General features: G+C 46.3%; 2 protein-coding genes across 3 annotated transcripts; both read right to left on the bottom strand.

Annotated features, from left to right (window-relative positions):
• Positions 1 to 9,513: 9,513 nt before the first annotated feature.
• Positions 9,514 to 26,417, bottom strand: txnrd2.2 (thioredoxin reductase 2, tandem duplicate 2). The gene is made up of 16 exons (XM_080004034.1): positions 26,370 to 26,417; positions 26,167 to 26,223; positions 25,922 to 26,066; positions 25,316 to 25,390; positions 24,414 to 24,492; positions 24,094 to 24,156; positions 23,808 to 23,878; positions 21,195 to 21,214; positions 20,794 to 20,885; positions 19,922 to 20,096; positions 15,002 to 15,138; positions 12,931 to 13,026; positions 12,548 to 12,640; positions 11,404 to 11,475; positions 11,199 to 11,296; positions 9,514 to 10,142 (listed from the first exon to the last, which is right to left on the bottom strand). Exons 3-16 carry the CDS (start codon positions 26,005 to 26,007, stop codon positions 10,019 to 10,021), a joined length of 1,281 nt encoding a protein of 426 aa, XP_079860160.1. The 5' UTR covers positions 26,008 to 26,066; positions 26,167 to 26,223; positions 26,370 to 26,417; the 3' UTR covers positions 9,514 to 10,018.
• An 8,075-nt stretch (positions 26,418 to 34,492) lies between these two features.
• Positions 34,493 to 124,155, bottom strand: arvcfb (ARVCF delta catenin family member b). 2 transcript variants are annotated; one of them, XM_080004349.1, is made up of 16 exons: positions 123,916 to 124,155; positions 95,039 to 95,197; positions 87,455 to 88,095; positions 80,147 to 80,652; positions 73,674 to 73,857; positions 66,613 to 66,730; positions 66,125 to 66,296; positions 64,468 to 64,485; positions 63,163 to 63,234; positions 45,962 to 46,089; positions 43,393 to 43,543; positions 43,104 to 43,296; positions 41,216 to 41,327; positions 41,017 to 41,104; positions 39,323 to 39,417; positions 34,493 to 36,103 (listed from the first exon to the last, which is right to left on the bottom strand). In XM_080004349.1, exons 1-16 carry the CDS (start codon positions 123,934 to 123,936, stop codon positions 36,098 to 36,100), a joined length of 2,664 nt encoding a protein of 887 aa, XP_079860475.1. In that variant the 5' UTR covers positions 123,937 to 124,155; the 3' UTR covers positions 34,493 to 36,097. The 2 variants fall into 2 exon arrangements, with proteins under 2 accessions (XP_079860475.1, XP_079860476.1); XM_080004350.1 differs by lacking the exon at positions 64,468 to 64,485.
• Positions 124,156 to 131,898: the final 7,743 nt, after the last annotated feature.

The raw sequence follows: 131,898 nt of genomic DNA, 5'->3' as shown, positions 1-131,898 counted from the left end.
GGGTAGATGGGTAGATGGATGGATAGATGGATAGATGGGTAGATGGATGGATAGATGATGGATGGGTAGATGGATAGATGGGTAGATGGATAGATGGATAGATGGATGGATGGATAGATGGGTAGATGGGTAGATGGATGGATGGATAGATAGATGGATGGATAGATGGATAGATGGATGGATAGATGGATGGATGGATAGATGGGTAGATGGGTAGATGGATGGATGGATAGATAGATGGATGGATAGATGGATAGATGGGTAGATGGATGGATAGATGGATGGATGGATAGATGGGTAGATGGGTAGATGGATGGATGGATGGATAGATGGATGGATAGATGGGTGGATAGATGGGTAGATGGATGGATGGATGGATAGATGGGTAGATGATGGATGGATGGATGGATAGATGGGTAGATGGATAGATGGATAGATGGATGGATGGATAGATGGGTAGATGGGTAGATGGATGGATGGATAGATAGCAAAGAAAATAAGCGAAACACGCAAACCCTCATGATACCGTGCAAATAGGGGAGTCTTTTTTCATTCTTTTCAGCCTAATTGAAAAAAAAAAAAAAAAAAGAGACACGCACAAAAAACGCAGGGTCCTAATCCACAGAGCACACAGACCCCTTTCATGAGCGCACTGGGAGAGACCTTTATTTGTCCATTCCTATCGTGGAAAAAAGTGGGTTTCAAGCTCGGCTAGTTCTGAGCAGGAAGATTAGTTGAAACCAGAGTGCTTTAAACCTCTCATGTGGGTGTGGATTAGACCGACTGATGGCTACAGTGTGCCTTTCTCCCTGCCTTCCGAGATGAAACAATAAAGAATACAAGGAAGAGGAGGAGGAGGAGGAGGAGGAGGAGGAGGAGGAGGAGGAGGGGAAGAGGAGCCTCGCTGGCTTAGTGGACTAAGATGCCCACTCTGTGCAAAACTGTGCATTCCATTCTGCTGGAATGCTATCAGCTTCTTTCATTCTGTCATCTTTCCCAGTGCAACCCTCTCATAGCAAATATGGCAATGGCATATCCTTAAAAAAAAAAGTACATTCCTACAAGTATTTAGTGCTAGTAAAAATGAGTTTGAGGCACTTTGAGGCCTTGTATACATAAACACATAGAGACAAAACGTCACATATACACAAAAACCTTGGGCCTGGGGGAGCTCAAACTAATTAGTGTAAATGGCGGTGGCATGATCAGGAGCGCTCAGCTGGAGGCAGGAGGAAGCGTCTGCCGGCGGCTCTGGCAGAGCGCCAGGCCCCTACATCATCATCAATTATTCCTGGCTTCTCTGCTTACCCAGGGAGCGAGACAATGCCAGCGCGCACTCGAGAGCTGGTGCTGTGGTCTCCCCGTGGGTCCATCCAAGCTGGGGGCAGGGTCGGATGGGTGTACCATACCGTCCGTCCGTCCGTCCGACGGACTGACTGACTGAGATGTGGCATCTGGTAAGGAAATTCCGGAATCCTCGTGTCACCCAGCCATCTGGGTCGGGCCACAGGGACGCGCAATACAGATCACTTTATAGGTCATGACCGAATTAGAAAGCGCTGCCGGGTCGGCAGTGAAGGCCGCGGTGGGATGGAAATAGACGGTGGCCTCCGGGGTGAGGTGGACCAGTGCTTGTTTCACGAGGCTCCACTCTCACAGAGCAAAACTTATGCCGCTAACTTACACAGCGGCGGGACAAAACTCCCTTTCAGACAAAGTGCAGAGCCCTACAAGTCCACGGAGACACGGACAATAAAGTGGTCAGTGCTGAGCAAGGGCATGGTTCTCAGTTGGAGTACAGACGAAACGTGATACAAACCTCATGGAAGTAAAGCGATATATACACTGATCAGCCACAACATTAAAATCACCTAATATTGTGTACGTCCTCCTCGTGCCACCAAAAAAAACTCCACAAGACCTCTGAAGGTGTCCTAGCAGATCCTTTAAGTCCTGTAAGTTGCCAGGTGGTGCCCCCATGGATAGGACTTGTTGTTCCAGCACATTACATTACATTACATTTAGTCATTTAGCAGACGCTTTTATCCAAAGCGACTTACAATTGTTCAAACACCGACGGACGCAGCCATCAGGAGCAATTAGGGGTTAATTGTCTTGCTCAAGGACACTACAGCATGCTAGCAGGAGGAGCCTGGGATCGAACCAGCAACCTTTAGATCACTAGACCACCAGCTCTACCTCCTGAGCTACCATCCCATCTCACAGATGCTCGATCGGATTGATATTTGGGGAATTTGGAGGCCAAGTCAACACCTTGGTCTCTATGTCATGTTCCCAAAACCATAACTGAACAATTTTGCTGAAAGAGGCCATTGCCATCAGAGAATACCGTTGCCATGAAGGGGTGTACTTGGTATGCAACAATGTTTAGGTAGGTTGTACGTGTCATGGTGCCATCTCTTCTGCAGGTAAACGACACACATGCACCCAGCCATCCACATGATGAAGAAGAAAACATGATTCATCAGACCAGGCCACCTTCTTCCATTGCTTCATTGTCCAGTTCTGACGCTCACGTGCCCATGGACAGGGGTCAGCAAGGGCAGACTGACCAGTCTGCTGCTATGTAGCCCATACGCAGTAAGCTGCAATGTAATGTGTGTTCTGACACCTTTCTATCATAGCAGCGTTACCTTTTCCAGAAATACTGTATGTGCTTCAGTAGCTCTTCTGCGGGATTGTACCAGGGATCAGCTAGACTTCATTACCCATGCGTACCAATGAGCCCATGACCCTGTCGCCGTTTTACCGGTTGTGCTTCCTTGGACCAATTTTGATAGGTATTAACCACCATATATATATATATATATATATATATATATATACACAGCGCACACACACACACACACACACACACCTATTAAGTCATATTGCTATTAGCCATTAAAAAATCCATTCAAAGTAGGTTCATAGGTCTTTAGGCCCGAGCCCTGAAACTGAGTTTAGTATCCACGACTGTCCCAAAAGATAATGTTCACACGGTCTTAAGCAGGGCCTTTAAACAACTTCAATAGGTGTCTGTGATCCCACACAGCACATCAAAGGTGTAATGGGGTAAGTCTATGTATGTAAAGCAAGATGGTAGAAAGATGTTATTTCCATATCTTATCTCTTTATAAATGCATTTTCCCCCAGAATTCCTAGGCCAAGCAGTCACCAAAAGGATCATCAGGAGATCGGCTTGGGGAGTGGGAGTGTGTGTTTTGATGTACCATGGAAGATGTGATGCTGAGGCTCTCCCAGACCTCTCTTTCCACGGGTTTCTCGTCACAGGGGCGTGAATGGAGAACTCAGGGAGGGCGAAGACTGACTGCCCCGGCTATGACTCGGTGAAGAAAAAAACAACAACAACTTACCATCTGACGCGGGGCTTCGCTGAAGGCGAAGGCCCGCGTCAGTATGAACTGAGCATGGAGAGCAGATGAGTAGCCATTATCAGCACCTCCAAGCCATCCTCCCTTGGCAAGGCCAGGAAGGGGAGTCATCCACCCAATGAAGCTAATATTCTTATCGCTCTCTCTCTGAAACTCCCCACTGCTGCCGATGGTGTAGAGACCTGGCTCACGTGACCATGAGCATGAGCTATCTAACACCGTTTTGAAGGGAAAGCTCCGGATTCTAAGAGGTGCAAACCAAGTCTTCCTCTAAGTTATTCATATTGGTTTTCAATTGTGGCATTTTCAGGAAATGCCAGTCAATACACAGAAAACGATAGAAACTTAGGCCCAAAATCGAATTGCACCCATATCAGTGACTTCTTCAAGTAGCAGTGAAAGTTAAAAAAAAAAGCAAAAGAACTGCTTGTGGTTTTATAGAACAGCACTGCCCTTTTCTAATACGGCAAATCAACGGAAGAAAGGTTTGATTCGCAAAAAGAGGATAAATAAATAGACCTGTGTTAACGCTTGATAAGCACATGAATTCCCACTATTCAAGCTGCACCATTGGTGGTGAACGGAGCGAGGATATTCTCAGTCTCGTAATCTATAGATGCCACCGAGGCGACCCAGGCCAGACACAACAGGATGCTGGCTCTGCGGCACACGGCTCCACATAATGACCGCTCTCCGCGTCAAATCCCGCCGCCACCGCCTCATTTGTCATACGCTACAACACCAGACGCAGGACGACATCACAGACAAATCACAGGTTTAGTTAAACACACATTGGCCGAGCGCGCATGCACTTTTCATAGCTCGGGCCGTGACGGTGACGTTCCTATTATAGAACTGTCATCCTGAAAGTCTTGAGACTTTGCTTAAAAAAAGAAAGAGTTCGAGGAAGAGGATTTGCCTCTGCTCTGGTTCCATGACAACTTTGTTTTTAGGGCGTGTATGTTTGTTTCCAGAGCACATGGACAGACACAGAAAAACATACACACAGTGCACAAATGAGCACAACTTACTAACACATTCCAATATTGTACTGTATACTTTAAGAAGCAGAAAGTTGAGGTAATGTTGAGGTCTATAGGAAAGTAAAATCACACCTCTATGGCATCAATCAATGACAGTTTAGCCAGACCGCTCTGATGAAATAAGTTAATTGTGCCAAAGAATGTATGTTTGTTTTTGTCGGCTAAACACAACATCGATTAATTCACAAAATATCAATACTGTTGAGCAGAGGTTTGGTGAAATGCTTTGTTTAATACCACCAACAACGCAGGCATTGTGTGTCTTCTCGTATACAGACTGTTATTATCAGTCTGGTTTGACACGTTCTTGCACACATTGTTCTTTTGTTGTGTGCCATCAGAATATCAGGGACTCATCCATTTTTATGCAGCTTACAGGGGTTATAACGCACCTTCCTGTGTGGCCAGATCCGACTTAAGGATTTAGGACTTGAGGTCGGCGATCATAATTGCTTTCTTATTGACATCTACGGATTGAGACCACAAGCTATGCCGTTGTCACGCACCCTTATTACTGTTGGCCGCAGGCGCTGCTATCTTGCTGATAGGGCTGCGGTTGGGCAGACCAGTCTGGACAGGCAAGAGCTGACCGCAGCGGTACCTCAATCTTGTTGTCAAGCGTCCCCGTCTTCTCAGATAAAGGGCACCACGGCAACCATGTGTATTAAATCCAGCCTGTTCCTGAGAGCGTCGGCTGTTCATCAAAGGCATCAGGGCCTTGATAACCTCATTTCACTGACCAGCGCCTTGGCTGCTTCCCAACAGAACCCCATGACTGTGTATTGTCAAATCCAGTTTCTTATCCGTCCAGACCAGTGGAATCCCCCTCCTCCGCCACGCCCTGTCTGGCCACTATAGCTCAGTCAGTGTTTGCAGCTGGTTCAAAAGCCAGGGAGCCAACTTGTTGACTGCAGTTCTCCGCAAGGCAACAACCGTAGCAAAGCGCCTCAACCTCCTTGCACGCTTTCTTTCGATCCGTTCTGTGGGTGAGCAGAGCAGGCAGACAACCTTGACATTCCAGGGAGGGAGTGCTGCTTCAGACTGCAATCTCGTGATGCCAAAGGGGTTTATAACCTTGGCCTGGGTAGTCCCCGCTAAACAACAGCATTGTAGTGATTTTGTGAAGGAGTGAAGAAGTGTGAAGAATTTGAACTGTGTACACTTGTAACGACACACAACATAAAGAGCATGCAACTTGCGACGGGTTGTTTCTTTCTGAGCCGACCATTAGGCTTGGCGCACAGCTTCGGGGGGTCCTTGAAGCTAATTGCCTTGAACTTGGGAGCCTAGACCAGGGCAGACAGCACAGGATTCAACTGACCGGATTTTAGACTCTTGGCTTAAGAGTCTGAGGCCCTCTCTACTCAGGACCCCACCCCCCACCCCAACGCCCACTCTCCATGCCCTGTGTTCAGGGCCCTTCAGGCATCTCAGGCTGACAGCTCTGAGCTCGATACTGGCAGTACAAGAGAGCAGTCATAATTGGCCCTCCATTTATTTCTCAGGGATAATCCTTGCCTTAGTTGAGCCTTTCTTTTTTTGCAAATGTTTACACAAGGTATGTATCTGTACCCCCGTCTCCCTGCCCGGCTCCACCCTCTTTCTTCTTCCCCTCCTCCTTCTACCTGGCCAGAAGGCCTTCTGCTTTGGCCATGGCGCTGTGTATCCAAGCCTGTGTGTTTTACCATGTGTGTGATTGTTTCTGCTGCTGCAGTGGAGTGGTTAGGGCTCTGTGCCCTAAATGACAAACAAAGGCCTTGTGAATGTGGGCGCACAGACAGGACTGTCAACATTCAAAAGGCCGGATTATTACATGTTGACATGTTCTACTAAGTGCGCTTCAAGGTGGATTTAGCCCGTTCGCTCCATTGTGGAAGGACACGGAGGCACAATTGCTAAATGGTCCCCGATTATTCCTGGAGACGCGTAGGTGAACTTTACTCCTGCCGCCTGGGTCGACTGACACCGGCTACAATTCAGAGGGTGAGAGAAGGCTGCCGTGGATCCCGGGGAGGTTCAGGAGTTTCAGAGGGCTCCATCCTTAACCAAACAAACAGCCTGGAATTTCTGCCATTGTTGGTGTAGAGGGTTGAGTGACAGGGCTGCATAGCAGACGGGCCTGTCAGCAGAGATGACCCGGGGTCAGAGTGTGACCACCCCTGCCGCTGCAAAAAGTAACACTGCCTGATGGTATGAGGCCTTCATAGAGCATCATAGGTCTTCGTCTCTTCACAGGATACAGTAAATGCATCTGTTTCAGTGCACAGAAAACAAGATGCATTTATAGCATTTTGGACAACATAATTTGTTAAATATTTTTTTGTGTGAGTGCATGTATATATGCATTCCATGTATATATACATGCACTCACACATAAAACGTCTGTAGCGAATGCTAGCACACATGCACAGATCTGCAAAATAAATAGGGCTGCCCCCTGAAAATCTCCGAGTCGAATAATCTGTCGGAGACCCGTTAGTCGACTGTGATTCTTCAAATCGAGCAGTCGTGGTTATTTTCTGTATTGGGGGGAGGGTCATTTTTTTTTATTATTCTATCCGAGAGAAAGCCGTCATCAAGGATCAATTAACTAGCGGACTCGTTCTCTGATATTAGGTTAGAAGACGCATACACGGCTCTCCAGTTGAAAGCGCGTTGAAAGCAGAAGGGGTTGCTGCCTTCAGGGGAACTCGGAAAATGAATAGTCGAATATTCGTATTGAACAGCCAAATCCAATTTGACTGAGAAATTCAGAGTTGGGTACACTCCTAAAAATAAATAGACAAGAACTGAACTGAAGTGCAAATCATTATTTTAATGATGACAGTGCATGGTAATAAGTTATTAGCATACATATAAATTATGCATAACAAACCTATTATGGCAAATTAGACTCCTCTATTTACATGATAAAGTCGGTGACCAGGTGACATCAGACACGCACACCCCAGTTTTGGGTTTTAGTGCAAGTCATCATTAGCTGGTCGACCTGAAAGGTGAACCCTGACCCCTGCGAAGCAGGCAGTCTTGCATGGCTGAGGCTGGCGGCCGTCCCAGTGAATGAACGCCCCTGGGCCAGAGGCACTCTTCCCCACAACAGCGATCAAAACAAGCACACAAATGTTGTATAAAAATAAGAAAACACTGTTCAGAGAGAGGAAACGGACGACTTTTCCTCAGTTTGTGGTTAAATAACAGTCTTCTTTTTGCGCGGCGGAAAGGAAACGGCGGTGTAAAAAGCAAACAGACATTACAGTTAACGCTGATCGCCTCAATGACTTCCCTCGCGGTGCCTCGGGCCCAGGCCGCCTCTCTGAAGTGCCTCGTTAAGCGCAGGCATACTGAGACTCAATTACCCCGGGCAAACATGCCGCTACTGCCCGCTTAACCCCCACCCCCGCTCCACTTCCCCCACCGCCTGCCCCGCCCAATTTTCCAGGCTGACGGTGCGGTGCCGGAGCATGCGAGCCCTGTTTGGGGTGGGTGTGATGGAGTCAAGCTGTTCCTGCCGAGCGGAGGTCAGGGTCTTTCCATCAGCACCCCGGCCCCGAACACAGCGCACAGGAATCCCCCCCCCCAACCCACCCCTTTCCTCCTCTCCGTCCCACCCCTGGTTGGATCCCTACATCCCCCTCTCTTTGGGCTGCAGGTCCAAATAAAGCTGGCCGCTCGGTCTCTCTCAGTCTCCCACTCTCTCTCGCTCTCTCTTCGTCTCTATCCTCTCGCCATCTTGCGGCGAGCTGTCACTCCCCTCGTCGGGGTCATTAATCAGGCCGGGCAGATTAGACTTCAAACACAAATAAACTGAGACCAGTGGCCTCCTCTTAGTTACCCCACACACACACACAGACACGAAGACACACACACACAGACACAGACACACACAGACACGAAGACACACACACACAGACACACACACACACACACACACACACACACACACACACACACACACACACACACACACACACACACACACACACACACACACACAGAGCTTCCTTACTCATCCTCCTTATCCCGCTGTTGCACGAGCCCAACACAGAGGATGTGTGGTAGCACGCAGGTTGACTGTGTCTTCTCTTTCACCGCTTAGAATTATAGAGGCACCATTACAGGTTTATTATAACAAACAACTTGCCTTATCTCGGGGAGGGGTTGAAGGAGCGGGGGTGACTTGATGAGCCGCAAACCTTCCATACATGTAAATACACAACAGATAACCGCTTATCAGTTTGGCACCAGGTACACTGGCCCAGCCCTCCAACTTTGTCCACGTGCACATGTGTGTATCTTTAAAAAAAAAAAAAAAAAAAAAAATTATAAAGGATTTAATCTTGGACCCTCAAAGCATTCGAGTTTTATCCACTGCCTTTGCTTGTCTGTCTTCCCATTAAAAAACAAAAAACAAAAAAAACAGCAAGGGGGAGAATTAGAGGTCAACACTGCCATCTGTAGGCGAGGCTGGGTACTGCAGTTACAGCTGACGTAGTTTCCATAGAAAAAGCGAGCTGGGAGTTGCAAAGTTTGCCAGTGACACACACACACACACACACACACACACACACACACACACACACACACACACACACACACACACACACACACACACACACACACACACACACACACACACACACACACACACACACACACACACACACACACAGCCTGTTATTGTAGTCCCACTGTATTCCTTTGTGCACTGGGGAGCAGAAGGAGAGATGGAGGACCCTAAACAGGCCTGGCTCTCTGGCCAGGGCTCACCAAGCTGACTGACAGGCGGCCCGCCGACTGTTTGTGTGTGTCCATGGGAAATGGGCCGGTGTTGCTGTGGCCACGGCCCGGGGCCATCCATCAGTGTCAGGGTGGTGGTGTGTTGGGGGGGGGCAAGGCATGTGTCACCATCCAGACTAATGGACAGGAAGTACAGACGAAGAAACAACAATATTTGTGGAATATATATATATATATATATATATATATATATATATATATATATATATATATATATATATATATATATATATATATATATATATATATATATATATATGTTTTATGAGCCTATTTATTTAAAAGGGCCCTCACTCTGCGGTCGGAGGGCCCTCGCTAACTGGGGGATCCATAACACTTTGCTTTCAGCTGTGGCGTACACAGTGCGGCTTTCCAAATGAGGTTTATCATTCCCCGGTTATCAAGACGCAAGATCATGAAACACTGGCCACTCTAGCCCAAGCTTCCTCGTCTTTGACTCCCGACGAGGCCGTGATGAACTGCCCGACACGCCGAAGGCGCAAACAAGGTGCAGCGCAAAACGTCTCAAAAACCAACACAACATTAACCCAAGACTGCTGTGAAGCTAAGAGGCTGCTTCAAGGACGCGGGGGGGGAGGAGAGAGAGCGAGTATGAGAGAGGAGGAACGTAAGAAGGGAGCGAGAACGCAACTGCAGTGGACTGCACCTCTCTTTTAGGGGCGAGAGCCCATTAGGGGAAGGAAAACAACCCCCAAAACAACCACCTTCTGGCTCAACGTGGAGGATCCCTGTGTGCTGCACGGAGCCCGGGGGGGCTTAACCTCAGCAGCCCGTCACCGTGGCGTCCAGGCCCGAGCGCTTGGTGATGTGGAGCTTGGTCAGCTCCTCTGCGCAGGTCGGGTGGATCCCCACCGTCTCCATCAGGTGGGAGAAGGTGGCTCCACACCTACACACACACACACACACACACACACACACACACACACACACACACACACACACACACACACACACACACACACACACACACACACACACACACACACACACACAGGACATTGAGTCTGTTATTGCTGCTGTGACTCACACTGCTTTCCATTATTTCTGTGGCTGGGTCTGAGTGTGTGGGGTTTCTGGATTTCCGGGGGCTTTCAAACTGCGTTCATGCTACGTATCCAGTTTGGGGAAAAACAATTAGCGACTTGCGGTTATCGTTATTGTTTTTCCACAAAGTTTACATTTTAGGAAAGAATATTTGAACGGCGGAAAGCATGCTTTACTCTTTAACTTTTAACGATGGGAAAAGATTTCCTCGTCTTCATAAGAGATAAACGTTTATTAGTCCCACACCGTGGAAGTTTAAAAACACTGGGGAAACTTACAATTTACATTTATAAGTGAGTGTCTCCTATGGAATCCACAAAGCCCCTGTGATGAACCACTTGAATAAGGTGTTGTAAGTCTTCTCTCTGTGCTGCAAAACACCTACAGTATTAATTCTGAACTTAAGAGAAAAATGCAACCACTATATTGATGACTTATCTTGCCCCTCCTGCCAAGAAAACTCAATTGGCTGTCTACTGGTGAGATCAAGAGGTATATCTTCTCTGCTACAGTACTTTTAGGAAGTTGCCTACTTGGGGCTTGAAATAAATATATTTTTCTGTATTTGAATGGCTTGTAGTCGCTATGTGAGGGGTCATCCCTGTCTGTGATCCTAGTGCTACCAAAACATGGAATGGCTTTAGACAAACAAAACAAAGCCCTGTGACAAGGTGGTTGTTTATGGGACATAAAAGGTTTCTTTAACTGTATTGTCACTAATTATTTTGATGATACATTCCCGAAAAATAGATGAGTGATCACTCATGAGTTTTCCAGCACTATGGTAAGACGCTGCTTGACAAGGATTTTTTGATAATCAAGTGAAATAATCCAGGATGAGCTTGTTCCGTGCAAGCGAAACAACGTGGCCAAAACACTGACGATACGCAAGACTTACTGGAAGCCCAGAGCAAAACCCTGGGTGACCTCTCCGGCGTTGGGACCCGTGAAGTGCAGACCCAGGATCTTCTGCTCCCCTCCCCGCTCACACACGGCCTGGATAGGAGGGAGAACCAGACGGCAGTGGGCTCGGATTCTTACTCATCCCAGATTGTTGGGTTGATGTGGCAGATAAAGATTTTTGGCCTGTGCTTGAACCCTACCTTTATGTAACACTGGTTGGCATCCCTCTCTGCGACAGTATATTCCAGCGGCTTGTAGAAAGCATGGTAGACCTGCACACACACACACACACACACACACACACACACACACACACACACACACACACACACACACACACACACACACACACACACACACACACACACACACACAACAATGTTTTTCTGTAGAAAGACCTGACCCTGTTACTTCTCCATCGATATCACAAAAGTGATCCTATTACACGTCAGTTACGTGACACTGATATTACACCGCAGAAGAGTGTAGAGCAAATGTTATTAAGAAGTCATTCAAAATGCCTAGTTGCCTAACCATAACCCTAAAAGTAAAAATACAACTAATACATGTCAAGAAACGTGGAGTTCTTCTATTGCAGGCAGGTGCGGACTGTTTTCTAGTATGTCCATACTAGAGATGAACAAGCGTGCCTTCACAAGTTGGGCAGCGGGTGAGGTGGGGTGGGGTGGGGTGGACAGCTGTTGGGGGTGGGGGTGGGGTGTTGCTCGTAGATCACACGGCGTCTGTCATCGGGGCGTACACGCCTCAATCAGGCCTCCTGTGCGCCTCACCCACGGCGAGGAGCGGCGGCTGAGCACCTAAACCGTTTGTGCCCCCCGACCACCACCCTGCCTCCACCCGTTGCAGGTGTCAGTGGTCATCTGGCTTAACACAGAATATACTGTATATTCTATATACACTAGGCTTCATATACAGCGTGCTGTCAAATGGCACCTGTAGAGGTATTATTGCATTTGGGGTGTGAAAAAAACAAAACTTTCTGAGAATTTGTTTTAGTTGCCAGTCGCACACTGACTCCTGAATAGATATTTGTTTACATGCGACTCATACATGTTGAATTGATTGCATTTTCACTACCGGGATAATGCTCAGTTCAAGTGTTAAAAGTGTTCAAATTAAATTTTAAAAGACAGACTGACTTGACTTTTGATGTGCATTATCTTTAGAAGGATGACTGGTGATGCGGTAGTTCTGTTTGGAGGACCAATTCAACTGTTTTCCGGGTTTGACATAAAAATCAGCACTAGACAAACTCAAAAAACACATTAAAAAATGTGATTGAAACTCTCATCCCTATTAACCGCTGAGTGGCCGACTCTGTACCTCTATGCCATCCTTGCCGTGCCTCCTTTCCGCCTCCTCTTCAGACAGACCCACACATCCGTACTCCATGGGAGTGAACACTGTGGTGGCCACCTGACACACACACACACACACACAGACACACACACACACACACACACACACACACACACACACACACACACACACACACACACACACACACACACACACACACACACACACACACACACACACACACACAAAAGAATACACCACGACAGATTATGGCAAGTAATTCACTTGGCTTGAATGTGTAAACCTGGGTCTGAAGGAAACAATGGGATCCAGCGTGTACTGGATTAGTGTGTCATGGGTCCTCACTACTAGGTGATTTGATACTTTGATACCAGTGTGTTACTTACGTTGTCGTAGTTCATGAGTTGGTTGCTGTGTTCAGCCAGCCTGCGGGCCAGGAGCTTTCCGGCTTTAATGGCTGTGGGCGTCAATTCAGGTCGACCCTACAACCAGAACACAGCACTGATGAGCTGTAGATATTCTCACACACACACACACACACACACACACACACACACACACACACACACACACACGCACACACGCACACACGCACACGCGCGCTTATTGATTAGCCAGCTTGGAGTAGTACAGTTAAAGATCTTCGGTTTGGCAGTACGTAATGCATACCAAAACTTTGGACTTTCAGACTTGAGCTGAGATATCAGAGGTGTGAATCTCAAGTCTGACCCTGATATGATGTAATTGACATTCTTAGGGCAACGATTCAATGTTTTTGGGATCTCATAAATTCTGCCGTGGTACAGATTGATTCAGTAGAGCAGCCTTGGATCGGCAAGAGACTCGTGTTAACATATTTACTGTTGGAACATTGCTATCATGGTTCAGACACAAACAACCTAATTTTGGTTTAAAGTGCGATCATTTTTTTTTACATTCTATGTACCATTTAAGTGAAATACCATGATTCGATTTGAACAAGAGCAAAAGAAAAGTGAAGCATTCATATATCCCACTTCCAAATTCCATTAGGATGTGCTCCACATTGTAAAATGTTATCATGCAATTTTGACCAATCCAGAGAAAAACTGGGTTGGTCTTTAAACCTAAATGCAATTTTTGTTTGTTGCTATGACAACAGATTAGAATGCTATTACTTCCAATGCTTATTGAATTGTTCATCTATTGAAACTGATGAATTGTAACACCCTGATCAAGAACAGCACTCACTCTCCCAGAACAAGGAGAGGATATTGTTGACTTGAGATAAGTACAGGCTAAGAACACTCACCCGTTTATAAGCTACTTTGTTCATTTTGTTGCCTTCAAATTCGGACTTCAGTGCACTTATGTTGATCTGGGTGCGTGCAAAAATATTGCGTTTTCAATACTGACGTCTCTCTCTCCCTCTCTACAGAAAGGCTGCGAGGCAATTCTGAAAGCATGACTTAAGCCATCAGCAACTTGTTAAATTACCGCCTAACATCCTGTTCTCCGAGACATCTCCCGCAGCTCTGTGTGTGTGTGTGTGTGTGTGTGTGTGTATATGTGTGTGTGTGTGTGTGTGTGTGTGTGTGTGTGTGTGTGTGTGTGTGTGCTTTTAAGTGAGCGCACACAGGGCGGCATTACGGTTACCATGTTTACACACATGACAACCAGCGCCACTGTAATGCATGTTTTGGCAGCGCCGCAGCATCTCCATGTCGATGGAAGGAGAAAAACAAACGAGTACAAAGTACTGGCCATGCAGACATCAACCCCCCCCCCCCGCCTGTTTTTTTTATTATTCGCTTTTTTTTCCTCGTGAAAGGTTGACAGACAGATATAGTGCTAAGTGCGACTCATCAAAGCAGGGTGTCAATCAAACTGGGGGGATGGGGTGAGGGGGGGTGCTGAAGCCTGCGAGGCAGGAAGGAAGCTCACAGCTGGTCACGGTGAAACAACAACACTGACATTACATCTTACAGGTAGAGCTAGTATTAACATGGCTCGGTTTGGCAGCGGCAACATCAAAACCCAGGAAAGGAGGAGGGAGGGAAGGGTGTTGATCCATCCATTGGATTTTGTCATCGGTAAGAACTTGTTGAGTCTTAAACTGCAGCCGGATGCAAAACAAGTAATCAGAAACTTTTCTTAAGTTTGAACACAGCGATTTTCTTTTACAGTCACTCGGGGTGTTATGATCATAAAATTTAAAAAATTTGGACGTAAACATTTGAGGAATATAATCGATCTGGCGATCTGCTGAAATAACTGCGATCCAGCGATAACTGAATTATTGTGATCGATCAAAAAGTGACCACAGATTTTAGAAAACATTTCACTTAATTAGAACAAGCTTCCTGGGTTTTAGAGGAAGGGAAGCTCTGCCTTGGGACCGAGGTACAATTTAACGATGACGTTACAAATTGCATTTCTGTGATGTTAAATAATGGTGCTGGGGGAGGGGACGCCCACCTCGCTGATGTCACCCAAGGCGTAGATATTGGGCACCGAGGTGGAATCGTCGTTGCCCACCACGATCTTCTCCGTCTCCTTGTTGAGCCTTACGCCGACCATGTCCAGGCCCAGAGCTTTGGTTTCAGGGGCTCGGCCTAAAGGGGGGGGGGGGGTATGATAAATAGGGGGACAACAGAGCGTCAATATTCCATTAAATGCTGAGAGAGCGGTGAGAAGGAGAGGGGAGGGGGGGCTCTCTGGGCAGTGTCAGCAACACATTTCAGTCGACTGCCAGCCTCCTCCAGAAAAAATGTGAACCGGCGATGAGAAAGGAATAACCAGAAACCGCAGATACTGGTCGATCTGCGCCGCGATCCCCATGCGAGCGCAGGCATTACCGCACCAGTCGGCTGAAAATACCTCCGGGACCTCCGTTCCGTATCAAACACAATGAATAAAAGAAAACATCTGTCCGGCGGCGGGGGAGACCGCGGATGGACGGAGTGATGGTGAGAAGTAGAAAGGGGGGAGCATCAGGCGGTTGACTGACACTGTCGACGCCCGACCATCTTCTCGAATCTCGATGCAGAGTCGCCATGGCGACGGTCCGCTCGGCTTCGGTACCAAACAACACAGCCCTTACACTGGTCCACCGTTAAACTCGAGCCCCGGCCTCCTCCTCCTCCAGCTCCCTCGCTCCCTGCCCGGGCGGCATAATAAACACCAGGCCCCAAGGTACCCGCGTAGATGCTATCCAACGACAAAAATAACAAACCCTCGAGACCTCTCTTCCTGGCTGGAGCCGAGAAACAACCCCCTCCCTCTCCCCCACCCCCAACACCCCCCAATCTGCCGGGTTCGGACCTTTTTAACGGCGGTCTGGGGAGCCGAGGAAGACGGGGAGCGGGGAGGAGGAGGACAGGGAGCGAGGATTCCCCCGGGGGTTCGCGGCATCAAAGGGTTGTGTTGTATGCGCTCTACCGCAATGGAGGTTTTTCCCTCTTTTTAATATATTTTTTTAAATATACAATTCTTCTTTATTCGATATCTGACCCCAAACTACTGTAGGGCTGCATATTGACCAGAATGGCAATGGCATATCACCAAACAGTATAGAACCCGAATAGTATATTAAATATATCACAATACATTACGATTATTACAATTATTTCAATATGACATAAGTTGACAAAAAAAACTATCAATAAAGAAAGGCAATTACAAGATTTATACGATAAACAATGTCAAAGACACAAAGAAATCAGATACAATACTGTACTACGATATTTCTGTATAATAATGTGGTTTTAGGGGCTACACCTTTCAGAGATATATTTCTCATTCATAAATATATCATAATAAATATAGATTGTGTTGTTTTCAGTATCCCTCGCTAAAAGGGTTTTTTTTACAGAAAAACAAACAAAAAAAAACAAAAACATATCTGGCCTTTCCTTTCTGCAGCTGCCAAGTTCCTACAGAGACCAGAGAACCATTGTGCGCTGAGGACACAACAACAACAAGCTGCCTGATAAAGAACTCGGTCTGTGCACGGTGTCTAACACACAGGCACACACACACACAGGCACACACACACACAGGCACACACACACACAGGCACACACACACACACACACACACACACACACACACACACACACACACACACACACACACACACACACACACACACACACACACTAACAAAGCTTGTTGTGACATTGGTAGGAAGCCTTCAGACTGCCGGGCTAATTAGCCAAAAAAAAAAACTCACAGACTTGAAATGAGAGCCAGACTCTTATCTGATCAATCAAATGAACAAAGACAAAAGGAAGAAAAATGTCGGCAGATTTCTTTTTTTTGTTGTTGTTTCTTGACTTTTTGGAAACAAAAGATTACACCTCGTTTGATGCCAAGGGAGATCTCAAGATAGAACTGAATAATGGCTTAACTGGGTCTCGGCAAAAGTGGACAGCAAAGATATGCAGAGGGCTGGGTGTCCTTTATAAGATTCAGGGACCAGGACAGACACCTTGACTTTACAGCAGTTCCAAAACAATGAAACAATAGGATTGTATGTGTATAATTATGTAGTAAAAGGTCATACTGCCTCAAAATAAAATGTCCCTCCCTGGCTTGAAAGAAAGAATTACACAACACTGTAACTGTACGAACAAGTACTCAATCACTGTACTGAGGATAATATCAAACTATTCAAAGCCTAATGCCAGATTCTCTTCCCGCCGGATATCTTACTCACAGTTGTTTTGGCAAATTATCCAACATTTTCAAATGATCAATTATTATATTAACAGAGCCACTTTGTCCTGTCTTCTTTGTTCTTCGTTTGGCAGAGACTGAGTTGAAACCGATGCCAAAGGTGACAAACTGTGCCCCTCGCTGTAACCGATACTGATTGTGAATCACTCCAATCCCATGCTACACTTTCACTCAACAGCACAGCCTTGGACTGCTGCTTTAAGGTAATCAAAACACAATGATTACCAACATATAATCTATATTAATATTAATATGAATAATCAATTACACCAACATATGTCAAAAAAAGAAAATCAATTTCCTAATATTATTTGACTTGTTTGATGTGGCTATTCTCTAAAACAATAACCTATTAAATCAGTATCGATTCAATATCAACATCAGCCCACAATTGTTGACAACTGAAATTATTATCATGATCAGCTTCTTCTCTAGTTCCATACTTTGTAAGGAGAGATATTTATTGTTTTACTTTGCTTTGTTTGTTTTACTATCTTACTATCTATCTTTTACTATCTTATACTATATACTTTCTATCTTTTCTATTTCCTGTTGAGAGAAACCTGAAGAACAATTAAATGACCTTAAACAAATGCTGTATTGTAACTATGCATTTGGCAAATCAACCTTATAGTCATCGAGTAGTGTTCAGATATTAATGTATGCTAGGCTACAGGAACATAAAAAATGTTTAAGTTGATATAATGGAATATGTAGTAAATGCTTCAATCGTTACATATCTCACATGCAGACTGGTCTTGTTGCTATGCATATCACTAGAAACAGGGGAACAATATTTTGAAAGTTGTAATAAAAGGTTACAGAGAAGCGGGGAAAAAACACAATGTAATCTCTCCATTTCAGAAGGATTGAGAGTTGAATTACAAAGACCACAATAAAAGAAAAAAAAAAAAAAAAGGCATATCCCGACCCTGACCACAGAACAGTAGATAAAGGAAGAACACCAATATGCCTTCTGTCAATATCCAGAGAGGAAGCGTGGAAATGTGCCACATCCTGCCGTGTCCTGCAGGACCACCTGGACAGGGGAGTGGCCCTGGACCCGGCAGGGGCCAGGGTGAAGGAAGCGGCTTATGGCGTTGGTACAGTCCCTACAGTCCCCTTTGGCCTTTAATGCTTCCACAGAGGCTCGGGGACCCCCCTGGCCCCCAGTGGAAGGTCACTGTGAAGGGAAGTGGTTGTGGACGCTCATTACTCCTGCGTGTGCACATCAAAGGGGAGAGGCCGCGTCATTGGCCGTTGTCAATGCATCCACCAGGGGAGGTCAGGTCATCACAGACAATGACCGGCTCAACGCGAGGCACGCGGGCGGCTCCGCTCTGCACCTCGGTTTAAGCTAGTGTCACCTATACACTGCTCGTCATAACTTCTGCTTCTTTGCAGTTATTGAAAGCCAATTTGAAGGCGACTCTGCTTTGGTGAGAAAAACGCCGCAGAATGTTTGAGGCACGCAGCATTTCTGTCCTGATTTGTGTTTGAGTCGCCAAGGGGCAAAAGGCACCGCGTCGTACAAAACGGGTCAGACTTCCCGGGCCTAGCAGAGAACCTTAGCTACGTAAGGATGCAGGAAATGCGCCGGCCGGTCAATCTCACGCATGCTACCAACGTCTGCTGGTGTACTCGCTCTGTGAAAATATTGTTCTCGCTGCCAGTCGCACGCCACCGTGACCGCGCTGAGAGCTGGGGACCGATGGCTGAGCGTCGTTGTGGGGATTCACGTCATCTCAGCTGCAGGGGTCACACACACATCCTCAGCCCCGTCACACACACATGCCTTTACATTCACACACACACACGCACAGTGCTCTGCCAGTGGGCACAGGCGGATGTGGGATTCGACGCTGCGTGGTCTGGCGGTCATGCTTTCGGAAGCGTCATAGTCATCTTCGAGGGCTGTCTCAAGACAAACAAACCAGTGCCGGCCGCCAGCCGACACGGATGTTCCCTCCATTGTTGCGAGGTGGGAGAAATGGAATGATAAAATAAAGAATGGACGGCGGAGAGGCAGTGCGGACGGGCGGGCAGTGCAGACAGGGCAGCACAGTGCAGGATGGGCAGGGGTGGCAGTGACAGATGCGATTGGGAGACCAGGGAAAGGTTTTTCCGCAGGGCTGGCAGGGGAGAGGAAAGGCCCAGGGTTCGAGAACAAAGGGAGGGGGTGCACTGACCCCACACACTGGATGCATCCTGCCCCCTCCTGCCCCCACTCTTCAGCCGGAGAGAGAGAGAGAGAGAGAGAGAGAGAGAGAGAGAGAGAGAGAGAGAGAGAGAGAGAGAGAGAGAGAGAGAGAGAGAGAGAGAGAGAGAGAGAGAGAGAGAGAGAGAGAGAGAGAGAGAGAGAGAGAGAGAGAGAGAGAGAGAGAGAGAGAGAGAGAGAGAGAGAGAGAGACACACACAGGGGCTGGGTGATTAACACTTCCCCCCCACCGAACCCATCGCTCAGGCTTTTATTACTTTGTTTTTCAGGCTCGATTCCTCCAATATCTGCTGACGCCGCGCTCTATGGACAGTAAAGCTGACAGTGGCGAGGGAGGGGCCAGTCGAACCCCAGCTTTTATACCAGAGGTGCACACAGTGGGGACTGTATTTTGAGAAGAGTCGACATTGAAATGACAAAAAAAAAATTCACGAACTCACCGACAGCCCACAGCACAGAGTCGTACTTTTCCGTCTCGTCCTCCTTGCTCTGTGAGTTTGTCCAGGTCACTTGCAGCTCTCCTGTGGGGAGCTTATCCACTCTCTTCAAAACATGCTTCCATGCAAACTTGGTCCCGTACGCCTTCATGTAGTCTGTCACTAGTCCTGCCATTTGCTAAAGGAAACAAAAATTTACGTTTCATCAAAACACTTCAAAAAATACATCACATCATTATCCAAGTTCCAGTGGATATGATGATTTTTCTACGCTAGAATATAATGTACTTTCTAAATTCAATCATGCAATTGTTTTCTTTTCTCTATAACCCCACAAGAAACTGGATAGTTGTATGATCATTCGATGAGATACATACTTTGTGTTAAAAAAACATAACTACAGAATACTCTATGTATGTGTAATATATACCATCCATTGCATTGCTTAAAATGTCATATTTTAGGATGCGGGGCTCTTGTGCCTCCCTCTCGTTCTTATAGCGTGTGTGTCAGTATATACTAAATCAATTTGCTTGTAGGACTCTTTTTATCAACAGTAATCCCTGGATTGGGTCTGGAGTGATCCATGGATTATTTGGTCATTTAAGTGGTTGAGATTCTAATAACCTCAAAAAAACAGTGGTAATAAGGTGAAGAACAAAGTCATTTCTTCGGAGGACCTGAGAGACATGAAAGATGTCATTCAGATGCATGAAGATCCCCAAACCCCAGCTACTCTGATAAATATAGCACAGGCAGAAGAGACTTAACGGTTCCCTGGCACAGTTATCAAAATGAACTTGCACTTCAGCAAAGCTGCCTCTCGCCGCTGCGATGTAGAGGGGCTCCAACGTGGGCCGCAGTCAGCGCAGTACCTGATCAAACCCCCGGAGGGCAATGCTGCGAACCAGGACTGTGGTGTCCAGGCCGAAGCCCGTCAGAAAGCCGGCGCACTCCAGAGCCACATCTGAATGACAGCGGATTCAGGACGATACACCTTGAACCCCAAGAGGTCAACTAGGGAAGCATCGTTGTACTGCAACATCACGACTGGACTATATTTTAATAGCATGAGTGGATAAGTTTTCATTTTTACTTTCTGTGGGCTGAGGACCAGAATGTTACAGCAACCACAAAGATTCACTGACATTGGAGGTTTCACAGAAAAATTTGATATTTTACCAAATGGCAAGTGTGAAAATTGCAAATGTGTTAAAGTGAGAGAAAGCAGTGAGTCAGTAATTAGCCGAGCTCAGCAGGCACACAAAAAGGATACAGCTGGCTCCAACCACCAGTCTGCAAAACACAAAGAAAGACAAGCTCAGAAATAAGAAACAATATGGTCAGCGCAGGTACATTGTTCCAGTCATGCTGTATGAGGCGCCTAAACGGAGCCTAAACGTCATAGAGCCAATCCGAGGCTGAAACATGTTTACTCTGAATGCCAGAATTACTGTGCGATGAATTGTAAACCTGCAACGTCAGTGGGGAGTGAGGACGTGCTAAAGAAACTCTAAAGAAAGGCGCCACAAAGAAGAATGCTTGTGTGTGTAATGTCCTGGATGTGCGATTCTGCTGCCAATGTGCAATGTGTGTGTGGTCCCAGTGAAATCCCACTTCTAATCCATTCCTGGGATCTTTGACGATGAGGAGGACTAATTTTGAGCATTTAAACTAATCCCTGCGGAAGGGATCAGGTCCACACAGCAACCTGCTGAGTGAGGCCCTTCACCTGCACGGCAAAGGCCCCTCCTCCCCTTGTTTTACCACCATTAGACAAGGTGGGAGAGAGAGCCCCACGCATCCTCTACGCCACCTCTAAGCACTAAAAGCACTGTCACCCGCTCTCCTCTTGTGTGTCCACGTACATGCACAGCTGCACTTAATGTGTATTGTGCGATGGCTTAGGGGAGATTAGTCTGGGAGCTTTAGCATGATTCTGAACTTTCATCACAGAGATCAACGAATCCCTTAGCTGCGATCTTGCTCTTGCCTCTCGCTGTGTTAAGGGTGCACTTCACAAGTACATGAATGGAGAAGGTACATATTCTATTCTTTTTAAGATTTGATGAGTTTGACCAAGCTACGGTGAAAGACATCAATCTACTTCACACTTGAGGAAATGGAGGTAGGGAGAGACACAAATGCAAATGTCTGCAGGCTGTATTTGAACCTGGGTCAGCATTTTGCCTATATGATACGCGCGGTTCTTCGGTTGAGCCACCGGGACGCCCCCCACTTCCCTTTCTCAGTTTCTCTGACACACAAGCAGAAAAGAGAACATGAAGATTGCGGATAGAGACGTGCAGTGGGTGAATCTCAGTTTCACTCTTCCTCAGGGGTGACATATCATATATCTGACACACGGCGGGCCAGCCACCCAACAAAACACAGTAAACATATTGAACTCTGAGAATTCGGCTGCGGAAGTCATCTACAGAGACTATATTCAGAACTGCACAAGGGAGTTGGGATTTTTTTTTAACCTTGGGCAGTTCATCGGCAGCCAAAACACTTTGATGAAAAAAACTAGTCTCCAAATACACCCATGTGTCCATCTAGAGATAGGCCAGGATATAATTACAAGCGTTTGGGTAAGGATTTGATTAGAGTGCCTCTCCTATACATTTCTTTATCAGACCTTGCATATGCTCCCTGTAAGTTTGACTGGAAAAGACAGACAATGTAATACATACAGTATTTCCCTTGGTTTGTCATCTTGCCAAGCTTCTCCATTAACTTGCATGGCAACAGTACAGAGGTTTCAGCTTGGCTCTGATAACTACTGAGTCTGGCCAAATCCGAGTCTAGCCACCTGTCTAAACCCCAATCCTGGTGAACCTTAAAACTGATGCTGGCACGTGCCGTGTGATTAGGGCTGTCGACCTAACAGAGGCAGCGACCTCCGGGCTGAGGCCCAGGAATACAATCCGTCACTCAGTTGCGTGCGTGCCTCCGAGGCCTATTAGACATATATCACTCACCTGTGCCCCGACCACTGCCTCCCAGACTTCACCTGCACAGCTCTGGAGCACAATGACAGGTTCCTAACGCTACAGCTAGCTTATAGTTACCCCACTGCGGCCGGAGGGTAAATGAAGGACCCCGTTAACAATCCCACTCACACCAAAGCGCTTCCTGGTCTGAAGTGGCCACTAAGTGGGTAATAGTGGCTATTAGTTTAAGTTTAGTTCCCCATGCAAAGCTGTTTTTGTGGAATGTGGTGATTTTAGGAGCGGTGGATTGTAGGAGGGCGTCGTTACAGCGGTTGGAAGAGGGGTCGTTCTTCTGGGAGACGCAGAGCAAGTAGGGACACCGGCGCAGTCTAAAATTTGGGATTTGCCGGCAGGCGATTTGATGTTGCCACCGAGTGGCCGGGTGACTGAACAGCAGGCTTGCTTGACATCGTGGCAACATTGGAGAATTATCTTGGAATCGTTTTTTAGAGTAAATGATTCCCCTCAGAGCTGTCATCGTGAGGTGTACTGCGGCCATGTCCGGGCCTCACCGCAGCCGCTAGTCACCGGGTCTGCGTTGCACCGGGAGGAAGCATCGCGGAGAGGCCAATTAAACAGGTGACGACAGGAGCTAAATGGCAGGATTAGAGGGCTTGTTCTGCAGGGCCAGGATGCTTGCTGCTAAGTGAGTCATGAGGTGAGGACAGGATGACAGGAAGAGAGGAAAACAGGGCACTGCTGAATCCTTGTGGGACATGTTGCGTGGATGAAGCGTTGCAGCACCAGTGCTGCATCGGGGGGGGACTGTCCCCCTCAAAGCCTGAAAGTCACAATGCTGGTTAGCCTGTGTTCCACTGGTCGGGTGCCATGAGTAAATTTACCCAACCATTAGCACGACCACCGATACCATGTGTGTATGGCGGGCATCTCACGTTTTTCCAGGTGCCTCTTTCAGCCAGAATATGTCATCGCTGGTGATGCCGTGTTCCAACGCTCCGGGGATCTGCGGGAGAGGAGGAGCAGACGGATGACGCAGTCAACACGGCAACACCTGCCAGTCTGTTCAAAACACGAACCCATCAACAGCAGACATTTAGCACTGACAAAGCTTGTATGTGATACAAAGAATCACGCAGCGTTCCCTCAACCGTAACTACAGATGTACAGACAATGCAGATGCATGCAACTGAACCATTTCAAAAGGAAGGGAATGCTTACATTTGTGGGGTATTTTGGACGGCCCCCTGTCGCAATTACAATGTTCTTGGCAGTCAGGACTGTCTGTAGGCGATAAAGTAGATTTCAAGGTGAAGCATGTAGAGAAACTGTACTTCATGTTCATAATGACACCTTGCCGCACTGCACAAGAATTTGAACCCACAGAGCTTCTTTAAACTAATTTCAAAATAGAGCTTAAGACATTTGGGCAAGGTGACGAATGAAGCTTGCTCTATTTTACTCAGTAATTATCGACCAAAATCTCATACATCACGGACCCTGAAACTTCGACTTAAAAATAAAATAGTAAAATAGCACACCTCCTTCCCTGCTTTGGTCAAGCCTTTCACTGTGTGTTCATTGACCAGGCTTCCTTTGGCATTGAGATACTTCACTTTCCTGCAAAACATAAGAGCGGGACAATGTCGCTATGAACAACACAATCTAATCATGCATTGAGGTGGACGAGTCTTTCACGATCATGATTTACACCAGCTGGACCAGACCGTGCGGCAGAAATGATGCAACATTAAACATTTAATTACTGAATCATTATTTGTTCCGAAAACAATGCTCTCATGATAGCATAACCTATATATTTGCCATTGCTAGTGTTCTGCATGTATTATTCTTTGTCCTTAGGACGAGACAAGCTCTGCTGATGCTGTTGGAATTGTCGGCTGCCGGCAATAGTTGGCAGTGTTTCGTCAACAACGGCAACTGGATATGACTTACTGTTACAACCTTTAAATGAAATGATGAGAAAACTATTATTAAAATAAAGGATCCAAGGAAAGGAACACATTACGCAACTGTTGAGTGAGCGCAGGCATATTGAGTCAGGGGTTAACACCTGTTTGCCTTTCAGCATAACCATTCAGTCAACATCCAGTACTGGTCTATCAATCATTGAGCATTCACAATCACCTGTGCACCAACACAGACATTTTAAGCCTTTAGCTATAACACATACCATGACAATAGGCGAGGAAAAAGAAAATAATAAAGGAAAATATTTAACGTTTTTTGGCAGTGGTGGCGCAGTAGGCAGGACTGTTGCCTCGCAGCCCCAGTGGTTGTGGGTTCACCCTCATCTCAGATCCTTTCATGATGGAGCTTGTATGTTTTCCTGCCTTCCAGTCTACTCTCACCTGCTAGGACATGTGCATGTTTTTGAATGCATCAACAACAGTTATTAGAAACAAAGGGGGGTCTCACTCACTTGTCCTGGAGCTGGACCCTGTGACCCCAGTTCAGAGACCTGACGTGGTTCTGAACAGCCTTTGCCATGGTTTCCCTTGAGAGCACAATACACGAAGATGTAGGTGACAACCATTCTGCAACAAATAAGGCTTTACATAAAAAACATTTATTGCAATATGAAAATTACACTGAGTGAAGAGAATATAATAAAATACCAAGACGATCTATGTGGCTTGAAGAAAAACAGTTAAATAAAATTTAGTTCAGTCACAAGATGGCGCTATTTAGCTGCTCATTTGACAGTGACACTTCAACGTTTCAAAAGTATTACTGGTCATTGCTTGGCAGTACAGGCAGTGTCATGTAAGTAATGAAATGCTGGATTTTCATGTGAATGCCAACAATTCAAAAATAATAAAAAAAAGTTAAAAAGGGGTGAGTAGGTGAAAACCTATATGCAATACATTTGTGAAAAAAAAATGTTTTAAAGAGCTTGAAAGATGGCAGTCATCTTCAGTGGTACCCCCTTGATATCATATCATAGCATTAATTAAGCAGAGTATCCCTTTATTTCGCCATCATTTAGTATAAGGTGGGTTTCTGACAATAGAAGGAAAATTCTTACCAGTCATGCCCGATTGGTCCTGGCACCTGCCAGCCATACTTCTTGGCATCTTTGATTGCAGTGCCGAGCAGAGCAGCCTGGTGCATGAGCTTCTTGGGAATGCAGCCCACATTCACGCATGTTCCACCAAGACCCCACTTGGTACCTGTTCAGAGGAAGCATCATCATGAACATCTTTGTAATCCATCCACACCAATCACGATTAACTTTATCCCTTCCACAACTGCATTGTTAGTTAGTTTTACCTTGAGTGGATGGCTCCACATAATCTAATACAGCCACTTTCTGTCCCAACTGTGCCGCTGCAAACAATAGATGATTTTGAGTTCATTTTGTCAGGCAGATAGGAGCAAATAGGAGCTTATGATAAAGTTTAAAAGTCCAAAGGCCTACACACTTTGATTCAAAATACATCATGAGAAATGCCAAAGAAAGGAGAGCAACTCACCTTCCTTGGAACAGGCCAGTCCCCCTGAGCCACCACCAATGACAACCAGGTCATAGTCAAACTTCCCTGCGTGAACAATGAGGGTAACATGGCTAAAACTCCAATTATTAAGCTTTATTACACATTTGTAATTTCTGTACTTAGTATATTTTGTGGCCTTAGTAAGTGGCTTTAAACACTTATTATGAAATGATTCATAATTGCATTATTTTTATTATTATTATTATTATTATCATTACTAACTATATTTAAATAATCGAGAATCGAGAAGAATTAATGTATTATAATAACAATTATTAGTATTATTATTATTATTGTTATTATACATTCATTCTTCTCGGTTCTCGATTATTTAAATACAGTTAGTAATGACAATAATAATACAAAATATATTATTATAATTATTATGATAATAAAACAAAAAGGTGGCTTGATTTAGAGCTTATGCAACACATTTGGGAGTGACATCATACTTTACCATAACATCTAACAAAATAAATTCTCTGGTTCCTTTTGGTTTTTTTAGCTCATTAGCTCGTTCTATGACTTCTGTCCATGTTGCAGTGCTAACTGACTGTCAATCTAGAGTTCTGTATGTAATGTAGAAACCAGAGTTACAACCGAAACTTCGCAGCCTGACTCTAGAAATAACTATAACAACATGTTGTTTTTTTTCTCTGTTCGAACGTAAACTATGTTAACGTGGCATTATCAACGCGCTGTTACCTGCCAGGTGTCGCGTTAGAACAGTACAACCAGTCGTCTTCTTCCACCGGTGCCTGCCTGTAAGGAGGGCGGCCATGTTGTTATTGGAAAAGGGACCCTTGCCCTGTCACGTAGTACGTAACATCACCAAGGTGTCTGGTCTGGTGCCTGAGCGAAAGAAATGCAGCCGTTCAAGATGAAGTAGACAATTATAATTTCGTTTTCATATTGTTTTTCAACGATATAGTATGCCGCACGGAGTTTTTTTTTTTATTGTTAAAAAATTCCTTAATTTCATTAAGGCTAAAAATACCGCATTTCTCCAAAAATAGTTGGTGACTTGACGAATTTCTGTATTTTCTACAGGCATATTCTGTATGTCCCCACGCCTTAGAGCCGCGAAAAAAGTAAATATAATTTAAAAATGTCAACATAGAAATACGATTTAAAAAAAAACAATCAAAATGACAACAAAATTATTATGAATTATTGTGACAATAATATTAAACTTAATTGCGAATACAATGTAAATAGGAAGTGTCAGTCTTCAAGCCAAAGATAGAATATACAACAATGTATTCAATCGAATTGTTTGCTGGAAAAAATATAATAATAATAATAATAATAATAATAAACAGTTAAGAATGAAATAATTGGGACTCAATGCATTTTTTTAATGTAATTTATGTAATTAATTGAATAACAAGGCCATAGAATATTGTAACGCTGTGTGTGTTTCTTTAATTGCGGTGAGAGACAGGGGGGTTGGGGGTTTATTGGGGGGTTGTTGTGTTCTTGGGTTCATTTGATTGGTGGGAAGGAGTCAATTGGGAATTGCCATGGCTAACCAGTGGAACACCGCTGAGTGTGCGGTTCAGTTAGCTGCAGCACTAGATGGAGAGGCTAGAAGGGTGCTGCTCGACCTCTCTGCCACTGAAATGACAGACCCCCAAGCACGAGCACGAGCTATAGAAAGACAGTTCAGAGACCCCATCTCTATGGCGGCTGCCTGGCGCCAGTTCAACGAACCAATACGGCGCAACAGAGAGAACCTAGGAGACTACGTTCGATCTACGTCACCTGGCTCGCAAGGCATTCCCAGGGTTCAATGTGCAGCAGCGGTTTATCCTGGCAAAAGAGGCTTTTATCAGTGGGCTGTCTCCCCACACACTTCAACTACAGGTCTGCCTCAGCAACCCAACCTCCTGGAAGGATGCACTGGAGCGAGCCCAAGAGGTGGAGCAGATTTTCTGGGAAGGAACAGGGCCTCGGATGGAGCGGAGAGCTCCAATGACGAGTTGAAACGAGTTTGGGGCGGAGTAGGGGGAAGCACACACGCCCCAGCAACCAGGTCTTCCCCTTCCCTGCCGATGACCAGTTATAGTGTACAAGGAGTAGAGTCCAAAACTCCACTTATAATAGCTCATGTACGCCGTCTGCTGATGGAAATAGAGGGGACTACTGTTCATGCACTTGTAGACACCGGGTCTACAGTTCCTCTGATTCACCCGGATCTGTTAAAGAGGGACCAGCCCCTGGCACCCACCACACTGCCCCTAACCACGGTGACAGGCGTGGTCAATATCCGGTTGGGGAATGAAACCTACCTGCATCCAGTGTGGGTGGCTGGTATTCTCGAGGCATGCCTGCTTGGTCTACACTTTCTCATAGCTGCCGAATGTGTGATAGACCTACCACAGAACACAATGACCCATGGACGGGTCGACATTCCCCCTGATATGTAACGGACAGATGTCGGAGCTGGTCAAAGGCAGCCCCTTGCTCCGTCCATCCATCAGACCGCCCTCCGGCCGACAGCCAGATGTAAGAGACCCCGAGGAACCCCTTGACTCCCATCTGTCTCCCGAGCCAGTTGCTATGCCAGAGGCCCCACCCTCCGGAGGCCCACAGCCTCCCCCACCAGGGAGCCAGGCTCCCCCGCGAATAGATCCAGAATGCACGTTTGCAGATGTGGTGAAGAGATGAGCAAGAATGTGCAGTTTCACTGGGGCCCGGACCAGCAACAGGCATTTGATGCCCTCAAAGACTCCCTCTGTCAGCCCCCTGTCCTAGCTGCCACTGACTCAGATGGGGAGTTCGTCTTGGACACTGATGCAAGCAATGAGGGTTTGGAAGCGGTGGCTCAGGCTCAGGTGACCCCCAGTGGCGAATGGGTGATTTCCTACTACAGCAGGACCCTTTCAAAACCGGAACAGACTACTGTGTGACTCAGAGAGAGCTACTGGCAGTGGTCGAAGCGGTAAACCACCAATATTTGTGCGGGCTGAAGTTTCTCATCCGTACGTACCATGCCTCTCTCAAGTGGTTGCTGTCCTTCCGTGAGCCTGAAGGTCAAGTGGCTACGTGGATTGAGCAGCTACAGAGGGCCGTAAGGGGGGCCGGCCACACAAACGCGGATAGGCTGTCCAGGCGGCCGTGTGGGACAGACTGCTCACAGTGTCGTCGGGCTGCAACGAGGGAGGCAGAGGCTAGTCATGAGCAGATGGGGAGGTGCATGGCCCTGCGACTCGATGACCAAGCAGACTGGACCCACTCACAAGAAGAGGGCCCCGATTTGAGACAGGTCAGGATTTGGATGGAGAGAGGCCAACACCCTGACTGGACAGACGTGGTGGCAGCCAGGCCTTATGAAAGGGAACTGTGGTCCCAGTGGGAGAGCTTGGGCAAGGAGGAGGAAGGGGGGGGGCACGTTGTGGTCGGAGGAAAAAGGGACGGGACACTGCCAAAGCAAGTGGTATTATTTAGTTCTCACTGGACACCTCAACCCCCGGGGTTAGTAATACGCCTCGCAGCAGGGAACAAAGCCTGTTCAGCCTCCCACGACGATACGGTCTGCTTCTCCTTCATTGCGTCCATCTGTGTAACACTGTTGAGCGTCACAATATAATTAAAATGTGTTTCAGATACAGTATGTCCCAACTGCTCTGCTAGAATGTCTGTGTGAATGGAGTCCAGGCAAGGTTCTGAAGCAGCACAATGAAGCACTAGAGCAAAACAAAACATTACAAAATGAATTGCAATGTAATACAAATATTATTCAGTTACCAAGGTTGGGATTGAAACAATTGACCTTTAATAAATAGATTTGACGGTTGGCGGTTTTTCTTGTTTCAAACTGGTTGATGGATCCCAGTTGGGCTCATTATCAATAAATACAGTAGTAAATGTTCTTTTCTTTTTCTCAGTTATTGAACAGCTCAAAAAACTGATGATATATAAACAAAATTATCATTCAAGAATAACAGATCTCTATAAAACACACACACTATAAGTATTTTCCAGGCATGATTTATTGAAAACACACCAAATTTATACTCTACAAACCAGTTTTACCCCCCCACCCCCGTTATGTTTAACAAGCGTAATACTCACTTCTGGGTATTAGTAAAATCAACATAATACATTCTGTCACTGTGGCATCACTTCTGCTGGCTACGAAAGCATTAACTTTAACTCCTCTAGGAAATCAGATCGTTTTTGTTCTTTTTGAAAGTCTCTAGCTTTTTTTTGTTTGTTTTTGAAAAGTTTATAATACAACGTAATACAAGGCAAAAACCCCACCAACAGTCTAAACTACACAGGTAACAGAGTGAGCGAGCGGGTCGGAAGTGATCGAAATGGGAGGGAGAGGGGGAAAGGGAAGGAGGGATGATCGGCTCGGGGCGGGGTCATATAAAACACACTGTTATCTTTGATCTACCATGGAAAAGGTTAAGGCACATGATAAGGTACAAACACATCTGCTACTGAGTCGTACGGGTACTTTCATTTTGACGGTCTCCAATCGAGTGATGTCTACACAGGTAGGTCTTTGCTCATGGGATCGACTGTCTGTCCACTACCCGTCACAGTTCCTCAGGTGTGGCGTGCACCCGCAGAGAGAACCTGTCAGACACACCTCGCTGTTCCTTTGGTCGTGGTGTTTGCAAAGCAGTCAGGAATAGAGACGGTCAAACGTGAAAGGTGGTTCTCTTCGTTGCCAGGAAATCGCTATTGTCCGATGAAAGCACACACTTCTCGAGGACACACAAAAAGGGGATGCTGGGAGTGCTAATATTTGTATTTGTCTAAAATTAAACTTTTACACATTGATATTTTTTGTTCTTTTATTCATATATACCACAACATACGTCTTTGTAAACACTGTGTAAAATATGCAAGCTTTGATAAAGTCACAACACAAAAAGAAAGCCAGACTTCAACGCAGGCACATGCCGTTCGCCTGGCGGACATACTTGTATGAGTGAGACCGTCCTGGACATTTCTGTCTTCGCCTCCAGCCTCTCCATCTCTTATCTCTATCCCTCGCTCCATCCCTTTTCCCACCCTGACCCCTCCACCCCTTCCTGTCCCGGGGTGGCGCGGCGGGGAGTTGAAGCCTGCTTCACACCGAATCCGACAAACGACTACAACAAACCGGAAGTGCAATTGATTCCTATGAAGAGTCGAATTCCCGCACGTGAAGAGCTGTGACGCGCTGCGGTGCGGAATTGCTGCATGTGTTCGAGGCTCCAGGATGTAGAAATCCATTGGGCACAGAACCGTCTGGAAAAATACGCCTTAACAATGCAAAATGGACCACCTACCCGCCTTAACACAAAGAAATGAACGCCCAACTTAGACAGCCAATAATACGCCAGCATTTTGCCATATATTTTTATATTTTTACATGTTAATAGAACAATCACATATGTTTCAGAGAGTGTGAACACATTGGGTTATATTCATGTGATGGTGATCGTCCAGTAGACTCATAGTAGGCAATAGTCAGCAGTCCCAATAGTCCTGGGGCCAGATCTGGCCCGTGAGACAATTTAATACATGTTGAGAATTTATTGTTAAATCTGGCTCACAAATACTTTTTCCCCCAGCCTTTTATTTCAGAGTAATCATTCAATTTTGTAGTAAGGCTGCAAAATCTGGGCATAAAAACTTTTTATTTTACATTTAACATTTACCAACTAATTGCGCAATTTGTCAAATCTGAACACTTTAGCTTGGACCAACAACCGACACCTTACACTAGTGCCGCATCCAACCCAACAAATGTTACGAGGATAGAATTGGGCAGGTTGATGTGAATATTCCATTATGTTTTGTTTTTTTCTCGATTCATGGACCTTCTGGCGAATAGGAAAATACAATGGGTTTCAGAGTTGATCTGGACCACGTTAACATAGTCAAGTGCAACAGAGTCATATGAACACTTTTAGGATTTAAACTCAATAAATACATTTAGACCGCTGCATTTGATGCCTGACGTGCGGATTTTAATTGATTGAATGATTGACCGCGGCCGCACTACGTATGTACGGATTTGTCGGAATTATGGTTCTGCATAATGAGACAGCAGCACACTGGTATTTCTAGTTAAAACTATAAACTTCTTTATTTCGTGTTAACTATAAATGTAGAATAAATGTTAACGCGTAATAAACGAATGAAACTTTAATTCACAGGCATTGTCCGCTTCAAGTCTTCACAACTAACACAGTCTATATAAGAGAAAACACTCGCTATATTTACATTTTATACTTCCCTTTCTTGAATTTATAATTTCATATTGTAATAAACTCCCATTTTTGGATTTGCATTGCATTTGCATTTTTGGAAGATTCTATAATGTTTTATTATGTTATTGTAATGCACATTGACAATTGAAAATATTCTCCACAATGAACTTGAATAAGTCAAGACTGGGCAAACATTGGCTAAAGTGTGACTAAATGACTACATATAGATTATTGTAATTATCATTAATTATAGTTGATTACATGTATTATATAACTGTATTTTATTTTTCTCCGCCTAGGAGAGAACAACCTGGCCCGTGGCCCCCTGGGTAATTTGAGTTTGAGACCCCTGCAATAATGACTTACAAAGCTTGGGCTCAAATTCAGAAACACTAGGCTACAGCAGGAGGCTCATTTGACATTAAAACTTGATCAACCAAAATTGGCTGGCTGGTTTAATTTAACACAAAAGGTCAACCTTTACAACTAAAATACAACTAAATATTGTAGTACGTAGTAGGCTTTGGTAGCTCTACAAACTTTTTAGCAACATAGGCTACCGGAAAGTGTTATGGCGAGAACCCTGCTGCCACCCAAAGGAATAGACTAGAAAAGCATTATGTTTTGTCAACACTTTCAATTTTGACGTTGATTTTGGCCGTCTAAAAACTGTCAATTTTCCCATGTTAATAATAGTGGTATTTTGAACACGTTCATTTTGGCCGTCTAAACGCAGACATTTGTTCTGTGTTACATGGTCTATTTTGCCTTGTTAAGGAGTATTTTCCCCCGATGACTTCCTATACCCGGACGCATTCGCTTTTTTAACTTATGCGACAAGTTTCGGTCCGATACTACAACCGGAAGTTAGGTCAGTGAAATGTTTTAATTGGAACCGGGCTCAAAATGAAGTAATATAATGGTACACTATACTAAATAATGATGTTATTAACGTTAACCATGGATGTCACCACATCCACTATCAATAAATCTCTTCTTATAAAAGTGAATTGTGTGTATTTTAATCATTTTTCACACTTTACAAACACCATATAAAGGAAGTTTTAAACTCTCATCCGTGGATAATGGTCAACTCGCCGTTGTTCCCTAAAAAAAACAAGCTCTCCCAAATCATCCGGTGGCCAGAGGGGGGAGGATCCGACTGTCAGATGCGGATATGGATTCAGTGTGAAGCAGGCTTAAGGGAACGTGAGTCAAGTTTGCCATTTAAGCGACCTTTCCAGACACAGACATAATGGTTCTGACTCTCTCTCTCTCTCTCTCTCTTTCGTAAATACTACGTTTTTTAAACCGTCCCCCCCACTCCGAAACCTATACGGTAAAAAATTGATTTATATGTCATTGAACATAATCTGATTCACTTTCTTTCTTTCTTTTTTCTTTTTAAACACAACGCGAGGCGGCTATCATCCAGTCATTGCCTTTGTCCCACATACGCGCGTCTATCTTTAAGTTCTCTTCCTCCACATGAACGACATTAATATCCATTGACACCACTGAAAAGAAAAACAAAAAAAACGACCGAGAACAAAACAAAATAAACAAAAACAAAACCAAAGTGGCACTTGGATAGAATAGAATATAAACATCTGTACAATTTCCTTCATGCTTGCGTGAAATATATATATATATATATATATATATATATATATATATATATATATATATATTTATTTATTTATTTATTTATAAATGTATTTATTTATTATTTTTTGTTTGATTTTATGATGCATTGGTGAACTCAAAGGATGGTTCTTCTGATCAGTAACTAAGTGGGAGATGTGGGAAGGTCCAGCTCTTCCTGCTGGTTCACGTCGAGCTCCTCTGACCCCTAACCCCTCCCTCCCCCCAACTCCGCTTGTGTTTGGTCCGGTTCTCACGGCCTCTCGGAATAAAGGTGTTGACAGGCACCTTCTTTTTCTTTGTCGCTTTTTTCGCGACGGCACAAATATAAATAGGTCGTTTGTCGCGGGATTCCAACACACACCAGAGAAGAGGAGGTGTTTGTGTGTGTGTGTGTGTGTGTGTGTGTGTGTGTGCGTGTGTGTGTGTGTGTGTGCGTGTGTTCACAAACGTGGAGATTTGTTATCAAACGGAGCTCCTCTCCACACGAGTATACAACCAGCCAACCCTTGCATTCTTTCCTCCGGCCGTTTTTCGGTTTCACTTTTTCGTCACGACCCTGATATACATTTGTAGAAAACCGACCAAAAATATAAAACCCTCTAGGATGGTCCTCTCCACGGCACCTGCGTGCGCTCCTCTCCTATACAACATGTGGTTTATTAACAAAACTTCTTATATCCTCTTAAATACAATTTCCTGGCTTACATTCGCCACGCCGCGCCCCAACGTGACTTCTCTAACGCCCGACGACGCGACAGTGGAGATACTCGTGGGAACTCTTGTAAAAAAGATGGACCATGGATCCAACGACCTCTGGTGACTTCAGAAGCATCGCAGCGGATTTCACTCTTATTTATTTGATTATCATTTTATTTTTTTTACTTTTCTATCTTATTTTATGAAACACAGTGAACCAAGTGGATCGGAAGTCTGTGCGAGCAGGCTGGTGTGAATATGTGTCTACCCATATGCTACAACTCTCCATCACTTTCTCTGTCTGTCTGTCTGTCTGTCTCTCTCTCTCTGTCTCCCTCTCTCCCTCTCGCTCTCTCTCTCGCTCTCTCTCTCGCGTGCCCTCCAGTAACCGCGCCAAATGCCCTGCCCCCCCAAGAACAAACCGTTCCACCTCAAGCCAACCTTCAATCCGCAACCACACCAATTCAGGGAAATCCCGAGTCGGAAAATAAATTGAAATAAGCGCGTAAAAATAAATGTGAAAGGGGGCAGAGCTATAACAACACTGTATCTTTTCACGCCTCAAGTACAAACCCGGAAAAAAACGAAAAAAAAACAAAAAAAAAAACGCACTAAATGCGAAAACGGCTGCTTCCAAATCGAAACCGAAGTTCGAAAACTGAATTCAAAAAGAAAAAGAGAAAGAAAAAAATAAATCATCCGCTCGCCCGCCCACCTCACCCGTTCCATAATAATCCACTTGCGCTCGACAGTTCTTTCCTTCCGTGTTTCGCATCCGTCACCTCCCGTGCTCCGTCTTCACACGCCCGTCACACCGGGCGTGGCCATATGAGAACGCTTTTATTGAATCCGTCGTGTGTTGTTGTTGTTGTTGTTGTTGTTGTTGTTGTTTTTGTTTGTTTTTTTAGTTTTTCTTCCATGTTCGTTTTTTTTTTTTTTTGTTGTTTTTTTACGTTTTATTTTATTTTGTTTCTGAAGCATGAAGGATGGGTCGCCGTTGTGAGTTTTAATTTTTTTGTGTTATGGTTAAAAATCCTCCGTCCTTTCCGAAGTCCAGCTGGACGGTCAGATGAGCTCCGTGTGTAATGGCAGCGGTGATATGAGAGGCTCCTCCTCCTCTGGTTCCGATGCTGCACCGTTGGAACGTTACGCCTGAAGACAGTTGGAGGAAATATTAAAGGACACATATATCTTTTTTATGTTATAAAATAAAAAATAAAAAAAATGCTGAGGGGTTTCATTCCAAAAGACACCAAATCCATTGAAGAGGGAAAAGGTTGACAGTGAACTCATCATTTCGTTTTTTTTCACAGTGTTTTGTGCATTTTTTTAGGCACCCGTTTTTGACAAACAATGGATATTGGCACCAAAATTTCAAGCTTCTCTTAAAGTTTGATTGCTGGAAATTCTCTTTTTGCCTCAGTTACCCAGATTCCGTCCTTGTCAGCGACTATATCCAAAAATCCTCCACCTCAAAACTTTTGTTTGCGTGGTCACGATATCTTACTGGAGATATCGGTCGCTGGTTTCTCACCAGTGGTTTCCTTTTGGAATGACACACCTCGACATGACAGAAATCCCGGAGCTTCGCATCACAACACTGTATAACGTCGCGTTCAGATGACAAATGGAGGACGAATGTTAAACATGCTCGATGGTATGGCACATTTAAATGGCAGCGGTGAAACATCAGCGTGACACGTTTCTACTCATCCTCCTTTGTTATCTCCTGTCAGGACCCAATTCCAGGGCCGTTTCTTGCTATATGGGGACTATGTGGTTGCACAGGGGCCCCGAAACCACCAGGGGGCCATTTCAGCCTTTTAAATATATATATATATTTTTTAGTTGAATGGGTTTGCGAAGCGCTTGGAGACTGTATTGTGATAATACAGTCAATAATGCAGATAAGTGCTGTACAAATACACTTGACTTGACCAGTATCACTTGGGAGCCAAGCGCCCTCTTATTCAGTGATATGGCCTAATTTATCTTATTTATTGTTTTTTTTTGGAGGGAAAGGGATACTTTTATATGTTTAGTAATTATCAGTTGCAATGTTTGGCCTCAATTTGATTCCTTAACAAATTTGTTCCTAACATTTAAAAGAAACATCAGGAGTTTCTTCGTGTAGGGTATCCCCAGTGTTTCCTATTTATTATCATCTTCTGTAGGTTTGAATTGTTGGGCTCAACTTCAGATGCTTGGTTTGAATTTCACAGAAAAAAACACATGTTGAGAGTTTTTTTCCACAGATCTAGCCTCTTTTCCCTCTTAGAGTGCACCAGGTTGATGCATTTAATTTTGAAATGTACGGCCCCCCGGACCGCCTTTGAGGGTTTGGAATCCCCCCACCATAGTTTCACAAGATAGGGGCCCCCAAACAGCATTTTGCATAGGGCCCCAAAAAGCTAGAAACGGCCGTGCCTGACGCCTAAACGCATATATACATTTCTGCTCGGAGCGATGTTCACGGAGGAAGACAAGCTGCGTGAAGGGAACGAGGGAGGGTCAAAGACACTCCACCCAGACCCAGAGCCACGCCCTACCCAGGCTGCTCAGAGGCACAGCGTGAGGGGAGCTACTGCTAAACACTGCAAACGACTAATGGTGGAGGATAAAGCGGGGTAGTTCCGTTTATCATTCAGATATTTTCATTTCAGTTGACATAACGCATTTTTCATGTAATCTTAGCGTGAAAGTATCACGCTAAGATGGTGGGGAGTGGTTTAAAAGCACTGAGTACATTTTAAATCACACAGGTGGCACGCTGGAAATGGATGAGCGGGCCCAAAGCCAATCCACATCCATCACAGTTTCCACGGCGCCCGATCTGATCACCGCAAGTGATTGCGGATCGATACCGACGGGTTAAAACGGCTGTTCAATCTCATTACGGACGACAAAATAACAATAAAAAATAAATGGAGAGTTGACCGAAGCCAGAAAAAAAACAGGCTGCGTCGTAGTTGCTCGGGGCAGATCGATGCAGCAGAGCCATTTTATTTATTTATTTGATTTCATTTTGGAGCTCGGCCCAAAGGGAGCAGAGACCCAAGGTTCCCGCGGCTCCACCGGGGGTGTTACAGTCGCGAGTGAGGACAAAGACACAATGAGGGATGAGTGGAGAAGAGGAGGGCACACAGCGTGAACAAAGGAGGTGCTAGAAGCTGCGATGGAGGTTGGGGTGGAGGTGGGGAGGTTGTTTTCGTCGTCGTGGTGTTTGGTGGCGCAGACCTACCAGGCATGCATTTAGACCCAGGAGTCTACAGGCTGGGGCTTAACGTCACAGGCGTCCACCAGACTGACGGCCGGCCTGTTACTCCTGATATAGTGCTTCCTATTTGTGTCATTCTGTGGCCGACAGGTTGTGTGAGGGTGGGGGTTAAAACCAGAACCAAAACCAAACAGCACCACACACACACACACACACACACACACACACACACACACACACACACACACACACAAAAGAGATCAACAAACTCCATTAATACACACACAACCATTTGGGGGAAAAAAAGAGACGGGCATCGAGGAAGCCGGTGTTAGTTCCTTGCCTCAAGGAAGCTTGGGGAACAAAGTTCAACGTGATTTCAAACAGCATAATGGAACATGCCAATCAGTGTCAAGAGGGAAGTTTCAACAGCCAAGATGCATCGCGAGTGGGCAGACAACTTGAGATGAAAATATATACACTGTGTATTGATGTCACTTCCAAAGATCCTTCACCAATACCACAGCGGCGCCTACCATACGCCGTCAGGCACAAGTTGGGGAGTATTGCGAGTCATTTTGAACTTTGGATTTATCAAGGTCGCCGTATAAGCTGCCATTCAGTGACATATGCTAATTTGACTTTGTACTTGTTCCCCTATTCGTCCAGGGCTTTGACGCTGTCACTGGTCTTCTGAGGGTTGTTGTCGGCCTCGGTAAATAATTGTTTGGCCTCGTGCACGACGGACGGCCACTTGATAACGAAGCGGCTCCGTCGTCGTCGTCGTCGCCGCCGCCGCCGAGGTTAGATCTTCGCGTGGGGCGGGGCTGCCACTCCTTTTTAGATTCATTTGCCCCGGCGACTGCAAAAGGGCTACGCTCATTTATCCGGTGGCTCTCAGATCTAAGGGTGGCCCAGATGCGGAGCCGGCCGTGGGGGGAAACATTGACCGGGAAGGTCAACTTTTAACCTCTTCTAAAAAACTCAACGTGGTTATGAGTTTCTAATGAGGGTCTACCACCGAGAAACGGGAGAAGAAGGCGTGTTTAGATCAAGCATGGAGAGGTACAAAGGATAATTGATTAAAAAAGTAGAAATCTTTTTTGCCGTGACTTAGTGTGTGTGTGTGTGTGTGTGTGTGTGTGTGTGGATACCTTTAATGGTTCCCGTTCTGTGGGGTCCACTGAACCGTCTCCTGTCTTTGTATACTTGCAGTCCTTGTCTCTCTGGTCGATGGTGGAGTAGCCGTCTAATGAGATGGAGAACAACGGCACCACTTAGTGCCAGGACACACACACCGGCAAACTTGTTGTCGGCGTGGTGTAACACGGCATTTGCAAATCATTCTCAGCATGTGATCGAACCCGCCTGCAACGGTTGGTGTATCCGGGGGAAGTGGTCAGCCACAGGTCAGCCACAGGAAGGCGTAGATATGTTTTAATGAACTTTTGGTTAAAATACATCAGGGCCACTCTAATCATGTGAGGTGCAACAGTTGGAAAGCAACATGCTCTACCCCTGCCCTTGATTTGAACAAGGCTTGACACCGCCGGCGTTAAACGACACGTAACCGGCAGAGGCGTCCGATGAGGCAAAGCGTGACCACCTCAAACTTCTGGACGAGGCTCCAACAAGGCCATTTCAAATGATATTTGGCTTCCTCCTCGCAGCTGGTTAAAGAGACAGCCGTTTCACGACTCTAAAAAGGCTCAACATAATCAAAATAATTATCTGACCGGAAAATCAGCTTGCGCGCTGCCTAGGATAAAAACCATGTGTCTACCAAAAAGCCATTTAATAGAGAGAAAAAGTCATCCGTTACCGCTTATTTCTAATATTAATCGCACACATCACGGAACTCACTCAACGCACAAACGATCATGTAAACTAGAGCTCAAATTGGCTTTTAACTACAAAGCATCAAAGCTTAATGGATCTCTCTGATACATTATGCATATTATTTTTCATGGCATAACAACCTCACAACCGTCGGCCATCTGCTTCATTGTGTTTAGCTTCCATTTAAGGGCCCAGCTTTTTACAAACATCTTGCAGAGAGAGAGGGGTCTTGCATAGAGACTGGAATGTACATCATTATCTTAATTGACACCTTTCACGTGAAATCCGATAAAAAAAACATCCCATGCTGTGTTAATATACTGTGAGATTTTTCCGACAGTCAACGCCCCTACGGCTGGACAATTTTTTTTCTAAACCTTGTCGACACGTGTCGGCCCGTAAGTTCTTCTTAGCCTAGATTCAGCACTTCCCTCCTTTGATTGATCTGGAACATCTGTACGGAAACAGATTCCGATAATGGGCTGGGGGTGGGGGGAGGCCGTCGGAGGAAGAGCCTCCTCCCCTGACTGGAGAAAGGGGCGCTCATGCAAACTGTGGCTCTTACCTGGACCCAGCTCGTCCATAGGTATCATATCACCACGGCCACATTTCCTGGTGCCTGAAAAGCATTCATATGCCATTTGTACACGCACATTTGTGCTGCTTGTCAGGGCAATGGACTGGAGCCCAGGCTTGAACGATCGCGAACTGAGGGTAGGCAGGAATGGCAGACGTGAAACATGGGCTGGTACGTTTTTTGTTTTTTTTTTAAAGAAGAAGAAAATAAAAAACGAAAGGAAAGTAAAAAAAAAAAAAAAAAAAACCCTATGCTATTGACTTCTCCTTTGACACGGTGTTCACTAGGCCCAATATAGCAACCAACTCCCTGGCTCGTGCTTGCGTGACCTTTCCTACACACATGGCCCCCAAACCGCCCCCGTCTCTCAGAGCTTCTCGCATGGGGCCGGCAGGGCCCATACGAGAAGGCTTACATACGGCTCATACTGACCTTGGTTCTTCTCCATCAGGGGCAAAGTGGTGTCGTCGTAGCCCGGCTTGCTGTTCTTGGCCGCCTTAGGGGTGGCAGACGCCGTGGGCTGAGGAGGGCAAGAGTCGGAGGACTGACCTTGATTGATTATTCAATTCGGGATTTGAAAACTCATCACACATATTACTGGTGGCAGGATGTTATACGTTTCACCGAGTACCTGGAAGTGGCTCTTGTTCCAGCCGTCCTTGGTCAGGGTGTTCCTCAGGTCCTTGTAGCTCCACACCGTCTGCAGCACGTGCGACGCCGCCTTGGTTTCGCGTGCCGATTGGCTGCGGGCGGGAAGATAACGGAGAAACGGCCGCCACCATTACAGACAAACAGAGAAGATTGGGCGGTATCGGCCCGCCCCTGCCCCAATCAAACTCTTTACTCAAAGCCGTAGAGCCCCCGGAGCCGCTTTAGGGTCTGGCTTTTAATTCACAGTCCGATGGGTGCGTGTTTCCTTTCATTATCTCGCTCCGAGCCACTGGTGTTAATTATATGGGAGGAGGAGGGGTTTTTTTTGTAGGTTTTTTTTCTTCAAAAGAAGGTCAATCTGGTAGGGAGAGGGCTACTAGCTGATGAATGAAGTACTTGTAATCACGCCGGAAAGGCCAACTCCTCTGATCAATAACTTTCAAAGGCGTCGTTTGATGTTTGGATTGAAAGTTTCCAGAGAGTGCGACCATTTGGTGCCACCCGTTTCGGGAAAGGGGCGCGGTACCGATACGAGCGCGTCCGACCCGTCGGACGTGTGAGACGTGGCGCGCCCGTTTGCGCTCGTTTTCCAGTCACGTCAACTGACTTTTTTTTTTTCGGAGGTTCGAGTGCTTTCTCATAACAATGGCCTCCGGTTGTAAAAGCCATTAATTCATGCACGGGGTGCAGCGGATCTCTGCGCAGATTCAGGCTTGTTAAAAACTAGAAGAGCAGCTCATCTGATGGCTTTAGGGGCAAGCTAATAAGGACACTAATGACGCTAGCCGCATTCAGGGTCACATAATTACATGCAGAGAGACACAGAGATGGATTCGTTTCAAGAGAATATGAGCGTATACAGCCCGGGTGCACAGCCACGGTGTGATGATGTGCATCTGTTTCCTCAACGGTACAAGAAAATAATATTCTGTTGCAGCTCCTAGAACAAATGTATGAAACTATGGACCCCTAGCTCTGCTTCGAGGCATCTTGCCCCTCTGGGCAATCTGTCGAGGGGCGGATGAGAGAGTGAGTGAGGAAGTGTTGCCGTTACGCACAGTGTTTTGTTTCGTTCCGTAAGGAAGCGAATGGCAGAGCACGATGCTCAATGCGGAGAGGACGCGTTGCTCATGAATATGTTTATCATGCCCAGACAATGTGCTACCTCGATGCCCATTCACGCTTGAAAAACAAAAACGCGCCTGATAAAATGAGCAACATGGGGCCCATGGGGCATCTAGGGGCCCCATGCCCCCCCCCTAAAGTAATTTTCAAAGTGGACGTGAAGTCTCTTATGGGGTAGAAAAACTATAGATTATATAATTCTTTTTGAAGAATTTGTTTTGAATATTTTTATTGCTCTTCCCTTGCCCTCAAAAAAAGATCAGCGATCAGGAGTTTTATTTCTCATTTAATTTATTTTCTATAAAAGGCAAAGGATGAAGGATTTTTTCCTTTCATTTGGTTCTGTGTTTACTCCCCGAAAAACATTCCAATTGCTTATCGGCTTTCATCCCCGAGTTGAGTCGACACCGGGCGGGGGGAAAAGCTAAGCCCGGGTTTCGCTTTTTGTCTTGTTTATTGCTTAAGAACAAGAGCTGCGAGCTTCTGTCTTCTTTTCGGCTTCACCATATCTCCGTTTCTCACCTGCAAACGCCATGGCCGACACAACTGGCGACTTTTGAATGAAGGTGTGGCCATGTATGTATAACAACATGATAATAACACGAGGAAAAAACAACCAGAAACGTCCAGAACAGTTTGTTTCCGTCTCAAAAACAAAACGGCCGTGAGGGCGGAAGATCTGTCCTGGGATAGTTTCACCCGACCGAGCCACTCAACTGCCATCCTTGATTCACTTCCTGTACCTGGTTCTGTTGATGGCCACCAGCTTCTCTATGGCCTGGGCCTGGATGAGGGAGCGGGCGTTCTCCGAGCTGTCCGTCACGATCTCGTGGATGGTGTTGAGGATGGCCACCACCGTGTCCTCCTCCAGGTTCTTGGCGGGCCGCTGCTGGCCGCTGGGCAGGTTGCTCACCAGGTCCCGCATGGCGTAGCTTCCTGCGGGGCCACCAAGTAAACGTTTGAAAAGAGTGAACCGGATCGAGGCCTGGAAAGCCCGGCGGGGCGCCTCGTTTAACATGGTGGCACCCGTACCGATCAGGTCCTTGTTGCGCCGATCGATGGAGAGGTTGCGCAGGGCGATGGCCACGGCCCGCACCACCTTGTCAGAGTCGGAGCGCAGGAGCTCCACCAGGATGGGCAGGCCTTTCTCCTTCCGCACCGTGGCTCGGATGTAGTTGGACCACTGCAGGGCAGAAGAGGGATGCGCAGACAGAAGGATGGGAGGTGTTTTTTGAATTTTGTATTTGATATTTTAGACCTCCTGTAGGGAGAGGGGAGTTAACAAAATGCACTTCTTAATCACAGGCTGTGTTTATTGAGCACATTCTGCTGTGGGAGAAGCTGAGGATCGTCTTTTGGTGGAGACTTTCCTTTGTAAGACAGAGATACATATTTAAAAATACAAAATACAAACAGTGGATTCCACGCCACACACACACACAGACACACACACACACACACAGGCTTGTACGGAGGTATTGTTCAAAACCGTGACAGTGGAATTTGTAGTTGTATAAAATACAAAATGTGTATCAGTAAATTTGAAACTTGTAGAATTTTTTTTCTCTTCCGCAAACACAACACACAACACACAACTCAAATTCTTCACTGCTGGTGCAAGAATCCTATTCTACAAATCCCAAATTAAGAAACTCATACACTCACATTTTTGCGACAGCTGCTGCAGCGAATATGGCGCAAAACATATTCACACACCTGCATCAAAAAGTTGCACACCCGTAGAATATTTTCTCAAAAATACATTCTTTTTCCTGCATATTTTTGCAGCACAGACACATGTTAATAACTACAATTGCTTGAATATGCTGCTACAAGTCCCCAATGCAGTTTTTTTCGCTCACAATTGACAAGTTCCACACACTCTCAGTTCCGCACCACATATCTCAGTGAAATGTGTGACAAAAGTGCCTGTCCCTTGGAGCCTGAACGAAAAAAAACCTCCAGCCTCCAATATTTTTCCGTGCAACACAGTACAAAATGTAAATCAATGCATTTCAATTGAGAGATTTTCTTCGACTTGAGATGGGCGGGGGGCATGTGGAAGGAGGGGGGTGCGGATACATGCACACACCCTCTCGTGATTTATACGTCAAATTGAACTGTATATAAACAAATGCAACAATTTTTGCCCCAGACCATGGATGTATTAAAATTGAAAAGGCATGCGTTTAAATTAAATTCTGTCCTCTGTCACAGCTGCCGGGTTGTTTTGATACAATAATACCACATATACTTGGCTCAGTTAGATTACTTTGCAATGTAATCACGTGACCACATTTAAATATATGGAATTAGCTCCATAAACCACTGGATTACCTCGAGGAATCCGTTTAGAGCAAGCCAAAAAAGACCAAACCTAAAATTTAAAGAATGTTATTTAAATTGCAGCAAAAACATGTAAGTATTTAGTCGTCAACAGAACTGGAATAAAAAAATCTAGAAGCCTTCGTCGAGACTACAACTAGAAATATTCTTTCCACTACCAGGGAAGCAGACACGGAGTACACAGCCGGGCGGAGCGCATCGGCTATGCCGAAAGCGGGCTCCCCGGGCGTGATTAATCTAAACTTTTAAACAGCGTGGGCTCTGAACGGACATGCAATATAATTTGTCTCAATTTAAACATCAATGGATTCGTATTGGCTTTTACATTTTTTTTTTTGAAACACAAAACTTCTAAGCTTGACATGAAAGGGCTCTTCTCTGCTGAGCAATGGACCCCAAGAGATGTAATTAGGCAGGCGACAGATGCAGAACCACCACTAGGTGGCAGTAGAGGGCCTGGAAAGCAGCTGTTAATCCACAGGTTAAGAAGCAGTGAACTCGGAGGATTTCAGGGGGTAAAACCCAGATATCCTCCGAGGAGGCAGGGACCTGCCATGTCCAGCGTGACGGGCTCATAGCTTCCACCTGCTCCCGTAGCCCCCACCTGCTCCCATAACCCCAACCTGCTCCCGTAGCCCGGCAGGAGTTCTGATCAGCCTCAGCAGGGAAGGAGTAGAATCGGGAGCGGAGAAAGTAAGGGGTCTCTTCATCAAAAATGACTACTGTTTGATTATTCAAAGTGCAACAACAAGTGTTATATTTCAGAATTGGCATCTTCATGTACCTATACATACACACACACACACACAGTCAAACACACAAACCCACCAAACATTCAAATTACGGTGCAGATAAAGCAACTACTGCAGTGCCGCTTCTCCTCGGAGGAGGAATGAGCCCAGGGAAACAGGAGGGTTGCCAGAGCTGCTGATGAATACAGAGTGTCAACAGATATGTTCACAGGGTTACACATGGGTGTTAAAATGTACTCTGGTATTCGCTTTAATTGTCCAGTTCAGTCCCAGAGTGATGACAACTCTTTACCCAGGGACTGCTGGACTGCAGAGGAAGCCGCCAATGTACAGTTGCACAATGGGAGTCATTGATACGGTAGAAAAGTAGTGGAGGAACCCAACCTCACACACACGCACACGCACACACACACACACACACACACACACACACACACACACACACACACACACACACACACACACACACGCACACAAACACCCCAACCCTCCCGGGGACTCACGGTCCACTGTCCAGCGCTGAGGTTCTGCAGAGCACCAGCGGCGGCCTCCAGGGTGTTGTAGTTCTGGCTCTCCGTCAGCAGAGACAGGTAGAGGCGCACCACCTCTGGCTGGTACAGCAGCTCGAAGCCTGCGGGAAATCACGCGGAGAGCGCGCGCACACACGCACACCCACACACACACACGCACGCACGCACGCACGCACACACACACACACACACACCCACACACACACCCACACGCACACATAGGTTAGATTGGCAAGACAGACAAGGAAATTAGTGTCAGTAAAGCTACAGTCCAATACGTTTGTTGTTGTTATTTTTTTCTCTTCTGACACATTGCAGTTGACCAATAAGCGTGCAATTCATCCCTCACAGCAGTGCTCCCCAACCTTTTTTCTACCAAGGCACACTTTTTACGATAAACTAATCCCATATCCCTTTAACCACTTAAATCATCAGAAACATTTCGAACTATGCTTATTATTATGGCCAATGAATAGCGATGCAAGACTCGCTAAGGATTCGTTGGTAGCAAACAAAAGTTTTCAAATGAATGAATCGGCAGTCGGGAGCCACTCCGGTAAAAGAGTTGAGAGGCGAACGAGCGTGTCTTTAATTCATAAACTGAAAATGATTACAGAGGACTAAATTAAAGTCCAAGACAAAGAACTAAGGCCAAGGCGTCTGGCACAATATATAATCTATTATATACTAATATATACTAATATACTGTTGTCCTTCCATCAAAATAAATAGTTTTGATAGAATGAAATAATTCTTGTGAGAATTCCATTGACAACTCAGAGGCCCATCGACTCTTCTGACCCTCTTCATCGTTCACAGGAAGTCCTCCCTCACTCAACGTGCATCACACCAAAAAAAATCAAACGACTCACGAAAAAACATTGAACCTTTTATCATTATTACATGATATTATTACATATCATTTAGCAGACGCTTTTATCCAAAGCGACTTACAATTATGAAACACTGACGGACGCAGCCATCAGGAGCAATTAGGGGTTAAGTGTCTTGCTCAAGGACACTGCAGCATGCTAGCAGGAGGAGCCTAGGATTAAACCAGCGAGCTTTAGATCACTAGACCACCAGCTCTACCTCCTGAGCTACCATCCCCATTACAGAGCTATTCTGGCTGGAACTGATGAATGACATGAATTTGTGCAGCCCTGCAATTTTGATCTTGCAGCACAAAAGCAATTTTCCATTAGTATTATTTTTTTAAGTGGAATTTTCACACTTCACAAGCTCTCACGGCACACTAGTGGGCCACGACACAGCGGCTGGAAAACACTGCCTTACAACAGAGATGACGGCCAAACTCTACACAGAGAACAAAGTGACAAGACCGGGCGAGAGCAATCAAGGAACCCGGAATGGAGTTTCAACAACATCAGCAGCTATTATCAGATGTGGTAGAGCCAGGGAGGGATCTATCGATAGAGTTACACCCCTCCAGCCTCCCCCCCATACCACCAATAGTTTGAGAAAAACATAATCAATGCAATTAAAATGCACAAGAAAAAAAAGAAAAGAAAAGAAAAGCCCCGAACAAAATAAATCAGGATTACAGCAGGTCACCTTCAGCCAAGGTCACCTTCAGCCCACATTCATGGCTGGAGGCAGAGAGAGAGTCACTTCCGACCTCCTGCGCTGTGCGATACAACGCGGCTACAGCTCAAAAAACACACAAATGCATCGTGTCTCAACGTTTCTGCCAGCAAGACGGCACGACGAGGCAAAAAATTATTCAATCTACAGGAGCGAGACTAAAACACAGCAAGCATGGCTGCGCACTTTTTTTTCGAGGGCTCCAAATTGCACAAATACAGATTTTTAGAACTGGTGGTAGAGGTAACTAGAGGTAACTAGACGGTAACTTTGTTTGGAAAAAGAGGGATTGTAAAAAGATCCGTTTTTTACAGACCGAAGCGCGTAAATTTCATGTCCTGCTATTCATCCCAGCCCCGACTAAACAAGGAACTTGCTGTTCTCCCCGTAACTTGACTGCATTGACAAAACCCTAGGTTATGTGCGCAAGAATATTTTAAGGAACGTCATGTGATAATGCTCAAGGGGCGGACGGGGCCCTTCAGTTCATATGTTGAGGCATGGGGGAAAAAAGCACTCTGTTGTAATAACAGTGAGGCTTGGGATTAATAGTGGATGGCGTGGAAAAAAAGAAAATCGATACAACTGTAATTTATCTCTATTCGCTTTTTACTGAAGAAAAGAAAAACAATAGCGAAGAAGAAATTTGATGCAGCGCGAGCTCTCATGGGAATCTGAACTTGGCACTTTTCACTGAGGTTCCGATATCCAGAAACATAAAACACCCCGACCGTTAACACCCAAGACCTTTTTGCACGACTATCTAAGTTTGTGTGGGAGAGAGGTTGCCAGATTGGGAGCGTGCTGCTGTACCTTCCAAGAGGGCTGTAAAAGACATCTTCCAATCACCAGACGCTTGGCCACCGCATGAATAGGAATGCGCACATGGATAGAATGTAAAAATATCACACAAGATCACAGATACTACCTCACACACTACAAACACAGTCAAACCCAACCCTTCATCAGCGAGGTGTAACTAACATTAGCCTCGTCCCCCCAGCGGCTATGTTAGTGTGTTGCCGTGGCAGAGATCAGAGAGAACGATGGCCTCCTAAAAGGGCTCCTGCTGTGCACCGCTTCCACCCTGAGCCACAGGGATGTACACACACACACACAGGCACACGCACACGCACGCACGCACGCACACACACACACACACACACACACACACACACACACACACACACACACACACACACACACACACACACACACACACACACACACACACACACACACACACAAAAACACGCTCAGCAAGAGCTCTGAGAGGGAAAGGGGGGATGGCATGTGATTTTTCAAAAAGTAGAAATGACGACCGTCACGCAAACTCCTCGAGGCGGGCACAGGTCAATTAGCGAGAAGGCCGGCAGAGGAGAGGAGGGCCTCGGGAGAGCCGGGCTACAAACCAGAGGTGAAGCTGATATCCTGTTGATGGAGCGATGCGCCGCCGCCTCATGTATTTGCGATCATGTTAATTGGGTTCAAGCGCTTTCACTATTGGCTGCGATTAGGGCTGAAGAGAATGGGCCTGACAGGCCGGGAAATGGTAATGGATTAACTGGCAGGTCGGGTGTGTGGCGAGCGCTGGTGTATATAGTCAAGTCAAGTCACACTTTATTTATAGAGCGCATTTCATACCAGGGCAACACAATGCGCTTTACAAAGAATTACAAAAAAGAAAGAGAGAACGTAGTTGTCAGCCGGTCATTACAAAAGAATGCCCCTGAAACAACAGCAACAAAAAAAGCAACAACAAAGACAACAAAAACAACAGTAAAAGCGACTCCAGCCACAGTGGCAGCAACAGCAACAGAAAACAACAACAGCAGCAACAACAGCCACAGAAACAGCAACAACAACAGCAGCAACGCACACGCAAAGACGTCACCGGAACCGGAAGTGGTAGCTCTCACCGGAACTGGAAAGGTCACTCAGGTTAGAGATGGTTAAGTCGAGGTATAAGGTTACGTTAAGTGAGGGTTTAGTTTAGGTATAAGTTTAGCAGCAGCAACGACAACACCAGCAGCAGCAACGACAACACCAGCAGTGTCAATACCAGCAGCAGACAACAGCAGCAAGAAAAAGGGGGGGGCAGACACAAACACTGCAGACGTGCACATTTGAGACGAGGCACAACCAAGGTGCAGGGATCGTCATATGTTGTGTGACCTGGGGAAAATACCGAAAAATAACTCAAAGATAACTACTTCACCAAGGAACACCAAATAACCCCAATAGGGATCATAGACCAAATAATAGGACAGTTTGCCGAGGCCTCCGGCGGTAAGTGAAAGCGGTAATGATATCCGAGTTAAAAAGTTTGTCTACCACGCCCAGGCACGTTACAAGTGTTGTTTTGGCACAATTTGATTAAAATGGAATGAAAACTAAAACCCAACACTGCAAGCGACGGTGAGACAAACAAACACACACCTCTGTGACAGTGACTCAATTCTCAGATCCTGCCAGATCCCGCAGTCCTTCCAGGGCAGCTCAGTGGAATGAGGCACAACTGGACTCACGCACACACACACACACACACACACACACACACACACACACACACACACACACACACACACACACACACACACACACACACACAAGAAACTGGCGCCAACCCGTCAAAAATATCAATTTGAAAAATGTGTACGGGTCACTTCCAGTCCACGGACAGAGTTATGGGATACAATCTCATGTATCTCCCAAGGGAGTGGTGGGGGGGGGGTAAAACAATGGGATAAAAAAAAGTCATAGAAACAAATCAGCCAGAGACGGTTGGGTGAGTTACAGAAACAGAGAAAAAGAGAAACAGAAACTCGGAGAGATCTGGAGAGACAGAGGTGTGTGTGTGTGTGTGTGTGTGTGTGTGTGTGTGTGTGTGTGTGTGTGTGTGTGTGTGTGTGTGTGTGTGTGTGTTTGTGTGTGTGTGTGTGTGTGTGTGTGTGAGGTCACATTAAATCTCAATGAAACACGATTTAAACAAATAAGGCTGTTCCCAAACTTGAGCCACCGTATCTCTCCGGTAGCATTCGCCGTTTGAACCTCATGTTTAACCCCCTCAAGCCGCCCCGCCTGCTGTCTTTTTATAGAACTTTACGCCAGAGTTGGAGAGAGCGGTGTGTGTGTGTGTGTGTGTGTGTGTGTGTGTGTGTGTGCGTGTGTGTGTGTGTGTGTGTGTGTGTGTGTTTGTGTGTGTAGGGGGTGGGGGTTAAGGGTAACGGCGCTAATGAACAGTTTAGCTGCATGGTGGTGGAGGATTGGAGGGAGGTGTCGTGGCTAGAGCAGCACATCATTAAAAGTTGGAGCGACTCCGTCGCATTGTCAGTGGCTGCAAATCGAGGGGGGTCACAAAACGTAAAAAAATAAAAGCAGGTGGGTGAGGAGGGGTGGAGGCGAGGGCACAGGCTAATTAAAAACAAAACAACGACGCAGGAAATTGAACATCACTCTCACCGGGGTTTGAGGAGAGAAATCACTCTCTTATTCCCTGGGTTCACGGTCCACACAATGGGACAGAAACAGCAAGATGCTGACTGTGTTAGTGGAAATGGACGCAGTGTTAAATGATTTGTTTCTGTGGTGTGGGGTTGGTGTGGTTTGAGCAGCCACACCTGACCTGGATGTAGGTGATTGGGTGAGAGTGGCTGCATACCTGTTGCTCGTTGGTTGGTCTAACAAGCAACAGGTTAAAACCCCCATCCCCACACACACTCAGAAGAGGAGTGTGTGTGTCTCTTCCAGAACTATCAAAAGCCGAGGACATGAAGGCCCCTTCTCTGCCATCGAGGACAATTACAAGCCTCCCTTTTCAAGCGAATGTCTGCTGCTGTCTTAGGGGAGTTTTTCCGTTTCCCTGTGCAGATGAGGCCGTTTAGCCCCCCGCTGTGCCACCTCAGCTGATGAAGGCTTTTCAGGCTACAGTCGAACGCTAAATGCTCGACGCTGAGCTTCCAAAAGTGCCTCGCACGGGTCCAGAAGCGAGCCTTTCCAGAGCCGCACCGAGGGGTGTGCTCTGCGACACCTGAACTGCAGCAAAAAAAAAAAGAAAGGGAGAGAACCTTGAGCGCAGCCGTTTCACTTTGTGCCGTGGTTCCAATTGGGATTTCTGCAGCTCCGCTTGAGAATGTGCCTCACGGCGAGGTGGCCAATCACAGGATCAAAGGGAGTAATGCGCAGTGTGTTTATTTCCAATGTTTTCCTTCACTAAAGTAATAGTGTTTCTTGGTCTTTCTTGGTTGAGGGGGCACGGTATCTTTATTTGGAAACCCTTCTCAGGGTGCGATTTTGCTTTCCCCGCAGAGGGAAAACTATATTGGCGTCTTATGAGACTTCTCTTTTCAGAGCACTTAGAGATTGACCCATTACATCATGCTGTTCTGAATTAAATGGCTGCCAAATTGACTGTGAAACATTAGTTTGATCGACTGAAAATTACAATTCTTCTTTCTGCTTCATAGAGAAGAGACTGTCCCACGGGATACTGAATACAGGGACAGGGTTGTGTATCGTTACGTTTCCACATTTTCATTAGCGTCACACAAAGTTATCGATTCTTTCATTTCTTTTACCACTTGACAGTCTATTCTATTACTTTGACTAAATCGCCTCTAAACTATGTCTACGTATGTATCTGCCCATGAATATCTCATCTTCTCAAGCAGTGTCTCATATCCTCATGTGGGCGGGGGGGGGTCTTTTGTGGGGAAGTCTCCGAAAGCCAGAATCGGGTTTTGGTAGAGAGCCAACAGACCGCTCAAGCAGCGTGCAGAGCTGCTTCACCGTGTTCATCACAAACACAAATCCCGCAGCCTTGAACCCCCAAACCTGGCACAGTGCTGGTGTCACGCTCGTACCTGCTGATGCACAATGAGAAATAACCTCATGGCCGGGGGAGGTAACAGAAGCCACGCTCAACCAATTGAACTACACGGAGAGCTGAACCCCTAAGCCCCGGGTGCAGTCGTGTAGTGCCGCGCTATATTGACCTACAAAGTAATCGAACCTCGTGAGGGGCCGTGTTCGTGAGGGGCTCTACCCATCGAGCTACAAAAGCTACATAAGGTGTGCTCATCCTATTCAGCAGCTGGAGGAAGGTGTACGGAGTCCGTTCTAGGAGAATATGAGCTGTTGGGAAGCAGAAAGGAGCGGCCCTACCGCGAGTTGCTATGGGAACCTGGTACCAGCGCCTCTAACAAATCTGTTTATTAGACGGCAGCCTTAAGACACTGCACTCAGCTGGCAACTGGAAGCAGCGTGGTGAAAATGAACTCCCCTGCCCTGCTGTGGATGCCAATTTTACGTTTGATATGGCTGGCGTATTTATTCAGAGTTTATAGCATGTGAGAAGGTTGAGCTACCGAAAGAAAAAGGGCTACGGCATGATAGGCGTTGGATTAACTGGTACTGCCATGGAACCGGCTTCCTGTGTTCACGGTGAGACCACGGAATTCAAAAAAAGTCTGATGACTACTGGAGGGTAATGATAATAACATGAGTCATGAAGTGCATGACTACCCAAAATCACAGGCAATTCAAGGTCACGCCTCTTCCACCCCGCCTGCCTATACTCCCACAATTCCATAGCCAGTTGCTTACTTCAGGTCCACCGCTACCCTGAGGGCTGCAATTAGTAGCCAGGTTCCGCCAGTGTGTAATATCCATGGCTCTCTTAGACGCTTGAGTGCTACGGAATAGAGGCAATTGGTGTCTAGATGTGTGTGTGTGTGTGTGTGTGTGTGTGTGTGTGTGTGTGTGTGTGTGTGTAGGCATCACCCTAAGTGCCTCTACTCTTTTACCAGGCAAGTCACGTCCGCACCCAGACACAAATGAAAGCAGAAACTCCAGCAAACACCTAGAGTGTACGGGGAAGCAAAAAGGGAGAGAGAAACAGAGAGGGGGGGGGGGGGGTAGAGTTCCTATAGAGAAGAAAGAACACTTTGTGTTCGCTGTCTGGCAGTTTAAGTTATTACCTGATCCTGAAACAGAAAAGGGAAAACAGCTGAAGTTGTCATGAAGCCGCATCTCCATGCAATATTCCAACTTCCATGAACAGCTGGTGTGCTGCAGCATATGCTGAGGCTCTGCTGGTAAACGAGGGGAGGTAAATTGTCATTCCCAACAGGCAGCTGCCTCTGACGGGGGATTCTGGTAAAAAGGAAAAGCAGAGGAGCTTTTTGTTTTAACATTGGGTATTGAAAAAGAGAAGAGGGAAATTGGGATGTGAGGGACGACAGAGAAGAAGGTGAATTTAGATGTATAGGAGAGAGGGGTACAAGTAGGAGGATAGGAGAGGACAAAGAGGAGAAGAGGAGGGAGGAGGGGAAAAAGGTAGGGGGAGGAGAAGCGGTGAGGTGAAAATCAAAAAGAAGGAGCGAGAGAGGCAGGTGCATAGGAAACAGGAATCGTGACTGCGCCAGCGAGGCGGCATGGACTAGAGCTGGGAATGCATTATGGCTGATGGGACACACGTCCCGCTAGCAGACCATGCATGGATCATGTCTGCCGTCATGGTAAGGTGGCTGTGGCGAGTGGGAGCGGGTTGCCAAACTACTGTCAAAAGGAAAACTGCTCTAGGAATGGGGTTGCGCTATACATCAGGGGCCCTTTTCCAGCCAATGGATTTTTTTACTGATATTCCGAGAGTGGAATTGACCACCAAAATGATAGAAAGTCCCACCTCCCTTAATTACTATAGAATCCCATCCAATAACACTGCCTTCCAGACAAGCCATCCAACAGCACCCTTTAACCAATTTCCTATCATTGTCAGTTATTCACAGCTTTGTTTGCCAATTTGTTAAGCACGGATATTCATCATATGTCATCATATGGCTCTTTTGCAAACGGAGAATTATAATCCTTAATCACAGACAATTATGTAAAGCTTTGCTCTGCGGCGGTTACGTCCATACAAGAAAAAAGGTTTTAAATCACTATTCAAAAAATTTTTATTTTAGCAGTATTGGATATTTTGTTACATGCACCACCTGTTACAACACAGCATTTAGCAGTTCGGGAGTAAAATATCGGTGAGTCTTCAGCATCGATTACCTTCAAATTATACATAAACTTGGCCATAACTATTAGATTACAGGTACTCCTCACTTAACGCCCTTCCTGTTTAACGACCGTTGGGCCTTAGGACCAGCTCTGTGACCAGTCTGAATTGTACAATACCACGAGGTCTCAGCGTCAAGCATCTCATCGCACATCACCCTTTATAAACTAAATACACTATATATACATTATATACACTATATATACTATATACAGTATATATGCTACTATATACACTATACTGCATATACTTTATACACTATATATACTATACACACTATATACATCTCATCTTATCGTTCTCAGTTTCAGTCTCGTTCCCCAAGTCTGTCAGTGTTCACTACACTAGCGTTCGCAATGGCCATGCCCCCTTAGCCTGAAATAACGGCTGGTCCTCGCTTATCGACCAATAAGCTTAACGACCTGGTCATAGGAACGGAACTTGGTTGTTAAGTGAGAAGTACCTGTATTATCGTTTGTTAACTAAGTACAGTATTGTATCTCCGTGTGGGATACAATACTGTACAAGAGTGTGTGTGTTTGTTTGTGTTGGTCTTATTGTCTTTGCGAAATGTGTCACTGCCATCGTACAAACTGCACTTAAAAGGACATACAATGGATTGTTTGGGAGTGTGAAGGTGGGGATTTAGGGCTTAAACTTAAGAGATGGATAGAGGATAAGTTGAGCCTACAGAAGCCCTACGGGCCAAGGTTACACAGGGCCAGGACCCCAGGATCCCAGGAGCCTGGGAGCCTGGAAACAGGGAGCTCAAGAAGAGTTTGTGCAGGTGGTGGAAGAAAATGTCTCCAAGGCTGCGGCTGGAATGCATGATGACGCCCATGATGCCGCCTGACAGGGGGAGAGATTTCCACTGCCTGCCTGTGCGTCGGCAGCCATCCCTCACTCGGCGCTCTTCTCCCTCAGAGACGGGGGCCGGCCCGACGTGATGGACACCCCGGATTAGGCCTCGCCCAGGAGGGTGACAATTCCCGCTCCATTCTTATTTTTCCCTCCGGGACACATAGCAGAGCACATGCTGCGGAAAATACACAGGAACGACCATCGCACACACACACACACACACACACACACACACACACACACACACCCAGAACACTGGCAGTTGTCATTCACAGCGCGTGCACCGGCCCCATAAGGCGAACTGACCCACCTAGGCCTGTGCCTCTAATGACTGACTTAGTTTTCACAGGCTATTCTCTCTCTCCCCCTCTCTCCCCCGCCCCCTCTCTCTCTGCAACATTGTGATGAACAACACTGTATATAATAGCCACATAATACCATCCCCCTGGTCAAGGGCACACAGTGTGCATGTGTGTGTGTGTGTGTGTGTGTGTGTGTGTGTGTGTGTGGGTGTATGTGGGTGGGTGTGTGTGTTATCGAGAAAAATACAGGGAGAGAAGGAAAGAGATGATAAAGTGTCTTAAAGAGAAGCTTGGGTATTTGTGATAGTGTGAGTGTGTGTCTGTGGATTAGTGAGTGGATATGTGCATTTGCAAAAGAGTGTTAAAGAGTCAAATGAATGACAGTGGGGATTAGTGGCGTTAGCCAACAACAAAACAAACAAACAGATATATGAAATCACTCCGCTCGACACACTCTCCGTTTTCCTTATACGCAGGAGTAAACCTCGGCATCCCGGCACACAAGCTCACACCCGGCACTCCCGGCCCCCGGCATGTTTGACCTCCTGCTGCCTGTTAGGTATGAGCGCAGCGCTCCCCAGAGAATGTTTCGGAGCTCCTTGTTCCCAATAACGTGCACTAATATTCCACTTATTATTTACGGTGAGTGGAAAAGCCAAGAGGTTCTTTTCTTCGGTCCCCGGGCTCCCGCTGCAACCCCAGCAGAGCCAGACAGTACGCAGTTAATCTGCTTTTAATTAGATTAAAGCGTCTCTCACAGAAACAGAAAAGCAGAACCCCTCCCCCTGCCACCCCCACCTCCACCTCCATCGTTAATGCCTAGAAGAAACAAAACGTGTAGGAAACCCTCCTAGCTTCAAATGACACTCTGAAGGGCTTTGTTGAGCCACTCGGGTTCAGGCAGACAAAGCAGAGTACCACGGTTAATCACGTGAAGAACTTAAAAGTCACACATCTGGGGATACCGCCATTGTCTATTCCAGTGTTTTGCAACCACTGTGCGCAGCTCACAGGTGAGCTCACCAGGTACAGGTTTGCTGCAAAAATGTTTCCAATTCCACTTCAAAAAAGAAACAATGCGACTTTGTATTGCGAGATCAAAATTGCAAGGCTGTACCAATTCATCTGATTTATCAGCTCCAGACAGAATACTAGCTCTGTGTAAGTTCTTGTCTCTTCATTCATTTGATTCAATTGGTTTCATGCACGGTGAGCGAGTCTAGGGAGGACTTCCGGTGAATGAGAGTTAATTATTTTCAATTTGTGAAGTCATTTAAAAGAGTTGTTCGCGACAAACAAATGCATCACAAACTATGAGTAGGCCATTGTGGTGTGGGGATGGTGTGGTTTGAGCAGCCACACCTGACCTGGCTTTAGGTAATTGGGGCCCCAGGATCAGTGTGGCTGCATACCTGTTGCTCGTTGGTTGGTCTAACAAGCTACAGGTAAAACCCCCATCCCCACACACACTCAGGAGAGGAGCACATGTCATGACACATGTTCATTTGCTCCAGGGCTTATTTCAACTAGCACACTCTACAATAAACTGGTGTGTCTACAACCCTGTCGTCTGTGTCTCTGTGGTCCCTCAAAATGCCACTTGGGTGGCGGTTGGTAGGTGAAATGGCCACACTGGCACCTGAACAGGGACTCTCTGGCACGGGGAAGGGACACAGCAGCAACCCTCTCCCGACTGGCAGCAGCAGCACCCAGGGTTTCCGGCGGAGGACCGGAGGAGAAGCAGCCGCAGCAACCACCACAGGTAACCGCTGGGAGCTAGCTGCACCACCCAGCAGCCACCGCCGGGACCATCCAGCAGCCCAGCAGCCAGGCCACCCCTCCAAGCAGCCCCCGCAACAGCCAAGTCTGGCCACGCCTTCACCAGCCAGCATAGCAGACCAAGGCCCCACACTCCAGAAGGGAGGAGGGGGAACTCTGTCATCACCCTGGGGGGAAGGAGCTGGTCTTTACATTTTTTTGGGACATTTATTGGTTTAAGGTATGGGAGCCCTATTTCACAGTCTGTATTTTAGGTATAGTAACCCTGTGTCAGAGTCTGTACTTTAGTTTTTTTTTTTCTTTTTGTTCTCTGCTTAGTTGGGGGCGGGGGTATAGGTTTCGGCCAGGTATTCTCCCTGGCCTCAGTTTGGTGTCGGGGGTACGTGTTGTGGGGATGGTGTGGTTTGAGCAGCCTACCTGACCTGGGTCTAGGTAATTGGGGACCCAGGATCAGTGTGGCTGCGTACCTTATGCTTGTTGGTTGGTCTAACAAGCAACAGGTAAAACCCCCATCCCCACACACACAGCCCTTTCATGACACTTGTGCATCCAGGGGGCAGTGGCTCAGGAGGTAGTTCATCTAGAAATCTGAAGATTGCCGGTTCGATCCCCGGCTCCTGGTAGCATCCTGATGTGTCCTTGAGCAAGACACTGCTCCCCGGGAGCCGCTATTTGCCGTGTTGTAGGCGAAACAGCCACAGTCATAATAACAAGCACAGTTCTACATGGTTCTGGTGGTTTTCTGTGGTTAACAGGATTCCTTGTAAAAAGTATCTATTGCAAACACTGCCTATACAATGGCAAGCCTATCCAGGGCAAGACAGCGGTAAAAGATTCTATGCTAAGTGCTGATATGAAGTGGTGCGATCACCTATATGACAATGTAGCTTGTCCAAGAAGACATACACACATCACACACATACTTAAGTACACTGGACGATAGTACAATAACAGACTAAATAATGGAACCCCCTGTGGAAAATTTTAAGCTGCCCGCAAACACAAGAGCATTCATGCCCCCCACACTACCTCTCTATCTCCCTCACACACACACAGGCTAATCCACAAGGAGCTCGAACTCCAATTCCGCCAATGATGAGCCTCTGTCAGACCTCCCAGGGTTGCTGTATATATCTGCACCTTCCTGCACTCCCAGCACAGCACAACACAAGGTGGTCCCGCTTAAATTGAACCCTCTTGCTTCTTCTTTTTGTTGTGTTTTTATTGCATTATCTCTTCTCCTTTTTTCCTACACATCCTCTGTGAAATGGCTAATGGGAGGGAGGGGGTGGCAGATTTGGGAGTTCAGCAGCTAAAATGCCATGCAGTTCAAATAGTTGGCTTTTGTTGGTTGCTGTTATCCCCCCCACTCCCTCATTGCTTTGCAAGGATAAAGAAATGGCCAAAGTGATTGTCATGTCAGTAGCAGCAAGTCCTTGGGAAATTGTAGCAGTTATTTGCAGTAGCAAAGGAAGAACACAGAGGCTGAACGTATGTATTCAGAAAAAGTTTGGAAAAAGGCTATGGGAGACGAGATCAGCCACAGTGCACAGGCCGATTTCTTCAATACATAGACCCATGACATGCACATCAGACACTCAAAACTAAAATTCTAAGTGCAAAAACACATGTTGTAATGCCTCATATATACTGTGGAGTAAACACTATTATTTTGAGATTTTGAGAGTCTGCTTCAGTCATAACTGCCTTTACGATAAACTGCCTTTACGAAACAGTGGTGAATGCACCCATCACCTTCTGGTCTGTCTTCCACTCTGGAACAGGTTGACAGTGGGTCCTGATGGTCTTTGTCCCATAACAGCTTTGTGCGTCCTGTCAAGGAGCGCACTGGGAAAATACAGAATCCCTGCCAACCTGACCCCTGAAAGCCAACTGGATTTGGCTTAATCGCTAGGGATGCCTTTGCTCTCTCCTCCTCTCCTCGCCTGTCAGCACGACAAAGATGTTCAATTTGAACATTCCATCCCTCCGCTGACAGCGGACACGTCGACGGCCAACACATGCATAGTTTGAATAGCAATCTACAAAGTGTTTAGTGTACGTGTGTTTCTATTTCTTTCTTCCCCGACTTTCAGAGAAGTACAATTAGGGCCAAGTATGCCATCATGCTGTTGTGCACATCACATTACACGCTGTCATCGCCCAGAGCCTGGATGGGGTTTCCATTGAACGTGACGGTATACGCTTTTGAAAGCCGGGGGATTAAGTTTTGTGTACATGAGGATATAATATGACATGTGTTTGGCCATAGTGCTGGCATGCTGAGGGCGGGGTCATGGTGTACATTGTAGGATAACATAAAGAGACTGTATACTGCGCCACACTGTCTGGACAAGGCCGTTAGCAGGGTAGAGGTTTGCGAGGGAAAGATATAGGAGATGCTGACCCCGGCAAACAGAGAAGTATTCTGTGTGTTCACATGTCGTGTTTACGTGACTTTGAGGGTGTTACATCTGACCCTTTACGTATGTGTCTGTCTGCATGTGCGTATGAGTGATAGAAATAACCGTTTGACGTCAACTTGACGCGTCTAACCCTTGTGTGAAATCTGACAGAGGGAGGAGCTGGGGATGACGAGGCCTGGAAGTGATGTGCTCTGTATTCCAAGTCATGGAGGCCAGGAGACCCCCATCTCTATCTGGGTGCGAGATTCCACACTTGCTGTAACTGACAAAATAAAAACAAATATAAAAAAAAAAGAAGGAACGAAACAATGGAGACTTCCCTGGAGGCAAAATTCATGCTTGAAAAACTCAGGATGGGGAGCACGAATGTAAATTATTCATTGGGTTATGCCGTAACTCGGGGGGTAATGTAGGCGTGGGCCAAAAAGAAAGCATTTTTCCGTCCCGTTTGAATTGCGCTACTTCAAGGCAGACTCGGCGGCAGTTAGCTGCGCAAAGATGCTTTATCTTGAAAAACGGATCCGCTTGAATGTACTCGCTCAGTGCGACGAGGGCACACACCGTGCCTCCGGGCGAAACGATGGCTTCTCCACCCGTGGCTTCCGAGGGAGAAGAGGGAGATTTTTTTTGCCGGAGAGCCATTAAGTGATAGATTTGTTGCCAATGCACTGCGACAGCGGCGGTGACAAACAATGGTTTCGTAACCCCACCACGCCCCCACCCCACTCCGCTGTAATTCAATTGCACCCCTTGCTTTTCATACTTCCAGAGTAAAGAGGCATCAGCGTTGGGCGATAACCCCGACTGCACAACGTTCAGCGCTCATTACTTGCCAAGCGGAGGACCGCCCTGGGACATTATTGCCGGGGGTGCGCGGCGGAGGGGTGGGCCACACACAACGCGGTACATAACATGTTGTTGGGCTGTTTGTCAAATGTAAAGACCTCCCTCCAAATTAACCTCTCGGCTCGCATAGACAAGGTGGCGAGACTGGTTTCAAAGCTGCCGCGTTGCTAAACGGTCAGGTTGTTTTGTTTCGATTACTCATTGTGTGTTTGTGCACACATAAATCTCTCCGTAAAAGGATTGAATGCCGCAGTGGCAGATAGCGGAAAAAATTAATGGGGATAACACAGGGCAACAAAATAAGGAACTAGGGTAAAGAGTGAGAGGGAGGGTTGGAAGCACAGAATAGTCCGAGAGACAAGGCCTTTATGGCTCTGTAAGATTCCATCTCATTGTCTGATGTGACACAACAACCACAACAACACATAATGCACCTTTGATCAGTCAAGCTAACCGGTAACTCCAAGCGATTTGACTGAGAAGCATCATCAGCACAACGCGTCTGACATTTCAGGCAGGATAAACAACAGCTAATTGGAGAGTTTGAGGCTCAGTTGAGAACGTCACACGCACATCTATCAACCATAGCTTTAGATACAAAAGCTGAAAAACGGCTGCAAGATGCGCTGGTTCGACGCCCGCCACACTTCACTGGATCAAGGCCCAGCGCACCTCGGGCCGATGACATCACGCTCTGACCACGTTTGTGCGCGAGGTCCCCAAGCTCAGCATGCATGCCTGTTTCCATGCAAAAAATATTAACAGGGGCTGTCTGCCAATTCTTGTTGTTTCCTCAAGCAATTGACCAGTGCTTTTTCATCCAAATAGTCAAACCCTATATACTATCTTTCAGTTAAATTAACCAAAAACCATTATAACCTCAGATCAGAACAGAGCTTGTCAATTTGATAAAGGCGATAAAGGCTATGAGTCGCAAAGCACACAAGAAAGAGTAGAAAGTGAAATTGCTAAAATAAGTCATTCCTGATGCCCATCAATATGTATTACACTTACTCTCTCAAATAGACTTGCAAAATCAGGCCAGGTATTCATGCTTTACCGCACCTCTTCATAAATGCGTTTAACTTTGTGTGATTAAAATATCCCAATTTACTTTAAGTTAACATTCGACATCGAAGTGTTAGTACACCCCTGCAAATGCATTCCAACTTTTTGGCTCATCTTGTGAAACGCTCTCATGTGATATTTTCCAGAGATCAACTCAATTACTCGACGGTGGAACCAGCGCTACTGGACCGGCGGCGAGACACTCATTTTCGGGCTTAATTATGTTTGTAAACTCGGGAAGCACAGATTTAAAAAAAAGTGGATATTCAGCATGCCCTACAAATGATAAAGCACGCAATTTGGAAAACACACGCATAACGGCGGTCAGGAGGCCTTACTTGAGCGAGAAAAAAAAAAAAAAAAAAAAAAAAAAAGGCCACCTCCACCGAAAGAAACCTTAATGGGAATTAGCTCACGCGCACTTGCACAAATCAAAGGCATCTCAACCTCCCAGACATCACGTGGATGAAAGGATTAGTTTAGGATTAACATCATGGCACCCAGATTACCTTGTTCGGTAGATGGAAGGGTGAAACAGGGCTCTGAGTGGACTGTAATCAGAGTATTCTTACACACACACATGCAGTAAATATACACACTTTATATGTGTGAGTGTGGGGGGCGGTACGTACAGTATATATGTGTATATCCAGTGGCACCGCAGATTCAGTACACTTTTTCTCCATCCTCCTCCCTTTTCACCGCGCCTCACCTGACCTTTTTTCCCCCTCTGCGATCAAAAGATTTACTGCCACTGGGGGGGTGGGGGCATTTTTCATCATCTCACGGGAGGGCGGGCAGTGGGAGCGCTTGGTGGGGGAGTTGCATTGGCACGCTCCCCAGCTCCTTAATGAAGCGGCTCTTTTTTTTCCGCGCTGCACTTCTTAATTACTTTTACTCCAGCCCTCCTCCCTCTCTCCCGTTTGCTCGGTTGTGTTCTGGGGATAAATAATGCACGGGGGATAACTTATTTTAATGACGGATGACGATGATGACGATGCCTGCCGTCGTGCAACTACACGAGATGAAAGCGGCTCCTTGAGCTGATCAGCGGATGAAGCGGCCGGCATTCAGAATGTTTTTTGTCAAAGGGTCTGCTAAGTTCCGGGGGGAGAAATTCTGACCTCCCCGATACCTGATGAGGCCATTTCCTTCAGTCACAGTAGAAGGGAGCGCAATGAAGACGTCTCCACGGACGGAGGGGGGGGGCGGGAGGCCTACCTTTGGACGGTTCCGTGCGCTTTGGTAAATCCAGCGTGTCATAGTTTTTGTCGTTCTCGCCGTTTTTCCTGCCTGGATAGACGAGAGAAGGGAGATGTCTGTTTTGCAGCTCAGAGACAAGTGTGTGTGTGTGTATGAAACCACCCACATTCAAATCCCCATTCAACACAACAGGGTCAACACATCAACACACAGACCTTGAAAAATATACTTATTTCATGCATATACAGCGCTATATGAATGTTAGACATAGACAAGGAGGAATTTACATATATATATATATATAAATATATCAAAACACTCACACATGTTCACAGACTTGCACAATGCCCTCACACACATACACCTCACACGTACTGTACCCTGGAAGAGCAGGGCATTCCAACCCTGCAGACAACTCGATCAATGCAGCAGGAAGGGGAAGGGGGGTCGGAGGGGAGGGAGGGGTGACAGGAGGGTCGACAGCTACCCTGACGTTCGGAGCGAGGGGTGATACAGGGATAGACAGGAAAAGGGATGCGGCTTTCTCACGGAGCTGCCCCCGCAAAGAAACATCAAATGACCGGTGGCTTGAGGAGTTAAATGTGAGCGCTATTTGCTCCCATGAAGGATGGTTTATAGTCACCATTTCCCTGCAGGAAACTTCAGGCTGCGGTCAAAGTGTCTAAATATGTGCACTTTCTCAGAAACACACAGACACACAGACACACACACACACACACACACATACACACACACTACAGGGTCTACAGTTAGAGCTTGACATGTATTTTTGAACTAGGTCCTGACTTGACCCTGTGAGCTTGGGACAGGATGGACTGGTGGTGATTTTAAATTGGAGCCCAAGTCCCAGAGGAATTCGGCCAGTCTGGTCAGTAGCTATCTATGATGTTTTGCTTGCAAAGCAGCCGATTTTCAATCCAGGAAGTCAAGCTGTAGTCTCCAGCCCTGTGGACACACCTTGTGTGCATGCGTATGCAGGTGTGGGTGTTGTGTTTGTGTGTGTTGAGGGGCCTTACCTGTGACCCCTACCCGACCCCAACACACAAGGACTATGAAGGTAACATACAGTATACTTTGGGGATGTGGGAGGACACACATACATGGAATGGGTGGGAAACCGTAACTTTGGTTGGAAGTCATTGGAAATCTCTCCTCTGGGTTTTTTACTTCCATCTATGATCTACAGGCAGGGGGGTGGGTGTGTGTGTATGTGTGTGGATGGTGGAGATGGGGATGAAGCAGGAGGGAGGCGGGGTGCGAAGTGTGAGACAGATGGAGGGAGAGCGGGAAAGAGACACTCACCTTGATTAAACCATTCCTCTATAGTTAGCCAAGGAAGCAGCAGCAGTGCCAAAGGAAGAGAACACAAAAACACAAGCGGGGAGAAGAGAAGAGGTATGGTGAAAAAGGTGCGTGGGCCAGTGTTTGCCTTTGCTGTGGATTCACAGGCTGACACCAAATAGTTATACGTGTGAACTTGGTTGGAGGGCAGGGGGTATTTTCTTTTTATAAACTAGGGCAGGGAGTGAAAACGTACTTTTATGTGAGAAGAAAAAGCTCAAGTGTGTGCAGAGATGTGCACAGGAGAAATGAGGAAGGAAAGAAAGAAAGGAAGAAAAAAATAAAGAAAGAAAGAAAGGGAGAAAGTAGGTAAGCGTTCCTGCATGGTGGCGTCTTATTACCGCTCTGAGATGCTTCGCAGAGCCTCGTTGTGACACGTGTATAAAATAATAGCCCACGCCGCCAGTGTTTTTTTATGAACGATTCAATTGAATAGACAGTGTGGGAGCAACTGCGTGGCGCTAACATGACAATAACAGCCCCCAATTGGCAGCATTCGTTAGTTCACACGGAGCTTGAGCACCGAAGATTTTATGTGCATTACAATGGTGTGATATTAACAGTGACATTAGGCTAAACTACCTCGATTTTAAAGGAGCTTTAAAGCCTCCTGTGGCCCCCACCGCTGCTCCTGTTTTTAGCGTACAGCTTCAGGGCCCTGCAACAACTGAACACATCTCATTAGTCAATGTGTACGGGGTGCAAGAGCATTGGAGTGTATAATTGCTATGTTTCTAAATTCCGCACACACATATGCTGCTGTGCCGTCTTGACCCATCTGCACCTATGGGATTCCCCACCGGGTCATTGGGCGAGCGGGGGGGTCACACATCATTGGTTCACTGATGAATGGTACCCATTGTTGTAAAGCAGCAGGGTGACACTGGTGTCATTTACCTATTAGCAGGCCACTGATTAAGAGGCTGAAGACAAATGACGTTAAACATGCATTGTCTCCATGTACAGTAATGTGTGTCTTTACACGCTCTGATTCTATTATGGTTCGTGTGATTGCCGCTGTGAAATAATTCACCAGTTGAGTTTGAGTTTGAATTTCAGCAGCACCACTGATGTTGCAAACTTTCATTGTTCAAAGATACGGCCGCCGAATGCACTACACCTATTGTGACATCTGGAGATCCGATCTGGTATAATTCTTTTGGAGGGTTTGTTTTCATGTTATGAGGTGATAACAAAAGTTGTTTTCCCATTGTTTTTATAGCTTTATTTCATTTTTATGTTGTGACTCTTGAGTGCGGTCTAAACGTCTTCATATATGGCCCATTAATCCTTTTTGGACGTTTCCAAGTGCTTTCAATGCTGACAAAATTCTTTGAATCTTTGTTATTGTCAGCAGATCATGAATAAATTGGTGATTTTGCTGAAGCACTGGTCTATAAATATTTGCTTGCCTGATATAAAGCTGAGTTTACCGCAACTTTTGTTCCAACTTTTGTAATACAGGTTAGATCGTTTGTGATGAGAAAAGAAAACCTCTTTGTATATCGTGAAGCATAAAGAACTCTTTTAAAAAGTAACACCAGGCAGGATCTGCAGACCCGAAGTGAAACAAAATCACGCCAGCAGTCTGTCTACCCATCTTTCAACCCCTTTTCACCTTTGGCCTTTTTGCCGCCGAAGCAGCCAGCGTCGTCCTTCTTCTTCCTCTGCGGTCCTGCTGAGCCGGGGGCCTGCGGTGCTGACGGGTCCTGGAACCTCTCGGCCCCGGGGACCTCCTTGTGGACGTGGTAGGACAGGTTCCTCATGATGCACACGCAGTTCTCCACGGACTGGGAATTGGGCCAAGAGAGGAGGAGTCAAAGGGTCATTAAATACGAGTCATGGCATGAAGGAGTTCACTTTCCACGTCCTTCGACTGATAAACACCTACTGTATGGCTCCTATGGGAAAATGACCCTCTGCCCATAGTGGAGCTGGTCATCTTTGGAGGTTGTAAGTCACTGGGAGACAGGATATCCCAGTAGAAACCCACACCCAATCCTAACCCTGGCTGTGCCCCTAACTCTTGGCAGCTGCAGAACCAGACAATACAGGTAGGCCTTGCCAAAGATGAATGTTAGATGTTGGTGTGTCGTCCTACAGTACCTTGTTGTCCATGTCTTTCTTTCCGACGGCGGACTGCAGTGCATGGAGCAGCGCATCCACCAGTCCCTCACACTCCCTCAACCTCCGCCGAGCCTCGGCCCCATCGGAGCTGACGTTTCTGGGAAGGAGAGGAGCAACCTGGTATAACTACAATGTTGACAGAACACAGCTGCTCCGTCGCTGGTTTGGCGGAACGCTTCGAGGGCTCGGCATCACCGGTGGCTGACTGGCGTCTTGCGCGCTGGTAAACTATTCTAAGAGGGCATTGACTGGTGGAGAGAGGTGTTCTTCTTTTCATATAAAATGTTGATTGGGTGTCTGGCCAAATTGCACACCATGTGCCTGCGATTTTCCGCGGTTTGGCATGTACGTTGTCCCATCTGTTTCGACTGCACCGCCTTCCAAAGCAAAACCGCCACCATATAATCCACAAAATGACGAAGGGTAATGTATATATTTTTTTTCTATTTTGGTACAAAGGGGGAAATGCCATGCTTGTGACATCAGCCCGAGACTTAAGGAGAGTTCCAGAGTGCAGATCTGGTGCAGTCTGACTGCTTCTGTCATTCTGTCTGTCTGACCATCTGACTCACTGACTGTAAGAGGACGGGCTTTAAAAGAGGGTTAAGGGAAAGCTGGCACTCCCCACTCCTCACCGGGGACTTCATTTACGAGGGCTTCCAGCCCGCATAATCCCATTAGCCGACTCCCAGCTAGCACCGCACAGGAGTGTCAGCCTTGTGGTGCTAAAACACAGGACTGGGAGAGTGGTTTACAGAAGCGCAAGGGCTACAAAATATACATTCCCCCGAGCTGTGCATCTGTGTTTCGAGTTTAGTGCTATAAAATTGAGGCACAACGACCTTTTTTGGCATAGTACTGCATAGTTGTGTTACAATGACTTCACAGTGCGCCGTTTTGCTCTAGTAGTGGATGGTTTACCCTACATGCCTTGCGGTATCATGACAGCATGCATTTTTAGCATGGTTGGGCTCACTGGGAGTCCAGACCATAATCCTGAGAGTGCTCGTAGCACTAAGCTCTTTCCATTGGGCTTGAAAGGGTCTCCCTCACACAAACACCTACAAATACACATGTATAACCCCTCCCTCTCAAATTCTCTTAATTGGCCAGCGGTGTGTTGTGTTTATTTCTTCCACCCGTTGTAGGCCGGGGGAGGAAAAGCAGCAGGGCCATGTGCACTTTGTGCTAATTAAAAATAATCTTTGGTGTAGACCGAGTGGACAGCGCCAGCCATCTGGGCCTGGTGTTCCCTCTCATAAACCGACTCATGCGTCTTCAGCCCCCGCCCACGCCACCCAACCCTCCCCTTCTGGCCTGTAATGGAGACGGTGGAGCAGTGGTCTCGGATTTATTTGACAGGCGTGTGCTTCGGGGGCAGACAGGCAGCAGGGCTTTATGTCAGCTGTTTCATTTCCGAGAGCAGAGAGCAGTTGCCGCGGCAGAGGAGGAGCAGGAGTGAGGGGTTATGGATGGTGGGGTGGGGGGTTATGGATGGTCTGCGTCTGGGTCTGGGTGTGGTGTGTGTGTGCGCTTGTGTGTGCATGTGTTTGTGTATGTGTAAGGGGGCTGTGTTTCAGGAGGAAGGTGATGCGGTCTCTAGATGGCAGATGTTTGCTCGGAATGTTTGCTTTGTGGTTGGGCTCAAGGTCTGCCGGCACTGTACAAACACGCGCATGGCGTACGCGTATTCCCATGGAAACCGTAAAGGTTTAGACTGCCTTTGATCTAGAAATCTAAACATGCGCGGTTTGTGTCAGGCTCTTAGTGTACATTAATACTGTCTAGGCTGTCTTGCCTCAGTATCATAATGAATCGCTTCCTAGTGCGAGCAGAAATTAAAGAAACTAGGTGGGCCTCTGACTGAGCGAGAATTGATATTCATAATTAGTTGGATGGCCTACATCTGCCCACATCTGGTCTAGATGATCAGGTTTAGACAATTATCCATAACCACGTTACTGTGAAAACTTCCAGAAAACTATTGTTGGCCGTGGCACCACAATTGTACTTTTTCAACAAGCTGGATTTACAGAGCCATGCCATGACATGCACCCATGAATAAGATACTATTTATATAATTTTGTTATTACATGACAGTTCCGCCTGCCACACGCCGTCCAAGTGGAGTTTTCAGGGCCCTGCCACAGACACAGACGATGTGGTTGAAAACACACCGGTTTTATTGTAGCGAGTGGGCGAGGTGGAACAAGACTGGAGCAGATGGACAACATGTCATCACTACTCTGTGTGTGTGGGGATGGGGGTTTTACCTGTTGCTCATTGATTAGTCTGACGAGCAACAGGCGTACAGCCACACTGATCCTGTTCCCAATCACCTCGACCCAAGACCGGTGTGGCCACTCAAATCACACCACCCCTACCCTACACCAGACCTATTTTTCAGAAAATGATGGGACAACTTTAAAATCTGAACACCTTGATGTGCATCGGCCTCAGGTGCGTCCTTCAGGACATGCACAAAGCAGAGGCCAAACAACTCTCTATCAGCTTTATCTCTTTTAAAAGAAGCCTGAGTATTTGGCGTGGGGAATCTGTTTCCTGTTTGGGGCCAGAATATTAATTATAAATATGATTGCGGACCGTAGACTACCAAGAACTAGCATCCGCATTAGAACATTAAAAATACATCCGTATTGTTCTGTTATAGCCGCCTGGGTGATTTGAATACAGCAACAAAATAAAAAAAGTAATTACTTTATTACCAAGACAAGGTTGCTTCATGGGCCTGCTGGCTGGAGGTTCCCGACCCCCACTGTAACACAGAATAGGGACCGAAAAACTGTATGCCATGTCGGCCATGTTAAGAAAATTTGATCGGTGCTGATATTTGCGTTCTATGGGGAAACAAATGAAGTATCTATAGTACGTGAAGTGCGCCTTTGTGTATTGGTTTGTTTGCAACGTTCCCCCAATTCTATTGCCAATGCAGAGGGCCTGTCATTCTGATCTCTGTGTCTATTGTTTGTCCACTCTGTCAGATTCGGTGGGTATTGAGGTCGCTGGGTGCGGTGTGGCCACAAAGAGGACAATGGACTTGTCTCTGGGGAATGAAGTGCTCTGGCAGCCGGACTGATGAAGACCGATGGAGACTGATGGAGATGGATGGAGATGGATGGAGATGGATGGAGGGACGTGGCTGACCTCTTCTTGCCCTACCCTCCACCTGCCACAGCAAGGCCAAGGGAAGCACCGTGGAGGGGGCCATATGTGCACCGACCCATGCACCTATGCCCACAAAGGAATACAATTGAAAGGCATATGGACACATGCAGCGTCGCAAGCATTCAAACTGTCTGCGGCGCATAAATGCATGTTCGCACACGGACTACACGTTTCACACACACACACACACACACACACACACACACACACACACACACACACACACACACACACACACACACACACACACACACACACACACACACACACAAACACACACACACACACACACACACACACACACGCAGACAGCTGCTGCCAATGCTAATGTGAACACGTATTCAGGTTTACCTCAACTCACCTATGCATACCAAAATAGACACACAGGTACACACACACACACACACACACACACACACACACACACAACCACACACACACACAAGGCGCGCTTTGCTCCACTGAGCCCACAGCTCCAGACACTATAAACAAGATGAGCCCAATTGATGGAGGAGGCTATTATAACAACATAGGCTGCGGCTTTATCGAGGTCTTCGAAGAAGTAAACACAGCGTCCCTTGAATCAGCACTTCTCCACATAAAGGATGTTGCTGATTCGATGTGTTTTGCGATGATGCTTTTATGGCTTTGTGGTTAGAACAATTTCCTCAAATGTTGAGAGATGTCCAACACTTGCAACAACTCCTCTTTCCATCATTTACTGTGAAATGCAGATGACTATGAAATCGCTGCACTTTATATTGAAAATGGAATGTAACTGGTGTTAATTTTTGTATCTTTGAGTACTGTATCTTCACAATTGTTTCTCTGTTTGAGTATCTGGGGATGTTAAATCATCTGAAGCAATCGTTTTGTACCCAGACGAAAAAAAACTTTCCGATGGCAGCAATAAAACGGAGGAACCGTAAAAACCCTGATACTCTTGATTGTGGATGTTTACTGTATCTCCGTTCTTCTTCCCCCCTCCCCATCGCACTCCCTTCCATCTCTCCAGCCGGCTTCCTAGGCAACTGTCGGGGCTGGTTACGGTTGCCATGGCGACGCGCTGGTGGCAGCAAACAGGCTGGGTCTAGGAAGACGGTGGAAGAGCCACAGGGAGATGGAATGCAGTGATATGTGGTATTAGGGTTGATGGCATTCGGCTCATCTTTGGGGAGGAGATGGAAAAATATGAACATACACACACACAGTCTATCCCAGCACGCACACACACACTGCACTACACTATTCTAAACCCAGTGTGGAGGCCAAATTAGGACATCATTTTATTGTGATGTGGGGATGGTGTGGTTTGAGCAGCCACACCTGTCCTGGGTCAGCATCAGTGTGGCTTTATACCTGTTGCTCGTTGGTTGGTCTCACGATCAACAGGTAAAACCCTCATCCCCACACACACTCAGGATAGGAGCCCTTGTCATGACACGCCCACTCTCTGCAAAAAACTGTGTCTTGAACCCCATCGTCTGTGTCTCTGTGCCGGAGGAACCTGAAAATGCCACTTGGAAGGCATGTGGTAGGCGAACCTGCCGCACTGGCAGCTGAACAGGGACTCTCTGGCAAGGGGAAGGTTCACAGCAGCAGCCCTCACCCGACTGGCAGCAGCAGCACCCTGGGTGTCTGGCGGGGGACCGGGGGAAAAGCAGCCGCAGCAACCACCATGGGTAACAGCCACCGCCGTGACCATGCAGCAAGCCAGGCCACCCCTCCAAGCAGTCCGCGCAACAGCGAAACCGGGCCATGCCTCCACCAGCCAGCACCACAGCCCGAGGTCCCACACTCCGGAAAGGAGGAGGGGAGTCTGTCGTCGCCCTGGGGGAGGTTCGCCGGTGGACCATGCGAAGGGGACCAGTTTTTTCTTTTGTTGGACATTTTCTTGGTATGGGAAACACCTTTGGTGTCGGGGGTTTGTATTGTGGGGATGGTGTGGTCCCAACCCCATCATCTGTGTCTCTGTGCCGGAGGGCCCTGAAAACGCCACTTGGGTGTCGTGTGGTAGGCAAAACTGCCACAGTTATATATCTAGAAGGAGTCAACTGGGGATGAAGGTGTGAACACCCCCATGAACAGCCAGACACTAGTCGTTTAAGTTAAATTTTTAATAATGAAGTTGTGATGTGATGACCCACAAACCCCGTGGACCTCAAAAATGATCCCTGGTATCATCGCTTATCAGTGCTGGGTGAAGACATTGCAGCCAGGAGAAAAGATTCCAAAGACGAACAACGGGAGCTTTTTCATTCTAGTTACCTGTCGACACGCAGAGAGTAAGGTCAAAGGTCGGACTGACTGAGCGCTCATTAGCAGCGGTGCTGGCTTACTGCCGGCTAACAGGTTGTGACTGACTGTGTTAGCAGCTGAGGAGGAGGACGGTTGGCTTGGACTGTCAAGGCATCAATGCTATTGTGTGTGTGTGTGCGTGTGTGTGTGTGTGTGTACGTGTGTGTGTGTGTGTGTGTGTGTGTGTGTGTGTGTGTGTGTGTGTGTGTGTGTGTGTGTGTGTGTGCGTGCGCGCGTGTGCATGACAACATGAGGCCCACAGTTCACAGCGCACCTCGGGGTGCTCAACTATATGTTCTTATTTTAACAATCGCCATTCAGGAGGGGTCAGTGGAATGGATATGCTTGTTGCACCCCATTAAACAGCTAGCTCATCCGAGCGGAGACACAGCTTAAGAACTATTTTGTTTTACTGCCTCGAGAGAACGTAGCAAGTTTTGCAAAGTTCAAACTGTAGCAATTTGAAACACTGAAGTCCCCTCCCTTCCCCTTCCCAGCTGGGAATCATGAGGACAAAGTTTGGAGAAAGTTCAGCGAAAGTTCTTCAAGTAGAAACAGGAAGAGATAATACCTGTGACCAAATAAAATTACGTGTGTGATGTACTTTGTTAAGATAAAAGCAACTTTACAAATACTGTATATTCTGATCTTATTATAAGATTGAAAAGCAGCCAGGGCCTTTTCAGCTTTAATAAGCTTAAGGCATTATTTTAGGTCTATTTCTAGACCTAGTCTTGACCTTTTTCTCTTCTTGTAAGGAGAAATTACCAATGTTTGTAATTTTGTGTCTTTTTAGGGTAACAATGTCAGGTTTAGAAACCTTTCCAGCATTGTTTAAAATCTCCCCAAGACTGAAAGTCCTAAATGATGGAATCGCACCAACATTTCACCAGTGATTTTATGAGCATCTTCAATAGCACGGATAAATCAACTAAACTAAAAAAAAAAAAGTCAAATTGTACCAACAGTCGGTGCGTTTAGAGGGCTGTATACTTCACATCACTGTTAATGAATTTCCACGAGTGTATTTACTCATCATCTCATTAAATGAGGTGTAGCTTGCGGAACTCTGTCAGACAATTTGACGGCGCCACATGCTTCCACGCCCTTTTGGGCCGGCCTAATTAAGCAGCCAGTCCCCCCTGCCCTAACTGCTTTCCTTCCTGCTTTGCTGCCTGCTTGCTTGCTGCACTGCTGCGGTCCCTCCACCTCCCCTGCATCCACCTGTTGGGCTCTACTTTTCAATCAAGTGGGGGGATCACTCCTATATTTATAGCTCACTCAGTATGCCTATGGTTTCTGTACATCTTGCTGGGAGTGATGAGCAATAGAGCACATACATCAACCTCAAACAGTGCAAAATAATAAAGAAAGTATTTCAGTAAATCTAAGAGTTGTCTGGCAGAATTATTTTATCTTTTGAGGCTGAACGGGAGCAACATGGACCTAATTTAGTGCATCATAATTCAACTTGATCTCTGTACTACACGCCAAACCTGACACCACTGACCTAATATCTTAGTGCAGATTTTCTTGTTTGATTTCCTGACGGCTACCTGAGGCACCCCGAGGTGTTCTTGAAGACGGTGGTCCACTCGGCGTCACGTGGCTTGGAGTCCTCGTTGGGCTCGTGCTCCCAGCCCGAGTGGGGGATGATCACCTCGTTGGTCATGGTCTGCAGGCCGTGGTTGATGATCACCATCTTCAGAGGCTCGAAGGACGACAGGTTCCACAGGGTCCCTGACGGGGAGCGGAGGCAGAAACGAGGGAGCGAGAGGAGAGGGATGAGACAGAGAGAGAGGGAGATAAATGAGGAGAGAACTGAAGTCAGATGAAGTCAGTTATCTTTGTGTGCATCACACGGCACCAAGAAAATGATGTAACCTATGTAAAGAGGCTGGTGAAAAAAAGTTAATTTCAAAACAATTAGAATAGATTGTGGAGGGAAGGAGGGGGAGCGAAAGGGAAGCAGAATGTGCGAAAGAAAGCGAAAGAGGGATACGGGCGGGGGAAACGAAAAGAAGACAGGGGAGACGTGCGGCATTTGGAAGAGTTGGAGATAAATGCAGAGGGGAGAGGCAGATGGGAGGAGAGGAGATACAGATTAGCAAGGGAAAAGAAAGGAATCAGCAGAGGGCAGGGAGGATGAGACGAGATAAAGAAGGAGGGGAAACGTGAGGAAAAGAAGACAGAGAAAAGTCTTGAGGGCCTTTGAGGTGGCCCTCAAGCACACTCCACAATCCCACACACACACACACACACACACACACACACACACACACACACACACACACACACACACACACATACACACACGCACACACATACACATGTAGATCTACACACATACCCTTTCCAGAAATCTCTGTTTTCCTGCTATCATTCTTCCCTCTAGTCATCACCCACTTCATTCCTCCATCTACGTATTATCTAGCTATCTACCCGGCACATTCCTCTATAGAGTAACTGATAACAAATGATATGTTTGGTTACTCTAATAATAGCCTGGGTCAAGCTTGTTCACACCTAAAGACACACATACACACGCACAAAACAGATGTGCTGACTGACAAGCACAAACTCATATGCACACACAAACACACACGCACGCACGCACACACACACACAAACATGAACACACACACACACACGCGCGCACGCGGTGTTCCCCCTATCTACCACAATGACAGACTGATATATCTCCAGCTCTGGTCTTTTACGTCAATATTTTCTTTGTTAAAACATGCTTGTTGCAGGAAACAAAAACAGGCCCTTTGCGAGTTCTGGGCCGCTAAGATTGAAATACATCCGGTCCTTCTGGTGTGGTTATGTCTGGAGTATACAAGCACCTTGCTGCAATTAAAGAGAAGGGGGAGAAAAACGGGAGCGGAATAAAGTCTGTGGGCTTAAATCCAGCTCCTCCCAACCTCTGTCACCTCGCCTCTCTGTGTCTACACTTCATGTCCCACTCCTCGGTCACACACGCACTATCTAATCAGGCAAGAAACTCTCTCGTCTCCGCTCATGTCGCAGCCCTGGCTGCTGAATACAGCCACATTCTGTCCAGTACAAATAACCAGGCCGGGCTTCGTGTGCCTTTTCTCAAATAAAGTGGCTGGGCTCTCGGCAGGCACGACCGACAGACTATGAGTCATGTAGTCTGTGTGTTAATGGTCCAAAGTGTGTGTGTGTGAGTGTGTGTGTGTGTGTGTGTTTGTTGTGTGTGTGTTGTGCTTGCACTTGAGCAAATGTCCAAGAGCCAGTGAAGGAGTCATTAAGAGTGCCAAGTAAGTGTGTGTGTGTGTGTGTGTGTGAAAGAGAGAGAGGGTGGGAGCCGAGTCAAGGGGGGGCATATTAGTATCCCAGCATATGAATAACCTCAGACGCTTATAGAGAGAGAGAGAGAGAGAGAGAGAGAGAGAGAGGGACGACTGGTTGAGGGTCGTGTTTACTCGCCCGCCCGGGGAGCTGAAGGCTTGATTACCTTCGGCCGTTGTGCCATTAGCGGCAGTGACCACACGGTCAACAACCTCGCAGCTTCGTGTTTAATGCAGGCTCAGAAGGACTGGAAATGGCTTAGTAGTACGGTCGTGCGCATGGAAACATTTTGGAGGGCCTCATTACTCACGCCAGAAATTAAAGATAAATTCAGATATCGGGCGCTAAGGAGCTTGTTGACTTGTAAAATGTAGCATTTCTGCTCTCTGACTTGTACACGCTTCACTATGAGACTGCCAATGCACGACGCCGGTCATGAACGGTGTGGTGCTGCTCAGCTATTATGCATTCTATTCTTTCTTCCCAGTATGCAGGGGTACAAAGACTGTGTCCAACATGATGTGAAATGGCGTGTTGGGGCTTCGTTCACCTTGTCGCACGTCGTTCTGGAGTGAGCGTTGTTTATAAGAGCGTTGATGGCGCATATCGAAGATAACATACGTCTCTCGCGATATTTGGCTTTCCTTTATCTGAGCCGCCGCTTCGCCTTTCAGATAGACGCCTCCCGACGGTGATATACAATGTTAAACCCGACGCGTCATTACCGCTAATGTTTTACTGTCACAGATAAGGCGGGCTTGTTTATCTGACTTTTGGCACTTTCATCATGATGAGAAATGGCTTTGAGGAAAGGTATCGCTTTCTTCTGGATTTTACCGCCAGTTCATCCAAGCCGCACCCGCTTCCCTGACAGCATGGAGAGACTATCCCCAATGGAAAATGTTTTCTCTTTTCCTCATCCCCCAAGTGAATTCCAGCGCCTCCACTCGCCCCGGCTGGCTGAAGGTGAGGGATGAGCGGTTTCTGCGGGATGATGCAGAGGCTGAATCTGGAGGGGGTTGGATCATTTTATTTGCCGGGGCACTGCTGGTGGACACATCGCTGCCCTTAACGGGAGCTATTCACTTAGCTCTGTCCCTCCATGACCACTGTCCTCTTCTTCCTCCTCATGCCTTTCTCCCCTTCTCTCCCTCCCCCATCATCCCTCCACACCCCTCTGTGGGAAGGCTGGAGGTAAGTGTAAGTGAATGTGTGTGTTTGTGTGTGTGTGTGTGTGTGTGTGTGTTTGTGTCTGTGTTTGTAATAAGGAGGTGTGGGGGTGTTATTAGCCAGCGGAGGCAGGAGGTCTTGCCGGCGCAGAGGAAGCCGCTAATGAAATGAGGGGGGAAGGACTGTGGCGAGTGTGCACACGCTTGCGCCTGTAAATATCTCCAAAATGTTATCGGCCCCAGCGGGTTGTTGCTTCGATCTCAGTGGGGATGAAGGTTGGTATCTGTCTGACTGCCCCACACACACCTACTTTATGGATGGAAATGAGAACACGTGGACACAAGGCGGTGTCAGGGTGTGGTTTCCAGAACCCAAGTGCAGAGAAGAACTGAAGGCACGGACAGGGAAGTCTGTATTCCATTAAAGGGCTGCTTCAGTGGAAGATGAGGTGCGGAATGATTCATGCGTCAGCGGGCACCCTTACATCTGGGAATCCCATAACTGGCCTGTAACTGACCACTCAGTCTCCCGTAGCCATGTTCAAAAGGGGTGGCTATGCCGAGAGTCACATGTGATGACTGGAATCCCTTACCAAACGCAAGTTAAATGATTAAAGGCAATTTCCAGTGTTTTTTCACTACTTCGATACATTTGATACATATTCATTGGCAGTCCCCTTCAGAGGCGGATCTACGGATGGACCTGTAGGTGCTTAGGCCCACCCAGATTGACAGCTTGCCCACTGTATAGCGCCTATCCAGGAAAAAAAGTTTATCAGTGAGTGATCATCACAGTCAGACCATGCTAGATCATTAATAGATGGATGCATAATGGAGAGGGAGCGATCGGGGCGCAATTTACACCCCTGTCTCCTTCTCCATGCGTAATGGAGAGGGGGCGATCTCCACTGTGCGTCTTCCGTTCCTCCAAATAAAACCATAGGTTTTTTTTCTTTTTTGATGTATTTATTTCACTCCATTTCCCTTTTTTTTTGGCATTTTCATGCTTTATTGACAGTGAGCAGAGACAGGGTAGAGAGAGAGGAGATGACATGCAGCAAATCAAACCTGGGCCGCTGCATTGAGGACATAAACTTGAAAATGGTGTGCTTTAACAGGTGAGCCACCTGGGTGCCCCACTTATTGGGGCGCCCCTTATTGAACTAAAAAAAATATCCCCGTGCATAACAGGGATACTTCCTCAGTCACTCTCAACCACCCCCCTCAGCTAAAACATTGAAAGATTATCGTTCAAGGAGTCATTGTGATCCTTGGCTCTCCATGCTTGATGACAGCTTGTGGTCTAGTGTTGGTGAGAATCTGTTTTGTTCATCACTGGTTGCTGAAACTGCCGTGAGGTTAAAATCATGATGTGGGGCAATGATTGGGATGCCAAATCTTGCTGTTAAGAGTCAGACAGTACACTGGCAGAGAATGATGCCGCCACACAGAAAATGGTGCAGTTTACGCTTTAAAAATATCATTAAAAAAAGAAACTACTGTAGCAGATGGCTGGGGATCGGCTTTTAAAAAAGGCTGATAGTTATCAGTGCGGCATTTGACGATGGCGATAACACAAATTGAAATACAAAATGAATAACATATGTGACAAATGCCTACACGCACACGCATTTAGGCACAAATAAACAAGCAAGCAATGCAAGCACATTACATGGCCATAATCACTCTTCCAGGGAAAAGACACCTACTAAACTTGTTATGCATTTCGCAAAAAACCCTCTGCCTCTCACATTTGGCGAAACTCCAACATCTTCCGCAGACAGAAAAAACAACAACAACAATAGAAGATATATCCAGCTATCAGTATATCCAGCTATTCAGCGCCATTTCCAGAGTAGGAATTGCTGGAGGGCGTAAACAGCCCAGAGCTTCACCAGAAGGGGAAAATTGAACTACTCAGAACGGTACAAATCTCTAAAAATAAACCCTGCTGCTCTGTCTGTCTGTCTGTCTGTCTGACCGTCTGGTGTGTTATGGTAATGAAACCATTTGGAAGTTCCATGTCACCAGTTTTCTCCCAGAAGAAGAAGAGGAACTGCCCTGGTTTTCCTTAGGACAGCAGCAAACTCTTCAAACACATGAGGCAGAAAAAGTGGTCTATATTTAAAACCCCACCAATTATATTTAATTGTAGAAAAAAGGGAAAAAGGATCAACCACACAGGCCGGCGCTGTAAGCTGAGCTGGCAATCTGACTGGCCTGTTTTCACTATTTGCACTGGAAGCATATGGCTGGACAGAGGGAGAGAGGGAGAGAAGGAGGGAGAGAAAGAGAGAGAGGGAGGGCGGGGCATGAGCAAAGATAGCAAGGAAAGTGGAAAAAACAGCAATAGAAACAAGCAAGACGGCAGATAATGAGACAAAAATAAATAATTAGTGTGAGAAAGAGAAGGGGATAGTAAAAGGAGAATGAAAGAGTGAGAGAGAGGGAGAGAGCGAGAGAGAGAGAGAGAGAGAGAGAGAGAGAGAGAGGGGAAACAAGCCTCTCTCTACCCCGTCCTCCTTGTCTTGTGGTGCAGGGTTATTTTTAGCAGCGATTGGAAGCGACGCGGGCTGTAAAGGCAATCATTTGCTGCAGCACAGCCATCACTCACTAAAGCATCTCTGTTAGAAGAAGAAGCCTCCACACACACTTTCACACACACACGCACGCGCACACACACACACACACACACACAGACACACACACAAGCCACAAAATGATACCCACCCACACATGATGCCATACACATACAGTACACACACACACACACACACACACACACACACACACACACACACAAACTATATTCCACAAGCCTCACAGACTCCCAAGGACTGAAATCCTGCAATTGGCCACTTATGGATTAATTCTTAAAATGTAACTGCCCAGGAGTGTATTCCTATTCTCTGAAGTACGAGAGCAGCTAGCGTGCCGGGGTGTTATTTGGGTACTTGTATAGAAACAATCTCTTTGGTTCATTATTATACTTATAACTCATTTGATTGACCTTGTATGAGTGTTACTCGCTCTTTCGTGGTCTGGTGACTGAAACATCAGCAATAGTTTTAAGGTGGAACAGTTTATTTTCACTCCAGATGCCAATGGGTTAATATAACCAAGAATTTAACCAGACGCCACAAATGGTTGTCGATGATTGTCGGTTTTGCTATTTCACTCATTCTTTCTACTGACCAAAATGAGGCTAGTTGCGCGATATGGCCTTCGGTATATAACTGTATTTGCAATAAAGTGTTTTTATTTGTTGGCCGCTGTGTGTCCCTGTTCTCCGTTTCTCCAAACAAAACAAATAAAAACAGTGAGTTTTTATTGTAGATGTATTTATTTTCCTCCATTTCCGAATTGAATGAAACAAAACTGGAAGAATTTCTCAGTCACCCAAATGTTTAACTTCAGATATTTAACTTCAAATGTTGAACTCAAACATGTAATCAAAGCTTTGACTATCAAAGATAATTTGACATCCAAGCGGGCCTAAATAAATAGAAGAAAACATAAACTTGTGAATGAATCCTTCTCACCTGTGATGAGTTCACGGACCTCCATGTCATTGGTCTTCCTCAGCAGGCGGATCAAGCCTGGAATTCCGTCGCAGTTCTTGATGGCCACCTTGTTGTCGTGGTCCTTGCCATAGGAGATGTTGCGCAGGGCACCGCAGGCCTTGCGGTGCACCTCGGACTTGGGGTGGTCCAAAAGACCCACCAGAACGGGAATCCCCTTCAGCTGGCGCACGTCCTTCTTGATCTTGTCGTTCTCGTAGCACAGGTGCTGCAGGTAGGCGGCGGCGTTGGACTTGACCGGATCGATGGGGTGGCCCAGCATGGCGATGACTTCGGGCAGGTCGGGGTCGCGCCAGCGCGGGTCCTTGCGGATGCTGTCGATGGATGGCGAGCGCCGCCCGCCCATGCGGTCAAGGCTGGCCATGCTGCCCCTCTCCGGCTGGGCCAGAGGCGCCGAGTACATTCCCTGGATGTAAGGGTGGCGTTCATCGATCAGCTCGGGCTCAATGGGGTCATCCGGGTAGCCTCTGCAACAGAAGATGAGAGGACCGAGAGAGAGGATGAGCCGAGGCTCAGGAATACTGAAGTGGATGAGGAAATACAGACAAAGATGCAGGAACGACTGTTACAAATCACTCTGTCTGAGGGCCTGCGGTGGAGAATAAGACCCACAGATGAAAGTTATTGTTGCAATTGCTTTATGGATACTAACTGTCTGAGGTTCTAAGGTGGCAGAAATCAACACACTTTTTCACCTTGTTCCGTTGTCAATGATGGTCAATGATTGAGATTTAACAGGGGGGGATGCTGTTTCACTGCAAATATGTATGACCATATGTATATGTATGTGACAAATAATCTCTTGAACTTGAACTTGAACTTGTCCAGTGATGGAAATTTGCTGAGTATTTACAACTAACATGAACTTATTTACTACTTCATTAGCATTAGTGTCGTTACATCCCAATTTTTCCGTCAGCAAGAATGAGTTAGAACTGCTCCTTTTTATGGTAAAGTATTGGTCCATACAATCAAGATTACCCTTATCAAACAAAGATTCCAAAGATTTCAAGAATAGACTCTACATGTCTCAGTATTAAAGAAGCAACTTCATAATTTTCTCTATGGGCACATGGACTCAAGGTGCTTAATTCCAATAAGAGATCACTTGTTGCTGCAGCGCTGACTTTAAGTAAGAAGATGACTGTTTACACCACTTTATTTAATTGCAGGAGATGAGTTCACCTTTGGAACCTACTTCAAGGGCTGAGTAGGGGAAATGTGAGCCAAATGTAATAACAAAGTTGCATCGCATTTTTATGAATATATTTCTATCCTTGAAGTGTATGAAAGCATGTATTACTAATAGGCATAGGCATGGAGGGGGAAGAGGGAGATCTAATTAGGGTTGCGCTATAATACACGGCCTTTATCATACCCCAACCCATCCCACAGCTTGTTTATCCCAGTTACATAATTCAGCCGAGCCTTTCTCCGCATCTTTGATGTATATTAGTTGGTGGTATGACAAAATGGTGGCCACCACTGGTGGCTGGCACCAAGTCTCCAGTATGTGTTTTAATTTTAATGAGGTTTATGTTCACTATGTGTTTTCAGTGTAATTCCCTTGCGAGCAGAGGAAGAATGCAAAGCCCAACATTCTAGTATTACACTGTTGTTGTGTTTATTTATTTATTTTTACACACAAGTCTCAACATCCCCTGTTAAATCAGGTTTTATGGCACATATTTATATATTCCGTTGCCAGGGGGAATCCATAGGAGGCAAACTGAGAGAGACGGAAAAAACGACCCAAGTAAGAAGACACTAAATCCTTTTTCGGATAGAGGTAATGGAGAGATAAATAGATAAGAAGTGGCACTTGACCACAGCACAGCAGAGCTCTGGGTTCATAGCCCCCGATGAAAAGTAAACCAAGCTCAAAGGCTCTGCTGTACTGAATAGCTGTGGCAAAGAATGCGGTACAAGCTCTGGGTATCGCTTCCCGGGAATGGACTGTGGAGAACAGATACCATGTATCTTTCAAAAAAAGAAAGCAGCGTTGCAGTGACCGTACAGCTTTCCTGATAATGGCATTGTACTATAGCCCGATATCAACCAGGACCTGCATCTCTGCAAAAGTATTGGACAGAAAGTACCCGCCTAACCTGCTTGCAGCAGCACAGTTGAGGTTTGACGTCACTACTTTACTGATGTAGTACTCCCCCCTCACTTCTCGGGCCATTTTCGGCCGTGACAGTTGTAATCTACTTTACTTTAATGGTTAAAACCTTCTAGGGTGTGGGATACAGTATGTTAGAAGGCCACAAACCCCGGGGCCAGCCAATAACCGGTAATAAGGCATGGGTGCACCACTGGCCTGATTACAGCAAGTCATTAAGGCAAATGACTTGTGCTGAGAAAGCTGAGCCAAGAGGCAGACTGCATGGAACACGGGACACAGCGAATACTGCATATGTGCGTATGTTGATTGGTTACTAAACGTTTCCTTAAAAAAACAGCCACTGCCACATTCAATGCACATCACTGAGGTCTTCACTTGCTGTGAACCAAAAGAAGTTTATCACCTCCACACACCAGCTCCCTCTCTCTCTTAAACACAGACTTTCCCCTTCTCTTTCTCTCTCGCTCGCTCTATCTCTCTCTCTCTCATTATCTTCCACAATCATTTCGACAATCTCATTCTCTCCTCAAGCTGTTTGAAACTCTTTGATTTCTTTTCTTTTTTTTTTTTTTTAAATTCCTCCCGCAATCTCCCTTGCTGTCTCACAAACAGACACGCATACACAAGAAGACGTACAGTCGCGCAGATCAAGGCTCATTTGAGATCTGGCCGATGCGTCAGGGTTCTGGGAAGCCCTGGATGGCGCAGCGCTGAGTGACGGGAATGTCAGGATTTGCATTTAAATTGGCGCCATTGTGTGTACAGGGCGGGCTGCATTCACAGGATGTGAAAAAGGGAGCTGCTGCCGCCAGACACGACGCTCGCAAGCATGATTACAGCAGATCACTCTCCTAATGTTAATGGAGCTGCTAAATGACCTGGCTGGCAGGCTGTTTGTTTGCAATATTGTGTGTGCGTGTGTGTGCGTATGTGTGTGTGTGTGTGCCTGAGCTCCAGGGTGTGTTTCATTTGAAGACGAGAGAAGAAAGGAAAGATAGACAGAAGGAAGAGAAAGCGAGAGAGAGAGAGAGAGAGAGAGAGAGAGAGAGAGAGAGAGAGAGAGAGAGAGAGAGAGAGAGAGAGAGAGAGCATCAAGTGGATTTACACCGTGCACGCATCGTGCACACGCAAACGACACGCAAGCGACTTGTCCGCCAGCCACAGTATTCATCCGAACCCGGTCACATCCGCGGGGTTCTCCATCTCCTGTCAATTACTTTCATCATCCTTCAGTCGCGACCTTGCCAGGCCTCGCTCTTCCGTGGGCCCATGAAAGGAGATAAACTGAAAAGGGGATTAAAAGCTCAAAGGGAGGATGTCTCCATTTTTTTTCGCATGTGCAACTACTCGGCACGCTTACGAGCTTTTCACTAACTGCCCCCCCCCCCCACTTTCCCGTCAAAACAGATTGCTCATTTTGAATTATGGACGATAATTGTTTTATGATGTACGCATCTCTCTCTGGGAAAGAGAGTGGGGGGGGGGGGAGACAACAACAACATCAAAGAGAACGTTTTTGTTTTATTTATCTTGTTTCTTTCTCGCCCTGTTTCTGTACCGCTATCCGCCGGCAGTTTTGTTTTCGCTCAGATTTCGGGGGGCGGGGGCATTGCTCACACCGTTACTCTCTGTGATGCCATTGGCCCTGACTTCTGAAGAAAGCCACAAACGCGATGGAGGAGGACGGAGGATATTAAGCTAAGTTGCTTGGCTTGCAATGACAAGCCATCATCTTGGCAGGACCCAGAAGCAGGAGGCAGGGAGTGGGAGAGTGATGGTGTTGGTGGTTGGTGGTGGTCACAAGTCTGGGCCAATCCCCGTGGAGAATACTGAATAGAATAAGACACCCTCCCTCTCATTAAAGAATAAATAAGAATGTGTGTGTGTGTGTGTGTGTGTGTGTGTGTGTGTGTGTATGTGTGTATGTCTGTGTGTGTGTGTGTGTGTGTGTGTGCATATGCACACGTGTGTGTGTGTGTGTGTGTGTGTGTGTGTGTGTGTGTGTGTGTGTGTGTGTGTGTGTGTGTGTGTGTGTGTGTGTGTGTGTGTGTCTGAACCCTCGATGTGGCTGTGCAGGTGTGATGGTATAGGAAGCCAAAGAAGATGAGATCAGGAGATGAGATTGGCGCAGAGATACCCTCAGTCTAGCAGAGTTCAAAAGCAACTATTAATCATGTTGACATATGTACTCACACACACATACACGCGCCCACACAGACAGAAGGGCACACACACACGCCCACACAGACAGAAGCACAGACACACACACAAGCGCCCATACAGACAGACGCACGCATGCGCACGCACGCACGCACACACACACACACACACACAGTTATGGGGAGGAGGTAGCATATGACATCGGTAGCAGGTGACCATGTCAAAGAAGCTCCCACCACTGCATCTGAGTTGAATAAGGTCTCAGAAGCCCTGGGATGTATAAGGAATAATGAGGAAATAATAAAATAGAAGCACCTTGGACTATATTAATATTGAGGACTGAGTAAGGAGGCCCTCTACCCTTTGCCTTCACTGCAGTCATTCTTGCACCCATGTCTGGTGGGATGTCGTGCCACTCTTCAAGAAGAAAAGCCTCCAGTTCTTTGAGAGATAGAGGAGGTGGAAATAAATGTCACATCACACTCTTCAGTCCAGAACTTCCCATGAAGGATCAGCAATGCTCAGATCAAGTCTATGACTCATCAGACCATAGTCCCTTTTGCTCAGGGGTTAAAGTTTTGTGCTCTTTGCATCAGGTTATGCATCTTTGCGCGTTGGATACAAGCGAATTCTAAATGGTGGCCTGGCAAAACGTTTTGGAAGCTTTTTGAAGCTGTAGTTTTTGCTGAGGCAGGATCACAGAGGTGCTTATTCAATGATGTGGACATATTTGAGGCTGTACCTTTATTCACTATTTTGACAAGAAGTCTGTCTATCTCCAATGGTGAGTTTCGCACTTGTGAACACTGAGAATCCCAGCTAATGCAGTTTGACCATGTCTGGCACATGCTGTAGAGATTTTTGACTACATTTAAAATAATTCAGGAGTTTTTGATGCACCTGCGATTTGCGTGCCAGCTATTTGGCCTCTATTTCTCGCTGTTTTGTCGCCCATGTTGCTTTGGAAAAACATACAGATTATCATGGCATGTTCCCTGTTGATATAGACACAGATCAGATGCAGCAGATGAGTTTTATTCAACCGCCATAATAGGAAGAACATTGACCAAATGGAAGCTCAGTGCAAGGACCCAGTTTGGTGCTAAACATCTTAATTACATTTTTTTTTTACCAGCACATAATTGAGGGTTTCCAATCAGTTGATAAGCTGCAATTAAAGCACTTTAAATTGCCCGGATTCATTACGGCTTTTTGCGGGTGCCGCTACCCTCATGGAAGACTACTCATGATGGTATAAGTGCGCATTAAACATTGAGCATTGAGCATTTTATTTAAAGTCGATGACCAACATTGGTTCGGTGTGTGCGAATGCGTTACTGCGAGAGCGCGGGGAAGATCCGATGAGTGAAATATCTGTTTTATTTTCCTCACTCATGAAAATTAATTAGCCATGCAGCAGCCAGTCAAGTGGCAAATCAAGCGTGTTTGTGTGTGTGTGTGCGCATGTCTTGTTCTGTATGTTTGTGTGTGCTTGTTCGTGTAGTGCGTTGGAAGGGGTGTCACACTGAGGGCTGTGTTGTGACAAATGTAAGGAAGGGTACAAATTACCTGTCACAGCAAAGCTCCTCTCACCAGGCTGATGGGGGAGTGACTCATATTACGAAGCTACGGACAATGACGTGTGAGTTGGGCGTGCGTGCGTGTGGGCGTGCTCGTGTCAGGGTGATGTCAAGTGTGTGCAAAGACGGAAACTCTGATTGGGGACCCTCCATTTATCTGTGGCTCCCTTGCCTCACCCAAGGCAAACATCAACACAGAACTCTTTGACTCTGGCAGTTTATGTTCTGGGATACACACACACACACACGCACACACACACACACACACACACACACACACACACACACACACACACACACACACACACACGCACACACACACATACAAACACACTTACATACAGAGATACAGTAAATATACTGTATACAGTATACCAGCATTTGGAAGACATGTCTTTTTGTGTGTGTGAGTGTTTGTGTGCTTGCAGATGCGCAGAAGCTTGCGCAGAAGTTTTATAAATATGAGTCTTAAAATGAACCCCTTGCACTGTCAACAAACTGACATCTAAGGATTGCCTTTGAACATGACAGAAAAACACACGACTCATACTCATACATCACCCAAACACCCTTTCCCGTCTTCCCTCTTCCTGTTTCCCACCCCTTCTCCCTCCTTCCCAGCCCTGTTTCCTCTCAGAGGTAAAGTTGCAGAAAGGTTTTGACACGTCGACATGTGACATGTCAGTGAGGTGTCAAACCTCACATTTGGAAACTGTTTGGGTAGGAGTGAAAAGATTGAACGACCTTAAGAATGCTAGTTCTTCATTTGTAGTGTTCTCGAGACTCCTCTGCTCAGTCGATCCAATGGCTACTTCGTCTCACCCCAACTTGGAGCGATGGAGAACAAATTGACTAGACATCCTCCTCCGACACTCTCCCTCCGTGCTTACCTTCTGTTCCTTCTTGCATTTTCAAATCTCTGTAGGCTCAGATCTTGTCTCTTTACCTCAGCCGCATGTGTTCACCATCCGTTTGCATGAAAATGGCAATCAAAGCTTTGTTTTTTTCCGAGCTTCCCTTCTCGTGCAAGTTGCTCAAGGGGAACAGACATCTGTTTACTTGCACACAGTGTAACATTCTTTCTTGTGCCATTCTAGCACGTCTGTCCCTCCCTCACTACTTCTTTATCCAGAAAAACACAGATCTCAAGCGTATGTGAAGGAACCCATTGTCCAACAGCAGGAGCAGAAAATAACCCATGTTTTACAGTGTTTAGACAACATAACTACTGTAACACAAGGTCTGTGTCTCTTCCCCATATGCAAGCTCTACCCGGTGAGCTGGCATATACATTATTAATCGATATTTTGTCTCATCTTACCACATCTCTCATCTTCTAGAGTTACTGACCATTATGAGCTTTCGATCAATATAATTATTGCACCAATGTTTCATAGTTCTCACCTAACCCGAGGCCCATCGCGGAGTGGCTCACGATGAGTGCGGCCCCTGTTGGCTCCTGGCAGAGTTCGGCGGTTGGCGGTGGAGTAGTCGGGCTCAAGCTCATAGGGTTCCTCCTCTTCGCCGCCCAGGCTGCGGCGGTCGTCCTCCAGACCGTAAGGCTCCGGCTGGAAGCGCTCGGGCTGTGAGCGGTTCAGGTCGATGGTGCTGCTACCCATGGGCACCTGGGGCTGTGCAACATGGCCGTAATCATCCTTACGGATGGGTAGTGTGTAGCTGTTCTCGGGACGGTAACTGTTGGGCATGTAGGGGTAGCGCGGGGGCCGGAAGTTTACACCGCGGGACAGGCTGCCATAGTTTTCCGTCACGTCTCCGTAGCCGTCGTGCAGGCCGTAGTGGCGGGTGTACTGGCTCTCGGGTGCCTCACCGTAAGAGTCGTTGTAGGAGTTGTTGTAGGAGCGCGTCAGGGTGGAGGTGGCCTGCGGTGTTATGTAGCGCTCACTGCCGTTCTTCATGTAGCGCCGATCAATTGAGTCGGTGTAGCTGCCCAGTGGGGAGGAGCCCTCAGGCAGGGGGATACCATCGGGCCCCAAGGGCACTTGGCGCACAGTCCGCGTGGTAACAGTCTTCACCATCTTGGTAACCTAGAGATGAAGGGAAACAGATGTCAGGAAACCCTTGCACACCGAGACAGGCTGGCTTGATTCATGGCCAATGGCGTGAAAGCAGAGACACTGTTTAGAACCACCTGACATGATGCTGTCATGTTCAGGGGTCACAGCACACAGGGAAGCATTGTCTCCAAAATCACAGAAAGCAAAAGGAAGATGTTAGTTTGTTTTAGCGCTAACAATCCTGCAGCAGTTTGAATGATTCCAAGACACTGGAAAGCAACACCATGATGAAAAGCTGGCAAATGGCAGTAAATGGACCTTTAAAGTGCGGTCTCTTGATTTAAGCATGCATTTCAAAACATCCAACATCCAGATGTGCTGATATAATTTTGTTTCATTCAGATACTAAGTACAAGGTATGTTCATTATACAATGTTATTGCCCCTTCAAATAACATGATTATTATTGGATAGCGCCATCCTAAAAACTCATTCCTCTGAAAGCACATGTTTTATATTGCCCACTTATTCTTAGTGTGCTGATGGCAACGCAGAAAATGGTAACAGAGCCATCTCAAAGAGATGTTATTTTGCCGAACTGAATTGTGCAAAGATTGAATGCATTCAACCTGTAAGGCTTCGCAGATTGACTGAGATGTTCTTGAAACACTGCCATTTTCAGCCACTAGCTTCAATAGACCTTGACCTCTCTCCACTACTAGTGAAGCGGGGAGGCATCACGCTCTGCAGAGCCAGAGCCAAAGGGATTTGAGCTTTTTATAAAAGAACACAAGTCATCCCTAGATGTATCTACTCCTTGCTTACAGAGCACTGTTCAAACTAAATAACTTAACTTAGCCCCCCCGTCCCCGTCCCTGAGGCTCTTGTTGCAGAATATAGACGGTATCTCCTCTCTGCGTGTTGGCCACCCATACAGAAAGCAATTTGCTGCCCAGTGAATCCTGCAATGGCCGATAATTGGCTATTTTGTCCATGGCTATATATTAATCTCCAAAATTAATGAGGTTGACGAAAATTAATCTTGACCTGCTGGGTGGGGGGCTGGGGGACTGATGCATTTTGCATTGTACCTGACAAGGTGACAGTGGTGGTTCAATTTTTATTTGAATAGTAAGGAAAGAGCCCTGAGAAGTAGAAGAGCCGCAAATCCTAATACGCTTTCTTTAGTTTTCCATCAGTGTCATCATTTAGATTTCGATCAGGGATAAGAAAAAGGCCTTGCGACAATGGTGTCACTATGGTGACAATATGGTGCTTCGATGTTGCTTCTACGCGGGGAGTGCAAGCTGCAGGACCCAAAGCCTATTCCAGCAACATAAAGGTTCATTTTTTGCTCTTCGATGAATTACTTGTCACTCGCCTGTCGAACGCTTTTCTTCCTCCGTGCTTTTCGGAAATACAAAGCTTGTTTTCTTCTGACTCTATACTTAAACGACTGGAGTTTATGTGCGACCTTGACAAAGCAGAGGCGGGGGGGGGGGGGGGGGGGTTGTTGCAAAGGGGTGGAAGGCTGCAATTAATTGCTGTAGAGTCATTAATGGAGCCAAAGCTAAGCTTGATAGAAATGTATTGGACATTTATACCAAGCTTGCCTATTTCCATTTCTGATCTGGAGGTTTTTTGAATGTGCTTTTTAAAATGAAGTTAAATTGCAAGAGTGTAAATGGAAGAGAATACGCAAAAAGAAACACCCCAGTATACGTATGCGTTTGAGCCCGGCTCCGACAGTGGAGATGGGAGATGGGAGTGGAGATTTCCTGGTCAGGGCTCTTACTGACACCTTCTGAGCTGCAAAAGGGAAGCCATCGCGCGGTCTTTCGAAACGCACTCTGCTCTGATGCCCGCCGGGATCTACGAAGGCATTAAACAGGCGCGCAGACCGGCGGGGACGGGGGCTGGGGCGGGGGCAGGGAGGGAGGAGGCGAGGGAGCACGGCTTCAGAGGCCCCTGTGAAATAGACTGAGGAAGCCGGGTAAACAAGGCTAAAAGGGAATCACTAAAAACGCTGCTGAGCTTGTATGCCTGAGTTTGTTTATGTGTGTGTGTGTTTGTTTGTGTACAACTATTTATAAAATGTGCGCATTAGCATATGTGCATACATTTCCGTGTGTGTGAAAAGTAACTCTGAATTTGTATGGGCTCACTGTTTGTGTTGTGAGAGCACGGTCTGAACTAGAACAGTTGTAATGAAAGGTGTTGGTAACAAGCAGAGGCACAGGCCTAAACTGTTTACCAAACTGTTGAAAAGTGAAGGGGGGGGCGGTGTCAAGCTCTCTATTTTACAGCGCTGTAAGCGTTGCTTCATGATCTCGCCGGCATTCCCTTTTACAGCGAGCTTAAGTAGAGGAGGCAGTCAGTGGAGTTAGCAGGAGAGGATAAGAGGATTGTTCAGGAATTTTCGAGAAGCCCGACAGAAGCTACCGCTCAGTGGGAGTCGCTGCTGGTCTTGGCTACGTTTAACATTGCCAGGCTCATGTTGTGTGACTGTGGGGGAAAAAGCGAATAACCTGTTCAAATGAATTCACCTGATGCCGTGGAGTCGAAGGTTCATCTGCCAAAAACGAGGCACTCACCAGCAAATGTAACATGTAATAAAGCACCACAAGTGCTTTGTTACATAATCACAGTATCTTAGATCTACAAGCAGTGTCGCTGCTGAGGATCAGTTGGGGCTAAACTAGTTTTAAAACGCCGGGCTTCTCTGTAGCCTGAATGGGAGACAAGGGGAAAACCATGGCGGGCTCTAGCAGTGCCTCACAGCATCCAAGGTCCTGGATTCAATTTTCGCCTGGGGCGCTGTTGGTTCTGTGCTCAGGCGGGCTCCAACATCAAATAAGAACCCCAATTAGAAAAAACAAACATGCAGAACGCTCGCAGAAAGCTCCCCTGTCCTGTCCCTGACCATGACATGGATCCATCTGGAATTGGTCCCTGGGGGCTGATGAAAAAAATGGCTGCCCGCTGTTTCTGGCTGCCCCTGGAGGAAGGACAGCGAAATCCAGAAGTCAAGTATCGTCACCACGTGTGTGTGTGTGCGTGTGTGTGCTTGTGTGTGTGTGTGTGTGTGTGTGTCTGTGTGTGTGTGTGTGTGTGCGTGTTTGTGTGTGTGTGTGTGTGTGTGTGTGTGCATGTGAGTTCAGCTGTTGTCACTATTCCCTCTGTGTATGTGTTAAGTGCATGCTTGCACCTGTAAGACTAATAAATGATTCTTCTTCTTCTAGAGCAGCAGGGGTCAATGTGTTTGTGTCTGTGGGGTTGGGTTCTTTACAGGTGTCATTTTCGGGTAGGTGGGGGCCTGGTCCATGTGGGGGGCCTGGCCTCGCCCGGCACCAGCATCTCAGTCATTACCACGGGGTGATAGGTGCGGCAGGTGACCGTTTTGAGCCCTTCGGTGACCTAGGAGTGGGAGTGATTCAGGTTTTGGGAGGTGGTACAGAGCTTAACTTGGGCTGACTCCACTGAGATGTGGATCAGACCCACACAAGCCGACAACAAAAAAAAACACTCCACACACACTGGTGTTTCAAAGCTGTTGCATGAGAACGACAGTGAAAATAGGAAAATCTGACAATAGGGTTCAGATCACGACCTTGTACTTTGGCTCACACTACTCAACTTGGTTGACTATTTTTCAAAATCTGCTCAGAAATAGGGCTTTTTTAAGCAAAATAAGTCTATTGTATCTACTACCCAACAACTTTCTCCAAAGCAGCCTCCTTTGATGGTATCTGAGAGAGCCACACTGTTTGACATATTGCCATAAAGTTAATAACTAACTTCTCACCACTAATGGTCTACTCCCCAGCGTGCGCAGGGAATTACAGGTTTTTTTTTTATTTGTTTGTGTGGTATACCTTGACTCTCATTAACTCCTATCCAGAGGTAAAAAAAGAGAAGCAATGCCTCATTTATTGGTCCAGCTGAGCCCCGTCAAAGAACACGGCTGGTTTTCACTCAGCTGCTCTGCCAGACGGAGAGAGAGGAATGGAGAACGGCCAAGGAGATGCCAGGCAAGTGGGTTTTTTGGAAGCCCTTCTGATGGCCGCACGCGCCCAGTTATGGAAACTCAGCGACAGACACGCACGGAAGTACATGTACAAACGCAGACACACACAAGCACAAACAAACAAGAGTGGAGTCCAACTCATTTAAGTTCATAACTGCAAAACCAACGAAGCAATTAATTTGCTTATGAGGGGGAGTTGTTTGCATACGACAAACCTTTGCCAACCAAAAGATTATCAAAATTTGATTTCGCCACCTGAGGATTTTTGAACCCTCTCCCACATACAGACAACCCCCCGCCCCCTTCCTTGTTTCATAAAGCTTCTTTGTGGCCACAACTATGAATAACATAATCCTCAGGAGCGATCACTTTCTCTTTCCAATTTTCTCTTACACACCATCGACAGTGAGATTCTTCTGCATTTCATCCCGCGGCCCTGAGAGAGATGTATCCGTCAGAAAAAGAGGAATTAACCGGTATGGAGGTATGGTTAAGGTTTCTCTGCTAAGGAGCCGATAAACGCAATAACATGAAGAGAGAAGAGTGAGAGGGAGAGGGCCCAGCGACGGAGAAGAGGCATGTGACAGTGAGTGGTGGAGGGAAGGAGAGGACAGAGGAGGCGCAGATAATTGGTGAGACATAAAGACAGAGAAAAAAAAAGAGAAAAAGAGAGAGAGAGGGGGAGACAAGAAAGAAAAGTACGATTGGCGGCAGCAGAGCGCTAAGGGGGAGGATATGGGGTCCCTCTCCATGCACTGTGAACTCATAGATTTTTTCGCCGGGAGCCATTTTGCCACCAATTAGAGGACAACTATCCGAAGTTACGACCGTCCTCAAAACGACTTCCAGAAAAACAGCCTCCTTCCCCAGTGGGACAGCAAGGCCTGCACAGGAGCGTCCTTCCTCCACCTCCTCCTCCACTTGCTTTCTCACCAGAAAAGCCTGTGATTACTGGTCCGTACATGTGGGCGGCCGAGTTTGCCAGTGTGTGTGTGTGGAGAAGCGTGAACTAATTTGAAAGGCCGAAATAATGCATTTGCGTGTCTACCCGCTTCTTTTGTATGTCTTTGCATGAACCGTGCACGATTATCCATGTGTGACTGCCGTGTTTATTTGTGTGTACACGTCCGCCTTTGTGTATGTTTACATGTTTGTATCTGTGCACTTGTGATTATCCGAGTGTGTCTATGGATGTGTGCGTCTGTTTTTTTAATCTGCATGTGTGTTTGTGTGTGTGTGTGTGTGTGTGTGTGTGTGGCCGCCCCGTGCACTAAGCAGATCTGGAGGGTGGCCGCGGTCTCCCTGGTGAGCGCCACACAGTGATACAGAGGGATTAGGCCGGGCTTTTTAATTACAGTCCCCACGGTCCCCAGAGGAGCAGCTCTGCAGCAGGCCTCCGCTCCAGAAGCCTCTGGCAGCCACAGCCGTAGCGCTGAGCCAGTGCTGGCCACGCAGGTTGCTTCGCGGGCAAAAGGCCCAGCCAATAGACGGGGGTGATTCACACAGACCTCCCGATTGGATACTATAACGATACTTTTTTAAATATTGCCCTTCAATAATAAAAAGAAAAAAAACTGTTTTAGTCAGCACTCTTTTCACATGACCCCTGATCATTTTCGCGATGATGAACATTTTTCAAATTCTTTATATATTGTCTCTATATTCGGGTGTTGGAAAATTGGAACAATGTGTTGATCTCCTGGATCTCCCACAGACAATTCTGGTAACTTTAATCTTGTACTATGTATTTCTTTAATTAGATGCTGTCTTAGGTACGTAATTTGGCCGTATTTCGCATCTGACAAAGCACTGGCTCTCCCGCCTTCTCAAATGGAATCAACAAATACAAAATGCAAAGATGAAGTACGTATTGTTGACGTGTTACCGAGAGTTGTCTGTGGGACCGGGAGATAGTCTTAAGATTGGTTCCTCACCATATTGCTAAGGAACTTTCCAAAATCTGAAAGTAGCATGCAAAGTTGAAAGTACAACAAAATAAATCATCAGGGACAGGGTCAGGAGTAATATAAAATGTGTGGGCTTATAAACTAGCTAAAATCCTGGCGAAAACGAAATTGGATGCTCTTATGGTCCTTTCAGCAGAAATGTGCCCATGTATTGAGGGCATCTTGTGATACTAAACGGGATTTTTACCCACACGATTTATGTCTTCCACTTCCGCTATATCATAGTCATAGGTAGGAAGAAGGTAGGGGAAGGAGGAGAGAAGGATGAGACATGCGTGCAAAACTAAATAGGGAAGGAATGACATCGCGCTCATCCAGGAGATGTAAGCAGCAAGCGGGAAGCGGGGGGATAAAGAGCTGTTTGTAGTATGGACTCCAGCTCGGAGCTTTGGCTTGCGGTGCTGCACACAGAAATGAGGTTGAGCGTGTCGGAGCAGCTCCGTGCTCTAGTGCATGGGCACGTACAAAATGGCAGCGTGGGTGACCAGAGCCCAGGTGAGGCCAGCGTAAGATGAAGTCCACTCACCTTCACGTTTGCCGACACATCCTTACAGAGAAACAACACCGCCAAAAAAAAAAAAAAAAAAAAAAAAAAAAAAAAACACAGGCAAGAGGGCGAATCAAGAAGAGTGATCGGCCAAAGTAGAAACTCTAGCCTGACAATGACACAGCACACAAACAACACAAATAAACAAATAGACCTATGAGGTGGGGGGGCCGAAACCACTGCGGGTTGGAGGCTTATGGGATTTAGAGTTCTTAAGGACGCTAGAGCAGGGAGGTATCAATGCCATTTGGAAGCTGTAATCCATAGCCATAATTTGAAGCAATTTTCAGAATGATCAAAGGGGATTTCCAAGGGCCTAACAAAGTAGTGGCTTTCCCTGCCCCATAACAATGCATTCAGCAGAGTGAGCAAAAACAACAAAATATCTGTATTTGTCCTCATGCCCTTCATCTCTCCAGTCGTGTGTATCTACCTTGGTTTCAGTGCGCCGCGTGGTGCCGTCATCGGAGGTGACCACCGAGACGTGGGAGGTGGGGGTGCCGGGATCTTCCTCTATGGTGACCGTCTCCTCCACCACCTCCTGGGGCTCCTGCATCATGGACAGGGATGTGGCGTTACTGGGACTCTGCTCCTATACAGAGAGGAGTGGGAAAGTAGCGGAAAGGAAAGAGTTAATTGTTTTTGAGGTTCTTGTATTTTCCTATAAACATGGTTGGAGTTATTTTAGTTGAGAGCCTTTCAAGGGATGGAGAAAAGATGGAAAAATTTGAATTCATTTACATTTTTTTTAAATGGATGCTCAAAATGATACGTGAATGAGTAACACCACTTCAGGAAAATACACATATTTTGCACATTGAAATGAAAAATGAAAAGAAAAAAAATGAAGCTGCAAGGATCAAGCATTTCCAGTGTGTTTCCACTCCAGACGGATGATGATGATGATGATGAGGTTGAGGAGAAACACTGCAATGCAGTGTAGTGAGCAACTCTACTCCACCCTTTGAGAATTCAAATTGAGTTACAGCTTCTTTCAAGGATAGCAAAAGCCCAAAGGATTGCATTTGATTCATATTTCATTGGGAGGTCATACATTTTAAGAGAAAGTGTCTGTGGGGCTAAGGATGAAAGCCATCGTGGCAGTAACTCCCCCCGACTACCACCATCACTGCCCCCTTAGCCCTAATGCCCAAAATGACCATGTATGTATGCAGAAATGTGCTTCCTGTGCAGTTCCCTCCTTGAGGGGAAATGATTGCGTATGTGGCTCATTTCGCCCTGAGAAACAACGCCCAGCCGTGGCATGCCACTCTGCATCAGGGCTGACAAAATCACAGCCCTATGGATGAAAGGAGGGGAAAGGGAAGGGCTTTCGGACAATCACTGATAACCAAAACAGTGCAAGAAAAACCTGCAGGAAATCTGGAACAGGGAAGAGGGGGTGGTTGAAAGAGAAAAGAAAGGGACGGAAACCTGAGATAGCAGAGTGAGCAAAGAAAGATCACAACAGATGATTTATCTTCTGTTCACACATGAACCTGCTCGCTTAGCAATGAGAATTTCTGGCAAATCTGTTCCTAGGCTATGCCTGCTTCCCTGTAATTCAATTAATTCGCAGTTGGTGGGATGGGGGGATTTTTTTTGTCTTTAAACCAAAAACCAAAAACCAACCATTTCAACAAATCAGAGATCTATACAGTCATTGAAAGAGAGAATTGGAGTAATCTACCTCTAGAAAGTTAAATATAATGAAAACAAATTTATGAGTTATCAGAGTGATTTGGAGTCAAACAAAAACATGACAGAATAGTTGTGTTCAGATGTCTAATCAAGTAAGAACAAAGAGACCTGTTTTTTCTGTCTCTCCCAAGACATTAAGAAGTGGACAGTTTTCTATTGATTGGCCTGTTTGGCTTCAAAGCCTCACACAGTCCTCATTGATCTACAGCTTGTCTTCAAGTCTGCACTTTTTATGTTGTGGGCATTTTCCCCTTGTAATCCCACTGTCCTGGAGCCTTTACGCTCACCCAAAGTTCCTCTTTTCACAGTGTATGGGTGTCCTCCGACACTAGTCGAGTAAGTCAAGCCAAAAAATGTTTTCTTCCTGCCCCCGTGTTTTCCACCATGGTGCCACTTAGTGCCCATTTAGCCACTCAAGAGTTGGGTTAAATCATTTAACTTGTAAAAAGGTATGAAAAAGTTTCTAAATACTTCAGTCCACCGAGTTGGAGACAGAAAGATTGTCAATTTGCACACGCCAATATTTACAATTCAGGACAATGGATCATCTGGAAGATGCAGTTGACAGTATCAACAATGGCACTTTGTAAAGTTCACCTTTAATTGTTTCTCGGCATAATGTGCTTGCACAAATAAATGGGTATGTGTGTCTGGATGGGTGAAATTCAACCTGTGTGTGCATACTGGCTCACACAAATTGTGTCCTTTATGTATGTGGTGTTGAGGTGGTATGGTTTGAGCAGCCAGACCTGTCTTGAGTCTAGGTAATTGGGCCCAGGATCCGTGTGGCTGTACGCCTGTTGCTCGTCAAAGTAAGCAACGAGCAGCAGGTAAAACCCCCATCCAAACACACACACAGGAGAGGAGCCCTTGTCATGACATGTTGTCCATCTGCTCCGGGCTTGTTCCAGCTTGCCCACTCCCTACAATAAACTGGTGTGTTTTCAAACCCCAGCGGAGTGCTCAAACGACATTAACCCCACACCACAATGTTTAATCCCTTCCTCTTTTTGGTAAAGCAAACACCATTGGTGTGAATATCAGATCATTTCTCACACCTGTGCAGTAAATCTTGAATCCATCTTCACCCCACTGTGTTCGTATAGCATTTCAGCAAACACAGACAGCAAGGCTTGCTTCCCTTTGAAGGTTGAACTTAGAAGATAGGCCATCAAAACGGGAATATGTAATGAATGCAGCTCTATCCTCCACTAATTTAAAACACATACCCGTCTGGCAGAGTGGTGTCTAGACAGAATGAGAGAGAGAGATAGGGAGACATTCCTCTGCGGCATGCTGACAAACAGACTTCTTGATCCGAGAGTAATGGGGCGGTGTCTCTCACTCACTTTTCTTGCTCTTACCGCTACCGCCTCCGCACGCGCTAAGCGAGAAAGTGGAATTGAACTCAACATTACGGGCTTTAAATAAATGATTAAAAGCCATCTGGCAGTGGGCACGCATGGCTGTCTGGCAGTCCTCAGAGAGACATAAACAGAGAGGTAGAGAGAGAGAGAGAGAGAGAGAGAGAGAGAGAGAGAGAGAGAGAGAGAGAGAAGGGAGAGAGAGGGAGAGAGAGAGAGAGAGAGACTGATTTGAAAAAGATACTGAGAAGGGAGGTGGGGGGGAGGGCAAGCCTTGGTCAAGGACGAGAGAAGTAGAACGCAGTCAATTGAAGGTGACCTTTGAGAGACAAACGATGAAGTGTCAGAGTTGAGTGTCAGAGTACATGAGAAAAAGAGGGTTGGGAGGGGTACACAAAATCTGAGAGGAAAGGATTACTATGAAACAAATCAGGTGTTGGTTGCCTAAATGATCAAAAGGCTACTGGGCTAAATCTCCAGACCAAAGTCTGAGCTAAAGCAATTCTCACTTGTCCAAACTTTTCAGGTTCAATTGTCACAGTTGTCACAACTTAGGTTGCCATGCCTTATTCTGTCACTAATCCTGTTTATTTATCGCGCCATTTCAGATTCGGTTTTCCCTATAGTTTTGCCCCTCCGAATCGGCTTCCCCCAGTCAGCACTGTGACATCATAGCATTGTGACAGAACATGTCTGTCAAGCCTAGCTTTGCTGTATATACTGGTCCTGTTCACTGCCGCGGTGTCTGAATGTCTAGTATCTTCCACGGCTGAGACCGAACTGAACCCAACAGCACAACCACAGAAACCATCAAGTAGACGTAATAGTTCTTTAAGGCTAACAATCGAAAAGGGGCAGGCAACAGGGTAAGTCCAGAATCGGGCAGGGGGGAATACGGTCAGGACCAGGCGGGCAAGGACACTGGAAAGCTGGGTGGAACATACTAGACAATCAGACACCGCAGGAGTGAACAGGACTGGTAATATAGACAGTCACAGTGCTGACGGGGGAGAAGCCGATTGGAAGGGAAATGGCAGGATGCTTGGGACAAGGACTCCAGGTGTCGGTTCTCATCGAATCCGGTGCGGACCCCGACCTGATGGACATTCAGTTGCTGACCAGCTAGGTCTCCACTAGGTTCCTCTGGAGAAGCCCATCAGAGTCACTACCCTCGAGCGTCAACTTCTGTGCATGGTGGTCGACCAGAGGGCACCTCTTTGCTTGGGCATATCAGGCAATCATTTCGAGACTATTACGTTTCACCTGTCCCTCTGGTCCAGCTGGTCATTTTAAGTTACCCATGGCTTAGGAGACACAACCCTCGCAAAACCTTGTGAGTGCCTGTCCTGATTACTGCCTGTATGTTCCGGCCACTTTCCAATCTCAGGTTCTCCAGTGGGGTCACTCATCACGTCACCCTGGGGTGAGACGTACCCTGGCCCTGCTGTGCCAACGCTTCTGGTGGTCCTCTATGGAGGGAGATACAATCGGCTCCTCCTTAGTCAGCATTGGGACTGTGATGTCCGTCTAGGCCTGGCTGTATATACCGGTCCTGTTCACTCCCGCAGTGTCTGATTGACTAGTATCTTCCACCCAGCTTTCCAATGTCCTTGCCTGCCCGGTCCTGAGCATGTTTCCGTCTTCTGGATCCTGGAATTCGCCAGCCCCTTTGGGATTGTAAGTTGTACGGACTGATTTCCTGGTTTGACCTCATTGGCTGACTTTTTCCCTGTCTTGTGTCTGAGAGCCATTAAAAACTGTGACATCTACTTGATTGTTTCTGTGGTCATGCTGTTGGGTTCAGTTTGGTCTCAGCCGTAACACACTTCTCTATACAGCTGATAAAAATAAGCCAGGAGCAGAGGGCTGGAATCACAGTTTTCCGCATGATGATCATTTATATTTAGAAAGGAAATACCAGCCTAAAACTTAGAAGTCCAAAAATGTTTGTGAAGCAAATCATAACGCTCCCATCAACCCGGTCTGGCTGTTAAAAGGTATAGTTAACTGTAAGTTAATGTCCTTAAGCACAGATAACGAAGAACTTTGGTTCTGGTCAAAGAAAAATCCCCAATTACTCAAGTCAGAGTCAGGAAAAGCTACCCAAACAAATGCTTAGGAACAAACCAAACCTGTCTGAACCTGAAAGGGAGAAAGCAGCTTGGAAGAGCTTTGCCAGTTAAAGCGCTTCTTCTCCAGGCAGACGGCTGGGGAGCAGCTGAGGTGTTAGACAGAAAGGGATTTGGCTGTGAAGCAGGCTGGGGGGGATTTGTCTAACCTGCACTCTTCTCACCCCGGTGAGGTTGGATCAGACTCACAGTATGGTGCGGTATGCTTGGTCTGGTGGATACAGACGCCTCACCTTCTCCATTGGTCCCCCAGTGAGGTAAGGCGATTAGGCAGGGAACTGTTGAACTGCTGGAGCACCAGATACACTTGAGGTCGAGGTTGTCTTCAAGTACAAAAGATGGGGGAACTCTGATTTGTTGGGGTTTTTTGTCTCCTTCTCAATATAGTATGTTTTTCTTCCTCTCCATGTCTGTGTGGTACAATGTGTAGCACTCAATTGGGGAGAAGCACTCAACACTGCAGGCTGACACCTCAGCGTCTGGGCCAAAGTCATCACCCACCCCATGCCTTCTATGCCTCAACACATACTGTACAAACCAAAGATGCAATTCATTGATTCTGAACATTTGTACTGAAACAACAACAATTCGAGATAACCAACCACACTCTAGCATAACTAAAAAAAAACATACTCTCAGACACATACTTACAGAATAGTGGTACACTGGACAACGGCTTCTTAAGGTTGAGCACAGAACACAACAGAGGAAGGTAGAAGGAGGGGGAGGGGGAGATGAAGTGATAATGGAGTGTCAATTAGCAGCAGCGGCAAACCACTATCAGCCATCCATCCAGAGTCATTCATCAATGGGCTCAATAAGCTTCTCAGCGCTATCTGGGGACGGGCAGACATCGCAAAGTCACGTCAAAGGGGAACAGCAAGTCAAGGAGACAAGCCAAGCACAGATGGTGTGAGATGATAGTTTCTATCCATAGTCTAAGATTAATTTCCACAATGATGGACACTGTAGAGGAGTGGAAACGGGAGGAGGTGTAAAGTCTTTTAAAGAAGGGTTAGAATTGGGTTTTTTTCTAATACCTGATATCTAGGTACTGGGGTGGGCAAATTAGTTACCGGATTTCAGTGTCATTCTCCCAAAGTTATGGATGCAAAAACCTGTCTCAAACCATTTACAGTTCATGCCTGGTTGTGCATGCTGTAATGGGTGGGCGTTTTGGGCAGAAATGCCATCCTCATCCGTGGCAGTGGTAGGTAGAGCTGCCCCTGCACTGATCCAACACACACACACACGCGCACACGCACACGCACACGCACACACACACTAACATATCTCAGCCCTACCCCTGTGTGTAACAGGATTTCGCTCAGGAGACATGCCAGCAATCATTACATGGCTCTTAAACAATTAATCCTCCAGCAAAGGCCGCCTGTCTAACCTGACGTTGTCCAATTTCTCATCAGCCCCTTCTGTTCTGCCGCCTGACGCTTGCCCTCACGGTGCCCCTCAACAGAGTCACATGAAGTGAGAGCGGCATTGAGCCGGTAAAAAAGATAAAATAAAATAGAGAGCGCATGATACACAGAATACACAGGGCTGGCATTTAAAAAAGGACAAACTGGGGCAATCTGATTCAGTGGTCCAGGGAAAAAAAACAAGGCTTGTTTTGTGGGATGGCCTGCAGGCAGAAGTCAACAGGAGAAGGGGGAACCGGAAAACCATCAACTGACAATGTGTGGCGGTGGCCCAACACAACACACTTTCCTGGATTGGAGGTGGGTGGGGGGTGACGGGGGTAGCGGGGTTGGCTCTCACAGCGGGGCCTCTGTCCACAACCAAAGCCAGACAGCTAGGGCTCATCTCAGTTACAGCCAGGGCAGGCGTCCCAATTGGATGGAATGACAAGAAGTGGAACAGACCCAGTGTTTTGTGTATGTGTGTGTGTGTCAGTGTGTGCATATGTGTGTGTCCGTGCGTGTGGGTGTTTTTTGTGCCTGTATTGTTTGGTCCTGTGAGGTACAGGCATATTTTGTGGACGACTGTTGTTGTCGAAGTAACACTCAAACCACTGGAGCGAACTGAACACAGACACACACACACACACACACACACACACACACACACACACACACACACACACACACACACACACACACACACACACACACACACACACACACACACACACACAAATGGCTGTTGGGGAGAGGGCCAAAGCCCTGACGCTGCAGCTGGGCATGATGGGACTTTAATCTCCTCTTCTCTAGCGACTGATCTCTCGCCAAATCTGGGCTTCTCTTGATTTCACGCATGGCCTACTGGTCTCACAGATCTGCGTCACTCCCACCTCCATCCTGCTTTCCTTACAACTTCCCAGAAAGGCCCCCTCTCCCCACTCTTTGTTCCCTATGTCCCTGTGCCCCAAGATGGGAGAAAACTTGGTCTGGTTGGGCTAGCTGACAGGCTTACCACTAGCGATGGAGGGCCACCTCTGGGCTTTCCACCAGTCCAGTCAGAGACCCAGGAGCTGGTGCTTGATTGTTTCCCCGTGGGACATTGCAGGCGCTTTCCCCACAGAGGCCAGAGTAGCGACAGATGGTAAAACCCCAGCTCAACCCACAGCGACACACGATACCACCCTAATCTCTGGAAAAAAAAGGGCTGATATTTGGATTCAAATTGGCCGAGAGTTGTTTTGAAACCTTTGGAAATTTTTTACATATGCCGGCAATTATATAAGCATACACATAAACACATTCACATGCCTGCGTGTGCACGCTCACACGCACAAAGGCAAAGTTGCCCCAAAACACAGTCACAATCATATATCCAGAGCATTCCTCACAGCTGCCTGGGGCCAGACTCTGAATAAATTTGCAGTAGGCACTCTGGGCGTGGAAATCCTGCAGCAGCACCCAGTCAAAAAAGAGAGTTTCAACAGGGAATAAATCACTTCTGCAGATCCTCGGTAAACAGAAAGAGTTAGAGAGAGAGAGAGAGAGAGAGAAAGAGAGAGCGAGAAAGAGAAAGAGCGAGAGAGAGAGAGAGAAAGAGAGAGCGAGAGCAGACAAGAGGAGGAGGAAGATAAAACAGAAGTATTGAGTTGGAAAGTGTTGACTTGGCCTTTAGTAGTAAACAAAAACATTAGAGAGCTGTTTTTGGTGGTGGTGGTGGTGGTGGTGGTGGGGGGGGGGGGGTTGACACTAATGACACTGCCTGCTTGTTTGGATAGCGGAGAGAAAAGAGAGAGAAAGAGAGAGAAAGAGAGAGAGAGAGAGAGAGAGAGCGAGAGAGAGAGAGAGAGAGAGAGAGGAGGAATTTGCGAGGGGGTGGTGCAAATTAGTGCTCCCCGGTCTAGGGTGGGTGTTAACGGCCGACGGGAGGAGAGTTGTTTGTGATGATGGCGTAATTCTGTCCTCTGGATCGCCGTGAGCAATCCAGATCCAGCTCCCTCTGAGTATTTGGCGAAGGGGGTGGGGGATGTATAGTGGGGAGGGGGTGCAGCGGGTGGGGTGGCCAGAAGCTACGTTTCACGTGAGGTCTGATGGAGCTCTGGGGAATTGGAGAGAGGACAGACTGTCAATCCACTTCCTGTGAGGCTTCTAGCACTGCGCTCATCATCTCCCTCCCACACCTCCTCCTCCTCTCCTCCTCTCCCTCCTCCACCTCCTCCTCTCCCTCCTCCACCTCCTCCCCTTTTTCAAAACAGTGGCTGGATGTGCTGCTGTAGGACGTCCCATTTTGTCAAAATTTACAGACAAGTACTTCGGAATGGGAGGGGGCTCTTTGGTGTTAAGAAACATTAGGGCCGTGTAGTGGTTAGAATGCAGCGTTTTAAACGGACTTAACCCAGGCCCTTTCTGTGTTAGAGGAGACGCTACACGTCTCCATGCGCCCAAGCCATACGGTTTCTGACAAAGGGACGCAGGACGGCGGTGTTATCAAAACAGGGACCGTAAAGCACGGCACAGACCAAGCGCAGTCCATCACCATAACGGCGTCCACTTGTCACACGTGCTCTCAGTCCAACCCCACATTTAACTCCCACCCCGCGATAAGCCTCAACAGCACTTTGCCGATGGCCGCGGGGGAGGGGGTAAAGGAGTCGCGGTGCTCGTGGCCCGGTCTGGCTGTATCGAGATCTAAAATGGGGCAGAAGGGCAGGCTCTGAGTGCGGCAGAACACAAAGTGATTTAGTGTTGACCTTCAATGGAGGGTTTGGCGAGAGGAGTTTGTGGAGATATGTGCGTCCTGTAAAAGGAGTCATTGTACGTCTTGATATATCTATCAGCAGCCTTGAGCTACAACCCACTCACTTTATTTATTATTCTCCGCCCCAAGGAGATAAAAAGAAATGTGATATTGTGACAAGCTTCTTAAGCCTGCTCTGCGCCATGATGCTGAAAGACGTTGGTGGAGTGCTTTATTTGCGAGGGCCAGTTGGTCTGCTCTGTGTGTGTGTGTGTGTGTGTGTGTGTGTGTGTGTGTGTGTGTGTGTGTGTGTGTGTGTGTCTGTGTGTGTGTGTGTGTGTGTGTGTGTGTGTGTGTGTGTGTGTGTTGGATCAGTGCGGGGGCAGCTCTAGCGACCACTGCCACGGATGAGGATGGCATTTCTGCCCAAAACATGCTTTTTTGTGGGGGCGATTCCACAAGCCTCTATCCTGTGATAATCCTTCAAGTTTTTTGATTTATTAAATTGGCAATGATAGTTGTTCTACTTCCAGTTCATGACTGAAGTAATTCAAGTGAAACTAATGGTTATTAATATACTAATTGTGATTAATTGTGCGGGAGGCCATACCCCAACCCTTGTAAAACGTTGGCTGCCTGATTGAGCTCACTCCAAAAGACATCTACTCTCAAGCCAGAGGAGCTCGCGGCTGGATGATAACGGAGGACTGTAGCATTCCAGCGTGCATAAACAAATAAAAGCTCTGCAGCCGTTTCTGAGCCCGAGCCCACTTTTAAGTGCCTACAGGGATCTTCATTTAGAAGTGTGTGTGTGTGTGTGTGTGTGTGTGTGTGTGTGTGTGTGTGTGTGTGTGTGTTTGGGTCACCCGGGAGTCAGAGTCCGAGTCAGCACTCCCTCTCTGTAGCTCGCAAAAGAAAAAGGTTCCGCCCCCCAGGGAGCGCAGACACAAGTTGAAACTAAAAGCAGCTGAACGTCCGAGTTCATTTATTTTCGGCAACAGGTTTGCTGTAAACCTTCAACAAAGTGAGACTGAGAAGGCAACAGTCAATCATCGTCATTCGACCTTCACGTATGTATGGTTTCACATCTGAGGTCTAAATGAGGGTTCAACACCAACTGGCTTTCCACAGATGACTTTGTGTCGCTGGTATTAGTATAATTTTCAAATCAGAGATTAACAGCTTTATCACCAAAACATCTCGTTTGTAAAAATAATGAAGGAAAAGGGCAATCTGTGCTTTTTCCCCCGGGGAAAATCTAAAGGATAAGGAAACGCTGAGAGACAGTGGCTGGGGTCCTCGCTGTATATCTGCGCTCGAGATAGAGAGAGAGAGCGAGGAGATAGAGGGAGAGGGAAAAGCGAGCAAGGGAGGGTCTTCTTTAAGATCACTTTCAAAGCTGCGAGCTAATCATGAATATTTAAAAACGAGGTGGATAACTGAAACATAGTTTTGATGCCGTGCCGTTTTTGCATGCTAAATTTCTAGGGAGCACATATCGAACAAGTGCCATCGTATATAAAAATAAATAGCTCCTTTGAAGCCGCAGCTCATACACTGTGAAGTGTAGGTTTTCGCCCCAAACATCGGCATGGATTAATTTTAAAAAATATATCAGAAAAGGCTGCATTAGCAGTGATCTCGGCAGAGCTCTGGCAGAGCATATATTATGAATGCATAGTAAACCCTTTTGGCTGCGCGCAGACGGAGGAGGTGCCTGGACTACCAGGCTGCCTGGCTGCATACAGAAAGAGGGTGCACATCTTTGAAAACCCGCTGTATAATGAAGACGTTCCACAAGCTCTGGAGAACTCCCATAAGTATTGGATTTTCTTTTTTTTTTTTTCATTTCATTCCACCTCTACAGCGTTTGTACTTCTTTCTTTATTTCCAGGCCGTGTTCATGCTCTGGTGTTGTGTCGCTCTGCAGGTGGCCCAAAAGACCGGATGGGGGGGGATAGATAGTGTTGATAAAGATGAAATGGGGATAATCTCCTCCCAATCGCAGGCTAAGTCCTTCTTTGCTGGGGCTGCTCATTTTCAATATGGCACACCCCCAACCCAGAATCTTACACACACACACACACACACACACACACACACACACACACACACACACACACACACACACACACACACACACACAACACACACACACACACACACACACACACACACACACACACACACACACACACACACACACACACACACACACACCATACCTACGCACAAATAAACCACCTCCCACCCAATCAGTGACTGCCCTGTTCCTGTTTTTATTTTATTTTATCTTTTTTTTTATCCTGCCGAACAGGAAAAGGGAAGAGGAAATGCTGACTCGAAAAAAATACATTAAAAAATAAATAAATAAAAGCCTCGGCAAACAGGATTTTGAACCCAAATAACTCTTTGCCCGCAGAGTAGTGATGACAGCTCACATACTCTTCACTGTCCCGTTAGCGACGGTTGTCAGGTCGTTGGTCTGACAGTTATCATCTGCAGGACCCAACTCCCTGCACAGGAGGGAACCCTCTTAACTCAACCGGCCCTCTCCAACCCCCACAGACCTCTGCTGGGATGTCAGCCAAAGCAGGGACTGTTTCCAGTCCTAAATCTTGCTCCACACTATTGTTGACCACTTACTGTACCTCCACACATTTCCTACAGCTGTTCACAGCAGACACTCCAGACAGTACGGATTCTGAGTCGATCGCATCTCTCTATATATATCTTTCAGGGATTATGTATAAAAATGTTACTCATCTGGAGTAAGATTTTGTACATTAAAATCTGGAGATCGAGATTTGTCTGACTGAATGACTTTGTTGTCAGTGTGTCAACATGTGGATGAATGGGTGAACAAGATGCAATAATTGTAAGGCATTCTGAGTAATTACAACATGGACAAGCCTAACCTAGCCTGTCGAACAAGCACGCCATTGTCTAAAGCCCTATATGAACAAAACCTATAGGGAGAGATGGCAGAACACAAGGAAACGCGTGCGATCCCCCACCCATAAGACACAGGATGTCTGGAGTGTGCTGGACATCTAATTACCAATGATTGCGAGGAGGAATTGAGGGGGCAGTGGACATTGTCTCTTGCAGCCGCTCCCAAATCCGTTTATACTTTATCTCAGTCTTCTCCTGATGGGGGTAATGAACTGTACTGCTGTTGAGTGTTGAGTGTAAAACTCACTGTTGGATAGAAACATGAATATATGGGAGTCCTCAAGTCAGCTATCAGATCCAAAAGTGCACCAAATGATAAATACACTGCTGTACCTTTACTGACACTACAAAATCTTCATTATACAGTAGTTGTTTGCTTGAGTGTCAGTGGTAAAGATTATTAAGGCTAAGCGGACCATGGTCTTCCATGGGGGAATCCATGATAACTTGTGTCTAATACGTTCAACTGTAAAGTGGGGCATTGCTGGTGCAGCATAATGAACAATGCACACGTCTACACTAGGCATGTTGGATGCAGACCGGAAGGAAGCAAGGGTGCTCTTTTGCCTTCCCACTGTCTGCCCGCACTGTGGAATGTATTCTAACCCCACCCTGGTGTGCAAAATTCATACAGGAACTACGGAGGAAACTCGTACAGTAACTCAGATGTACCACTACGAGTAGTATTATTAGACAGTCTGTTGTCCTCAACAGACTGTCCACTTAACTAACTGTTCCCCGTAAAAGAGACAACAACCGCTCAAGCACATATATCATTGTTATTACAGATGACATTTTTGTGGCGCAGCTGTATTTCAGCAGTCCCCACGTTGGACATGGTGAGTTAAGGGCGGCAGGACGGGATGTGAAATTACACGGTTCACTGACCAGATCCAAAGCTAAATTCAGGATTACTCTTTGCAAAGCGAATCCTCAATTCACAAGGACAGCAGATTATGTTAAGTAAAATTGTCTGGATGACATAACCAAACCTTTGTAGTCCAAAACCTGGAGAGAAATCGCCAAATTCAAAAGTCTATCCAGGTTTACTTTTGGACCAGCCGGCCAGAGTGGAAGCCCCTGTGTGTGTGTGTGTGTGTGTGTGTGTGTGTGTGTGTGTGTGTGTGTGTGTGTGTGTGTGTGTGTGTGTGTGTGTGTGTGTGTGTGTGTGTGTGTACAAGGGCTGTGATGATAACCGCATTACCACAAATACCACGGTCACATGCAAATGATTAAAAAAAATAAAAAATAAAAAATTATATATATATATATATATATACACACTGTATATATATTCTATTCGAAATGTTTGCTCAGAATTTTGTCAGTTGACTAGGCTGTTCAATGGGAAGGAACGAGGAGAAATGCAGAGGAACCCGGGGGGTGGGGGGGGGGTCTATCTGTGCAATCCTGTTATTGTAACTGCACACTGGCTGACAAATGTCAATACATTCACTCCAATCCCCTATGATTCGACTTTCAGGGGGCAGCCCAAACTATTTCTAGTCTTGAGTACTTGTGATATCTACAGATAACGTTCAGTGGAATATATAGACACACAATATACAGACTAAAAGACAGAAGCATAAACAGTTGGAGTTAGATTTTGTGCTTATAGCGAACACACTTCTCTTATGTGGGAATGCCCATACAGTTGACGCTGTTTGTATGTGTTTTTAAATAGCATAAATGAACTGGAAAATCTAACTGAAAAAAAAAAAAGTGTAATTAAATGCAGTTCGCAGTTACGTTGCTTTTTCACCGCGGTAACAAAAAATTCATAGCGTCACAGCCAGTGTACACCCAATGTTGGATGATGGCCATGCTCTGACCCACACAGAGAGACTGGGCCCAGTCAGGGGCTGGAGAGCCTTAAAATAGAATGAGGGGTGTGAGATCGCTGCAGCCAGATGGTTCTGTGGCGTGTGGGACGGGGGAATGGAAGATGTGGGGGTCGGAGGAAGGGGGTGCAGCATTCTCCTCTTCTCTCAGCAGCTCCGCAACAAGCAACGCGCTCTGCGGTGTAAAGGGGAGCCCAAAAATAACTTGCCGATGATAGAGATACAAGGGCTGCATCGGCACAAGTGCATTCTACATGTGTACATACGCATGCAACTCTCCAACAGCAAAAATTCTCCCACGATTACATGTCCTGCTGAGCCACAGCTACACTAGTTCTACATTCTACATTCCCCTTCTGCAATAAATTTGAATCAGACCTGGGCCACATGTTTCGATTCTCACTCCGATATCACCAAGCTCTGAGGCTTTTTCCTAAAACCTTGCATGAGAACGATCTGGCTGTGGAAAAATAGTCAAAGAATCTAAAGCAAATCCTTTCCCTGGGAAACAGAAAGCAACCACATGTCTTTGTTAGCTTTGCTCCGCTATAAAGAGAGGCAGAAATGCAACTTTCCCCAAAAGGTCCCCAGTCAGCCTTTTTTTTCATAGAATAACAGAGGCTACAAAAGCACATAGTAGTAAGTGACTGAGAGAAGGGTGTGTGTGTGTGTGTGTGTGTGTGTGTGTGTGTGTGTGTGTGTGTGGTGGAGGTGGTGGGGCAGCGTACAAAAAAACAAAAGTCCAAACTGGAGCACACACTTACATCCTGTGCTATTCTGGCCCTCACATTCTCCACCTTCCTTTACACCGCAGCAGGAATGCGAGCTTTTTAAATAAAGGTGGACCCTGCTCCACCACATAGCTCCTGGGAGAAAAGTCAACCGCCTCTGCAATTACTGTAGTAGAGTTATTGTGTAACAGGACAAGGTAAAGATAGAAAGAAAAACACCACAACCTAAATCGTCCACGCAGAACAGGCCTTTTGTGAGGTTGTGTTTTTTTTATCATGCAGGAAGCATTTTTGACAGTCTTCACCTGCCCTGGCAGAGCGTCTGACGTGGCCTGGACGGCAGAGAGCAGTTTCTTAAACAGGTTGGGAACGGGACGTAAGAGATGGCCGTCAGACAGGAGGGTGCCGCCACTTCCACCGCCACAGCCTTTCTTGCTTTGTGTTTCCTCTCTGTTTGCATGTCAGCCAGGATGCTGTCACCTGACTGCGTAGCAGCACCCACCCTGCTTGACAAGACCAGAGCCACACGACAAGGCAAAGTGTCCGGATTCACCCCCATTTCATTCGTGCAAAAATTGTAACTGAGACAGTGAAACAAAGCAGGAGCAGGAACGTTGCGTGTAGGGCTGCCCCCTGAAAGTCGACAAGTCAGTCGGAAACCCGTCAGACTGGGATTCTTCCAGTCGAGCAGTTGTTTTTTATTTTTTTTTATTTTTTTCAGTCAGTGTGCATTACAATGACCATATAAAAACAGATAGAATCTTACAAAGTGCAGATGGATACAATTTCAATGAGGAATTATAAATAAGGGGGATCTTAATAATATTTTCATATGTGTGTCCGGACCCGAACACAGCTCTCTGTGGGCTCCGATCGCTGGACCCATTCCCCTAAATAAAACAACTAAGAACAGTGTAGGCACGGGGCACAGAGCAACGGGACATGACTCTTAGACTAGTTACGATTATTTTGTGCACATGGAGAGTGGGCGAACGGGGAGAGAGTCACAGAGAAAGTGTCCCCATTACGTACGATTTTGCTCCATACTGTTCCATACGCACTTGTTTCGTTCCCTAAGGAGACGACAAATAAAATAACCTACATCTAAAATAAAAACACTGTTTCAGCACGAATATTGGCATTGAACAGCCGAAGCCGATTCAAATGACAAAATTCTGAGTCGGGTACAGCCCTAGTTGCGTGCCACAGAGCGGTTAGGCGGATGGCAGGTAGGCCCCAACCAATAACAAAATGAACACCCTGTCTTGTTTTGGATCACTGGAACCTATGGGGTTTGTGTTTTCCTCTTCAATAAGAGCAGATTATTATCTAACCACTTAATTGCTATGAACAGATCCACCGCTTGCCAAAATCCCAAGTCATGGGGAATATTTCATATGAAGCCTATTGTTGTATGGCCCAGCGGGGCCTCAGCAAATGGCCCTTTGAGCGGGAAAACACTGGAGTGGATTTCAGAGACCAAAGCCCATTAGTCCACTGGCCTCAGGAAGGAGCAAGGCAATATCTCAAAATGATAAAAACATATTTTTGAGGCCATGGGCAGCGAAGTGGAAAAAAAAGACAAAAGAAGGATGATACAGAATGTGAAGACCTGAGCTCAAACTTGTGGAATGTAACAAATGGGAAAAGTTTCAGATTCTGTTTCAGATTATAACTCTGGGATGCATTGTGCAGCAAAAAAAAAAAAAAAAAAAAAAAAAGCCTTACTGACTCTTTACACACTGACTGTATCGTGATCAAGAAGACCAACAAACCAGCCCGCTCACAAAAACTTGGGAAAATAAAGTCTGGGAAATGTCTTTACCCGAGTCAATAAATCACATAAACACCAACACGTCATGACAGAGATGACAGTGTAACGAAATGAATCAAGGTTCCCTTCATTAAGATAAATCCACAAAGCTACAGAGGCAATGCCTGTCCCATGGGAACAGACACACGGTATCCTTTGCAAATGTGATAAAGATCCAATCCCATTAATTGTACAACCTTCAATATATAGTGAACATAAAACAACAAATGAGGGACAGCACATACACATACTGGGAGAGAAAAATACATCCCAATCCAAAAAACTCTGTTGGAATCAGCATCAATGATAAAGTAAGGACAACAGCTGAGCTGGAAAACAGGACATCAATTATCCAGGGAGTTCGACAGCCATGACTCATTAGCAGCCATTTAGCAAGTCGCTTAAAGACCTCTCAACACGGTTGCTGGAGTGTTACACGACATCCCTGTCCCGTTATGCTCCATGATAATGAGCTGGGCAAAAGTACCAGGGCTGTTTTGTCTTGAGTCTGAGAAATATTAAATCTTCTGTGTCTGTGATTTGTAACGTAAACATGCCAACACAATTGACCTACTATATTTCAGTATACGGCCATTTTAGTCTTGAGTTGCTTTCCGCTTAGGAATTTCTTTGACCCCTCTGCAACGTAAATCAATTATTTCTGGACGAAACCTCGGGCGGTGGCAGTGGCAATGGTGGCGCTTTTTATACTTTGGGTTCAAACTTTGCTCGCAGGAGATATAATAAAGCACCGAGTTACGAGAAAAATTAGCAAAATTGGAGTGAACATTGTTCCGTTTGAAATGGTTCATATTTTTCAGACCTTACACTCATAAATAAGAAAACAGTCTGAAAATTGAAATGATTACACACTCAATTTTTCCTTTGCGAATGCAACACACATAACACGGATGTCAGGAGGTTATTCCCAAATCACATTAGATCTCCAGGCAAAACTAATCCCATGCCAATATTGATTTCTTTCCTCTTTCAGACCTCTTTCAGTCAATGCGCCGAAAGTATTCCCTGGCAACAGTTTTCCATCCCTGTTATCCCTGCAGGGTGGGTGGCCAGAGATACAACATCAGCCCTGCGTGCCAAAGTAGAACCAACGTGTTGAATGAGCAGCTATTTTGCCAAAAATAGTCGTTGCCAAACAAGCAAGGGCTGCAATTTTCCTAACATGCTGATGGACATTAGAAAACACCTCTGTGAAAATCCGAGCTGCATGTGGTGACAAGATGTTCACATCTCCCCTATGTCAGGTACCTCATCTCGATCATCTGTTGTACAGGTTTTGGCAAAACAAGGACCCGGCAACATGAGAGAGAAACAAAGAAGTGAAGGGGAATGAGTTCAGCCCCCGTTTCACTGAGGGATTTATACCCATTTCACTGACTCTGCGAGCCCAACTGCCCCTGACACTAGCCAAGAGACATTGAGTTCTGTGGCATGCAGCGAGGTGGAGGGTTGGAGGGGGAGCTGGGGCGGCTTTGGTAACGATAACGGTCGCACAGACCATGACTCACATGAGGAATTAGACCAGTGCTGATCCAGTTTCCCGGTTCCAGTGTCTTTATGCTGGCTTGGCTTCTCGAAACAACATTAGTCAGGACACGGATCTATTCAGTAAGAATAAATGGGGCATTCCTGATTCAACCCACAATGAACCCAGAGAACGAGCATGTGTAACCTAGGTAATATAATGAGTTGAATATGGTATAGCGAAGCGTTGGCTGCGCGGCGGATGGATGGATGCTGCGTGGACACAGTGGTGAAGTGCATCAACACTAGGGTATAGGAAAAAGGGAGTTGGAATTTACAGATCGCAGTTCAGCCCATCGGATGCTAGCTGGCGGCAGTTGGGTCCGCCTCCTTGCTCTGGGAACTAGCGAATAAAACAGCTTTGTGTTGGAGAGGAAGTTTTACACATGTCTTTTGCCCATGCGGGTCTTCGCAGGTTTTGTGTAACAGCAGAAGCATCGCAATACAAAAAAACTAATCATTGGAGATGAAAGTAAATTTTAGCAAATACAATTTAATTAGTAAACAAATTATTGGGGACAGAAGTATTTTTTTGTGTGAAACACATTACAAAATCTCCGGACTGGGATTAGATTACCACAGCCACTCTGTAAATTCATGACCGTCATATTTTACTCCCACCCACTCAGTGGTGTAGTCTATGTGATATTGAGGCATACGCTGTATACCCACTAAGAAAGATCCAGGATTTCTGTATACCCACTAAAAACGTGTAAGAATATGTAACAATATAGCAAATACTGGGTAGAGTAGAACTGCAATGAATTAAGTTTCCCAGGGGAGCTTGCCAGTGCTATACCCCCGTCAGGGATTTGCATAGCACCTATTTTGCATATTGTATTTAACTTACTGTTTCCAAACTGAATGAAACAAAGAAGAGCCCTGTGTGAAACAGAGAGACTTTCTCGGTCACTCTCTTACCTCCCAACCCCGACTAGGAGGGAATCATCACAGTATACCCCATACAATGAACTAGACTACACCACTGCACCCGCTGTTGCAGACCAGTCAGGTGACACACACACATACACGGACGTATGCGCACACAAAGTAACCGAAACTGACATCAAGATTTCTGTGGCCAAGAACTGGATTTGAAGTCCGATGGCTGGAAATTGGCATGAAAGAGATTTCATTCTGCCTGGGTGACAGGACTTCTGAGTGACAGGACTTCTGAGTCCTGTCATCGAACGGCCCCCAGACACAGCGGCGTGTCAGACACATCAAAGACTGCTCCATTGGACTAACAACTGATCCATTATGAAGCAAAACACAAATATTAATTACCATGCAGGTTTTTAAGATGATAAGTATGTCCCTTGGAAGCCCAGTGTTGGTGGATATGTTGCTGAATGAATCACCAAGGTACAGTACGTTGTAGGCATAGTGGGCTATCGAGACACCATGAAGAAAAACTCGCTGTGAATTTGCCTGAGGTGACCCTCACAAAGGATATAGCAGATGCGATACTCTAGATAGGCTGACACACTTCAGAACCACACTGGACTTACTGCAGCACTGCTGCTATGCACTATGAAAAAGATACTGTACAAAATAATTCATACGCACGGGCATCTGCAACGTAGACACACAATCCCAAACTCTTACATCTTCCATATGGTAAACACCATATGACACCAGACTACAGGTGCTGTAAATTGTCACAGAATTACCCAGCTTGGAACTCCAAAACACTTGGGGGGGGGGGTGAGCTGGGGAGAGCCTTGTTGCCACAGAAACTCATTGCACTGAACTGTCTTGTCCAGGGGCTGGAGGAACAGACATCTTGCCATTCCTGCAGCCTGCGAGCCACTGATTGCGAGGCGTTCCAAGTTGGACTGTAATTTTAAATGGGGCTTCGGCAGAAACAGATCTGAGTGTGTATGCATGTGTTTGTTTGTGTGTGTGTGTGTGTGTGTGTGTGTGTGTGTGTGTGTGTGTGTGTGTGCGTGTTCAGAGATTCTTTACTTTCAGGAAGCAACTTTTGTCAAGAAACCTGGCCCTCCGTCATCGTCCTATCAAAAGAGCCTGACATATGAAAATAAAACACACCAGGACATTACTATCAAATTGCTTCTCACATGACAATGCTATATTTAAACAGACAGCTCTGTGATACGTGTGTTCGTTTCAGCTTGCACATTTTGGTTATAACGAAATCAAGGACATTCCAAAAATAAAAGAATAAAAAAAAACATGACCAAGGAATTTACAAAGGAATTAAAAACATCAATATTATTTCCAAGTAAGGTGTTATAGAAGACCACAACGTGAGTGGACATGAATAAGGAAGATTGGTGTAGGCATGGCCACAGCCTGGTCCCCTCTGATTCAACTTCCGTGGTAAATTGACTCAAATGCTATACATAAGGGGTCCTTTGATACGGGCTCCAGGTCCAGACACCAGCAGCCACAATTAGCATCCAATTGGCCTTTCATTCGTCATGTTTTTTAATGCACTGTGGAGGATTGACTATAGAGGGAGAGTGAAAAACAGGGGGGGGGGTGTTGGGGTACGGGGAGTGGACCCTGTCTTGGAGCAGACTAAGGAATGAGTGGTCCCATCTGAGCGCAGGACTCTGGAATGTGGCTGCTCTGTGACCCCAAACGCTCCTCAAGGTCCCTTGTGGCCGGCACAACGGAGGACTTGAACTGGCCACCCCTTCGCGTGGAACAAACCAATGACCCCACACACTCAGAGTTTGTAAGAGAGACAGAACAAAACAGGGTTATTGGATTAAGCTTTTCTTGACCGAGCTAGAAAAGGTTGGAAAGAATTTGGGAACTATGAGAGGTCTGTGTCAACAAGCCTTGTTTGCTTTGCTTTTCACTCTCTTCCACATATCCTCATTCGTAGGAGGAAAAAAAAGCATTTATCCAGCCCCTAACCCAAAGGGCCTCCATGATTCACTTAGAACCTAGAAACGCTTGGTAACCACTAACCAATAGGAACACAAAGCCAATATACGTCAGACTACATGGGGAGAAGGAACCAAAGTTCACGTTAGAAAATATATTCATTTCTCAGCAGTTGGCATGTTATTCTAAAGAAGATGAGTTTAGAATACCATTCTTCAAACATGTATTTTCCTTCCACTTGGTCCACGTGCACTGCCGCTGTCAGTTGTAAAGACGTAAAATATATTTACATCAATGATTGTCAGGCTCATGCAAAAAAAGATAGCTTGGTTATTCTTGGTTGGATCAGCAGCTTATTCAACATATCTCTTTAGTCAGTGTTTCAAATCTGGCTTATCAACTTGGTCGCATTTCATCTCCCCTCAATCTCCATAATGTGCTTTCCAAACTACGACATAATCAATTTTTGGACCACACAGGGATATATTGTACATCCCACATACTGTGTAGAATCCTGTCATAGTGTCTTTTCCTGTTGTTTCCTTTTTTTTTGACTCCTTCAGTGTTCTTCATATAGAAAACATTTAAGGAGCAATAGACAATTTTTTTGCTTTTACTTATTCATTCATTCACTCATTATGAAGTTAATGTCAATTGCACAGTGTAATGGCTGTAGAATGATGACACCATCAGCGTTTTGGAATCGGTACCCTATGAGCCTCCATATCATGTCTGCATTCAGACTGCCACTGGGTACGATCTCCCGCAAAAATGATGGATTTACGGCAGAGCGTCACACAAAGTGCGTCAACCAATACGAAATCATTAGCGGAAATGGTGGACGGTGGAGCGATCTACTCCAGGTAGATCATAAACCCTTGAATATAAAAACGAGTCATTAAAATCGGTTGAGAAATTTAAACGTTATAGTGCTTTTTATCTAGAAAAACCACAGCTCCCCGATGTATTTGCTTCCAGGCCAGTCTTGCTCTCTCCAATATGGTGGCGACGTTAAAGTATCGCAGCAACCAAAGAAATAAAATCAATTAAAATGGTGGCAATTAAAATGTACCTCTGTAAGATCTTCTTTCTTCTCTCTTATTCGAAAGTGGTGTTCATCATTTCGACGGAGCACTCTGAGCGATCATAAAGCCTTTCGGTTGTCTTTGTGACAGCGGCGCAAAACTTGTCTATTGCACCATTAAGCAGGAGTAATGCACATAGTTGTTCAAAAAGGAAAGAAAGAAAGAAAACACAGGTTGGGAGAAATATATAATGCTTTAAATATAAACACTTCCCCAACAGTATCAACAGAGGATCATATTGGCAACGACCAGTCTGAATCACATTCCCCGATTGTTCACCATCCTATCCAGGGCAAGGTGTTAAATACAGTACCATGCACGGCTGGCTGGCACCTGTCCCTTCATATCTGCAGACCTGACCGGCCCAGATCAACACCGCACCGTGTTCCACTTCACAGCCTATTACACATGCCAAAAATGAATATGAGGAGGAATATGATGGGGCAAGATAGTATTTTGCAGAGACTCAGCAAGGGCACGCATGCAAGTTGAGGTTCATTAGATAGCTCAATAGAGTCTCTTCGAATGCTTGAGCAGGCACATCACTCCATTGTTCACCGGTGGGTCTGCAGGGAATGGGCCGTGCACATATTAAGAGAAGATGAGGAGATGAGTAACAATGCTGTGCCTTTGCATGTAATGTCATATGACAGCAGGCCCAGTGTGTGGATGCCTCCTTTGTGTGCACCGCTGAATTGTACAAGCCGTTGTCTGGTAAGAGTATTGGCACCAGAGATTGCCAGAAATTCATTTATCTTTGCTGTTGTAGGAGGTTCTTTCCTGGTTTGGCTGAACTCTTGCCACTGGTTAGCACAACGTTTGTGTGGAGGCGGGGTTGTGGTTTGGACTAACTCACTTTCCCCTTTTATGAAACCGTTTTCATTCTCCCTAGACCCAAGCCATCAGGAGTAACAGCCCCCATTGTGTGCCAGTTAAGGGGAGGTTCACAACAGCATTCTACTGAATCACCGGACCTCACCAGTAACGGACAGTGAGAGGGCATGTTGAAAGGCATGCCATTTATGGGAAAGCATTGGCTTCTTGCATTGTGATTGAGCAGTCAACAGAATTTCTGCTGTTATAATGATTGGGAAAGGCACTTAAAAACAAACAAAACAAAACAAAACACAGAAAGGCAGAAGGGAGGCCTTCACACAAGCGTCACGCTTTGGCACATGTCGTCGTAATCAGACTTCTGAGGTGGCTCATGGATCCCGACTAAAGAGTTGTCAGAGCAAATTATTAATCCCAAAATGAACAGATGGTACACTGATGGAGGATCGATGGACTCCAAGCCCCCCCAATGCATCCAGCGGTCACTGCAGAAGCAGGAACTGGGCTAATCCCTCTATAGAAAGTTCATAGTTCTAAACACGCAACATCTCTAGCTCTGATGCTCAGTCCCCAACCCCCATTATTATTGGCTATTTTTTGAACGGTAGAATGCGTATGGTGTTGGGGTGGGGGTTAGAGTCGGAAGTGGAAAAGTATTTGTTCCCATGTTTCTGGTACAGAAAAGAGCCTTATGAGTAGTTTGACCTTCCCCCTCAGGGCCCCTGTAAGAGGTCCCCAGCTGCAGAAGGGAGAGGGCGGGGCTTACGGACCATATACACGACTGTCAATGAAGCCCTGATTCTTTTCAAAGGGCCTCCACACTCAAACATGCCAGGCTTGGCTGTCTTGGTGCTAGCTGTGGTCTTGAAAGACACAAACACAAAGAGCGTATACAAATAGAGCTGAATGTCCATAAGCAGGTGATCATTGTATTCAGCTGCTGCCCTAATGTCTGAGGACAAATACATATGAAATTACATTAGAAATGATCAGTTAGACACCAACCACTTATGTGAACCTGTGCACTCTGTGTTGTCATGGTCCTTTTGCCGATCTGATATAATTGGCTCATTCCCAATCTGTAAATTAAATTTTGTTAAAGCAGTGTAACAAACTACAAATTACAGTGCCCTCAGATTTCAATAACTATCAAATTCATCCAAAGAATGTCGCACTTGCTAACTGCTATACTATGGCGGTATTGGCTCTCCAAAAATAGGTAAGGGCTAATGACACAAAGCAAACCAGTGAAAACAGCTGCCAAACTCTCCTTCCCCTTAAGTCATCAATCACTGGCTTAAGGGTAGGCAGGGTCCTCTTACCGTTCAGTGTTGCCATGGTGCTGCCCAAAAACTGTTCGGCATGCACCTTTTTCCCCAGTACACACAGGCATGCAAATGATGGTGCTGACACTTGCAAATGGCCCAGTGTCCTCACTCACACACACACACACAAACACACAAAAACTAAGAAATAGCAAACGCATTAGAACGCAAAGGACATTTATTTTTTCAACAACGGCAGAATTTGAGGTGGATGAGCTTTGGTTGTATTCTTCATGAGGGACATCAAGTGACCACATTTTGTTTTCTTTCCTCAGCGACCCTCTACTTTTTACTTTTTTTAGGCCACGATAGTTAATACTTTTGTCCACTTCCTGATCATGGGTCACCTATGATAGGAGAACAGTGTTCCTTATTAAATTGGAACAGTCTTGTTGTGTAATAACCCAAACTGTTGCTGTTACACAATTTCACAGTGATTAGGCTATCAGATTAACATATTGTAAATATTGTCACGACAATAACAATTCATTCCAAGCTTCTCTGGTAGGCCCCTACGGCAGTGTGACAAAGCCTCTCAGGATTCTCTGAGACAAGTGGCCTGTTTATCTCCCCCATCGGAATCATCTGTCTTGTTGTAAGGCTTCCAGGACAAAGGATGGATAGAACAGTGTTCACCATGCACGGGCTGGAAGACAGAATCCCGTTCCCACGGAAACAGGAAAACTCCTGTCGGTGGCCCAAAGAAAAACACAAAATAAATAATCAAGGGACACGGCTCCATCATGCTCCATAGCCTCAGGTTTGTGTTTGTGGGTGAGTGTAAGGGAAACAGACCTCGGGGAGAGCAAGCTGACTCAGTTTCTACACCTTAGTTGCAAAAAGGATTCAATTTTGCCACAGGACAGTGGAAGCAGAAAAAAGCCAAGCCCTTAATCACCCAAGTTCTCATTAACAGCTCATTAGAGGTGGCTGACACATGCATACAAAATTGGACCACCCCCCCAAAAAAACATTATTCACTACATTATTCAAGATATAGGGACTGCACACACACTCACTACCAGAAACTCAAGAAAGACAATAAGCTTCCCTCTCATTAATGAACTGAGTTTTTGTTGCAAGGCCCTTTCCAAACCCAACAGATGAAATCATTAATTTATGCTTCTGAGAACCAAGCGATGAAACGCTGGTGGGAGGGAGCGACTATAAGACAACATAATGTTTGGACAGCAAGCCAGAGAGCCCTGCACCGTGGCGGTAAAGCTGTCAGCGGGCCAAATGGGTTAAGAGAGACAGTGAGACAGAGTGGGAGGAGCTAGCCTGGACCCTCAGCAACCCCTTGCCTCACGGTTTGAAAAAAAAAAAGGATGTCAAGATTCTCCGATTAAATCTATGATTGAGAAACTCTTGCAATTTGCTGGAGACCAAATTATCGACAGATTACTTGATTACCATAATAATAATTAGCACCGCATATAAAAAGTATGACAAGCTTGGATGAAACCTTCCGTGGGAACAGTTATTAGTGTTTGTTGGATCCCATGTCTTGGGAAAGTCAAATCATTGATTAGATTGTTATTCACCATTCACCGTAATTCATAATGCAATTCAGTTAAAACTCACACATACGGTGCTCAGGGCCAATTAAAACAACATTTATAATATTTATTTACTCCGTTCTGGTGGATAGATCCCTTTGTACATACAGTATAGTTCTGGCACATATTGAAGGGATTTTTTTTACGACTTTTAATGACTGTTATTTTCCAGCTACCCATGACATGTTGTTGATCGATAAAATTTGTAATTTACATGTTTGGACGCCACTCAGCGTGCCTGAGATCCTCCGGTAGCAATCCTCCAGTTATAATGGAACTGCATTGCCTCCCACATAGTGAAACAGAAATCCATCTGAGCATTTCTGGAGAATATTGAAAAAAAAAAAGTACTTTGAAAAAAATTGCTTCAAATATTATCTGTATTTGGTTTTCTGATTGACAGTGCTGCTGAAAAGCCATGAATAGAGCTTAAAACCTGGAGGTATACTGGAGTATTTAAACATTTTGTCCCATCAATAGAAGGGAATGGAGTTTGGGAATGCCGTTGATGGGGATTGTAGAGCTGGTTATGGTGGGATGTGGGATGTGGGGTGGGGTCGGGGGTCAGCTGTTCACATGAAAGTGGAGATCGAGTTGTAAAAAAATTGGCAACAGGCACCCTGGCCAAGTAGGCAGTGGGGTTTGTGAGGGTGGGCGTTGGCGCGGCGACGGACACATGTCAAACTCTGGTCTGTCATGGGAGATGCGATAAGAGCATGGGAACGGAATGGAGACCACGGGGGGTATGCAAAGGCTGCGTGATCTGTGCGGCACCAGTTTTAGACGCCCTATCTCGACGCACGGCGTGCAACAACCTCCATATCACAACACTCTTACTCGGTCCAAAATAGCACCCGTGACCGAACATTCTTCTGGACACTGGGCTCCTTCCTTCTTCCTCTTCCATCGACACACGCTATCGACGCTTTGCACTTTTCTGGGTCACTGACATTTCGGTTCGATTCCCCCGCACCGAAACAATGCTGCATCTCATGCTCTACATGGCTCCAAATATTGATCTGCAGGATGTTTTGCGTAACATCCACGGGCAGAAAATGAGGCGAGATAGAGGAGGAGCGAAAAAAAAACACAGAGGTTGGTCATCTTACAAAAAAAGGGAAAGAAGATCAAGAGAAGATGACATTTTACATTTTGGCTACTGCTGAAACCTGGCCGTGATTTCAAGTCTGAGCCGCAGAGCTCCTTTAGTCTTGGCTGAATCACTGATGAATTATTGTGTTATGCAGACGGTCTTTCATAGAGTAAAGGCTGCCAGGGTTATGTTGGGGGGTTTTTTTGTCCGCGGACCTTGGCAAGGTAATTACTATTTGGTGACTCACAATCTTCACAAAATTCCTCCTGGCTAATCTTCTTGTTCTTCAATTTTTCATGAGTGGAGGAGGCCACGCCTTCGGCAACTAAACCTGAACATGGGGGTGGGGAGGGGGGCGTAGAATGAGAGCAAAGTTCTAGAATAAAAGGCGAGTTTATATTTAGCGCAGACATGGTCTGGCCTGTGCCTGCAGCAGTAATTGAGGGCTAAGTCATAATCTTGACTGGGCTAAAACTAATTTACTGTAAGCTCTGCTGCAGAAATCAGATGAGGTCAGGGCAGCATCTCCCACCTCATGCTGCATCTACCCTCCCCCCCTAAAGCACCGTGCCTTTCGCTCCTCCTGAGGCAGAGAGGATGAGTGTGAGGAAAGTGCAATGAGATGCATCTTAATGGGGGGCCGCGAGCAAAAAGCAACCTCACCAAACAACAACAAACAAGAACGACAGAGACTACAGCGTCCTCCATGTGGTAATAGATCCACTTTGAGGGGTCAGTGTGAACACACTGTGAGCGCTGCCGCAAAAGGCAGGTGCCCCCACGCTGTGGAATGTCCCACTGGGTTGAAAAGGTCACACAATGATGGCACCCTGCCCTCAAGTATGCCAAGTATCTGTCTCACGGGGAGGGGTCAGGGATGCAAGGGCACTCTCCCAACACCTTCTAACTCCATTTTGGGGGTGAATCACCAGCCACGAGGCCTTGAAAGCTCCTGCAAACCTGAACCCATGTGCGAGGGTTTCGCTGAGGGAGCAGAATAGTGGCAGCGAAAAAAAAAAAAGGGGGGGGGGGGGGGCTTTTTCTTTTGGCTGGGGTCCCGCTGCCAGTTATCATGTGGCATCAGTCCACCAAGCAGCCGTTAGCACATTATCAGAGCAACGTGGGGAGCTGACAGAATGTTTTGGTAACTCCGCCCCAACCCGCCGCAGCTCCGGCTGGCGGAGGGCGGTGCTGATGAGAGGTTGACCTTATTCAATCAGAGAAAAAGAGAGAAAAAGGGGGGGGGGATCTCTCTCTCTCTGTCCTCCCTCCTTTTCCACGCATTGGAGTGCTGCCAAGTTAGTGGGGGAGAGAATAACTCTGATGATGATGATTCTGAGGCTAAAAAGCGGACAAACAAGCGCATATGGCAACCCTCCAGATAATGTATGCCAACACTTGCAGACATGTACCTTAGCCCATATTAATGTAAATGTACACGGAAAACAGCGTCACAAACGCTAGCAGCAATGACGAAAACCCAAAAAAGCACATTCCTGTGTTATTCGTGCGGGGGTGAAAGACAAAAATGGCTCAAAATGTCTTGGTGTCTTTGTCAACATTGTCGCTCCTGAAGCCCGGGCTGTAAATCCCGGCCTCTGTGTTCTCACAAACCATTCATCAGGAACAACTTTCAACACTTTATCCTACCCCTGCCACATCCCACCCCTCCCAACGGGGCCGCCGGAGCACCGCAGGGGCCGCTCATCGCAGAGGGAGAACCTGACCCAGCAGACTCAGCAGCGATCCAAATGCTACTGACAGCGGCGTGACACCCCAGAGGTGTCATGGCGCTCATCAATCAACTCTCTGGCTCATTGCGAGGAGACCTGGGACGCATCTCTTCAGCCGAGACCCGCATACAACCCCACATGCATTCCCTTGCGTATGCGCACGCACAAATGCAAACGTGCAGTCTCATTCTCACGTTAATTAAAACGGACACGCTTACTCCGAAGGACGACTGGAGGAAGGTGTGAGTTTGTGAGTGTGTGTGTGAGTGTGTGTGTGTGTGTGTGTGTGTGTGTGCACGTGTGTGTGTGTGTGTGTGTGTGGGGGGGGGGGGGGGGGTGCGTGAGGGGGTGTGCAGACATATCCACGATGACGTATTTAACCGCAGGGAGAAAGTTCAACCAAAATAAGAACCCATCAGCAGACCGGGCAGACGGAAAATAAAATAAAATGAGGAGTCTCGGACTTCTGAGAGGTAGATGAGAGGGATGGATACAGAGAAAGAGAGAGAGAGAGAGAGAGAGAGAGAGCGAGAGAGAGAGAGCGAGCGGGGAACCGGCCGAGCTCCCAGTGATAACAACGATAAGACTAACCTGTTTTACTTCGGCAGGCATGGTCCAAAAACCCCCCGGGTTACTGAAAAGCCTCCTCAGGAAATACAGGGACGCAGCTACTTCCTTCTACTCTCCTCGGAAAAAAAAAAAAAACAACTTCTCTTTTTCCCCTCCGCTGTGCTCCGCTCGTCTGGCTTTTCTTTATTTATGTCGAGTTTTCCCCCCCGTGTGAACACAGAGGCAGCGTGCTCAGAGGCAGGCAGCCATCCTCTCTCTCTCTCTCCCTCTCTCTCACTCACTCTCTTGCTCTCTCTCTCTCTCTCTCCCCCCCTTTCACTCTCTCTCTTGCTCTCTCTCTCTCTCTCTCTCTCTCTTTCTCTACCCCCACGCCACACACACACACACACCCACAGTGACACAGCCCTGCACACTGGGTCTCTCGCTCTCTCTCGTACACACTCTCTTAATCCACGCACAGCGAAGCTGGGAAGAGGTGGAAAAGGAGGGGGTTAAAACACCCTGCTTTCGCCTCCGCTTGGCCACGGCGTTATAGTGTTGGGTGGAGAGAGAGAGAGAGAGAGAGAGAGAGAGAGAGAGCAGAGGGGAGGGGGCTAAAGGAGGACCGTCGCGACCAAAGTGACACTGTCCTGAAATCCCCCCTCCCCTGCACACACACACACACACATACACACACACACACACACACACACACCTCTGTCCAAAAGCAGATATCCAGAAGGAAGCGGAAGGACGCTTACATGCGGACGAACACACACACACACACACACACACACACACACACACACAAAACCAAAAAGTTAGCAGGGGAAAGAAGAAACAGAAGAAAAAGAAGAAACTCTCTGGCATTAGGATAGTGGGGGGAGGATAAGGTGGAAAATGAGGAGGGGAGTGTGTGTGTGTGTGTGTGTGTGTGTGTGTGTGTGTGTGTGTGTGTGTGTGTGTGTGTGTGTGTGTGTGTGTGTGTGTGTGTGTGTGTGTGTGTGTGTGTGTGTGTGCGTGCGTGCGTGCGTGCGTGTGTGTGGGGAGGGGGTGTACAGAATGGAGGGTTCCCAGACAGGCAGCAAATCGCTCTTTGTAAGGGTTGTCGTGTGTTGTAAGGATCTCTCTCTCCACCCTCCCCCCCCCCTCTGGCATGTCAGTGGGGTGGGACCAGTGCCGGACTGTGTGCACTCCAGCTGCGTCGGTCTGTCAACTAGCTGGCCCCCACATACACACACACACCCCACCAGGGACCTTGTTGTTTTGGATGCTGAGAGAGAGAGAGAGAGACAGAGAGAGAGAGAGGAGGATGAGCAAGTTGGATACAAATAGAGCCAGAGTGAGGCTCACACATACATTTCTACTACTAAGGCAAAGGCAAAGGCATTCTCACACACACACACACACACACACACACACACACACACACACACACACACACACACACACACACACACACACACACACACACACACACACACACACACACACACACTTCACCTCCTCTTTGTGGCCTGCCTTTTTTATTCTGCCAGCTCTTTGTCCCGCTCCCCTCACTGCACTTGATGTATGCAAGCGCCGGGAACCTGGGTGGAAGCGTTCCCATTCAGATACACAACTCGAACCGTAGAAGAATGTTAATCTAATAATGGACGACGGAAACAGGCGGCGCAATATTTCTTCCTTTTTGAGAGACAAACTCTGAGGGAACACCAGCGAGACGTGGCCTCAAGAAGGACGGTCCAAATACCAAACGATGGGGGTGAAAAATAGCTGAGGTTTCTGCATTCCTGGGTCCCCTCTATTGCGACTGTTCTCGACAACACTTTGTGGAGTCATGAAACATCGATTTACACGTCTCCTTTTAATCGTCCCATTCCAAATTTGCCCAGCAATCGTTAGATGTAGTGAAAAGCTTCGAAAAAAAATTATTTCACAAAAAGCTCAGATGAATAATGTCAAAACTACACGTGCCTGAATGAGAAAATACAGAAATAACTCAAGTAATGAACATACAGGTTCATCGTCTGGGAAAGTCTTCAGTATATTGTGATGTAGGAAGCACATCTAAGCTCTGATAATGTGAAATGAGTCAAATGATGTCTAATTGATCGGGTAGTGGCAACCAAAGCTAGGGATTCAGGTCCGCTTTGTTCTAATGTGGCTTGTGAAACAGATGGTAGAAAGGTTAATGTTGGGCAACGAGTCCCAGCTTGACAGCCAGACACCTCCGATTTAGCTCCATCTGTTAAAACCAGGCTTATTTGCAGATATATTTTTTTCCGTTAACTACAAGGAGCCAGATGCAGATATGTGCAAGGAAGAAAATGTTCAAAGTGCAGTAATAGAAATGTGTGTGTGTGTGTGTGTGTGTGTGTGAGAGAGAGAGAGAGAGAGAGAGAGAGAGAGAGAGTCTGACTATAAAAAACCTTGGCCAGCACAATGAAAACAATGTGTACTACTAAAGAAAGAAATGACTCAATAAACAAAAGCACAATAAGTTGAATCCAGTTAAAACTGCATTGACAAACATGTCGGTAAGAACATGTTTAAAGACGCAACTTAAGCGACAACAGTATAATGAGGTTTCTGAAGCAAATCTTTGACAAAACCCGATGTATGGGTGAGCATCCACGGGGCTGAAATGAGTTCTGCTACAGGCTGACTGCTGATTATGTTAACAATAGCAGAGCTTGCAAAAATCCTTATCTAATGAGTTTCACAAATCCATTTTATTTTACCCCCCCAAAAATTGGCTACTCAGCTACAAGGATACAGAGGATTAGGATCCAATATTTTGGGGCATTTTTTCTGACTTCATCCTGAATAGAAATAAAACTCCAAATGGCATCAATTCATATCCAGAGGTTCTTAGAAATACAATAATTACACACTGAGATTCATAATTATACTGCGAAAAAAAGCCTTTTTTTCCGAGAACCATCTTGTCATTCATTATTGGGGTGAAGTGAAGCACAATGAACTTATTTGAAAGATGTTTCTAACTAAACCAAACAAACCTACATTTAACTTAACTAAATTACATTTAGTTTAACTACTGCTTGGGTGTTTTAAAAATGCATGGTCATCAGTAGCTCTTCACCGATCTGAATATTCCTGCCTCGGCTACAACCATTATCTCGTGCTAAACAAGAACTGCATTCAGGCACTCGATGCGAGACAGTCTGCATTCCAAGTCCAACTCTTTCCACTCTGCCCCTTTGGAGACGTAGCAACATGTTAAAGGGGGGCCCTGGGTTTTGCTCAGGCAATGTCTTAACTCACTCAGCCGGCGAACCAGGGAGGGAAGTAACAAAGCCAGTGGGTACATTTGCCGTTCTGCATTTTCTGATATGATGCGATGACTATACTGGACCTTGACTGGTCCTGGTGAACATAATTTGCTGTCAGAAGGCATTGTCTCATTGCCAATCTTTTTTGGCTCGTGGGTAGCAGGACTATGGCTCACCATGCCCCTGGTTTTGAAGTTTGGATTTTATTAGTGTCAATGTAGCTGTTCTCATTGGGACTTTCGGCTAAATGCTTCTAGAGAGGTGAGGTGAATCAAGCACTGTGGTGTTGGGGTGGTGTGGTTTAAGCAGCCACACTTGTCTTAGGTCTACAGTAGGAAATAGGGCCCAGGATCAGGGTGGCTGTATGTCTGTTGCTCACCAGAGCAATCAAGGAACAACAGGTAAAACCCCCATCCCCACACACACACACACACACACACAGGGGGAGCCTCTGTCATGACATGTGTCCATCTGCTCTGGGCCTTTTACATCTACATCTTCTACCTGCTACAATAAACTGGTGTGTTCAACATCTCTGCCAGTGTTGCAGTCCCCTGAAAACACCACTCGGAGGCCATGTGGCAGGTGGATCTGCCACAAGCACATTTTAATTTTATATAGAAATGCCTAATTCTTCTTCTTTAAAAAGTAATTTCACTTTCATTTTTCTAAATTGGAGCAAAGTATACAGAATCTCCAGTTTTGTGGAAGCCTGCAAAAAAGGCATTGTGGTGAATTCAAAAGAAATGCTCAGCTTTGTACAGTATCGCCAACTTAGCGTTGAAAGGCATTCAAAGGTCTAAGTGAGGTCAAATCAACTTAAGAACCAATGTATTTCTTTAACACCCACCTAATATGGTTCAACATCAATTCTGGTCTTCATTTACTTACCATTTACATGCTTGTAAGTCATAAAAATGTCTCACCGGTACCTTAAACTTATGAGTATAATGTAATCAGTGCTTTGAAATACCAAGGACCTTCTCCTATCTGGAACCTTCCAAATGGTTTCAATTTAGCCTTTCGGTTGATTGTCCAGCCTTGTTTGGTTATTCTGCTGGACACTAGGAAGCACAAGGTCACATTCCTTAGGTGCCACCGAAGTCCAATAAAAGAAGAGGCGCTTCATTTTAAACACATGCTGTGCACTCTTAGTGCCTGGGGTCTGAGCCAAACAGTCTGTTTAGACTAACATGATCATCTCCAAGTGCATAAATGTAAAGCTCGCCCAGACGTAATACCATCCAGAGACTTAAAAATGAGGCTTCACTGCCGTTAGTCAAAATCCAGATTGTCTTTCTCACCAAAGCTAGTCAAAAGGGGAGGTGCGTGCAAAGAGAAATGGAAGCTGTTTTCAGATAGCCTGTTAGTGCTTTTAGTGAGAGGTAATGGTATAATGGATTGTGATCAAATGGCAGGGAGGTGCACCAGGACAGACATTAAGTCCACTGGTGAAGGGGCTGATTTGAAGGATGAAGGACTGAGCCGCCACCAGAGGAATATAAATAGCAGGCGATACAAAAGGCTGTTCAGCTTCCTCTGCCTCACTCTATCTCTTTTCCCATTTCTCTGAATAAGAGAAACGTGTCCATCCCCAACTCGAGTGAAAAGTCTTTTCATGTCAGCCTCCGCACCGAGCGAGGACACAACAGGAGCTAAAACCTTTCAGCAGATGGAATACTCCACGTTTCAACTTTTTTCTTTTCCAGCATACACTTCCAGCAACATTCACAGTAGAGAAAAACATTATATCAGAAACAGCATTGATTTACCTTGAGACTTCCCAAACTTCAACATGGAAAATGAGCCATGAAGCAAAAGCGCTTAATTCTGATTCTGACACAGCACAAGAAAAAAAAATATTTTGAATGAAACCAAAATGTATGAGAGAGGGTGGGAGTGCCAATGTTCTAACATAAACAAAGAAAGTGCTTTTACACCGGGGTAATTAGGACAGTTATCGGTGGTGGGAGGGGAAGAGAACAAGCAGAAAAAAAGAAAAGGGGAAGGGGGGGGTGAACTGAGGGGGGGTGAACTGAGGATCATTGTTAGACAGGTGATTTACGAGAGCGCCGGGGCTCGCCAGCACAGGGATAGATCTTCTGTCACTATAGCACCCCGAGCCCCTTTGTGTCCATTGTGCCTGGACAGGGCCGCGCGCTGTGGGTAAGGAGAGGGGTGGAGGACGGCTGCAAAATGGCGGGTTGAGCGCAACGGTGCCATGGCGGAGCTAGGCCTGTACGTCTACGCCACAGACAGCAGCCGAGATCAAAGGCTGCACTGTTCCCTCTCTCTAAAGCTCACAAGCCTTTGAAAACTTCCCACAACATTTGCACAAGGGGATGGTATGCCGCTGCATCGCCAGAAGCCTGCTGAATATAGCATCTGAATACCAAACACTAACATATTTAGATAGTGCAAGAAATGATCCTGAATTCCCTCTGCCGGTGGGGTTGGTTGATTGTGTGCAGTATGAGAAGGGATCCATGCAGCTTGTTGGCCGATGGATAAAGGTAGATAGATAAAGAGCGTGGTGTATATGAAATGAGGTCACCTTCTCCCCCGGCCCCAGTCAGACGTGGCTGTCTGAGTGCTGTCTGCCACATAGAGCCGTCACCATTCAACACTTGACCTTTCAGAGCTGTGGTGATGATGCTCCTCAGGGCGAAAAATCAATCACCACAGACAAACTTGATATCAAATGAAGAAAGGGCATGGTTTCAGCGGGCGACCAGCTACATATTGGGGCTGCCGACGAAAAAGAATTCAAAGGTGCCCTGGTCCATGTCACTGAATCTCTGCTGATAAATCCATCGATGAACGTAATTGAGTGTCTGGAAGCATTGTGTTCATCTTCCTTGGAAGATGGTCCAATGTCAACAGCTGTGTGTCATTCTTGGGGTGTAATTCAAAATCGGTCTACTTAACTGAATAGGGCTCAAAGTTCATTCTTGTTTTGGTCATTCATGCTTAACACCCCCTCATGCAACTTAATACAGGGGTCAAGGCAACTTTTGATGCTATTCCTCTTCCTTTGATACAGCTGCAAAGCCATTAATCAAGTAGAATTGAAACACATTTTTTCTTCTACCCTGTTGTGCAAACCCCTCCGTTAGGGGACAAGGTGATAGTAATATCGGAGGGTGAATTTTTTACTATTTGGACTGATATTTCAGTTCCCTTGTCTGAGGGGAATCTTTCAAACCTGGCTGTTAAAAGGACAGCACTTGAATCGTCTTCAGCCGGAGAGCAATTTTACCTCAATTTTTTCCACTTTTATTCAATTTACCTGATTCTCAAGATTATCTTTCATATGTTGAAAAAAATGTACTACTTTCTTACTATTACTTCTTTTTCCATGCATTGCTTGCAAACTACATAAATTTCCAATCCAGCTTTGATGTTAACATCGCCATCAAATATCCTCTGGGGAACTTAGGAATTCCAGCGTGGAAAAAAAACAACCTCCTTTTGCGTCAAAGCCAGGTTTCTAGGACCCGTTTAACCTCTTACCTTCTCACCCTTTATAATTTTTATATACTAATTACAATATAGTCATATATTTACTAGTCATTTATTTTATAATAAATTCTTGGTATCACATACCCGCTTGCGTTGCTTTTTTACCATTCGGAAGTGTGGATGGAAATTGGCGGGATTAAATATGACAAAGATGCCTGTGTCGATCAAAACATTGTTCATTTAGTATACTGTAGGTATACGCAAAGCATTGCTAGTGTGTGGGAATATCACTTTTCTGCTGCGTAACATCTTTAACATACAGACTCTACTAGACACAAACGCCTGGAGCAATGGACCCAGTAGAAGAAGGGGTTAGGCAGCATGGAAATTCAATATGTACAAGGAAAAATGAACTATTTTTCTATTACAGTACATTTTGGCTTGTATTTATTTAATACTACCCGCTCCATTACCTGTGGACCTTAGTTTATAAATAAATCTGACAATGATGCATCATTCAGACAATAGTGTTGGATACCTGATTTGCCTGTTTATTTTCTGATTTACCAGTTTTATTGGATTCCTGTTTAGATCTTGACCTGAACACTCTCTAGATCAATGGTTGATCAATCACAATATGTCCAGCACTTGGATCCTATTCCATCAATCAGTGTTGATCCACTTTACCTTTCTGACCAGGCTTTAAATAAAGGCTGGCCTCATTGAGCTTGGCCCTGTGGTTGTGACTTTTAAGCCCTTGGTTGCTGATCCATGGTCCAGTTTAATCCATCATTCACCCAGGGGACCTGTGTGTGTGTGTGTGTGTGTGTGTGTGTGTGTGTGTGTGTGTGTGTGTGTGTGTGTGTGTGTGTGTGTGTGTGTGTGTGTGTAAGTAAAAGTGTGAAAGAAGGAGGGCACAGCCTGATGCAGTCCACTTCATTCAGGTAGATCTATTGTGTTAACAGAGTGAGTTTCACAGTCCTTCTTCAAGACCAAGCATACATGCTGCCAAGGCAAACACCCAAGCATCATCTCAGGTCCGCAAGGTAACTGTGTCATAACCTCCAGCATCCAATTTGCTGTGACATTTATGCTTGTTTATGATCATGCCAATAGTCTAATGCCTGGTGACATTTGAGTGTGCTGGACGACGGTGCATGGATACGCGTGAGGTTCCCTGTTCCACCCAATTGACCCCCTTTGTGCGAAAGGGGAAGATAGGCGGGACCTCCCCAGAACGCGGAGCCAAAACAGCTACAAGTGAGTG

This window comes from Zeus faber (genome assembly GCF_960531495.2).
Source record: "Zeus faber genome assembly, chromosome: 7".
Taxonomy (NCBI): Eukaryota; Metazoa; Chordata; class Actinopteri; order Zeiformes; family Zeidae; genus Zeus; species Zeus faber.
Note: the sequence above shows the minus strand (reverse complement) of the source record. Positions and strands in the feature narration are given on the sequence as shown.

What these genes read in the sequence shown, in the direction of transcription:
- arvcfb (XM_080004349.1), bottom strand. Translation starts at nt 123,936, where the DNA reads ATGCCTGCCGAAGTAAAACAG. An exon ending in TGCCTGCCGAAGTAAAACAG is followed by an intron (nt 95,198 to 123,915) that starts GTTAGTCTTATC and finishes CTCTCTGTATAG; the next exon opens with GAGCAGAGTCCCAGTAACGC. An exon ending in CCTGATGGAGAAGAACCAAG is followed by an intron (nt 39,418 to 41,016) that starts GTCAGTATGAGC and finishes CCATCTCATTAG; the next exon opens with ACGGCTACTCCACCATCGAC.
- txnrd2.2 (XM_080004034.1), bottom strand. Translation starts at nt 26,007, where the DNA reads ATGCACCAGGCTGCTCTGCTCGGCACTGCAATCAAAGATGCCAAGAAG. An exon ending in AGGGTCCAGCTCCAGGACAA is followed by an intron (nt 24,493 to 25,315) that starts GTGAGTGAGACC and finishes TATGTTTTGCAG; the next exon opens with GAAAGTGAAGTATCTCAATG. An exon ending in ACGGCAAGGATGGCATAGAG is followed by an intron (nt 11,476 to 12,547) that starts GTACAGAGTCGG and finishes GTGTGTGTGCAG; the next exon opens with GTCTACCATGCTTTCTACAA.